General features: G+C 39.6%; 13 protein-coding genes and 1 long non-coding RNA gene across 22 annotated transcripts; 8 read left to right on the forward strand and 6 right to left on the reverse strand.

Annotated features, from left to right (window-relative positions):
* Window positions 1–1891: 1891 nt before the first annotated feature.
* Window positions 1892–7112, reverse strand: LOC119547701 (CD109 antigen). Its single transcript, XM_037854675.1, has 9 exons — window positions 6988–7112; window positions 5220–6410; window positions 4901–5162; window positions 4609–4834; window positions 4529–4549; window positions 4409–4468; window positions 4236–4344; window positions 3085–4183; window positions 1892–3019 (listed from the first exon to the last, which is right to left on the reverse strand). The coding sequence occupies exons 1-9, from the start codon at window positions 7047–7049 to the stop codon at window positions 1976–1978; spliced, it is 4074 nt and encodes a 1357-aa protein (XP_037710603.1). The 5' UTR covers window positions 7050–7112; the 3' UTR covers window positions 1892–1975.
* Window positions 7113–9319: 2207 nt separating this feature from the next.
* LOC119547303 (abnormal spindle-like microcephaly-associated protein homolog) lies at window positions 9320–12196 on the forward strand. 6 transcript variants are annotated; one of them, XR_005219220.1, is made up of 7 exons: window positions 9324–9533; window positions 9595–9651; window positions 9717–10115; window positions 10234–10544; window positions 10972–11240; window positions 11569–12061; window positions 12135–12182. XR_005219220.1 is itself a non-coding variant. In XM_037854096.1 (6 exons), exons 1-5 carry the CDS (start codon window positions 9460–9462, stop codon window positions 11226–11228), a joined length of 1098 nt encoding a protein of 365 aa, XP_037710024.1. In that variant the 5' UTR covers window positions 9323–9459; the 3' UTR covers window positions 11229–11240; window positions 11566–12196. The 6 variants fall into 6 exon arrangements, 5 of the variants coding, with proteins under 5 accessions (XP_037710027.1, XP_037710024.1, XP_037710025.1 ...); XM_037854096.1 differs by having other exon boundaries at window positions 9323–9533; window positions 11566–12196; XM_037854095.1 differs by having other exon boundaries at window positions 11569–12196.
* A 1004-nt stretch (window positions 12197–13200) lies between these two features.
* On the reverse strand, window positions 13201–14997 carry LOC119547472 (retinoid-inducible serine carboxypeptidase). The gene is made up of 3 exons (XM_037854358.1): window positions 14871–14997; window positions 13744–14655; window positions 13201–13518 (listed from the first exon to the last, which is right to left on the reverse strand). The coding sequence occupies exons 1-3, from the start codon at window positions 14944–14946 to the stop codon at window positions 13223–13225; spliced, it is 1284 nt and encodes a 427-aa protein (XP_037710286.1). The 5' UTR covers window positions 14947–14997; the 3' UTR covers window positions 13201–13222.
* A 587-nt stretch (window positions 14998–15584) lies between these two features.
* Window positions 15585–16946, reverse strand: LOC119547533 (retinoid-inducible serine carboxypeptidase-like). The gene is made up of 2 exons (XM_037854427.1): window positions 15964–16946; window positions 15585–15895 (listed from the first exon to the last, which is right to left on the reverse strand). The coding sequence occupies exons 1-2, from the start codon at window positions 16931–16933 to the stop codon at window positions 15585–15587; spliced, it is 1281 nt and encodes a 426-aa protein (XP_037710355.1). The 5' UTR covers window positions 16934–16946.
* A 1443-nt stretch (window positions 16947–18389) lies between these two features.
* Window positions 18390–20027, reverse strand: LOC119548045 (retinoid-inducible serine carboxypeptidase-like). Its single transcript, XM_037855123.1, has 3 exons — window positions 19969–20027; window positions 18879–19784; window positions 18390–18654 (listed from the first exon to the last, which is right to left on the reverse strand). Exons 1-3 carry the CDS (start codon window positions 20025–20027, stop codon window positions 18423–18425), a joined length of 1197 nt encoding a protein of 398 aa, XP_037711051.1. The 3' UTR covers window positions 18390–18422.
* Window positions 20028–21435: 1408 nt separating this feature from the next.
* On the reverse strand, window positions 21436–22853 carry LOC119546848 (retinoid-inducible serine carboxypeptidase-like). The gene is made up of 2 exons (XM_037853445.1): window positions 21871–22853; window positions 21436–21813 (listed from the first exon to the last, which is right to left on the reverse strand). The coding sequence occupies exons 1-2, from the start codon at window positions 22838–22840 to the stop codon at window positions 21503–21505; spliced, it is 1281 nt and encodes a 426-aa protein (XP_037709373.1). The 5' UTR covers window positions 22841–22853; the 3' UTR covers window positions 21436–21502.
* Window positions 22854–26256: 3403 nt separating this feature from the next.
* On the reverse strand, window positions 26257–94212 carry LOC119546200. 2 transcript variants are annotated; one of them, XM_037852329.1, is made up of 8 exons: window positions 93917–94212; window positions 93749–93852; window positions 67679–68399; window positions 29420–29631; window positions 28056–28191; window positions 27738–27994; window positions 27506–27677; window positions 26257–26895 (listed from the first exon to the last, which is right to left on the reverse strand). In XM_037852329.1, exons 3-8 carry the CDS (start codon window positions 67746–67748, stop codon window positions 26780–26782), a joined length of 963 nt encoding a protein of 320 aa, XP_037708257.1. In that variant the 5' UTR covers window positions 67749–68399; window positions 93749–93852; window positions 93917–94212; the 3' UTR covers window positions 26257–26779. The 2 variants fall into 2 exon arrangements, with proteins under 2 accessions (XP_037708257.1, XP_037708256.1); XM_037852328.1 differs by lacking the exon at window positions 93917–94212 and having other exon boundaries at window positions 93749–93881.
* LOC119546201 lies at window positions 39518–40809 on the forward strand. Its single transcript, XM_037852330.1, has 2 exons — window positions 39518–39656; window positions 40350–40809. The coding sequence occupies exons 1-2, from the start codon at window positions 39584–39586 to the stop codon at window positions 40658–40660; spliced, it is 384 nt and encodes a 127-aa protein (XP_037708258.1). The 5' UTR covers window positions 39518–39583; the 3' UTR covers window positions 40661–40809.
* LOC119546197 (phenoloxidase-activating factor 2) lies at window positions 48660–50915 on the forward strand. Of its 3 annotated transcripts, none has more exons than XM_037852325.1 (3): window positions 48660–48899; window positions 48958–49792; window positions 49857–50057. In XM_037852325.1, exons 1-3 carry the CDS (start codon window positions 48690–48692, stop codon window positions 49907–49909), a joined length of 1098 nt encoding a protein of 365 aa, XP_037708253.1. In that variant the 5' UTR covers window positions 48660–48689; the 3' UTR covers window positions 49910–50057. The 3 variants fall into 3 exon arrangements, with proteins under 3 accessions (XP_037708253.1, XP_037708252.1, XP_037708251.1); XM_037852324.1 differs by having other exon boundaries at window positions 48661–48899; window positions 49874–50915; XM_037852323.1 differs by having other exon boundaries at window positions 48661–48899; window positions 48958–50915.
* On the forward strand, window positions 70430–72034 carry LOC119546199. Its single transcript, XM_037852327.1, has 3 exons — window positions 70430–71075; window positions 71349–71644; window positions 71709–72034. The coding sequence occupies exons 1-3, from the start codon at window positions 70525–70527 to the stop codon at window positions 71918–71920; spliced, it is 1059 nt and encodes a 352-aa protein (XP_037708255.1). The 5' UTR covers window positions 70430–70524; the 3' UTR covers window positions 71921–72034.
* Window positions 87806–89519, forward strand: LOC119546321. The gene is made up of 5 exons (XM_037852520.1): window positions 87806–87900; window positions 89018–89095; window positions 89161–89238; window positions 89297–89364; window positions 89419–89519. The coding sequence occupies exons 1-5, from the start codon at window positions 87806–87808 to the stop codon at window positions 89496–89498; spliced, it is 399 nt and encodes a 132-aa protein (XP_037708448.1). The 3' UTR covers window positions 89499–89519.
* On the forward strand, window positions 89714–91226 carry LOC119546198. The gene is made up of 5 exons (XM_037852326.1): window positions 89714–89829; window positions 89896–90000; window positions 90061–90459; window positions 90537–90868; window positions 90932–91226. The coding sequence occupies exons 1-5, from the start codon at window positions 89789–89791 to the stop codon at window positions 91174–91176; spliced, it is 1122 nt and encodes a 373-aa protein (XP_037708254.1). The 5' UTR covers window positions 89714–89788; the 3' UTR covers window positions 91177–91226.
* On the forward strand, window positions 92279–92799 carry LOC119546204. The gene is made up of 3 exons (XR_005219169.1): window positions 92279–92481; window positions 92537–92613; window positions 92679–92799. It is a non-coding gene; the product is annotated as an uncharacterized LOC119546204 (long non-coding RNA).
* A 19346-nt stretch (window positions 94213–113558) lies between the features above and the next one.
* LOC119547796 (dynein light chain 1, axonemal) lies at window positions 113559–114252 on the forward strand. The gene has a single exon (XM_037854812.1). It carries the CDS (start codon window positions 113663–113665, stop codon window positions 114209–114211), a length of 549 nt encoding a protein of 182 aa, XP_037710740.1. The 5' UTR covers window positions 113559–113662; the 3' UTR covers window positions 114212–114252.
* Window positions 114253–134108: the final 19856 nt, after the last annotated feature.

The raw sequence follows: 134108 nt of genomic DNA on the forward strand, positions 1-134108 counted from the left end.
ATTGTGGAATAACCATCGATAAAGCATTTCTTAAAAATATAAATTCCAATCATTAGGCTCCCATGAATATGAAAAGCTGCTTCAGTAAAAATAATAAACAGTTGACCGCACAATAAAGAGAACATAAAATAGAAAAGTCGACAACGAAATACCCTTAAGTTAATTTAATAGGCTAATAAATTGGAATTAAAAAATAAACTTCAACTTTGAATGCGAGCATTATTTTTACATCTTATTTTTAAGAATTCTTAGCCCGTACTTCTTTTTAATACTTTAGTTAATCTCGTTGTAGCCTATACATTTACATATAAAAGGCTGCCAGCAGTTGTCTGTTATCAAAATGTATGAATAAAATGAAAGTACAATATACAGTACATTTTATTATGACGTAAAAAGCACAATCAATTAAAGCAATCGAGTTTGTGTACTCAAAACCCGCTTTCACTTTAGTTCCGCTAAAATAAAACATTTAATATTGAAAAATATTAAACATAGTTGATTAACGCTATGTTCATTTTAAACATTTTCCTTAATGCTCTGGGAGAAACCAAGGATAGTGGTGATCTTGACGAACTGGGCTGTCGTTTTTGTAGAAAGCCCCTTATAATTCCAAGAAGAACAACTCCAAACCGAAAATATTTTTCCTAGTTTGGACATAGTTATAAAAAGAACGAAATCCTCAAACACATTTAGCTAGTGCACACATTTGAGCCATTTTACCAGAAGCATTAACCTTATTGAAGCCAGTTAATTCACCATCAGACCATTTAAGAAATGGAAAAATCAGAAAATTCCTTCCCTTAAAAAAATGCATACAAACATATCTTGAAGTTATTGAAACTTTTTCCGTATAATTTTATTGGTTTGAAATATAAGCGATTGTGTTGTGTGGACTGTATGTAATTATACCCGTTACTCGTAGAGTAAAAGGGTATACTAGATTCGTCGGAAAGTATGTAACAGGCAGAAGGAAGCGTTTCCGACCCCATAAAGTATATATATTCTTGATCAGGATCACTAGCCGAGTCGATCTAGCCATGTCCGTCTGTCCGTCTGTCCGTATGAACGCTGAGATCTCGGAAACTATAAGAGCTACAATACTAGGATTAGGCATGCAGATTCCTGAAATTCCTGCGCAGCGCAAGTTTGTTTCAGAAGAGTGCCACGCCCACTCTAACGCCCACAAACCGCCTAAAACTGTGGCTCCTACAGTTTTGATGCTAGAACAAAAATTTCAACTGAAATGTATTCTTCTAATCAATACCTACCGATTGACCTAAAAAAAGTTTGCCACGCTTACTTTAACGCCCACAAACCGCCCACAAACTTCAAAAAATCGTAAATATGAACGCGGATATCTCGGAAAATATTAAAGATAGAGAAACGGGATTTCAGATTTAGATTCGGTAGGCTTGAGCGCAGCGCAAGTTTGTTACGCGAATATGCCACGCCCACTCTAACGCCCACAAACCGCCCAAGTCTGTGGCGCCCACAATTTTCATGCTAGATACAAAATTTAAACTGAACTGTATTGGTCTCGTCAATACCTATCGATTGACCCAAAAAAAGTTTGCCACGCCCACTCTAACGCCCACAACACTTAAATCTGTCTACCGCCGGTAGGTGGCGCATTTGCTGCTTGCATATCTCCATTTTCCTTTGGTCCCTTTAGCTGAGTAACGGGTATCTGATAGTCGAGGTACTCGACTATAGCGTTCTTCCTTGTTTTATTCTTGGCAGTTGCGAAGCCTATTTGATACTGATACGAATTTCACAAAAAGAAGCCGTCGTAGCAGCGTTGTCAGAAACGAAAAAGTATATGTATATATGTATATCGGTTTTTTGTTACATAGGATAGAGATGGCATTATCCGCCTAAATATAAGAGTTTATTAAAGACTGCAACTGTTCACAAACATTTATTTAACGATTTAGTCTTTAAGAACATGGTATGTACTTTTATTTCTTGAGACCCCTTAGCACCCGCTTCCGCACTCGATACCCTGGCAAAGGTCACACAGGGAGGTCTCCACATGGAAGTACTCGGTGGCGCTGCGTTCAGTGGCATAGTAGTCGTAGAGCTTAACCCAAGATGGCTTGAGCTTGGCCACCGCATGGGTGAAGATGGCCTTCAAGGAGAAGCACTTGCGGTCATTGGGAGTCAGCTTTTCGAAGTAGATGTGAACCTCGGTGTCGTCATTCTTGGTCTCCACGCTCTTAACATCTGAAACGGCCTTGATGTTCGCGAAGGATTCGGAATCGCTAACATAACCGGATGGCAGCTGCACCTGCATTAGCGCCATATTGGTGGGTTTTCCCTTGTCGAAGTCTTCGACGGGAGTATATTCTCCGCAAATGTCGAGAACCAGTCGATATTTTTCCGATTTCCTGGCATTAATTGTCACCTTGAAGCTGGGATTCGGCTCCCGGGTGTCCACGTTGTAGCGGTACGACAGCTGGACTTGAGCACGTCCTTGACCCGAAGCAGAGATTCTAACCTCCTTGGCGTCAATCGGAAGTTGGTGCGTCTGCATCGTCAACTCATTACCCGGAGTAACAGTAATGGTTTTCTTGTTATTTTGCAGGTAGGACAAGTTTAGGTCGATCAGCCCAGTCGATGTATGAGATGCCTCTTCGTAACTGGTTAGGGCCATGGTGGCCACAACCGTGTCCTGGGTCGAGGCGAATCCACCGTTGCTGTTGCGTTTGCTGATCAGCCAATCGACAATGGGCCTCGGGTCATCCGCCTCTTCTTGCTCCAGTTGGGCGAGCAGCACATACGAGGTGATCTCCACATCGTTGCTCACACTGTTATCTGACCTGGTCCACCACTTGTGACCACCATTCTGCTTGGCCAATCCCTCAAGTTTGTTAAGAGTGCTCTGGCCCTTGAAATGCTTGGCCGAAGACAAAGCTAAAGCGGCGATGGCGAGATCGTACGGCTCATTCGACTGGTCCACATTCTGTGCCACAAAGTTCACAGCCTTGGTGATCACATCTGCATACCTGGCCTGATGTTCCTGCGGAGGAAAAGAAGTGAAGAATATAAAATAAAAGACCTTAACCCCAGGTCAGAGAAGCTTACCATGTTCTGGTAGAAAGCTAGCAGGACAAACGAGGTCAGTGCCAGGGGACTTCCATGTCTATTGTGAATGACCCTGCCGAGTTCCGCGAACTGGCCATTAGGCTGCTGTCGGGACTTGAGGAAGTCGAGGCCAGCTAACAGGACATTGGGGTCAATGTCTATGTGACTGCCAGCCTGGTGGAAGGATCGGATGACATATGCGGTAAGCCAGGTACTGCCTGCTGGATCACTTTGGCCCCAGGCGCTGAAGGATCCGTCGTTACGCTTGTAGGAGAGTTCTCGCTGGTACCCAATCTCCGCATATTGCTTACCCTTCTTGAAAATTTCTGGCTCATTACGTTTACGTTTACTCGTTTCCAAATAGTTTAGGGCCAGAACACTGGGCACAAAGTGGAACATGTTCTGCTCACCGCAGCCGTAGGGCAAGCGAACCATTTTGTCTAGGTTATCGAGGTAAGGTGCTTGCATTGTTCCACCCACTTGGAATACCAGGTCCTCGGACCCTTCTATAGCACCTGGAACGTCTTCGACGGTAAGTGTTTTTTCCGGCGGTCCCAGACTTCGACGGTGCCTTCCCGAGTTGACTAGGACGGCTTTGTTGACGTACTTGGTCACGCCATCGGGCTCAACTCGAAGAATCTGATGGATGGCATCCCTGGCCATTGGCGAGATGGCGGTGATCTTCAGAGTGGTAAGTCCGACCTTCTTGGGTCGAATCATGAACGAAATGCTCCGTCCAGTTCCGGCTTGTATCCAAAATATTTTTTTCCGTTCTACCCTCATCATATCCTTCGTTACATTTGCACTGCTTGCCTCGATAAATTCGTATTGCCCATCAGAGTTATCCATTGATACAGTCGCCCGCACAGGCATATCCAAGTAGTTGAAAACCAAAACGGGTATGGCAATTACTTCGCCCCGCTTCACGGAGTACGGCAGATTGGTGGTTATGAAGAACGGCTGGAACACCCGAACTTCACTTCGATTCCGGGTCACGGCAAGGCCAGAATTGGGACTCAGGGAGAAGCCAGTGATCACCCAGGAGGTCATCGTGTCGGGTATTGCCTTCTTCAGGATGTATTCACCATTGGCGCCCACCCTGTTGAATTCAGTTAGATTTCGATAACTCTTGGAAATCGCATAGGACTTACTGGGTTATATTTGAAAACAGCCACGTTTCAGGGAATACTTTTCGAATCGCTGGCAGTTCACTTTGTTGGCTGGTTGGTCGCTTTATGGGTGTAGGTGCTGAGTTGTGTTCTACAATTAATAAATATTTTATTGATTCTATCGTAGAACTCATAGATGATAACGATGGGCTTACCAGATCCAACTTTAGTACTCGCAGATCGCACACTAACAGATCCTGTACAATTTGTTTGTGCTGGGAAATAAAGATATCTAGTTCAGTGAAAATTCTTTAATATCTATTATAATGACTTACCAGGGTTAGTATAGCACCCGTCTGTTGGGTAAATGAAGTTTAGCAAAAGCAATAAAAGTTTACATTGACATTTTACCCACCCAATTCCTGATCGATGTTGATGTTGGCATTGGTTAGGGTGACCAGTTCGGTGGAGTACTTGGCTAGATTGCTCAATATTTGGTCTCTGTTAAAATCGTTTCCAGATCTAAGAAGCAGCACACTTTGGTCTACTCCAAGAAGGCCGACGAAGGAATGGGGATCGGTCTTCACCCTAAGGCTCACCTCTTCGCTGGGCTTTGCATCCTTTGGTGCCGTGATTTCAATCTGTCAAGGAATGAATCGTATTTCTATGATAAGCTTAGGTTGGTTTTAGAATTTAAGGTCGCTTACCGTGTTCCCAAAGTCCCTCTCGATGTCGATAGTTTTCTCGTCGGACATCAAGACTCCGTTAACAATATAATGCACAAAAATCGTGACTTGGGGCACCATTTGGAAATCCGGTATGAAACCAATACGCTTTCTTGTTTGTCCATTTTTCAATTGAATATAACGATTTTCGATGATGCTACCACGAGCGACAACCGTTAACATAAAGTAAGGATGATGACTGGTAGATGCAATATTGATATAGAGCATCTCCCTTTGTTTTGGACTGTAAGGAGAAAGATATGGTTATAGATGTACAGAAGTCACCTGTAATATTACCTACTTTTTGGTGATAACCTCAATATGGAGTGCCTGGTTCAGCTTATATATATATTGTTCAATGTTGGCAGCGTTTTCAAATGAAGCTTTCACAAGACAGCTTTTGCACGCAGTATCCGGAGGCATTATTGATTGAGTGGCGATGCTGTCACTAAGGACAACTTGGAAAGTTCTGGGAAGGTTACAGCACAGCACGTTAAAGCTAACCTTCTTGGAAGGCTCATTTACAGGAGTACCGTCGAAGTTTTTGACCACAACACTGAAGTCGTAATGCACTCCTGGCCTATAATGCGTTGGCCAATAGAGATCCTCCAGTTTATAGCGATTCTGATGAACAGTCACGTAGGCAGTGCCATTGTGTTTGAGATCCGTCAGTTCCTCCGTAACGGTGGCGATAATTTTCAAAGGACTCTTATCGGAGGCCGAAAAGGGAAGCTCCACATTCACCTCTCCGTCGATGGGTAGGTTTTTCTCGGTCTTACTGCCCTCGATCGAAACGACGAGGTTGCCCTTGACGGGCTTTCTAAAGGTGTACCTGGCCACTATAGTGGCCATAATGCTCCCAGCACTGGCCGTCACATCCTTAGGGGTATTGATGAGCACCTCGAACTTCGGCATCACATACTTGTCCACCACCAGCATCTTGGTCTCCTTGCCCTCGTCCTGCACCGTGACCGCCAGAGTCCAGTTGCCCAGGACCGGTCGATCGGACAGCTGCAGCTCTCCGGAGTAAATGCCATTTGAGGGTTTAACCTCATTCCATCGCTTGATCATGTTCTTTTCCCCATCGTGAATCTCAATGCTAATGGGCTTGTCGATCGCGGCGGGTTGGGTGTGCTTATTTAGGAAGAGTACTCGGAACTGCACCAAATCGCCGGGCTTATAGGTGGCCTTGTCCGTCTGGATGTAGATCCAGTTCTTGTCGTCGGCAAAGGCCAGCTGGGTGGAGTTCTTGAATACAACGCCCCCAGTACCCTCAACTTGCAGCTGGTAATCGCCACTGCTCAGTTTCGGGATATCGAACTTAATAGTTTCCGAGGACATGGGCATAACGTTTACGCTCTTCGTTCCACTGAATGAGGGTCCCTTCAGGCTGACTGAGATTTGACTGGGTCCAGGTGCATCGTGCACAGTAACGGCCACGTTGTATGGGCTTTGGGATCGAATGGTCTTGGGTCCCACAACGGTATAGATGCTAAATAAAACGAAATAATATTTATTAGAGTCGCGTCAAAATTCTAGTTCTTATTATTAAGGTGCTGGTCATCACTTGGCAACAAACGAATTTTAAATTTAATATTCATTCCTGATAAGGAACCATACGTATAATTATACATATTATGTGAATAACATAAATACTTAATCTTTTTTAATTTATATACTTGATTAAAAGCCATTGACTTTTTTTTAACAGAAGAGGCTTCGGGTTATCATTCTAGAATTTGTATTATTATATTTCCTGGGAAAACCCAATACATTTAAACTGTTATTAACGAGATCTTCTTTAAAATATGTTCAAAACATATCAGCATTGTCAACTTTTAGCAGGCAATTAGTAAGATCCGTTCACAAATACATCAAAAAGTATTTGTTTAAACCTATCTCCTTTAAGTTATTTAAGAGGCCTAATCCAAGCATTTCATCACTGAATTTTGATGTTCGTCCTTAGTTTTAACACACTTAAGTTGTACATTAAACAGATATCACAGAATTTACTTATGTTTTTTGATTTTGTAAGCACTTATTTATTAACATTTTTTCTTTTTTCATACCCATTCGCATTTATAAATATTAGATGTTGCAAAATAAGTGAACTAAGAAGCAACCACAACATTTTGTGGTATTTTCTTATATTTATTTTTTCACTGATTATTTTTAGAGCGATCGACTTGATCGACAGAAATTACTGAGCTCTTCCAGAACGGGATGCCTTCTTTTATGCGTCTCTATACAAAATAATCTTGCTCTTTGCGTTGGAAATTGCTAGTGATAAGAATAAATGGTATCAGTTCGAATTTTTTAGAGGAGGTTTTTCCCTTCTAAGAATTTCAACAATTTAACACTGCACAGAGAAAAAATTGGAAAGATTTTACTTTTGATGAAATAATGTATCATTTATATGTTACTTTATATTATATTATGTAACTTTTATTATATTATATAACTTTTCCTGTTCGTAATTTAACTTTTTGCTATCTTTCTATTTCGGAGAATTTTGAATATTGCTGTCTAACTCTTACCCAGAGTAATGTTGGCGATATTTGGATCTTTGTCCACTTTATCAATATAAGAGAATTTTCAAGGAGAGGAAATCCAAGAATGACATTTCCTAAGGCTAAATTTACATTATTTAATGGGTAAAAATTATACCTTATAAATATACCATGCGAAAATCAAATCGTGTTTGTTTTCTGTGTGCTACTACTTTCACGGGATAATCCCAAAAATTTTTAACCTTGTGATAATAAACTTGAAGGAAATTCCATAAATATTTGTTCTTTCTTTGCTTTTTGTTCTTTGTTATTTTTTAAGAGAAGAAGAAAAAATGAAATCAAGTAAAGTAAGCAAAACATTTTTATCGCTGTTATTTCGTTGAAGTAGTCACACATTTTTAAAGCTTTTACCAAAACCGCATGTGGTGGAATTAACGCCAACGAAGGGCATTATGGGGCCACATCCTGGACGCTCCGGACTCCCGCCCCCTGCAGATAGGCCCCCCAAAGGCATTTCAAATTTTTTATTCCTTCACTCGCGTCTACATCCACCCACAGTGGGATCGGGTCCACAAATGTTTGTACATTAGCAACATTTGTGCAAATGCTTGGGCGTCGTCGCAGGTGCTGATTATATTGAAAATTATTAGTGAAACATTGCAGCATTCTGGCTCCCGTGGAGTTGGGGGCGTCAGTGGGCTAAAAAGATGGGTTTCCTCAGCCTGGCGCTGCATGTGGGCTATAAAAATTGATTGCATACTTTGCGGCGCACCAAGTGTGCGAGGATTGTGTGCGTGAGAGCTAGTTAAATAAATTTGAGCAGATATTTAAAAGTAGAGTTAACAAATACAGAAATATAGCTGCTTTAATATGTATCCTGTTTTATCACTATCTTAGGGTTCAACATAGCCCTATTTCTTTGGATAAAAATCAATTTAAGTTTACCAAAATGTTGTTCAAAGATAATTCCAAAACTGACAGCCGTCTTTGTATGGAGGACCATATAATAGATGAATATATGAACTCTTCTCAGACATATCTTTTTGTTAATTCTTTAAATCTATTTAATATTTACCAATAACAAGGTCAACACTACTTATTAAATATTTTATGAACTCAATAAATGTGCATTTCCTAAATCAATGAAATATATTTATCAAAGAAATATATTTTTAAAAAACTAAAATCAAAGCATAGGAATTAATGCTTCCCCTTTTCATATTTTTCTTCCCCAGCTTGTTTATCAATTGCCCGCTGTACTTGACAATAATTTGAAAATTGATGATGTGCACACAATAAAGTGTCAAATATCGACACACATCAGCGCACCGGGAGGCCGACATCATGACTGCCGATGCGAGAGCTATGGAGACAGGACAGCTTTGGCAGCTTCGGAAAATAATATAAAAGTCCACACGTGAGCCGTGCCAAGGAGCAAAGTGGGGAAAAAATGAGGAAAAATCTACAAAAATTGATTGAGCGCATGAAGCGGGACGCAGGTGAGTTGATCTAAAAAGGAAGATGGCACCGAGCAAGGATGCCACAGTACCTCGTCTCCCACTTTTTTACACAATTTTTCACCTTTAAAATAATTCCGCTCGACTTTTTTTATAGTCTTCCTCTCGAAACAAGCTTCATTGCCGTTGACGTGGAGTTAAATTTATTTTTTTCCATTTGAAGCTCCTCACACATTATCATGTTCCTGGGCCTGAGCTTCGGCTAAAATTATGCAAAAATGCTGCCAAATTGTATCAAGAAATTGCATTACGACCTGGAACGAGTATATCAAATTAGACCCGTCAGGAAGAGTACGTATTTTGCATTTAAAATATCAGTATTTTCAAAATATGTTAATATTATATATTCTTTCCTGTTTATACCTATCGAAGTTGCTTTTGAAATATTCTCAAAATCCATAAACACCAGGAATGCGTTGAACTTACACTTGCGTTTCACACATGGTTTTGTTTTAATAGTTGCTGCAACACAACACACGGTTTTTATTTACATAAGACAAACACGTAACACAAAATGAAGACAATGCATTTAATTGCACCTCCCGGAACCGTCAACAGATTGGAAAATGATTCCGAGCCCGAGTTCCTGTAAGTCAATATACAAAGCTATACCAAATTTGTGATCATAAAATAACTCTTTGATCCGTAGTTTCAATGGTGAAGAGGAGGAATGTGCCAACTGGCCCTTGGCGGTAAAATTGTCCAGGTGGGATATTATAAGTACTTAATATATTAGGATAGGTAGAACCTGAGAGGTTGTTTTCCCACAAGAACCACAGTGCAGCTAATCGACTACAAGATGTTTATTGCGGCACGTTGCATTCAGTCTCATTGGCGTGGCCACCGCGTTCGAAAGCTGATCCATCAGCGCTGGAAGGCGGCAGTTACCATCCAGCGCTGGTGGCGCGGCTTTCGGGTTCGGCGGACACTGTGGGAACAGCTGGAGCAGCGGCTGCAGGACACGATCCTCGAGCACTACCACCGGGCGGCCATCCGCATCCAGGCTATGTTCCGTGGATGGCGGGACAGGCAGACCATCCACGATGTGCAAAACCTGCGCCGCATGCAAGCCACTGCCGCCGAGGACCTGCTCAACTGCGTGATCCTCCAGCTGCATCACATTAAGCAAACCGAATCCTTACCAGGAGACATCTCGCTGCGAAACTCAGTGTGAGTCACCTATTCGGGGTCGTCTAATATCTTTTGGTTTATTCAGTTATTCAGGATATTTCACATAAGATTGAGATTAATCAAAAACCTCCTGGTTTAACTCATATTTTTTCTGCAGCATCCTTTCAAGGGTCGAGAAGCTGGTGACCACTATGTTGTTTCGATTCCACAACGGTCGGGTGTTATCCATAGTAGCCAACAGAATGTCCCAAAAGGAGGAACACCGAAAGATCTTTGAATCTGGCAAATTCTTCTATCCGTTTCCCTTTGCCGGACCCAATTTCAACGAGCTATGTCATATTACGGACGAGGGCAAAGTGGTTGTCAAGGATTTGATCACTGATTTGCGCTTCGCCGGAATTGTCGCCAAGTACGAGGAGTCTCAGCGGGAAGAGCATTTCAGAGAAGCCCATAGGCGTTTTGATACGCGTAAGTACTTATAAAACAAAAATACAAGCCAAAACAAAACAAAACAACTATTACAAAAACAAAAATTATAATGCATTATATTATTTGAATATAGTTTAAAGTAAACAGTTTTTTAATGGATATTTCCCAGAACATGACAGTACTTTAAACATTGAAATTAGTTTTATTTTTTATTACTTAAAGTTAAATTGTTGAATGTACTAAGATTTTATTAATACAAATTAAAAAAATATTTGATTTGTAAACAGTCATTTACATTTCTTTATTTTTAAGTAATACTTTATGGTATCCCCACTTTTACTTATGGTCACTAACGATGTGCAAAAGTCTTGACGGTGTCTACTATAGATGTTGTTTAAAATCTTTAATAAAGTATAGTAAAGCTTAAAATTTATTTTCACTAATTGCATATTAACCTTTTTCTTAGGCAAAGTTCAAGAGCAGTTGGACCACATTAACGCTCAAGAACTAAATTCTAAGCGTAAATTCTGTGCTGACGTTATAGAGAGCATGCGTAAATGGACGATCTGGAGTGGCACCAATAATAATGTTAAGAAAAATATTTTTCAAAGTCCTGAAAATGTGGAAGGATTTTTTATGAAAGTGAAGTATATAATAGGTGACGGCAATGTGAGACCCGCTGAAGACCTTGAATTTCAGGAAGATGTGATGAAGATTTCTTGAGATAAATTCTAGGTTAGACATATCTTTGTACACATTACCAAACAAAACCAGACTGCTTTATACAAAATACATTTAATTTTTATCAGTTTCACAATTGTTTGAGCTTAAAAAAAAGCAATTGATGAAAACAAATTGATGTTTCGACGGGTGCTCTTTGTGATTTACTTCCCACCCCAGAACCTAAAGAATTGGCAACATCTGCCTTTGACTGTTTACTAATTAGCACCTATTTATTCACCTTTGCTTTCTTTAATATTGCTCTACACTCGCTTTCTGCTCACCTCATACACATCCAGCAGCCACATTTTTCATGCGAAGAATTTTCCTTTGTTTTTAGCAGGCATTTCATTTATTTTACTCTTGGCCGGGCTAAGAAAGAGCCGGCAGACGGGAGCAATTTGTGAGCTGCGTGGTAAATCTTGGCATGCTTACCTATAAATATTTGACATGGCTACAATAGCCTGCCCCTGGATCGGGGGAAACGTGGCAGCCACACATGACCCGGGATGCCCAGGATACAGGCTGCTCAAAGCCTGTGGCATACGTGCAGGAGCATTATCCGCATACTTGAAGCGGGACGGGTCCTTATACGTGACTACCGTCTGCCGAGGTCCTGCAAGGGGGGCAATGCGCAGTGGGTGGGAGGGCAAATTAGATTTGCCTATAATTAATATGCACGATATGTGGCGTTAACTTGTGTGAAAATTACTCGGCTCCCTGACGTGACGGAGCGCGGTTCGTGTGGAACGCGAGAACAAAAACCATATACTCCAATTACAATCTATCTGTTCGGCACTGGAGGCCTTTGCGCTATTCGATTGTGATTCTCGCCCGTAAGTATTTCCTAATTAGTTGTTGATGACAAAGGCACGTGAGTGATTTCTGAGGGATGGTTCCCTGCCACAGCGCTGCAGGAAAAAATTAAATATGTAAGGAGCTGCGCCACTAAAATCAATTGTCAAATTGGATTGCCATCAAAATAAATTAAATCAAATTAGTCAAGGTGATTTCTAGGGGTGTAATAATAAGAAATGCTAGTTTTGTTCTTCTATAACAAATTATATTGCTTTTGATAATTAATAAAAATATATGAAAATATATTTGCTTATTTAATGTTTTTATTGTGACTACCATCAGGCCATAAAACGTTCTCAGGACTGCAGCTCCTTTTGGAACCTTTCTGCCATTTATAAATACCCAATGCGAAGTTGTAAACAGAATATCTTCTTACTATTTGCCGGAAAAGCCACAAATTTGGACAAATCCATTGCCAGACTGTATGGATTTTGTCAAAAGCTTCTGGATCGACCCATATCCGGGCTTTTCTTGTCTTTTATCGGTTGCCTTCATACCATCCAATTGAGGCTGTGCCGTAGACAAACTTTTAAGTTTTTAATTAATTTGTTTTGCTGTGGTCCCGACAGCCGCAGCGCAGATTTTTTTTGCAACTCAACCATCCGCCTGCTCATTTTTCCATCGGCGGCAGGAGGAAAAAAAGGTTAAGTGGTTTCATTTGGCAAACATTTACCCAGACCCGAAACGGGAAGTTCCCCAGCCACTCATCAATGCCCAAGTGTGTAAGACTTTTAATAGGCTTTTGTGTGGAAAATAAATTGATGCGGTGCACCTGTAAAACGCTCCAACAATGAGGGGCTCTGCCTGAACCAGACGAATGTCTGTCCATGTGATGCGGCCGACCGCATCCCAGCCAGAAAGTTTTTGGGAGGGAGGCGTCCCGGGATTCAGTTAATTTTGAGTAAATTGTTAGAGAATTGTTTGCTGCTGCTGATGCTTCTGCTGTCTCTGGGCGAGGACCCCATGTGGGTGACTTGTGGCCTTGACTCGAGAATTATGGCATTTAATTACCAAGTGTTTTGGGGCACTACATCCAGCTGGGGAAGAGTGATGAGGAGCTGATTAAAATTATAGACATCTTTCAGTTGTAAAGTTGCTACAAGGAAAGGACTGTAACTTTATTTCCGAGCGATTGTATATCATCCATAGTTAGTGAAGTATTTCAGAATGTATCCCATGGCCGCTGGATTTTCTTGCTGTACCAGATGTCCCGCCCGAAAGACCCAGAACATGCTAAGTCTTCCTCCGTGCTTTTCGTAGCCCTCGAGCATCCCCTCGATCCGGAAGGCGGTACGGGGAGCCTTTGCATACTCCGACCTACGAGCCCACTTTAGACGTCGGATCCAACTAACGGTGCCGGGCGTGGCGCAAAGTAGGTCCAGAATACCCGAATAAATGCCCACCTGGATGGGTGTTTCCTCCAGTAATCTGGCAACTAAAAGGAGGAATGGTTATGGAGTTAGTTCAGTGTGCTATATCTTCCTTTTTTATAACTTAAAAATTGTAATAGTATAATCTTTTGATGTTTTTAACAAAAAAATCTAAATAGAAAAATCAAAAAGAAAATTATTCGTTACTGGACTTTGGAGCTTCTTAGTTCAGTATTATTGGTATTTGTTTATAGATCTTAAAGCCCGAGAAATTTTGTTGTTCAATTTACCTATATGATTGGCCGGCTTAAAAATATCCAGGCTGAGGCGCTCAAAGACCGTGGAATTTTGTTCCATCCACACGGGCATTTTGGCGAGTCCCAGTGCCCGAGTGACGTTTAAGCGCATAAAGTTGCTCATCTCCGGATCCTCGCCGTACCGGTAGACCTCGTCCACATGGACACGCCGCTGGGTGTTGTAGAGGAAGACGCCGCCGGCGCTGGAGGAGATCTCCTCCTGAACTTCGGAGGCCTTCATCAGTGCTCGCAGCCACATTTCTGCGTAAACGAGACCGGCTAGCTCGCCGGCCAATCGAGATATTCTGCGGTATCCATCGTCATCCACAATGCCAGCCTGGAGCAGGAATGGTGCATACGACAGGACGCTGTCCAGCGGAGAGGTCCAGGGATTGCCCACCGCTACGGATTTCAGTTGGCAGTCCAATCTGCCCCTCTTCTTGGCCAAATGCAGTTCCAAAGCGAATTCTGGGGCCATTTTGCCGCCATAGCTCTCGGAGAAGATGTGCAGAGGAACGGTTCGAAAAGCCGGATATTTTTTGAGGAACTGCTCCATCAGCTGGACAAGATCGAGGGCAATCTGCCGATTGTTTCTGGCATACCGGCCGTGTTCCTCCACGTAAGCGAATCCAGTGCCCACGGGACTGTCCACGAAAAGCACGTTCACATGTTTCACCCAACTGCTTTCCCTCGCCTTGCCCTCGATGTCGACGGGACCCAGCTGCTCGAAGATCCCACTGCCCGTGGAGGCCACTCCGGGTCCACCCTGTAGCCAGATCACCAGCGGCCTTTCCGTAAATCGAGTCACATTTGCCGTGGTGTACAGGAGCCAGTAGAAGAGGTGGGCGCCCTCGCGGACCTCCACGTAGTCCCACTCCTCAACTCCGGGTCCCAGACCAACGCGTCCTGGAACAATATAACTAAGTCTCAGGCATTTCACAAAATAATCACATTAATCTACGAGAGTTTTTTTTCCTTATAACCGTATATTAGTTCTAAAGAGAACTGTACACATTTTCCATTGATAACAACCTTGTAACTACAGGTTTTATAGAACTACAAATTTGGGAACTTGTTTTTTCTTACACATTTATCACCACTCTTTTTAAAGGTGTACCCACCTTGCACGCAAGTCAGTGATATGAAAAGACACAGGGCACACACCCAAATAATATTTTTAATCAGAGTGAGCTGCATTCTGCGATCACAATTCAACGGGAAAGAAAGTGGAACTAAACAGTCCGGTTCGGCAGGAAATGCGCAATGATCTGACTCTGATTTTTGCCGCTAGCTAATTATACAAGCTTGGAAAAACACAATTTTTCGATGAACACTAACATTGAAAATTTATGTGGTGATCGAAAAAGGAACTACCCTTTTTTGATTTTTCAACAATACTTATCATGTATTTTTATCACTCGTTAAATAGAATATGTAATGAGCTACATAAATTAGCTGCTTTTTAAGACACATAATATATAACATACCTAGTGTTTAGTTAACTTGAAAAAATACTCTCTTCAAATACCCTATATAAAGTTTATAATAAAATTCTTGAGATAACTGAGAGGTGTGGTCAAAGAGCCATTGTGTCTGCGGTCTGCGGTCTGTACTCTGGACCTCTAAAAGAAATCGAATTTATTTATTCGCTGCTATAAAGTAAACATTGACCCCCTTTGCTTAGCTTTGCACTCGGCCAAGACGTCAGCGGAAAATACTGAAAGTGGGCATCTGGTGTAGGGTGTCTATCCCAAGACTTCAATTCAAATATAGAGTATGCTTAAATGTGTTCGTTTATTTGGGGTACCTTAAACTTAAATACAATTTAAAATAAGTTACTCGTTGGCTTGGCTGTCGTACTGGGTCACAGATTTAAGAACGTACTGCATGGCAGTTGGGTTATCGGCGGGGACCAAGTGACCCGACCTATTAATCCAGTACATTCCGAACTTGCCTCCGACCTTTTCAAAACCCTGAAGTTTGCCATCGACAACGATGGGGGTGCGTTTGGCCTCCAGATATTCCGACTTATCAATCCAGGCCCAGTCCTTGATCAAGGCCAGAGTGGCTGTGGTGGGCACCAGGCTGTCCAACTGACCGGAATATATATTTACCTTTACGGAGGTTTCATTTAGCAGTCGGGGAACTGGAAAACATATAATTTGTTTATAATGTAGAACATTTTGGCTTAACAACACTGGTTGTATTACTTACTCGCATTAATATCCGATTTGAACCGATCTTCGTGCAGACTGGTTAGCACATCCATAACCTGCGACGCATAGACACTGCCGTTGACTTGCAGGGCCTCACTCACGTTTACCATCATAAATCTTATAATTTCATATCCGTAGCCGTACGTGCGGTCCTCGGAAAGATCTACGTGGGTCTGTGTGTTGTACAGGTAGGTATTTCCAGTCAGCCTCTCTTGTAGACGACACCAGTGCGCGTACTCATTCATGGCGTTACTGAACTCGTGTCTTTTCAGTGCGCTGAGAATGCGCTCTTCCTGGGCATCGAGTCGCACCACGCCATCCTCATCGACCAGGCCGTTGACGAACAAGTACTTGGAATGCTCCCGGCTGATGTAGGGAGCTGATATCCAGGGATTGCCGATGGTCACGGACTTAAGGGTTCCCGGTTGAGCCAACTCACCACTCTTCATGGCCTCGTCGAGTCGAATGGCCAGGGCAGGGGCCATTTTACCACCATAGCTTTCCGAGAAAATGTGCAGCGGTACGTCCTTAAACTCCTTGTGCAACTTGTAGAAGTGCAACATGAAGGTCATGAGATCGTCGATGAGCTGCTCATTGTTGGTCACCAGCAGACTGGTGTTATCCGCATAGCTGAAGCCCGCCCCCACGGGATTGTCGATGAACAGCACATTGACGTGCTGCACAAAGTTACCCTCGCGTGGATCACCATTTGTATCTACAGGTCCCAGTTCTTGGAAATTTCCTAGACCCGTGGAGGATCCTCCTGGACCGCCCTGGAGCCACAAGACCAGCGGTCTCTCCGTGTAGCTGCTCACATTGGCCGTGGTGTAGAAGAGCCAGTAGAACATATGCGCCCCTTCGCGAACGTCCACGTAACCCCAGTCCTGCTCTCCAGGTCCAAATCCCTTGCGAGCCTCCGAAAGCCCCAATACAAGGAGACACACCACCGTCAAGGAACCGCACCACATTCTCAAAGGTAAGTTGAAAATTCACTGAGGTCTTAACGTTCGAGATCACGGCTATTTATTCCATTCCAAGTGGAACTTGAATTTTAAAGGCGTTCTTTAGCTGTTTGTATATGTTTAGAAATGTCTAATTACCGTTCTACTTTCACATTGGCCAACACCCTCTGGGAATAAAAATATTTATGTATTTTTATACCCTTGCAAAGGGTATTATTATTTTAGTCAGAAGTACGCAACCATAAAGTATATATATTCTTGATCAGCATCACTAGACGAGTCGATCTAGCCATGTCCGTCTGTCCGTCTGTCCGTCCGTTTCTACGCAAACTCGTCTCTCAGTCTATAAGCTATCGGGCTGAAACTTTCCCAAAAGTCTTATTTCTTTTGCAAGTAGTATATAAGACGGAACCAGCCGGATCAGACTTCAATATCTTGTAGCTCCCATAGGAATAGTCAAAAAAAAAAATTTTTTAAGTTTATATCCTTGGTGTTTTTTAACACTTAACCTCTACGCTCGGAAATAATTAGTTCTGAATTTCTCATTTAATTTTATCAAAATCGGACGACTATATCTATATAGCCATAGGAACGATCGGAAAATTAGTGGGAAAATAATATGAAACAAATTATAGCTTCGGTGTTCTTTGACATATTATCTTATACTATTGGGAGTATAATTTTTAGTAATTTTAAGAATTTCGAATTAAATTTAATAATTATAGCTGCAAGGGTACATTTCTTGTTTTTAACTCTCATTACAAAATTCCTCAGAAAGATTAAAGAAATTATCCTTAAAGCAAAACTAATTAACATGTAATACTTAGGTTGATAAAATTAAGCTTTTAAATACAATGATTTAGAAAAACAAAGCAAGGCAAGAACAATGATCTTTAAATTTAATTTCAACCAAAATAAAAACTCGGGGTCACAGAAAAAGTTTAAAAATTATTAAAAAACGATTATATATTCCGTGAAAAACTATCGTCGAATGTCATTTGCTTGTTTGCAAAACTTGATTTTTTTTATTTTGAATTTCAAAAGGTATCTTACAGTCGATACATAATGTCTTTTATTTAATATATTTAATTCAGCACCTTCTTTCCATTTGTTTATAAAGAGCCAGCAGGAGCATCATATCTTAAAGTACGTGTATAAACATTTATCTTTAGCATAGCTTGTTTAAGCAATAATTTATTCCTTCAAATATTATATAATGATGTGGATTCATGTTTTTCAGAATACGGAAACTATTGATTTCTAGATTCCAATTATATTCTTTTTTTCTCGTATTGTTTTAGTTATAAACTTTTCTATGGAAATTGGGAAACAGTATAACATACTTTAGGGATCTTACGTTTTAGTCGATGCATCGAGTGGAACACTTTTGGGATGCCTTTGTGACTCAAAATTTTTAGAGAAGCCTGCAGATAATATCCCTAGTTTTTGATGATCATCCTTTAATTCAGCACACTTTCACTTTGAGTTAAGCGAATTACAAGTTCTTCCCAAGATTCGCTTGCATCATCATGCTGAGTCGTCCTCCGTGCTTTTCGTAGCCCTCGAGCATCCCCTCGATCCGGAAGGCGGTACGGGGAGCCTTCGCATACTCCGACCTACGGGTCCACTTTAGACGTCGGATCCAACTAACGGTGCCGGGCGTGGCGCAAAATAGGTCCAGAATTCCCGAACATAGGCCCACCTGGATGGGTGTTTCCTCCAGCAACCTGGCAACTAAAAACAGAAATGGTTATGGAGTTAGTGTGGTGTGATATATCTTCTTTTTCTAAAACTTACAGAATATAATAGTCAAATTTCAGATGTTCTTAACAAAGACTTTTTTAACGAGAAATTTTGTTGATTATTTATTGAATAAAAAAAACAGCATTTGTTGTATTTTAAGCATCAAGATTATTGTATAATCCTTTTATCCCATTTCTAAAATAGTTACAAATTCCTATTTACCTTATGATTTGACGGCTTAAAAATATCTTGGCCGAGGCGCTCGAAGACCGTGGAATTTTGTTCCATCCACACGGGCATTTTGGCGAGCCCTAGTGCACGAGTGACGTTAGAGCGCATGAAGTGGCTCATCTTCGGATCCTCGCCGTACCGGTAGACCTCGTCCACATGGACGCGCCGCTGGGTGTTGTAGATAAAGACGCCGCCGGCGCTGGAGGAGATCTCCTCCTGAACTTCGGAGGCCTTCATCAGTGCTCGCAGCCACATTTCTGCGTAAACGAGGCCGGCTAGCTCGCCGGCCAATCGAGATATTCTGCGGTATCCATCGTCATCCACAATGCCAGCCTGGAGCAGGAATGGTGCATACGACAGGACGCTGTCCAGCGGAGAGGTCCAGGGATTGCCCACCGCGACGGATTTTAGTTGGCAGTCCAATCTGCCCCTCTTCTTGGCCAAATGCAGTTCCAAAGCGAATTCGGGGGCCATTTTGCCTCCATAGCTCTCTGAGAAGATGTGCAGAGGGACGGTTCGAAAAGCCGGATATTTTTTGAGAAACTGCTCCATCAGCTGGACGAGATCGAGGGCAATCTGGCGATTGTTTCTGGCATACCGGCCGTGTTCCTCCACGAATAGCACATTCACATGTTGGACCCAACTGCTCTGCCTCGCCCTGCCCTCGATGTTGGTGGGGCCCAGCTGCTCGAAGATCCCACTACCCGTGGAGGCCACTCCGGGTTCACCCTGCAGCCAGACCACCAGCGGCCTCTCCGTGAAACTAGTCACATTGGCCGTGGTGTACAGGAGCCAGTAGAAGAGGTGGGCGCCCTCGCGGACCTCTACGTAGTCCCACTCCTCAACTCCGGATCCCAGACCAACGCGTCCTGGAACGATATAACTAGTCTCAGGCACTTCAAAAAATAACTTCTCGGATCTACGAAAGTTTTTGTGATATGCTTCCCAATAACCGTATATTAGTTCTGAAGAGAAATGTACTCATTTTCAATAAATCACAAAAATGTAACTTAAGATTTTTTACAAATACAATTTTAAGAACTGTTTTCTCTGAGTTATTTATCCGCGATATCATAACACACAGGGCACACACCCAAATAATATTTTTAGTCAGATTGAGCTGCATACTGCGATCACAATTCAACGGAAAAGAAAGTGGAACTAAAGAGTCCGGTCCGGCGGGAAATGCGCAATGATCTGACGCTGCTTTTGGGTGCTAGCTAATTATACACACTTTGAAAAACATACAATTTTTCTATGAACACTAACATTGAAAATGTATGTGGTGATCGAAAGAGGAACTACCCTTTTTTGTTTATCCATCAATATGTATTATTTACCACAACTAATAAAATTTGGGATACCAAAAAAAAAACTACATTTAAGACAAATTTTGAATAATATATTAAAGTCATTTCCTTACCTATTGTTTAATTATTTAGAAAACAAGGAAGAACGCTATAGTCGAGTACCTCGACTATCATATACCCGTTACTCAGCTTAAGGGACCAAAGGGAAGTGGAGATATGCAAGCAGCAAAGCGAGATTTAAATGCACCACCTACCGGCGGAAGACAGATTTAAGCGTTATGGGCGTTAGAGTGGGCGTGGCAAACTTTTTTTGGGTCAATCGATAGGTATTGACGAGACCAAGACAGTTCAGTTTAAATTTTGTATCTAGCATGAAAATTGTGGGCGCCACAGGCTTGGGCGGTTTGTGGGCGTTAGAGTGGGCGTGGCATATTTTCGTAACAAACTTGCGCTGCGCACGAGGCTACGGAATCTAAATCTGAGATCCCAGTTCTCTATCATTGATAGTTTCCGAGATATCCACGTTCATATTTACGATTTTTTGAAGTTTGTGGGCGTAAAAGTGGGCGTGGCAAACTTTTTTTTTATCAATCGATAGGTATTGATGAGAACAATAGATATAAGTTAAAATTTTTATTCTAGCAGCAAAACTGTAGGAACCACAGTTTTGGGCGGTTTGTAGGGATTAGAGTGGGCGTGGCACTCTACTGAAACAAACTTGCGCTGCGTAAGAAGCTCAGGAATCTGCACGCCAAATCTCAATAGCCTAGCTCTCATAGTTTCCGAGATCTCAGCGTTCATCCGGACAGACAGACGGACAGACGAACAGACGGACATTGCTAGATCGACTCGGCTAGTGATCCTGATCAAGAATATATATACTTTATGGGGTCGGAAACGCTTCCTTCTGCCTGTTACATACTTTCCAACGAATCTAGTATACCCTTTTACTCTACGAGTAAAGGGTATAAAAATAATCTCTTTGAATACCCTGTTTCTAAAGTTTACAATAAAATTCTTAAGACAACTGAGAGATGTGGTGGAAGAGCCATTATGTCTGCGGTCTGATATCTGTACTCTGGACGAAATCGAATTTATTTATTCGCTGCTATAAAGTAAACATTGACCCCCTTTGCTTAGCTTTGCACTCGGTCAAGACGTCAGCGGAAAATACTGAAAGTGGGCATCTGGTGTAGGTTGTCTATTCCAAGAGTTCAATTTAAATAACGGGTATAATAATATGTGTTCGTTTATTTTGGGTACCTTAAACTTAAATATAATTTTAAATAAACTACTCTGAGGTTTGGCTATCGTACTGGGTCACAGATTTAAGAACGTACTGCATGGCAGTTGGGTTATCGGCGGGGACCAAGTGACCCGACCGATTGATCCAGTACATCCCGAACTTGCCTCCGACCTTTTCAAAACCCTGAAGTTTGCCATCGACAACGATGGGGGTGCGCTTGGCCTCCAGATATTCCGACTTATCAATCCAGGCCCAGTCCTTGATCAAGGCCAGAGTGGCTGTGGTGGGCACCAGGCTATCCAACTGTCCGGAATATATATTCACTTTTACGGAGGTTTCATTTAGCAGTCGGGGAACTGGAATACGTACATTATAGAACGTTTAGGCTCAACATTTCTGGTTGTATTACTTACTCGCATTAATATCCGATCTGAGCCGATCTCCGTGCAGACTGGTTAGCACATCCATAACCTGCGACGCATAGACACTGCCGTTGACCTGCAGGGCCTCACTCACGTTCACACCCATAAAGCTTATTAAATCATCTCCGTAGCCGTACGTGCGGTCCTCGGAAAGATCTACGTGGGTCTGTGTGTTGTACAGGTAGGTCTGGCCAGTCAGCTCCTGCATGAGCTGAAACCACTTTATGTACTCATCCGTGGCGTTACTGAACTCGTGTCTTTTTAGTGCGCTGAGGATGCGCTCTTCCTGGGCATCGAGTAGCACCACGCCATCCTCATCGACCAGGCCGTTGACGAACAAGTACTTGGAATGCTCCCGGCTGATGTAGCGAGTTGATATCCAGGGATTGCCGATGGTCACAGACTTTAGGGTTCCCGGCTGTGCCACCTCACCAGTCTTCATGGCCTCGTCGAGTCGAATGGCCAGGGCAGGTACCATTTTACCACCATAGCTTTCCGAGAAAATGTGCAGCGGTACGTCCTTAAACTCCTTGTGCAACTTGTAGAAGTGCAACATGAAGGTCATGAGATCGTCGATGAGCTGCTCATTGTTGGTCACCAGCAGACTGGTGTTATCCGCATAGCTGAAGCCCGCCCCCACGGGATTGTCGATGAACAGCACATTGACGTGCTGCACAAAGTTACCCTCGCGTGGATCACCATTTGTATCTACAGGTCCCAGTTCTTGGAAATTTCCTAGAGCCGTGGAGGATCCTCCTGGACCGCCCTGGAGCCACAAGACCAGCGGTCTCTCCGTGTAGCTGCTCACATTGGCCGTGGTGTAGAAGAGCCAGTAGAACATATGCGCCCCTTCGCGAACGTCCACGTAACCCCAGTCCTGCTCTCCAGGTCCAAATCCCTTGCGAGCCTCCGAAAGCCCCAATACAAGGAGACACACCACCGTCAAGGAACCGCACCACATTCTCAAAGGTAAGTTGAAAATTCACTGAGCTCTTAACGTTTGAAATCACGGCTATTTATTCCATTCCGAGTGGAACTTGAATTTTAAAGGCTTTCTTTATCTGCTTGTATATGTTTAGAAAAGTATAATTACAGTTCTACTTGCACATTGGGCAACACCCTGTAGGAATAAAAATATTTATGTATTTTTATACCCTTGCAAAGGGTATTATTATTTTAGTCAGAAGTACGCAACCATAAAGTATATATATTCTTGATCAGCATCACTAGACGAGTCGATCTAGCCATGTCCGTCTGTACGTCTGTCAGTCTGTTCAACGCAAACTAGTCTCTTAGTTTTAAAGCTGTCGGGCTGAATCTTTTCCAAAAGTCTTCTTATTTTTGCAGGTAGTATATAAGTCGGAACCAACCGGATCGGTCAACTATATCTTATAGCTCCCATAGGAATAATCGGAAAAAAATTAAAAAAAATATATCCTTTGTGTTTTTTAACATATAACCTCCTACGCTCGGAAATAGCATTTTTAGTTCTGAATTTCGAATTTAATTTTATCAAAATCGGACGACTATATCATATAGCTGCCAACGAATGATCCGAAAATTGGTGGAAAAATAATTTGAAACAAATTATAGCTTCGGTGTTTTTTGACATATTATCTTATACTATTGGGAATATCATATTTTGTTTTTTTAAGAATTTTGAATTAAATTTAATAATTATAACTGCAAGGGTATACAAAGAAAAATTATCTCTTGTAACAAAATTTCTCACAAAGATTAAAGAAAAAATTCTCAAAGCAAAACTAATTAACATGTAATACTTAGACTGATAAAGTTGAGCTTTTAAATACAATGACTTAGAAAAACAAAGCAGGGCAAAAACCATACTTTTTAATTCAATTTCAAACAAAACAAAAAATCGATTTAAGAAGACTATAGGTTCTGTGAAAAATGATCGTAAAATGTCTTTTGCTTGTTTGCAAAACTTGATTTTTTTTATGTTAAATTACCAAAGGTATCCTTCAGTCGATACATCTTTTCTATTTATTTAATATACTTAATTCAGCACCTTCTTTCCATTTGTTTATTAGGAGCCAGCCGGAGCATCATATCTTAAAGTACGTGTATAAACATTTATCTTTAGCAAATCTTGTTTAAGCACTATTAAAGAGTAATATATTCCATCAAATATTCTATTATGATATTGATTGATATTTTGAGAATAAGGAAACTATTGATTTCTAGATTCCTGCTTATTAATTTTGAGTTCCCTTAAAGAACAAGTACATGCTCTTAGTGCCATTTCTTTTATTTTGTTGTATATATATGCAAGAATAATTTTATTCTTTTTTTCTCACATTGTTTTACATATAAACTTTTCTAAGAAAATTGAAAAATTGTATAACATACTTTAGGGATCTTACGTTTTAGTCGATGAATCGGGTGAAATACTTTTGGGATGCTTTAATGAATCAAAATTTTCAGATAAGCCTGCAGATAATATCCCTAGTTTTCGATGGTCATCCATTAATCCAGCATACTTCCACATTGATTATAACGGCTTACAAGTTCTTTCCAAAAATCGCTTGCATCATCCACTTTACCATTTCAATTTATTTCCATAGCAACTTGTCTGCTTTTCATGTCCAACGCCGATGTTTTTATGTCGTAATTGTCAAAGTTAAAATTGCTTAATTTCAATTTCAACGCGTCTAGAACAATGGACAATCCTGTGAGTGCCCAAAAAAAAAAATGGGAAAAAAACCCCAACTGTCCGGAAGTCCGGGAAAAGGGACGGGAAAATGAATCCGATTTCTGTTTTCTGTGGCTGCACCCGGAAAAGTAATTAACAAATGTTTGTTTGTTCCAAGCAAGTCAAAAGCAGGACGGCAAAAAAGCTTACGATGCGAGCTGCTCCTTGGTCCACGGCTCGTTTCGACTGCTTTTGACAATGGCAAGTGGTTGGAGTCCCACAGAAGCACCCACCAGAAGCACCAGCCAACAAAAACCGGCCATGACCACCCGAACCCACCCGACCCACTGCCAATTTCGAACGGTTCGCAGTGCAGTTTTAATGAGTGCGCCACCTGGCGGCGGCGGCTGTCATCGGAGGCCAGTTGACGCTGGGATGCGACCGCAAACGGAAATCAATTTGCCACGGGAGCAAAACCAAAATTGCCAGTTCAATGCGTTTTCGATTGTCCATTAAGCAGCTCCTGCAGCTCGCTTTTTGCCCGCCGCCAAAAGTCATTTTCAAGCAATTGGCCCGGCTGGCAGTGCACTACTGCAGATACAGATACAAACGACAGTGACGCAGGGAAACCGGCAGAAAGGAGTTGGGTGTTCTGAGATACAGTTTATCCAACGACGATTTAGGCACTAAGTTGCGTAAGCTCTATACGAAACCTCAGATTGGGGAGATATTCCTCCTATTAGTTGCTCTCCCTTTTCTTATTGCAAGTATATATCAGATATTCCTTTGTATTTATATATTTAATTGGATGGAAAGTGAACTCTAATCTCTAAATAAAAAGCCAGCAATATTTATTTTAAACTTTAAAAATATAGTAAAACAAAATTTTTTTCTCTAAGTACTTGGAATTTGGATAATCTTAAAACCTAATAAAAGATTTGTATCTGTTCTTGTACAATATATATTTAGACAAACCTGAAAATTTAATTTTTTTGAATACTTTTTTTAAATTTTAGAGCTTACAAAGTACAGGAATACATTTCTGGAACACAAGTGCCGTGCATGGTACAGTGGGCGCCAGCAGAGCACTCACATGCCAAATAAATTGTTGCTACAGTGCCTCGACCAGTTTCGCCCCCGCATGCAGATGCTTAGCAAGAAGCCGGGATGCAGATGCACTCGAGTGCGAAATTGCAGGCAGGAGCAGAAAGGCAGGGAAACGAGCAACCCACACCCACCACCCATGCGGCCCACAGTGCACAGTGGGTGTTGCCAAATGCAACACCACCCATTTGACGCTGTTTTTCACGTCACTCCGCCAATTGTGACTCCGGATTTTCGTCTCGGTCGCTGGCAGTGCGTTGTTTTTGTCACGTAAATTACAAGTTTTTCATTTGCGTTGCGGCTGGCGAACTTGGCCCTTTATTTTCCGTCGTTTCAACTGTTTTCTTTTACGAGAAATAGTCAACCGAAAAATATATACTGGTAATGGATAATAGCCGAATGGCTAAACAATGAAAAACTTGGGGTAGTTAAGCTGCCGCAATAAGTTATTGTAATTAGGGTGAGTGAATTTTAATGGTCAGATTCCGAGTGTCAAATAAAGATTTGTCGGTTCAGTTTAAACTTAATTTATCTGGTTTTCTTAACATAATTACCTACCGTTTCTGCATTAAACCTTAAAAACACACTGCAACTAAGTGATCAAATAAAACCATCTTTATTTGGCTTCCATCAATATTTCTTACGCACACTTTTAACTTAGGGTCACACACTAAAGTTAACGCTATAGCTAAACATTTTAGTTGTACAGTTTTTCAAACAGACACAGACGAACAGAACAATGAATCTGCCTAGAAACCACAATCTTAACAATAAATCCTCGACAAAACCCAACGAAAGCAAACATTTAGAATCCTGCTTAGAGAGTAGATATATGTATATATGTTAGTTTAGGTTTATATTCCTGGTGAGTATGCGAGGATGTGCTCGATGCCTATTTACACTTGACTTAGGGATAGAGGAGTACGGGTATCTTGGAAATGCATTTGTCTTTACAGTTACGTTCTTAACATAGGTATAGGTATATGTGAGAGTAGGTATATTCGGTATGCTGAGGACCTTTCACTGTTGATTTGCTAATCGATTCGCTATAATATGGGTTCCATAATTGCCGAGCCCGAGCAGGGGTTCTCGTTCGTCTCAAGTTCCGCCTGAAGTCCATCTCTCCTGCCAGTGGCCATCTTATCACCGCTCCCCTCTGCCAAAATATTGAACTCCCAACAGGTTCCCCAAAGCCCAGACACTTGGCCACAGGAGCAGGAACAGGATGGGAGTCCAGGCGAATGGTCCGGCGGCGGCATCTGAAATAAAACAGACCAAAAAAAGATTGGTTTAGTCGGGGCTAGAGATTGAAATACGTTTTTGGGAAGGGCACCCGCCGGTCAAATTAATCTTTGAATTAATTGCTTCCAGCTTAGCGCAGAGCATTAATAAATCGCTGCCGGTCAGAGGGCGAAACATACAAAGGCACAGGGATAATAAGGTGCTCGGTCCTTTTTCGCTAACTTTGATTTAATGCCCCACAGTTTATCACTGTAATGGCGTGCCTGCAAATGTATCCCCTGTGCATACATGTTCGGCTTGTAAAAACAATCAGGGCCAGATCTTTAGGCCTCCCTGGGTCACTTGGCCCGAAATCTGCCTATCTGTGGGCTAATTTTTAAGCAGCAACAGCAGACAAAGCTCACCTACTAATGACCGGAAGTAAATCAATTGGGATATTGATTGCCCTGGGAGGAAAAATAAATTGAAGTGGGTCTACCAGGAAAATCAATAAAAGTACCCTAAATTGTACAAATATTTCTAATAGATATTATTGAGTGAATGTTTTTTTTTTATAAATATATTTTTCTTTTACTAAGTGAAAACAAACATGTAATGATTTTATTTTCAATGTTAAGTAAATCTCACCTGAGTGAATCAAGAATAGTTCGTTATGCTCATCCACATCACCGGGCTGATCGAAGGGATACATATTCATGTCAGGCGATCTGCCCGAAGCCAGAATCCTGGGACGATCCTCTTCGATCACTTTCTCGCTCTCCTGCGCGTAGATTTCGTGTATTCGAGCCGAACATTTTAACTGAAAATATTAATTTAAAATAATGAAAAATTCCATAAACTGAACATAATGAAAACTCACCTTCAAGCGACTCTTGATGAAGTGATGCACCGTCACCACGAAATTGATCTCCAAAACTGCCGACTCCAGGTGCTCGGCCAAATGCCGCTGAATGTCGTAGACGCGGAGGTAATTGGGTGGCACCTGAATGTCGTTGATCCACCAGGTGAGATTTGCAGCCGGCTTCGAGTAATCCGATGAGCAGTTGCCATTCACCACGTCCCCCAGACGGTATCGTGAATGGATGCCGGTAATTATGGGTCGTTGGGTGGGCAGTTCTGTAGCGAAAGGTTGAAAGTTGTTAGTGGCAGGTGGGCGTATGAGCCCCTGATTACTTACCAACCACCTCCATGTCGGCAGCCACAATGGAAGTATCGAAGGTGGGTGCATCCGCGGACACTTCGCAGGCAAACTTGCCCGATATTGAGGTGGGCACATTTCGCAACAAAACATGGCTGGCATTCGATTGGGTGGTCTGGAAAATGTAAACATTTTGGGAATGCTCAGTTGTGACTCTATAAAAAGACGTTCAAAAATGTTACGATTCAACATGTAATTTAGTTTTTAAACTATGCTTTGGACTAGATTTGATTACATACATACATAATTTTACGAAGTAGTCTTTATGTATCTTCCTTTATTAAACCTAAATTTGGTTTATCTGGTTTTATTTACAAGAAGAATCCTTTTCACGAATTACGATACATAATCAAATACTTTTTTACAGATCTGTTTGCAATTGCTGTAAGGTAATACCTTACATTAAGTGCCGATAGCAATGAAATTTGCATTTCCCTTTGTCCCTTATACTTTCGATAAATAATGGCGTGCAGGTAAACAAAACCAATAGAGCGGGCAGTTATTTGCTTTCAGCATTTATGTAAGTGCTTACATAAGATGGGCGTAACCTTCATTGCTGCCCCTCGACACTATTTTAATAAATATGTGCTTTAAATTTCATGCGGTATTGTCCTTTTGCAATGTCGTTTTTAATATCGAAAAGTCAGCAAAAGTCAACAATAAGAGCGCAGCAAATGGAAAGTCAAAATTGTTAATTAAAACTTTTTAACATGCATAAAACAAACATGGATGCACACATGAAAATCGAAAACAGGTCGATTGTTTAAACAGCCCCTGCTGCAACTGCTGCTGTCGTTAATACCATCAGCCACCAGCAACATCGCAGCAGCAACAGCAACAGCAACATCGCAGCAGCAACAAAGAAACTCATCATCACCACTTTGCCTTCAGTTATTTAAAGCAATTTACACTGGCAACTCTTTTGCTTTCATTTCTTTACCCCTGCCAGTGTCTTTCAGTTTCAATAAACCCCATCATCATCATTATCAACAGCCTATGGGACACATGGCAAGTGTTGCCACATTGGCTTTTTGATATTCAAGTAGACTTTTTTTTATGGTCTATGATGTTTTAAAAAATATCACAACACAATCGTAGGATAGTTAAACAAATATTAAGATAAGAATTCTAAATTTCTTAACTTTGTCTTTAATTAAATCTTTGTATTTCCTAAGAATCTATTTTTCAAATATGAGAACTGACTATTCATTTCATTAATTCAGGCTATAATAATAACTTTATTATATACTATTTACCAGAAGAACATTACTATTTTGGATACTTCCAAAAATACCTAGCTATTTAAAAGTTGGCTTTAGCAGTCAGTTCAGCTCTGCACTTACCTCGACATCGATTTCGTTCGTTTTGGTGAATATCTTCCAGGCCGGATTCTCCTTGGGCGTGTAGCGATAGAACTCCCGCCTGCCGCGATACCACTTCACCGTGTAGAGCGTGTCGTTCTCGATGTCATAATTGCAGATTAAGAGCGCATTATCGCCGCGCTTAACGGCGGACGGGATGCGAACGTTGACATTGCGCAGCCCCACAGTGAGACCTGGAAAAAGAGGACGGATGTTTAATGAGTTGTTGCCATGGGATCGCAGTGTTCGCAGCAGGAGCGGCAGCAGCCGGGACCGGCTTAAATATGACAAGTTATTGTGGCTTAATTATGATCCCCAGGAGGATTACAACGGATTTCATGCGCACGGCAGCAACTTAAACTGCGCCCCAACAAGGGGGTAAATCATGGGAAATAAGTCCAAAAATAAACATACTTTAAACAGGCAAATGAAACACTCACAATAGTATACCTCCACTATAAGCTGTTCATGTGGTACAGAAAACAAACACCACCTTATTAAATTCCATGAAATTAAACATTATGAATTTCGACATACACAAATTATTGTATATGCTTAGAGTTATCACAGAAATAATATTTTCATTTTTAAAAATATTCAAGCAATATATTTTTACATTTAATTTAATTTTTAATTTCTAAAAATGTAAATGTATTTTTTTTTGTTACACCTATGTTGCGTTTAAACTTCAGTTAGCATTTATTTTTTCCCTCAGTGTGCTGCCATGAATAAAAAGTAGGTCACCGACCATGAAAACACCAAAAAACCACCGAAAAACAGAAAGACACTCCATATTAATAGCCCGCGGGTGTGAAAGAGACAACCGGAAGAGCCGCCCTCAAAAAGTTTATTATAAAATACAATTGTGTGATCACAAATTGGAACGGCTGCCCCAAGCTGTGCGCCTGTTCGAAATTATAAAAAGCTTCCTAGAAAAATTAAAATCGAAAGTGACTGCCTCAACTGGGGCTCACTCTCCTCGAGAGAGACCGTAAATCATAAAGGGGCTCGACTTTTTTATACCGGATGATGAACCAGACTGCCATGTAGGAAATCGAGTTGGGGCAGGCGACCAGGGGCACAGAAACTTTAGGTACACCCTACAGTCAAAGGTTGCTGGGCAGCTCCCCGAGTTCATTAACCCCGAAACAGAAGAATAGATTTTGTGGCCCTGAGCATATTATAACAGATGATCACACCGAATGGGTGATAATTTATGTATGTATGAGACTCTCAGCTCTTGAGAAAGTTCTTCTTTTATTGAGGCACCCTACTGAATTTATGATATATCTGATGGATAGTTTATGGAGCTAAACTAAATATTCAGTGTATTGTGAGGAATACTGTTATTGTACATTTATTTCGATTGGCTTTTTACGCTAAGAATATTTAAGACGATTTTTTTTTTATCCCAACTCTTTTTGAAATGTATAACGTTGAAACCAAGAGTCCCCAATGTAATAGTTACTCTTGGAAGCCCCTTCTTGGGGACCACTACTAGTCTGTTCCTAAGTGGCATATCCTAAAAGAGCTATTTATAAATTGTTAACAAATAAGTAAAACACAAACGAGTAAACCGGTTTCTAGGGGCCCAACGCTGGGGTCTGTTTAAACAATTGCTTTTCCCCAGTTGGTAACTGAGCTCGTCGCCGTCTGTTCGCGGGTTCGTTTCTGGTTAACCTTGAATACTAATTGTTGTTTCACGTTGATTTTAATGGCACTCGCGCGTAGTCGTTTTGTTTTTCTTGCTGTTTTCATATCAGCATAAAAATTTCATGCTGCCCGTCTGCTTGCCAGCTGCTCCCCATCGCTGAACGCCGGATCGAAATAGTACGAAAAAACTAATCTCATCCGCATTGCCGGCTTTTCTAGCCGGCCGCCGATTGCTGGCCAGCACAAATTTGCGTAAACAGAGCACTATTTGTTTTGCCGAATGGCGAGAAGGGTACTTTTTGGGGCGGGGAATCGAGAGCGTGAATATGTCGAAAGACTATTTAGAAACCGTTGCTGTTCTATTTTGGCCAGGCCAACAGAAGAGGGCCATCAACGCTGCTGCCAACTTGACGGCACACGTATTCAACTCAAGGAAACCTTGGGCTTGTCGTCTCGATCGAACTGGAAAACCTTGGAAAACCAGAAGCGCCCACTTCGGCATGAAAATAAAAACAACTGCTAAGGCCCCAATAACAATGGATCGGCAAGGAGTTCATAAACACTCGAAGGGCACCTAGAATGGTCACGAAAGAGTCGGTATACCCATAATTAAGAATTTTATTGAACTACACGTGCGCCTAGATAACTAGAAAGAACAACAAAAGGCACAAAATGGCCATGTGATGATTCCACTTGTATACATAAGAATAGGTTCTAGTTCTTACACATAGATGGAAATCATAACATTTTTAGTCCAATTGTAAGTAGAATAGAATTGACCCATGGCGTTCGCCAGTTCCTGGGATAAGGATTTGTAAGATTTATTAGGTATTGTAATGGATCGGTTTGCTGTAGAATAATGTGGGAATTGTGGTGTGCAGTAACTCAAAATATTATATTTTGGCTAACTCAAAAACAGTGGATGTTTGTAGCAAAAGCTTAAGTCTGCAATATACGAAAGCCAATAAATCGCATAATGCACAATCTCTGAGTTATTTACTGTAAAAGTCTCAATATTTTAAAGAGCAAAGTGCTCGAGAAGTGTATTCACTGCAAATAATTTTTTGCTCATTTAACCAATAATCCCTGTCCCAAAGGCAATGTAATGTGCAACTGAATCTGAAGGACTCTCGACCGATGAGATATCCGCTTCGCTCCAGACTCCCTTGCCTTTTAAATACAGCATTAAAACCCGCATTACGACCGACCTGCTCTGGACGTATCTCCCCCGTCCAGTCCACACTATTGTTTAAGTTTCGACACAAAAATAAAAACAACAAAACATAACGAAACCAAAAAGGCGCAGCGACTGCAAAACGAGGTCACCGTAAACGAACGGCCAACTGAAGTGCGAGCCACTTGGCATTATGTTGGCCTGTTACTCGCTGCCGCTATATTATCGATCATGTTTTAAAAGCGAAAGTGAAGGCGGCGGTCGGACAAGCCCAACAAGCTAATCCGCCGACGCACAGTGCTATATTGTTGCAAGATATGTGGATAAATTTCCATTGAGAACAGTTTATGTTAATCAGGTATAATCAAAATAGTAAATATATAATGGTGTGATAAGATGTGTATACTTCTCTAAAAGTAATAATAACACGATAGTCATAAACAGATCGGTATAATTTCGCTTGTGAAGTAATTTTAAATATTACGAAAATAGCATTGTGGAGCATAGGCTTATCAAAATATATGTATAATAAAACAAATATATTATATATATATAAAGAAATCAAGGATAAAATACACATTAAAAATATAAATAATTTATTTTTACTATATCTAAAGGTACATTATTGTGCTAATCAGTTTGCACAGAACATACACATATTTTATAGTAAATAGTAAATAGTTAAATTGTGGAGCATAGGCTTATCAAAATATATTAATATAAGAATTAAGTTTAATAAATTCAAGGACAAAGTACATATTCAAAATAAAAATAATTTATTTTTTTACAATATCTATAGTTACATTATATTGCTAATCAGTTTGCACAGAACATACACATATTTGATATTAAATAGTTTAATTGTGGAGCACAAGCTTATCAAAATATATTAATATAAAACTTAACTTTAATGAAATCAAAGATAAAATACACATTAAAAATATAAATAATTTCTTTTTACAATATCTAAAGGTACATTATAGTGCTAATCAGTTTGCACAGAACATACACATATTTTATAGTAAATAGTAAATTGTTTATTTGTGGAGCATAGGCTTATTAAAATATATTAATATAAAAATTAACTTTAATGAAATCAAGGATAAAGTAAATGTTAAAAATATAAATAATTAATTTTAACAATATCTATAGTTACATTATAATGCTAATCAGTTTGCACAGAACATACACACTTCTAAAACTCAACGAATCAAGTGAATCTCGATTCACCATTATATTTGGCAATCTTGACCACTGTGCGTGGCAGATACAGATACAGATACGAACGCAGTGCGGACTCATATAGTCAGATACTCAGATACGGTTCGTTGGCTGGTGCTGTCTGGTCGCCTGGTCGTCGAGCAAAGCCGGCTATCGATTTCTACATAAAAAACGAAAGTGAATTTCATCCGAGTGAATACGCGTCGGATGCTCTTCGCTTGACCCAGATGTTGGGCGCGTTTTGTTCGGTGACCCCGGTGCGGGTTCGCCCAAGGTTCAACGCTCCAAGGTGAGTGGCCGCCAACGGTGTCACGTTCAGGGCCCCTGCCCTGACCCACCCAAACCACTAAACCAACGATCGTCGATTGAAAGAAAAATCAGACGCCTGTTGCGCCAACCAGGCGATCAGAAAACTCAGCGGGCGACCCTGTACAAGTGGTGCTTTCTTTTTTTGGTAGGTCATTGAACTTGGGCTCCAAATTTCGGAGATCGTTGACCGCAACGGTGGTGGGTGTGCGAAAGGGACGGCAGCTGGTGGTGCGTGAGTGAGACGGGTGCTACCTGATAAGAGCGAGAGGCGAACTGTTTGAGTGTTCAGCGGCAGAGAAACCGCTGACACACTTTTGATGACATCAGCAGCAATCAAAACGACAGTGCTCCCTCGATAAAAGTTATTAGATGAATAAATATTGTAAACTTATTTAAATAAATTTATAAATAAATAAATTTATATAGAATGTGTTTTGTTTGTTGATTCTTTAAGATTAGTTGCAAATATTTAAGCCCAGAGCCTTTGATTTTTGACTTTTAAATTTATAAGTAATCAGAAAATAATATTTATATTTTTAAACTATGAAAACGGCTTAGTTTAAAAAATATTAAAAGATCTGGAAAATGACAAGACTGTAAATTCGATTTCTGTTAAGTTCTGTTCATCATATTGAACCCATACTGTAGTATTTGCACCGTGACAAAAGTGAACTTTGCATTGAATTTTACTGAGCAACCAATTGTTACACTGGTCTGTGGAATACATGACTATATCTAAGCAACCGAACCCTACGAATTTGTTGCTACTTATCGCCTCCCCTTAGAAACCCACCCAAGCAAAGGAACTGGAAATGTTTATAAACTTTAGCGAGCGCCTCCCCCTCACGGCATAAAACATTAATTTTTTTGTTAAATACGAAATTATAAACTTTTCATACCAAGCGCACAGAAACCATTTGAAAGCCGTTTGTCGAGTGCATCTCGCACGCTCCACTCGAGTGGATAAGTGCCAAGGTTGACTTTGACTCGATGGGGGAAACGCTTGTGTAATTGGTCTGCGGGGCGGGGAGCGGAGGGGCGGAGACCCAGTTGATAAGCTATGACACACACACTCACACAGCTGGAGCGGGATCCATGTGGGCACTGGCACTACGAAGTTCCCAAGTTCTACGATCGCTGCTCTCGATTTGTATCTGGGGAACCTCGGAAAACACATTCCATTTATATGGCCGCTCTTCCATGCTGACCATTTATCCAAAATCCCAGGCGTTCAGTGATCTAGTGGCAGTATTTACGTTTTGGATAAAAGTGATTTCTACTGTCCACTTAAAGAAAAAATCTAGATAAACTAAGTTCTTATGATTTAAAGCTGATTAACGAGGGATTTTTGTAAAATATATTATTTCTATATTATCTGACTAGGGGTACTTTGAATTTTTAGGTATCAAAGTATTTCACACAATCTCTTTTAGGAAAGATAAAATTTGTTTATATAATGGATTTTATAAGACTTGGTTCCAAATATTTATAATATTTTTTTTAAAGAAATTTGTTCTATACAAAAAATTTTTATATTATATTTTTAAAATACCGCATACCCTTAAAACTAAACTAAACTATGTTGAGTTTTGTTTCGGTAAATTAAAATAACATTTTACAACTATGACTGACCTTAATAATTTTAGGTCCGGACCAATTAAGAGGATTATTTCAATATTTTTTCCCAGTGCATCTAATGTTTAAACAAATTAGTTTGAAGCTTTGTGAGAGTGCCAATAAGCAAATTAACCCAATGCCAGACCCCCGAGGTATACACGGCAAACAAATGTACAATATATATATATATATATGTTTTTATATACACATCTGCGCACAGCACACATGCACTGTGTGTGCGGATGGAGATGGTGTGCGTCAGTGGGTTCAGTCATATTCACTCACTTATCAGCGATACGACATCGGTCTGCCTTTGAACGCTGCTCGCCTATTCGAATTAGTACAAAGTAATACCGTATTTCCTAGAAGCTTACGGATTCACCGTTACGCCGTAGTCTTTAAATAAGAGCGAGAGGGACGCCACAAGGTTCGGAGAGCAACAACAAAAGGGCATTTAGTACACTTTTCGTTCAGTACAAAAATTCCTGGGGAAAAGATCAAGAAGCGTAAGAAGTACGTACATATAACGCATACGCTCCGTTGCCTCAATCGTAATCAAGTTCATTTCGCCCCCGAGTATAAATGTTTTTATTTTGATTCTATTTTGTTTAAAAATTTAACAACAATCCTGGGGAAAAAGTTTAAAACATTTTAAATAGTTTGCTAATGGAACAGGCGACCAGCGAATCTGAATAGCTGTCGGTTGCACCGAAAAAGCAAAAAAGCCACTCGGTCAACGAAATGAATTTCACATTCTTGTCGCTGTTTCTGTTTTTTTTTTCGGTAAAAGTTACGCGTCACCAGCGGCGAGAACTCAGCAAAAGCTAGAATTGATAAGCAAGCGGTTCTGAGGCATTCGTCGAAACACGCTTTTTATACCCGATCCCCAAGCACTTTGTAACCGATTCGCCTTTTCTGATTAATGTAGGGTTTTGGCTGTGCAATGTGCTATAATGGTTTTGTTATTTTTAAGGTTAAGAACACAATTTAATATTTAAAATTCATTGCAGACATTTGAAAACATAAGTTCCTTTTAATAATCCCCTTTTTTAGCTTAACAAATTTATAAATTTTTTAATTGCTAAAATTGATTTTAAGGAGTTCGACAACTTAGATGTTATTCTCCAGAATTTATTTATTATCAGATTCCTAACCACACCGTGTTAAATAAAATATGTGAAGGCTCGCTTAAAATAATTTATAACATTTTTTTATTGAACTAAATGTTATAAATTATTTTAAGCGAACCTTCACATTCACATTTTTTTATTGAACTTAATTTCAAAATAAAAATCTTTAACGATTTTTGTTTGTATTATTGTAATATTTGTCAATAAAAATTTATTTACACGAGTTCTATATAAATGCACTGTACATACATATACAATTTTTTTAAATATGTTTTTATATTTTTTGTTTGTAGGTATACAAAAATACTTAATTTTTTGGAAGTTTAAGTACAGTGAAGTATATTGCTGGTTAAAATATAACACATTGACCGGAATAAATTGGCGAACAGGTGCCGCTGGCATCTCGACTTTCCACGTTATTTCCGGAAAATCACGTGTAAGCCGAACGGCCTGCAGATGGCCGTCGACAAAGGTGAGACACCTCCGTCAGGTGTCCACGCCCACATCCCCGTCCCCATCCCCATCCCCGTCCCTAGCCTCCTCATCCGCATTGCTCGAGGGCTACTTTACACGGTGTCAGGTGGGCTCGTCCTGCTGCCTGTTGCACTTTTTGCACATAATCACGTCACATAAACGGGCGACAGGCCAGGATATGAACAACAAGCTGCCGCTGCTCCCTTTCATCCTGGCGACATGTGACGCTTGGCTTTAGATGGCCGCAAAAGAAAAATAATACAAATAAAAATAAAAGCGGAAAGCGGAAAGCAAGGAAAAAGCAGGGCAAGAGTCCTGGGACCTTCCAACTTATTTCCCGACAGCCTGCTCCTTTCTCGCCGGGCTTTTCACTTTATGTTTATGTTGTGTGTTGTGGGCTGTGACGTTGGCCACTGACACTTTGCTCCTGCCGCCGCTCTTCCTTCAGCTTTTCCGGCTCCTGTCGCCTGTCTCGTACTTTTCACAAGCGGATGCGACCGGGACGCCAGGACACCAGGACACCGGGACACCTGGACACGCCGGGTGTTAAAATAACAGGCACCGAACATATTGACTTTTAAAATAAGCATTATGGTGGTAAATTTTTATGAAGCCCCCTCGCTCCCCCGCCCCATTGGCTCCCTGGAATCCTTGCAATCCTGGGCGCCTGTGTGCGCCGGACAGCTGAGTGATTTATATATATTGTTTAATATTATTATGGCTGGCAGGTGGCCATTCAGTCCCGCTTTCGCCTTGGCCCGTTCCGGCCGACGGATGTGCAAAATGCGAAAAATTGAGCACATTACAAGCTCGGACTCGGACTCGAACTCCGTATCCGCATCCGCATCCGTATCAGTGTCCATGTCCTTGTCCTTGTCCAGATCCTTGTCCATGTCCACGTGTGGTCGGCAATAATTGTTAAAGTGTGCGGTTGGTCGGGGAGGGATGTGGGATGTGGATGCGGGGCGAATGATGAAGTGATGGCCCATCGAATGGAGGCCAGGAAGCGTGGAAGTTTTCTTGCCGCTGTCAAGCTCGAGAGGATTGCGCCCGTAAGCCTCGAGAGCAGTTAATGGTAATTGCAATTATCCAGCGAGCTTTATTGGTTAATGAACGAGCACCGGCTTTATGTCCTCGGGGCTGGATGGATGATAATGTGCCCGGCAGATTTCCCATTTGCAGCTGAAGGCAATGACCTTAGACTAATATCGAACATAAAGTCTCTTAAAGTGGAAACCCCTCAATAAATACAGAAAAAGAGCAAAAATATTATGTTAATGGTAATGGAATAACCAATATAATTGAATAGCAATATCAATTTAGTCCGGCCGAAAGTCTTAGCAACTATGGCCGATTCCTCCCTGTACCTTAAGTTTTAAACTTTTGGCAACAGAGTACAATAAATAATAAATAATTGAATAGCAATATTTTTATTTTAAAGAAGTCAGAATAGCTCTATAAAAAAACAAAAAATTTGGAATTAAAATTTTTTTTAAGTATAAAAATATCTTATAGATTTTCCTGAACCATTTTTACAATTATAAGTTGTGTAATGTAAGGATACAGTTTAATAATTTACATTCGATTAAATGACACCAACAGTTTGTAGTGAAATCCACCACTAAAAAGTTTATTAATGCATGGGGGAAATCAATTAATAAATAAGTAAATGTGCCCACAATTAATTTCCATTTTGCGACACGCACACGTCGTTTTCCCGCCCGATTGATTGCATTTTAACTGTGTTTGCTCAGCAGCAAGGGGAAATTTTGCAGTCGGCCAAAGAGTATGCCGCATTTAATGCACCATTTTTTGCTCCCTGCCTTGCCGGGAAATAAAAGTTTTTCAAATGCGTGTTCCGGCAGATCATTTGGGTAATTATCGTCAGAAAAAAACGCTTCAGGGGGCTTAGCCATCAGTTGGAATGGCGGTATAATGTTGTAAGAGGATTAATAAAGCGTTTCAGCAATTAAAACTGGTAAATAAATCGACAAAAAATCATAAAGCATCAAAAAACAAGGGATTTAAAATGTTAAATTAGTTGCGTTTTATCACTTCTAAAAGGAATGGAACGGTGTTACAGGTTTTACATACAGAAGCTCATTTTTTAAAGACATAGAGGTGCTTATAAGCAAAGGAAAACCTATCAAATTGAAGTCCTTGGTTCTTTATTACTAATCTATTAATTAATATTAATTAGTAAAGAAGGAAAAATTTACTTGTGGCTTTTGGCATTGATTATACAAAAGCTTTTCGAGTGAGTAAAATGCACTGAACAACCTATTGGACCCTATCCAAGAAAAAACTTAATTTAACTTAACTTTAATTTAGTTTGTTTAATTGCTCTAGAAATTACGAAACAAGGCATTACACAGGCGATTTGAAACCAGGGCGGAAGCCGCACCGCCAAGCAAACCACAAAGTGTAATTGAGGCCCCACGGCGGCTGCTTGGTGGTTTTGCTCGGCGGCGTTGCCAATTAGAATCCCGAAGTGGTGAGGTGAGCTATTTCAAAGGAGTAGGCCCCGCTTTTCCGCTCCGCTCTCTGCTTTGAAACCCGATTCGAAAAATGAAATTCAAGTATCAAAAGAAACACAAGCCGCTCGACCCAATAAAACAAGCACTTCGAAAATTCGCACGTGGTGAGTATCGAACGTAAATACTCATAGAGATTGTTCTATTTTAATATAAGGGATATAAATAGTAGTGCAAAATAACGATTAAAGGAATCGCAACTCGTGAAAATCTCACAATTTTTTAAAAACTTAATTAGATATTATAAAAGTTGAAAAATATCAAAAAGACTAAGATTATTATCTGTTGGTTTCCCGTACTCTTTTGTCTACATAAGTGGTTACCTCTTTATAATCACGCATCGGAATAAATTAATCTTTTTTTCTATGTTAATATTTTTATATAAAAAAAGTCAATAGAGGTGAGACTAATACTGAATAGATTTTATTATTTCATTCTTTGTGTTCTTTCGTCTTATGAAGTGATTAACTTTTCACAACCACAAATATTGATAATCTATTTTGAATTTCCATGTAGATAGTTTTAAAATTGAAAAAATCAATAGAGTTCAGAACATTATTTACTAGATTTTATTGTTCTTCCGTCTATGTATCTCTGTTTATGTATGTATTTACCACTGACATATCTTTGCTGCTGCTCTGCCGAAGCACAAACATTATACAACAGCGTTCAACATTAAGTAGAATCCTTTTTAAACCGGAATTCATTATGCCAAGTCATAAGCTTTCTAGACGCTTTAAGGAGGTAGTTAGGACTATATCACACTTCCTGACTAATATAACCCAATTATTCCCCCACAGTTCTTGGCAAGGCCTTCTTCTACCTGGGCACTCCTCCTCTGTGTCCTCTCCACCAGGCGAGTGCCTTGACCCTGATCCATTGCCACTATCTCGGGGTCTGCCCCATCTGCAGCCTGTGCTCCTTTTCCGGAAGCCCATTGTCATGCTGGAGTCCGTATTCTTCGTGCTGCGGCAGTTCTTCAGCTTCGTCTGCCCCATGCAAATCTTCTACGACATCGAGGAGACCGAACACATGGGGCACGGGCATCAAGAAGAGTGGGATATCTGGACGGAGATTTGAGATTCGACGGCATGACAACCAAACCAATTGATTAATGGCGGGCGGGGCGGAAGACGTTGGCAATAAAGAGATCTCTTGCTATTCCCCTTGAGTCACCCTGGTTACTCGACTCCGATTCGTACATAATTTCCTCATAAATTGTCAAATAATTTAAAGCCCTGCCATTGAGCAAGAGTCAAGGTAACCTAAGCCGTCAGATTAAATTTATTGCTCCTCGCTTTTGGGTTGCCGGATGTGCAGGAGGCGGGGACAATGGTGTCTGTTATCGGGCATCATTGAGTGTCGTTGAAACGCCAGTAATTGCGTATTAAAATTATACACCCGGGACCATTTGTTTAATGAAATGGAGCCGTGTCTGTGAGCTAATTAGCTTGTCGTTTGCCTGCTATTTATGCAAAGTAATTGAAGAACTACAGAGAGATAGAGAGTGGCACCTCGGGGCGGGAAATAGTTCATCTAATCCCATGAAACTCTTAGATGGATTTTAATTTTCCACTTGAACGGAGATCTTTAATCATCACATAGCTGTGGATGCACTGGGGAAGGTGTCAGTTGGCATTTGAACATCCAGCTGGCTGCTTTGCAATTCAAATGCGCTTCCTTTGACCCTGCTTTGACCCACCTTTGACCCCCGTTGCCATCCCAAGCACCCGGCCAAAGCATTTCAATAAGCCGGTCCAGCCGTCAATCTGCCGACTCGCAGGCAATTTGTTTAGCCTGTCGAACCACCCACATGTCGGCCAACTTGTTTCGAGCAGCCTTGACATGTTCCCGCCCTTTTTGCCAGTCATTTCTCGCCGCCCCAACAGTTGACACAATTTGACTTTTGGCATCCAAACGTTCGAACAACGCCCTGAACTTTTGAACTAATCTATTTGTATTTGTTTAGCTTGGCAGCAATAAAGCCGATACTGTGTGTGTTTTTATTTCGCCCTCTGGCAGGTGCAAATTGGGTGTGGGAGTGCGAGTGCCAGGTGATTGGGGTCGTCGGAGTTCCGACTCTTCTTTTCTTGATGGCTTCCTTAGTGGGACAATCTTGTCGGGGATTATGATAAACAAAATAATGATGATACTGCTGTGTCTATTTTTGCCATACGAAGATAAATCTAAAATAAATTATTTCCACGTTGCTTATTATTAGACATACAGATTTAATGTGAAATCGATTTGGTTACCGATAATGGTTTATTTTACAAAACTGGAAACAAGTGTATTTAAATCACTATTAAATGTAATATTAATTGTATAAAAGTATGCAGTGAATTAAGGTTAGTCCCCTTTCCAAATGTATTCATTGTACTACTTTAATATATATTTTTGCATACTTTTACACACCTAAAATGAGATACAAAAATGATTTTAAAACCATAGTCAAAGCAGCGTATATATTATTTTGACATTTTTTAATGAATTAAATTAGTTCAAGAAAACGATTTCTTAAAATCTCACGTCCATTGTTTGTATTGTATAGTTAGTTTTAAATCATAGTCTTAAATCGTCTTCTTTTCGAAAATCATTTAAATTATTAAAATTGCAAGTAAATATTAAATTACTTAAAATATTTGGTACAGGTAGTTCAAAATTAAATTATAGTTCGATAAGTTCCCATAATAAGAGCACAAGACATCTTAAAGCAACTCACAGCTGAGTGAAAACGATATTTGGAGCAGTAGTTCCCAGCGAAGATTGCCTGTCTACGATTATCGCAATTGCATTAACGATAGAGATATGGCATTGCTTTGCCAATTATGGGGCTATTCGAGTTTGAGGGCCGCACCCCCGCTCCCGCCCTCCGTTTGCTGTCATTAATACCGCAAATTAGCCCGGAAAGTGGAAGTAACCGGAGGGGGAGCTCAACTAATAACTTCTAGTTGCGTGAACAGCCCGTAAACCAATTTCTCCCGGCTGTGCTTTCATTAGCGCTGCCTCAATGGCCAAGACCCCCTGATTTCCAGGATTCGGCCTTGGCGTTCTGTCCAAACGATTATTGGCCACTCCCCCGTGTGCCAAAGTTAAGGCCCCTGCCCCACCGATTGCCAGATTTGTTAATTATGCACGTTATAATTAATGCTCGCTATCCTGGGCAGGTTAGACCCACCCCCTCACCTAACGCACTATCATCCACCCCGCACTCACCGGCTAATTGTCAATAAATTTGCCAGCTCAAAATATCATTTACCAGCCGAGAACATAGAGCCGGGAATCGAGAACTGGGAACCCGAGAAGCTCCCTGCTGTCATGCTTGCTGTCAGTTGTGCTTAATGCTTAAATGAAATCTAATCACGTTCTAATTTCAGTTAAGTGTGACAGCGAATTGTGCGACCCGCCCTGGTAAAACCCCCTTTCCCAGAACTCCGATCCCTCATCTTTGATCCCCCGTTTCCGTTTCTCGCCTCCTTGTATTTCATTTCCGCCATTTAAGTGGCCCAACTCCCACTTAGTCTGCTGTGTTATTCTTTTTGGCCGGGTGCCAGACGGGAAAATTTGCATTCAATGAAGGCAAGTGACCTGCAGTGGGAAGGGTGGATATCTTAAGGGTCTTAAAGAGTGCTAAAACTTTGATGAACTCAATTTATAGCGGACCATAAGTAGGGCAAGCAGATAAATTATAGCCTGCATATTTACTGATTGGGTAATAATATAATGGGTATATTATTATATATATTTAACGCTGTATAGCTTGTTCTTAAAGTATTTCATTTATTTTAGAACCCAATATGAGGAGGGATTCTTTAAAGTCATAAATTATGGCTCATTATCCATTAACCTGATAGTACATGTATTTTTGTTTCTTTCCCCTTGCTAATGAGCCGAGTTAGACGATTTTCCTCGCGTCTGGCTGAAAAAGTTGCATTAATTCGCGCAACTGGCGTTGAATCTCCCATGACCGCATCCACCATCACTGCATGTTTCATAACTTTTCATTTGAAAATGACGCCGGAGGGGCTGGGAAACTATTTCGTTTTCAAATTAGCAAACGGTTTTCCCTTCGAAAATCTAGTTAATTAGCGCTCAACAACAAACAACTCGGGGAGGAACAGCCGAGATAGAGCAACAGCAACATCACTATCATCATCATCATCATCGTTTTGGGGCAGGCGGCAGTCGGACAACTTTTTTTTGGCGCGAAATAGTTGAAAAACTGAGTTGGGGGTGGGACTCCAAAAAGTATGCAGTGCGAAAGTGCTCGTGAATTAAGCAATTAGCCAAGTCGAATAAGAAGGAGAAATAAAAGCTGGGAATTGCGAATTAGCCGGCATCCTCCCAAGTTGCCTATATTGTTGCACAAGTCTGACGCTGACCCGCTGCTAATTGACCAATATTCCCGTCTGGGCATCATCGCCATCAGGCCGGGTTCTTCAGCTTAGCTTTGGTTTGGGTATCGGTATTCGGTATTCGGTCCTGGCACTGGCATGGTAATTGCAATCGCTGGCATTCCACTTCCCCATCGGGAAACAGACGTTGCGGGGACACAGCATAAATACGGCCAATAAATTGAATTTATTCCAGCCAGCTACCAATTCCAATTTTGAGCATTAGCTTCCCTTTCTTTTGGTTCTCTGAAGAAGGGAATGGTGACTTCTTTGTGGGCGAAAAGAAAGTTCGCTAGGTCATGCAAAAAAACAATAGGACTTGGACTTTTATTATAAGAAAGCATGGAAAGCAGGATTTCTTGATTGTAGGATTTTAAAAGTTTCTAGAATATTAAATTCTTTTCCTTAAAAATATAATAATGAAATAAGCTGCAACTCCGTAGAAGTTTCTTCTTATAAATATGAATTTAAGAATGTAAATTAAATGGAAATATTTCATTTGCATGCCATTTTCGGTTTTTAAATCCCATAGCTATTGGGTTGGCAAGAAAGTCATGTCGTTTTTTTTCAATATTTTCAAAGATGATTTATTTATATCAGGACTTATAATTAATCAATTATGTATTGGCCGTTTTGTTCGACCACTAATGACCATCTCTCGGGCAGCTGCATAATTCCGCGCTCGAAGAACTTTTGGTCTTTTCCAGCAAAGAATCGAGACAAGTGGTTTTCGACAGCCTCATCTGAATCAAAGTTTTTACCATTCAAAGAGTTTTGAAGAGAGCGAAACAAATGGTAATTTGAAGGTGCTAAGTCCGGACTATAAGGTGGATGTGGTAGCACTTCCCAATTCAGCTCCGTTAATTTTTGCCGAGTGACCAAAGATGTGTGGGGCCTAGCGTTGTCATGGTGAAAGACTATACCCTTGCGATTAGCTAGTGCCGGCTCCTTTTCTTTAATTTTTTCCGCCAAATTGGATAGCTGGCGACAGTACACATCTGAATTGATGGTTTCATTCCGTCCCAGCAGCTCAAAGTGCACTACACCCTTCCAATTCCACCAAACAGACAGCATAACTTTCCTCTGATGGATATCGGCCTTTGATGTGGCTTGGGCTGGCTCATCTTTCTTGCTCCATGATCTTTTTCGTTGGACATTATTGTAAACAACCCACTTTTCGTCGCCAGTAATGATCCGCTTCAAAAAAGGATCGTTTTTAATCCGTTGCAGCAGAGAATAGCAGATGTTGATACGCTTAGTTAGGTGAATTTCCTTTAAGTTATGCGGAACCCAAACATCGAGCTTGCTTACGTAGCCAAGTTTCTTCAAATGGTTTTCAACCGTTGTATGCGACACACTGAGCTTCTCTGACATCTCCCGCGTTGAATAGCGCCGGTTTTCATCCAGCAAAGCCTGAATTTGTTCGTCAAAAACGGCCGATGGTCGACCAGAACGTGGGGCGTCTTTAACTCCAAAATCTCCAAGCCTGAATTTGGCAAACCAGCGCTGACATTGGCGATCACTCATGGCATCTTTACCATACACTTCGCACAATTTTTCGCGAGCTTCGACCGCTTTTTTTCCTTTTCGGAAGTAAAAAAGCAAAATATGCCGAAAATGCTCACTTTGGTCCTCCATGTTTAATTTGCTATAGCTTCCACAAATGTTATCGAATAATTACCAAATTTTCGTCGATAGTACCTAAGACAATAAGCTTTAAAACGATACTAAAAAGTGTGACCCTGGTGCTCGATTAGTCGTAAATAAATTAGATTAAAAACGATTACTAAAAAAAACGACATGACTTTCTTGCCCACCCAATACATCCATAGAGTATCTACCATTCGCCTTGAGGCGCATTTGCACTTGGTTTCCCTTTTGTCGACTGCTTTTTGGCACATTGCTTATTGATTATTTTTACTAATTTATGTGCTAATAAAATTGTCAATTTGTATGCGTGCAGCGGCAGTTCGCATTGAATGGATTCCCTTCCTGCGCGTTTCTGCGATATCCTGGCGAAGGATATGAGGAAGGGAATGCAGTGGGGGGACCATTAGACTAAAGTGTCTCCTGCCGGCCAGCGGCTGTCTCCTTCTCCGAGGGCAGAGTGCCAAAGGCGCTTACAAATGACACTCCAGGACATTTCTGGTAATGATTTTCCGTCGAAAGCCAGCCAGCTTTGGCTTTAGTTTCACAATTTTCGCCGGCAGAAATCTCACCCATTCACTGGCCAATCCAATCCTGTCTCTCAACTGCGGTCCGGGTTTTCAACTGGCTTATTATGCCGCATTTGAGTTTAAATACGGCCGCAAGGATTTCGCAGATTGCCTTGGGGCTATTGATAATCTTTCGCCCAGTATTTATGCAAATGTCCTGGAGAATTATGGCAAGTTTGGGAATTGAATATCAAATGAAGTGAGTTAAGGTGAGATTCGGAGGTCACATCTTGGGAATTTCAATTTTATTAAATCTATTTTGGGAGTTTTGGAATTAAGGCCGTAAAAAGTATCCAATTAAGCCTGCCTATCTTTATCAGTGTAAGTAATTAATAACAAAATGTAAAGATTGGGAAACATGTTGTAAACCATGATCTCCTTAGTTTTATTAAATCCAATTCAGGCTTACAGATATTTTGTATATAGAAATATTTAATGAATAACTGAATTTTTCTTTGCTTAAATTAAAGAAAAGATATTGATTTTCTAGCCAATGATAAGAGCTTGACCACCCAATAACACCCACCTTCTCTGCTACTAAGTCTAACCTGTTATTTCTAGGTTGGCCATTCCATCAGGGAAACCCACCGAAAACGCCCTAAACAATATTTTCGCACATTTCCCCAAAGCACCCACATCCACTTAGCAACCTTTCTGGCCTTCAGCTGAGGAGCTCCGGTTTTACACCATCTGTGCCATTCGAAGTGGGTGGGATGAGGAGGATCCTTGAGCAAACCACTTGATGATGAAGACATTTTGCCAGCTAAAAAATCGTATTTACAACATAATTTACGCTAAAAGTGAGTGAAGGGGAATGGGGAGACGAGGACCCAGGGTGATGGAATGTGGGCCAAAAGGGGTGGACCCGTAGCAGTAAGCCCCATTCAAAGTGCCGCCACTCAAGTGCCACTTTGCCGTAGTTTCGCCCGACCAGACCGCGCTCCTTCTGTGAAAAATAGGACAATTTCATGCCCTTTAATGGCAAACTTTTAGTGGTCAATGCAATGGCTGCCGCAACAACATCATCAAGATCCGGGCATTACCAAGGCCTCCATAAAGAAATGGCAAACTTACCCAGTGGATTGAAGCTCCGTTCTTCCCGTTAAATTATGTAAAAATATAATTCTCCTTAAGAAAGGAAAAGAAAAGCATTTGGTAGCACGATGGGGAAATGAAGGAAAGGAAGGTGAAAATTGTATTACACGAAGTCAAGTCGAGTTCTGCACTCGCTGCTGTTTTCCGCTTTCCCGCCCTTTGATGTCGTTGCGCGAAAATTGAATAAAAATAAAATTGTAATGCGTTTGCACTGCGGCAGATGGTTGGTGAGTTTGCGGTTGAGAGCTGAATGAAAAGGAAATTACGGGAAATTTTGTAAATTAATGAGATGTTAAGAGGGGACGACAGACGCACCAACTTGACGTAATTAAAAGCGCTTCTATGGTTCACCCATTACTCAATCCGCCAAAACCATCATATATGGGCAACTTTCTTTCAAAAGGTCAGAACTTGACATTGTGTTATTGATAATATATAAGTGCTTATGTGAATAAGTATTCACGTAAGCTATTATTGTTATAAAGAAATAAGGGGCGATAACAGAGTCATCGGGAAATTTCTGGTTTTTCAAAAATAATTTCGGCTATCTGCTTATGTTTCTAGGAATTAATATTAACATTTACTATGTGATTGTTTCGGAGTCATCGATTGGTGAACAAAGAACTTTGAAACAAAAAAAACTTTTAATGCCCCATCATTTATTTCCGCTGAATTTTTATTCGATAATGTAGTTTCTAGAATAATCAGTACTTTCTCTGACAGGAAACGAATTAAAAGCTTAATCTCATAATTTAATAACATGACATTTGACATTTGCCACATGGTCTTTATATTGATAAACAAGTATGCTAAGTTTTTTAAATAACGGTGGGACTATCCCAATTGTCGTCTGACGATTAGAGCACCTTATCTATTCCAAGAAAAATGATCTCATTGTTACTCGCTATTCGGAGAGTAACAGGGTATATCAGATTCGTCGGAAAATATGTAACAGGTAGAAGAAAGCATTTCCCACCCCAAAAAGTATATATAGTCTGGATCAGGATCACAAGTTGAATAGATTTAGCTTGTCTGTCCGTATGATCGATGTGATCTCAAAAACTTTAAAAGCTCCACACTGACCTGCGGTGCTTTCACAAGCAATCAAAAATAGACGGAAGATCGTTTACCCAGTGTTGCAAAGCGCTGAAATGCAGTAAAAGGACCAAAAATCCGTGCACGTAAAATTGGCGGGTAAGAATTTTACAGCGCTGTAAATCTTTCTCATTACTCATTTTTCTACGTCTAGTCTAGTGTGCCTAATGCGATTTTTTGCGAATTTTTCTAGTGTCTTCGAGTGACTTTATCAATTTTCAATCTTAGTACTCAGTATCTGATAGTCAATGTTCTCGGCTATTAGATTCTCTCTTGTTTTACTTATGTATGGCTGCAGCTTAAGAGGCAGACATCAGTTTATTAAATAAAGGCGAGCAGAATGGTTCGCCCTTCCATATTGTGCTTGCTTCTGGGTCTGTACACAGTGGAGGCACTTTTTTGTGGCACCTCCAACTTAAAGGAGTGTGTACCCCATTACTTATGCAGGAATGGCAACGGAAACGGAAAACCCGTCAAAACGTTTCGAAGTCTAGCAGAAGGCAACAATGGATGTCCTGCCGCCCAAACCTGCTGTCCCAGGACGGAAATAGTAATTACAGCCTACCACCAGTCAAATGGATATTATTAACAATCACTTTTCTTTGCAGTTACAATATGCGGCCCCGGTACCGGTGCCCGGTCCAAGTGGTCTCCCCGCATGTGGCCACGCAAACCGTGACGGCCTGACCTTCACCATCGCCAATTCTGGGGACACCGCCCAGGAAGCGGAACTGCCTTGGATGGTGATTCTGCTAACTGCCCGATCCCTCGAAACGGTCGGAGGTGGCTCCCTGATCAAACCGGATGTGGTACTCTCAAACACCGAAAAGACCATAGACTACATAGAAAGCCAGCTCATTGTGCGGGCTGGCGAATGGGATCTCAGTTCTAACGCCGAGCATGGGAAACATGAGGATGTGGCCATCAGGAAGATCGTGCGCCACCCGGACTTTCATAATGAAACAGGAGCCTACAACGTGGCCCTTTTGTTTCTCGAAAGACCACTTCAACTAACCAGCCATATAAATCTCATCTGCCTCCCGCCGCCGAATCGGGCGTTTATCTTTAATCGCTGCATTGTCAGTGGCTGGGGTAAGAGGAATATCCACGATATGAGTTACATGAATCTCCTGAAGAAGATCGAGGTGCCGTTGGTGCAAAGCTACACGTGCGAGCAGCAACTGCGAATGTATGACCCAACCTTCAATCTCCATGACAGCCTTATATGCGCCGGCGGAGAAATCGGCAAGGATTCGTGTGAGGGCGACGGGGGAGCCCCATTGGCCTGCCCGGTCCAAGGTTATCCCAATCGGTACGAGCAGGTCGGCATCGTCAACTTCGGATACGGATGCGGAGGTGCAATCCCTGCGGCCTACACTGATGTTTCCAAAATGCGGCCCTGGATTGACCATCAGATCCAAGAGAATTCAGTCGGTTCAGGAGGTAGAGTTGATGACAGTATAAACTATCCAAGTCAAGGTACATTTACTAACAATGAAATCCAAAGTCCTGTTCGAATTCCAGGGCACGGTTCAGGGGGTAAACTTGTTACCACTATAAAATATCCAAGTCAAGGTAACAATGTAATCCAAAGTCCTGTTCGATTTCAAGGACACGACCAAGGTGCATTAGTCAACAATGCAAATGATCCAAATGGATACCAAGGACCGGTTCAAGGACAAGGACGCGACAAAATCAATTTTATAAGCAATAAATATGGTCCAAATGGATACCAAGGACCTGGGCAAGGACAAGGATACGGACAAGGAATACAAGAACCTTTTCAAGGACAAGGACAAGGACAAAATGCATTTGTTAACAACGGATTCCATCATAATGGATACCAACGACAGGGACAAGGTCACACAACTATTGGACCCTTATACGATATGCAGCCTGTTCAAGGAGGTAGAGGAGAAGGAGAGATAAGTGGTAACAATATATATGGTTTAAATCAATACCAAAGACAAGGTACAAGTACAAGCTATGGATACCAAGGAACTCTCCAAGGAGCACCAGGAACAAATGGAAATATGAATCAAAACATATACCAAACGTCAAATGTAGGTGGCAGCAGATATGATGGAGCACAAGGGATCATTCCAGCAGGAGGCGGAGCTGGTTTTTCAGGCGCGGGACATAATTATAATATAGGTGGCGGTGATCCGGAGCGATTCGGTGGCGGTCATAAATTGAATAACGATGAAATAATTGAAAACCCCAAAAAGGATAATACTATCACATTTGAGAATATACCGACAACAACCACTCCGATTGCAGCCGTGGATATGCAAATAGTAGATGCATAATATATTTAATTTCCTCTGTCAACCATGCATTAAGTCTTAATTAAAAAGAAATTATTCAACTGGCCAGAACAAGATTTTAAAAATATGAGTTTGTAACAATTTTTTTTTGTTTTTAGGGTCACGACCAGGACTTTTCATTTTTCTATAACAGTATATTTCGTATAGTAATCATAGACTTACTATACGAAATATACCGTCAACTATGCAGTCAAAATTTGTAAAAAATAAATGTTTACTAAGAACGGATTTTTTATTTACATTTTGAATATTATTTAATTGCTTATTCATCTCTTGTAAGCGGGTCATAAACAATAATAAGTTAAATTAAAATCATACATTTAAATCAAATCTTAATTTACAGTAAACGTTTTAGTTTAAAATGTGTGTATGCATTTGTATTTTTACAAATCTTTAGATGTTTGCGTGAAGATGCAAAGTCTGCGAGCAATACTCTCATTCCATTTTAATTACGTACAGAATATATATTTTTGCGAGACAGATAACCCTCTTCTCTGAACTTTTCTTCGTAATATATTCTTGAAATTCCAGGAAAAGAGATAGGTTTTAAACAATGCTAGCATTGATTCACTCATCACGCGATATTTCGACTAAGAAATTCTTCTGAGAGACACGCTTGGCTTTCCACTTATTTAGTAACTATGTTTTTACGGATTTTCGACCGAAAAATTTAAAACAACTTTTTAACGCTTTAATGGTAAAATTAAGTAATTTTAAAAAGCATATGTAAAACTAAATTTGTATGAATTGGTTTACTTTTCCAGCACAGTTCATGCGCATAAATTGACATTTTAAAAATATCAATTTTTATATGTATTAAATCTTATTTGATTTCTTTATATTGCTTCACATATGGATGTATATATATATAATTTTATATATATAAAATCTGATTTGATTTCTTTATTTTGCTTTACTTGACGTCCCGTAATCAACTTGTTGTTGAACTTCATTCTGCTCAGGTCAGCCCATTATTTATAGCTAATTTTGCTGTTGGTAAACACATTCATGGGCCTTATGACTCATGTGGCGCGAAATGAATATTTTTTTCTCTTTGTATTATGCATTACAAATGTGCTAATATATTTGCTGGATTAACTAATACATCGGTATGACCCATCAGCAGCTGGACTCAGATTCGCCCTATTGATTCTGTGGTCCACCCGAAATCCGGCTAATTGTGCCCGAGCTTGGCCGGAGTTTATTACGGGCCAAGCTGGCCCCAAATCGCAGCCCACAACCAATTTCGCAACGCACAAAAACTGGCCAAAAATGGGGGAACTACATATGTACTCTATATGTGGCACTCAGAGCCCGTCGAATGTGGAACACATTGTGGCCCTATTGCTTTTAGCCGGAGTTCGCTTCTTGTTTATTTGTTTGTTTGACTGATTTGCTGTTGTTTATTTTGATTTCCGGCTCAAATGCCGAGTGGGCGGAGGCGGATCCTTGTCGATTTCTACATTGATTGTGTTGTCGCAGCAGGAGTTCGATTTCCTCTCCGGGAGTGTGTGCTTGTGCTGCAGCAGATTAGTGTTGACAAACAGTCAAATGGCAAAGGTGATGCCGGCTCTTGCGACATCATCATCAGGGCCTGGGTAATCCCATAAACACCTACCGACTGGAACCATTTCCGGGGATGGAGAACCTTTTGTTTGCCACTCCGCGCACAAACATCAAAGGGAATCCGAATCCGGATCCGCAATGGCATTTCGATTGGCCCCGATAAAGAGTTTACTGCGCCTTTTGTCCCCAACTTGGTCCGTTGGATAGTTCAACCGGCCATAGTATTTGCATAAAAAATGCATTAATATGAAATTTATGTATTTGTTTTGCCGCCGTTTTTTCCCCCAACTTGGGCTCGTTAATGTGTCACAAAGTCATAACTCGCATTTTACTGTTAAACATCAACTGAGCTGAGCTCAGGACATGGAATAACTTTTAGTGGTTCGGTAAAAACTGTTTAATATTTCATTTTTATGCCAACATTTTTTCACGGCTCCTCCGTGTACGCCATAATTCTGCGGAATTTATGTTGATAATTTGAATGCAAGTGATTATTTTTTTTAAAGGAGATTAAATTTTCCCAAATCAATAAAAATCCTTTGAATAATTTGGCTAATGAACTGGATTTAAGGTGGCTTACGCTTATTAAAAGGTTCACAAGTAATTTGAAAAAAATCGGTACTTTAAAGCAAAAGTAATTATAAGAGGTAGATTCTTAAAAGAAATTAAAAACAATTAGTTCCAAATAAATTATTTATAATTTCTTTAATGATATGTATACACATATACTACTTTTAAGAAATAAATAAGCTTAAAGAATTTTATTGAACTTTTCGTTCTCCTATTAAAACATGAATCATGTTTACCAAAAAGGCTAAATCATGTTAGCTTCAACCACTACTTGCTTTTAATAAAATTACTTTAACTTAAAGTAAAGTAAAAGTCAAAACCTTAGTTGTTAATGGGCTTTCAATTCTTCTTCCTTAAGATACATTTAGGCTTTTCCTGCAACTAATAAAAAACAAATAATATTAAATTAAATTCGTGTGGCTGGGACTCTGTACTCTTTTGTATTTCTGGGAATGAAAGGAAGATAAAGCAGTCTCGTTGCACATGAAATGTTAATTCAGCAGAAACCATATTGCAGGCTGTTGCATTTTTAAGATGAATTCTGGGCCTTGGATTCGTATTTAAGTATGTGTGTGCAAATATGAATTACCAGCAGTAATATTGTGCAGAAACGAAGTGCCGAAAATTTCATTAGGGCTGCAAATGAAAAAGTAATTACAAGCAATTATAAAAACGTCCATTTCGTACATACAGCCACGAACAAGGGAAAAAAGAAAAAAATAGAAATGAACCGAAAATTATCACAAACTTTTGCGCTGCAAACTTTTGCAAGCAATTAAATATATTTGTCACTTCAAAATGGCTGACAAGCCAGGGACCTTGCCAAAACCGCAACAGAATCGAGTGGTTCGGGTGGCGGTGGGGCTGTCAAACATTAAACTGAGCCACATCTCCGGAACAACTTGTAGCCACCTCCCGGCAAATGCAAAGAAACCTTCAACCTCCACATAAAGTTGCCCAGTAACTGGCACTCGTGACAAGTTCTGGCGAAGTTTTCTTTTCTCCCGCCTGTTGTGCTGCAGACTGCAGTTAACTGCAGTGGTGAGAATGTATAAAGTTTTAATCATGTGGAGCATTAGCAACTCATACTGAACTGTGTGTGCACACATCAATCAAGATGTACTAAGAGTGGAATGTATAATTTTTAAGAGTATATCCAGGAAACTGGAAATAATTTTCCCCTTCATTCTGTTTTCAAGGATATGTTAAGTAAAATCGTACATTATCAAGATGAATAAAAAAATCCTTCAAGAATGTACATATGTATGTATAAATTCAATACATTTTAGTTTAATTATTATTATATTATCACACTTGTACTATATTAGTAAATCTGTCTAAAACTCTTGACAAATTACTTGATTTTTAAAAATTCCTGAATAATAAGATTTAAATCGAATAATATATACATAAGTTTCATAAGTATTTAGGGAGTAGAGCTTGGGAAAACTTCAATCATAAATCAAAATGGAGTTCTTGGCCAAAGTTAAGATAAGTCGAAACTAACCATAGCCCAGCCGGAACCCAAGGCAACCCTGTTTTTTTTCTTCTCATCGCTCCCAAGCGATCCCCATTGGTGGGGGCTAGCAGCCGGGACACTCTAGATGCAGCCAAGTGGAATCAATTAATCTTTGCTCGCAAACATTTGCCAGAGGCCCCAGCCGAAAAAACAACACCAGCATGCTGACATCTAAGGAGTCCGAGTCCGAAAGTATTATATGTAACCGGGTGGTTGCGATTCCGTCCCCAACTCCAATGCTGAGTGAAACGTTTCAAGAAAAGTGCAGCTTGCAGCCATGAAAAATGATAAATTTCACTCTGCAGCTCCCGGCCCTGCGGAACAGCCCCTTTGCCCAAAAGGATCCTAGTCCTGGTCCTGGCCCTGCCTTCCCGATGCTATTTTATTATTTATCAAGCTTATTACGAAAGCAGCAGCATACACCAGGGAAAGCTTCGGGATCCTTCAGCTGCAACTGTGCAACACCCTGGAAACCCTGCCAACGGGACGGGGATTGCCATTGCCGCTCCGTTTGATATTGAAAAATTATTGCTTTTTATGAAATAGTGTCATAAATTATTCGTAATACATTAACAATTATTTAGTAGTTGTTTGCCTCTCCCGCTCCGCGGCATCTACTCAAACGTGTGATATATGGCCTTTACTTACTCAAGCGCGCCTCGAGACACAGGGGCACAGAAATTAATATTGTTTTGCAATCAATTACCTAAAATGAGAAAAGAGCAAGAAGCGGGGTATTCGTTAGTAAAGGCCAAAAATGTTTGGGAATAGTCATGAGTTCGATTTTAGTTTATATTAGTTTTAAGTTTTCTATATACCTAATATATCAAGCAAAGAAATCAACAATTTATTTTTAAGGCATCTTACGTATAAGTGCCACAAATAAGTTAACACCATTGGCGGATAGAGAATTTGGTTGTGGGGGGAGATATTAAAATAAAATTGTTAAGTAGAAATAATAAATTTTGAATAAAATACATGTTACACACATATACTTTTTAACTCGAGTGGTGGGATCTATTCCCCCTACCACCACCCGTGGATCAAAAACATTTTATCGAACAGGAAATATCTATAACAATGTTAATTCCGTCTCCCAATTGAAACTTAATCCTTGCACAAACGCACATTTACAACATTGACTAACTTATTTAGAAGTTGAGATACCACCTCAACTACTTCAGCCTCCACACTTTGCAATAGGACGGAGATTAATCTTGAGCCAGACTTTATGTCACATTATGCTTCCCCTTTTTGGCATATTTACATCGACAAGGGAAGCCGTCAGGCGAGTAAACACCTCCCTGGGTCTCCTGCCGGGGACACTTTTATTGATTTATCACGTCTGGCGTGAGTTATAATTGGATGCCGCGCGGGACCGGGGGTGTGGATCTGGGGGATCTGTCTCCCATCAAGTGCAAAGTCGAGATGGGGTAAGTGACGTATCCTGGGCAGATTTATGGCATCTTTTACGAGTGCCGCCGCTTGCGTCTTGGCGATGGCTTCTTAAAGCACTTTCGGGTGGTGGTGCAAATTGTGTGATTAGCTGATGAAAGTGTAATTAAATTTCTGAGGCGGCACTTTGAGTCGAGTGATTTATTTGCAAAGCGCCGCATAAGATTGCTTAAATTTATTAATTATGTGTAATTAATTACCGGGCTGGGGATGGTGTGTGGTGCTTTTGTGTGGACTTGTACGAGCGTAGGCCAAACATTCTGCTGGCTAATGTTGTTTAGTTGGCTAAAACCGAATTATCAAATAGAATAGAAATATTTCAATTTCTTTTGCCATGGTTTAAAAAATATGACAGTAGCATGTGAACATTTTTATATTTTAAAACCATAGTTTTGGCCAATTTAATGCCAAACATTAACATCCACAGAAGCAGTCATTTAAACATTGGCACAAAGTAAACGCCTCTTTTACAGAAATACATTTCCGACACGCACATTTGTTTATAAAGCCATGCAAAACATTTGCAAAATGCCAGAGACCGCTGTGAAAATATCCCATAGTCACACAGCATGATGGAATATTTTAGGCAAACGATTTTTAATCATGCCGTTGGCACCTGAAGAAAAACAAACAGCCATGAAACGCATTGCAATTCCTGAATTTTTGGCCAGCCAACGATTGTTTACCATGTGTCTGCGGCAAAATAGTTATCAAAATACAAGCAAATTCTGGTAAATGCAATTAAAGAGATAGGGATGTGAAGCCGTGTCATTAAACCATCTATGGGTATAAGGGTTCACGTGGAGGGCCCCACTTGTCAGCCGGCCCTCAATGGGATCAGGAATGAAGATAGTATCCATAAGAGAGGAAACTGAACACATTACCCGTAATATTACACACATTTGCCTAGCTCTGGAAGCACTTCAGGAGCCGGAGGTGCTCTCCGCATCCCGCCCAGAACTTCCCGGACCCGGCACATATGCTTATAATGGCATTTCGCAACTGCCACTCAACCACCCATCAACCCATCCACTGGCAAACAAGCCACTGCCAACCATCCTCCGACGAGGAACTACGTCCGCAGGGCCAACATCACGAGTCCTCGCTGCTGTCGGGTAGTCATTGTTGTCGCTGATGTTTTCTATTGCGGCTAGGCGAGTTAATCGACAAGGACATGGACTTGGACTTGGCCAGGAAAGCTTTAGCAGGCCATATTTATTGATTTACTGGTTGAGTTATATTATCTTTATATCATAAAGTATAATTATTTTAAGAATTATAAGCCAGAAGGCAATTATTTTGCTTAAATAAATCATATAAGACGCGAATTCTTGAGATCTCTTTATTTTATTACGTCAGCAGCAGGTAGAACAAATGATTTACTGCATAAGTCCGATTATTTAAAATATTATTTTTATTTCCATATACCAGAATTAATTCACCTACTCTTTTAAATCTCTTAAATATTGGCTTAACAAATCACAGCATTTTTAAAAATTTGTTTAGGATACAAGGTAGGTTAAAGTAACAAATAGAAATTAATTTAACATCTTGTTTCTTAATTCATATTTTTATTATCAATAATAATCTTTTATAGACTGTTTAATAACAAATATGTACTTTTAATTACTAATATGATTTTTTGTTACCCTTAAAGATATTTAAGGGTATTTTAAATTCACCATACTAGTATCCTACAAATTGTTGCCTTTCATCCGAACGCTTTCTTTTTCTCTTTCCCTTTCTCTGTTGTGCCCTTGTTATTGTCATTTATGTAGCTGCACTTCGTTGTTGTCGTGTCCGTGGGTCGTGTTCTTTAATTGCGCCTTTTGCAGCAAATGTTGTTAACACACACAGGCACACAAGCACACAGACATATACACACAGACCGGAAGTCAATGACTTTTTGCCGGCGAACGTTGAGCGGTTAAAATCCAAATAGAGACGTTACCACTAGCTTAAGTAAGGCTCTACATGGCGCAATTGCTGTTATTGCTTTTGCGGATAACACGACCTTTGGCACTGTGGGGTTAAGGCACGCAAGTGGGCAAAAAGGATGTGTGGCCGGGACATTAAGTCATTTAGTTTTATTAGTTACATCGCGCCCTGGCAACCTGGGGTTAAGCATATGGGTTAATTGCATAAATTAAAGCCGAATGAAGCGGCTATTTAAATTATTGCACAGCACGTGTGTCCCAGAGAGGGAGTTGCGAAAAGCCTGGGATAAAAGGACGAAAACAGGACGAAGATGGTGGGTATAAATCATTGTTGGCATTTTTAAATTGGCTTTCTGGGCCAACACATTCCGCTTTTGCCGCTGTTGCGGCTGGTGTGGCTGCTGGCCAGGATTAAGGCCAGCCCAAAGGAGTTGCCACTGGAGGCCCGGAGATGCCGTGGAAGTCAAGGCGAAGCGAAAGGAAATTTAACAAAAAATTGGCTCAATTTGAATAAGCTGCAAAAAAGGGAAAGATGCAGCCAACAAAAATATGCAAAAAGAGAATTGAAAGTACATGGCAGCTATAAGGAAAAATGCAAGCAATGTCAAAACCAGACTATTCAAAAAATTCTCAAGATCCTCAGATAGCCGATATTCGAAAGCAAACATTTTATGAGACAATATGGAAAATTAAAAAATTATTGACGAATAACCCCAACATTTACTCCGTTTATTGGTGCATCTCGTATCCTTATTAAATTCAATCAGTTGTCAGATGATCAAAACTTTCTGTCATTTCTGTGCCCTGCAAGGACACCCCGCCATTCGTGTAGCGCGTCAAAGTTTCTCATGTTAAATCGAAATAAGTTTTCGGCAACATTTCGCCAAGTTTGGCAAACACTTGAAGGCGTCAGCACGCACAAACAGACAGCCACGCAATTGCTGTCAATTGTAGCGCGGAAAGTATGCAACGCAAAATTATGCGGGGGCTGGGAAAAGTTTTCCCGGAGGCGAAGCGGAAAACCCTCGGACAGCCAACGTCTATTGGACGGGAGTTCGATTTAGTAGAAACCGCCTTTCTCAAAAGGGACGATGTTGTTCAAGCCGTCCAATGCCTTGATTGATGAGCATGTCATGAACTTATGACATTGATAGTTATAAATTATTATTATTTCGACATTGTGCTCGAAGCGAAATGCAGGAAACTTTTTCAGCGTCTGCATCTTTCTCAGACTTATCCGGATCGGGGCACCCAAACGTTTGACAACTAATTGACATTTAAAGTGCGCCCAGGAAAAAGGGAGCCGAATACTAATGATTGCCGTCCAAGAGGTCACTAAAGTGATGAATCATCTGGCATTTAAATGAAAGATAACATTTTCTTGGTCTGCTATAAAAACCTTCTATGGTATGGTTCTAATAATATTGTGATGAAAACAACGGGGTTATATTGGCTTGATTTATTTATTTATTTATTTAAGATGATAGTAAAGTTTACAAAACTAATACTAACATAGGGAATGTAGTGCTAGCTACGAGGCCTTCGACTACGAATTTATTTACTTAATTTAACAATTTATTTATTTACTTAATTTAACAATTTTTATATATATATTTTTTTTTTTTTTTTAACATTTAGGTTTACCTATATTTTTAATTTGAGGGATGTGAGAAGCTTTTATATGCTATGATATAATTTTATTTCTTTTAAATATGTTATTATTTTTTTGATGTTTTCTATTGATGGGTTCCTAAGGTACTGTATGGCGTTAATGTTATTGAGGATATTTAGTTTTGTATGGGCTATGGCGGGGCATGAATTAAGGATGTGATCCATATCAATTGGGGAGTGTGTAAGGCAAATTGGGCAGCTTTGTGGAGTGGAGCGATCTAAATAATATTTATGTGTCAGGTTTGTATGTCCTAGACGCAGTCTGGTAAATTTAACTTGATCAAGGCGAGTTATTTGTTGTTGTGTTACGTTTGAGTAGAAATCTGTGTGTGTGTTGTTTGAGTTGATGTTTTGGTACCAATTATTGCATTTAAAAAGTATATTCTTTTTGGTTTCGTTGAGTTGTTGTTTTAAGAATTTGTTAATGTCTTTTGTGCTTAAGTTTTGTGTGTATATTAGTGGCATATTTAGTGCTAACTTTGCTGCTTTGTCGGCCATCTCGTTTCCTTTAATGTTGCAGTGTACTGGGGTCCATAAGATTGTGGGTAGTGCTTTGTTATGATTGAACGGATTAGGGCTGGGTACATGTTATTGTTTGTGTGTTTTTTATGGCTTCGATGGCTCCTAGAGAGTCGGAGCATATAACAATTTTACAGTGCATTTTTTTAACTTTTTTTAGGGCTTCAAGGATGCCTAAGATTTTAGTTAGCCTGTTATATTTATACCCGTTACTCGTAGAGTAAAAGGGTATACTAGATTCGTCGGAAAGTATGTAACAGGCAGAAGGAAGCGTTTCCGACCCCACAAAGTATATATATTCTTGATCAGGATCACTAGCCGAGTCGATCTAGCCATGTCCGTCTGTCTGTCTGTCCGGATGAACGCTGAGATCTTGGAAACTATAAGAGCTAGGCTACTGAGATTTGGCGTGCAGATTCCTGAGCTTCCTACGCAGCGCAAGTTTGTTTCAGTAAAGTGCCACGCCCACTTTAACGCCCACAAACCTATCACAAACTTCAAAAAATCGTTAGTATGTACATGGATATCTCGGAAACTATCAAAGATAGAGTATTGGGATTTCAGATTTAGATTCCGTAGCTTTGTACGCAGCGCAAGTTTTTTATGCGAATATGCCCACTCTAACGCCCACAAACCGCCCAAGCCTGTGGCGCCTACAATTTTTATGCTAGATAAAAAATTTTAACTGAAATGTATTTGTCTCGTCAACACCTATCGATTGATCCAAAAAAAATGTTGCCACGCCCATTCTTACGCTCATAACGCTTAAATCTGTCTACCGCCGGTAGGTGGCGCATTTCAATCTCGCTTTGCTCCTTGCATATCTCCATTTTCCTTTGGTCCCTTTAGCTGAGTAACGGGTACCTGATAGTCGAGGTACTCGACTGAAGCGTTCTTCCTTGTTTTAATCTTGAACTGTATTTCACAAGTTTCTCTCCTCGCTAAAGGCTTGCATTAGCTTCAACGCCTACCTGAAGCCTAGTACTCAGGTCGGCTAAGAGTTTCACTAGTCGAAAAATCTTACTCTTTGTAGTGTGACAGAAGTTTTCAGAGTTCATCCGCAATGCATATAGCATGGTCTTACTCCCAATCAGTGGATTTGTTGACAAACAAAAATCAAACAAATTGAAAATTGGCTTGATTTATTTACATATCTTTAAACTCTTTTTATCCCTTGAAAAAAATATTCATCTTTTTTTAACTTTTCCTTTAAGCGGTTTTACTATCTATACTATCCAGTCTTTTACAGATATAAGATGTAAGAATGAGCAGAAAATGTATAGTATGGTTCTGATATTGTGAAACTTAGTACTATTTATATTGATTTGAATTATAAATTAAAGTGAACACTTCTTATTTCTTAAAAAAATATTCATATTTGTTTAAGCTTTTCCTTTAAGCATCTATACTGTCTATACTTTCAACTTTCCTTTAAAGTCCTAATGACCAAACACATTTTCTATTTTCTGTTTGTTTGCGATTCTGCCATGTCGCATTGCCATTGTTTTTGTTGCTGTTTATCATTTTGGCATCTTCATCGCTGTCATTAGGCGCACATTATGCTGCCCACCTGCCAGTTTCAGGACCTCCCGGTTTCAGGATGCCGCGCCTGTTGCCCGTTGGCCGCCTGCCCACCTGCCCACCTGCCGCTTTATAAATGTTTCAAAAATACACCCAGCCAGCAAAACGAGCGCACTACGCAGTCATAGTCTAAAGGAAAAAAAATCATTTATAAAGAGGGAAATTTGATAAATGCTTCTTGCGGGTTTATTTAATGTGCGCCAAGTGCGTTCATTGTGTGAAATCATAAAAAAATAATAAAACCATGGAAAATAGAAGGAAACGATTGCGGCATGTTGGCTCATTTTTTATTAAAGTCCATTGGACCCTTTTTGTGAAAGCAAACAAAGTTATGTATCGTTGATTTCTTCGTTACGTTTAAGATGTTGAAAATATTAAACACTTTTAAATATTTTCAGGTCTTAAGCTTTACAAATATTTCGAGGTAATAATTTTCATGTTACCTAGTCATTCTTAATTTAATAGATGTAAATATCGATCTATGAATATTTTAGTGCAACGCACTTTATATCCTATCTTCCTAATTGTCTTGATCTTTTCCATCCTAACGCTTTAAACGCAAAATTATAATTGACTCGGTTGATAACTGAATTTTGCGATGCCTTAAAGCTGCTAAAAACACTTGCACACCGCTCGAAATGAAATTAGCATTATTCAAAATATTTCCACAGCTATGAATATGCAATGCGAAATTCACGGAACACGTTCTATGGCTTTGTTTGACAGTCTGGTCCAAAACTCGGGCACCAGTCCTCGAAAGCGAAAATGTGTGGGTATATATATTAATTTTCATGCGTCACGTTGGCCACATATGACGTCACGATTATGAGGATGAAAATATGATGAACGTCATCATCTGCTTCTGTCCATTCCACCGTGAGCCTTTACTTTCCTCTGCAAATATTTTATTCCCGCATATTTCTCGCATACTCATCATAAATCAACATACATAACATAACATAAAAAACTATATAATCACTTAAAAGTGTATTCGTCTCATATTTATATGTAATTTTACTGCTTAATTTGGTTTTACTTCCGAGAATCACCCCAACTGTGTGCAACTATTTCAGCTGATCTGAGCGAAAACTTTTTTATAATCCAAATTATGGCTTTGAGTGGATTTTTATGGCTTTTCCTGTGAGATTGAGATTGGCATTGATCTGAAATGTTTTTCGTGCACTGAATCATTAAACTTTTGAAGCATAAATAAATTCTGTTAAAGGTTTCCAAGTTATAAGTTGAATATAAAAAAACCAGTTGAAATTTCTTTCTGAGGTGGAACATTGGTTAACAATTCATATGATTTCTTTAAAATCTATCATTTGAGAATATGAACTGCTTTTTATAAAATTTTACTTATTCTTAAAATATTATAACATATTTAGGTAATCAAAACAGAAATATTAAATAAAATAAAAAAATTGTTATCAGGAATTGCAATTCCCATTTTTCTGTTCTTAGTGAATTGGATTTGGGTACTTATCTTTGACATAAGTAAGAAATGAGTTTTTGACAAGGCTTCGCAAATTCAAATCGAAGGTCTCCTGCAACAGGAACCACATAATACATGGAAAACCGTTTTGGCTATTTAATCATGTAATACCTAATTTTCCTTATGTCGAACCCAATAATTATTTTATGTTGAAAGCACAAGCATTTCCGCTTTCATAATTGGCAGTTCAACAATAACCACGATGTCGGCAATGGTATTGTGCCCTCTATAATTTGCGCACTTTCATTAAATTTACCTCATACTATTATATATAGGTAGGTACTATATATATACTTCGTTTTTTGTTTGTATTGGCTTTTGTTTTTCGCAGCCATGCCACGCCCCTATTGTCTGGCCGCATTAGCACTTGGTCCAGTGAACCAACAACACCAGCCAGCAGCAACAATAAAGCATTTTCCTTCCTGTACGGGAACTTAATGAAAATAAATCTGAAAAAATATAAACAAAGGAGAGGCGTCGAGGAAGTTTGGGGGCGGGGCAGGGCTGCCTTTTCACAGGTGTATGGCTTAAAGTTTGAACTCAGTTGGGGGATTTCTTGATGACGCATTCAACAGCTTGGAAGTAATAGACCCTAACAAACAAACCAAACAAAAAAGCTTCTCCACCCAAAGAAGGGGCGCTGCCCTTAGAAAATGTAGTGCTAAATGGGAGCAGGGGAAGTACTACAGAAAGGACGTCTAGAAATTTAAGGAGGACATTTAACTCAGCCAGCGAGTTTCTTTATGTCTCAAGCACAATTACGAACTACTTGGAGCATATGATATGCAACTTTACATGAGGCAGAAATAGGAAGTAATTGTTTCGTACTTGGGTTTTTTCACTTAATTGTACTAATCAGGAACTTTGTTTGTAAATAAATGTTTTCTTTTTTGCTGCAATGTTTATGCAAACTAAGCTCCGCTTCTAAAATCAAATTTGATTATCTTAAAAGTGGTTGCCAAGCTCTGAAATAAGTCTAAGCATTCTATTCCTCCTTTATTTTAAGAGCCATCTTTGGTAATAAGCATTTCTGGCACTTGACCTACTTAAGATGCCCAAGGGAAGCCACACATTTTAAATCAATTACGAAAATGCTACGCTCAATCTTTCAATCAATCAAAGTGAATTGGTTGGCGTGGCTTGTTTTTTTTTCCCCGTTCACTTAATATTGAATGCCATCAATAACAATAATTTTCATAAATATGATAAGACATAAATCACAAAGTAGCAGGCGCCACAAAGTGCCTGGCAAAGGATCTGGATTTCGGGCCTTCCTTTGGCCGGGACCCTCTCTCTGGGGTCAACACCCACCATCCACAAGTACCCACCGTCTGCAATGTCACTTGGTCATGCGAGGCACGCGCTCCTCTCAGAACGACAACAACACAAAAAAAGAGCAACAAAATAAGAAAGCCTGAAAAATGGGGAAAGTCGAAGTTTACATTCCCTTGCAATTATAAAAGAAATAATATTTTTACTACAAAAACCACAGGAACATTGGAACAGTTTTATAAATACTTCTAATATATATCCTAAATGTATTGAAAGTTATGAAATGTTTTGTTACCAAAGGTGTATTATCTTTATAAGATCTAATTCCTATAAGATCTCCCAGATCCTATTCTAACTTATTATATTCTATTGAAGAATGTCCTATCTTAAATATTATAAAGCTTTCTATAAGATCTCCATTATCCTTTTCTAACTTGTTATATTCTTTTGAAGAATGTCCTATATTAAATATTATAAAGCTTCCTATAAGATCTCCCAGATCCTATTTCAACTTATTATATTCTATTGAAAAATGTCCCATCTTAAATATTATAAAGCCTCCTATAATATTTCCCAGATTCTATTCTATCTTATGGTTTTCTATTGAAGAATGTCCTATCTTAAGTATTATAAAGCCTTCTATAAGATCTTCCAAATCCTATTCCAACTTATTATAATCTATTAAAGAATGACCTATCTTAAAAATTATAAAGCTTTTTATAAGATCTCCCAAATCCTATTCTAACTTGATATATTCTATTGAAGAGCGCCCCATCCTAAATATTATAAAGCTTCTATTCTAACTCGTTATATTCTATTGAAGAATGCCCTATCTTAAATATTATAAAGCTTTAAGTTTGGGAGACTAGTTTGCGTGTAAAAAAATAGAACTAGAATACATGTTAGGTGAGAATTAAAGTACCCTTTGCTAGGGCACAAAAAGAGTAGCAAGGCAGGGACCCCGCCCACTTAGGGGCGTTGGGGGGTGGTTTGGGTGGGTGGCTGCAGGACGCGGAAGGACGCGACAACGTCATGCGGCGTTGTCATGGCGCAATAAAAATAAAAATCTAATTAGTATGCCGTTGACAGTTTAATCGTGATTACGCTGGCAAAAATGTCAGCTAAGCGGGGCAGAGGCGGTGGGTGGTGTGTGTAAGAGGGCGTCCGTGGGTGGTGGGTGGCTGGGGGGTGGCGAGGCGTCAACATCAACATGCCAACAGTTGATTCCCGGCTTTGTTGTTCTTGCTCTTGGACGTTGAGCTTGGCATTTCCGGCAGACGCCACATGCATCGCGTGCGTGTCACAACAACAAGTGAGTGTGTGTGTCGGACGTGTGTGTGGTATGTGTGGGTGTCAAAAGTTTAGCACTGGAAGTCCCCCGATGGGGGTGGCAGCAAAACGCTAAACAAAAATATCAGAAATAATAAGCCATTTCTGGTGAAGCGGGACACAAAGCGAACGAGCCTGCGAGGGGCGACTCTGAAGTTGCTATATATATATATGAAACAAACATCAGGAAAAAATTTGAGAAAACTAAACAAAATATTTTGTAGACCTCTCTCTGAGAAATGGTTTTACAAAAATGGTGAATAAAAGCTTTAAGTATTGTTAAAATATTTAATTTAATATTTATACTTTAGCGCAAGACCTAAAATAGTTTGCAATTCTACTTTGTAAATTGTTTTAAAAACCCATTTATGGTTAGAAAAGTTTACATTATTAGCAGTTAATTATTCTAAGTAAATAGTATTTTGTTAATTAGGAATTTTTAATATTTTAATGCTTTTGTGACAAACAAAAGAGGTCATCATACCCACCTCGTGGTGATATTTTTGGGCCTTGCATTTGGTTCAAATTGTGCTCCATACACTGACACTAGCCTCAATGTTGGCCATTGAAATGCGTGTCCAGTGAAGGATCCGCGCGACGTGATTGGAAGTTTTTAGCAGGTCCTGTCGCCGTTTCCCCTATGTTTCTGCTGGCTGGAACGAGTGATTTTTGGCCCAGACGGGTGGGCGGTGGCACACGTTCCTTGGCCAAATGCCAGTCCGCAGGAGCAGAAGCAGAAGCAGGAGTCACGAGACTAGCCCAAATTAAAAGCAAAACCGGAGTGTGGATCTGGCCCAGACCGGAACCGGAAGTTGCTGTGATGAATTGCCCTGCCGCTTCCGTGCCTTCAAAGGCGGCCCCAGCTCCCCAAAAAAAAATGGCCGGAATGACTTTCAAGTTCAGCTTACCGAGAGCCCCTCGAATCTTTCAGTTTTTAATATAAAATGCCAGGGATTTATGAGCGCCTCTTTTTACAACTTTATTACGCCCGAATCTCACAATGAAAAGCGAGGGGGATGTCGACAAGCCAAAGGAATATGAAACGAAATTAAAGCTGCCGGAAATGCAGACAAAGCGACAACTCATCACAGCAGCTATTTTGCCTGGAGTGTCAGACGGAGAGGACTGGGACAAAAATGAGGAGGAAAGCCGGAAAATTGAAATGAAATCTGAATCATATTGCATTTGGGGCGGGAAACATAAAGAGTGACAACAAACAGTTGTATGTAATGTCAAGCCTGGATGCAGGCACAGATATTAATTTAAAATCTTGCAAAAATACTAATAAAAACCCATTTTTCGACGAATAATGGTTTGAACATTTTGAAGGGTGGAAAAAACTGAAGGATTTCATAGTATTGACAGCAAAGCAGATGAACAATGGAAATCAATTGCCAAAGAAAATTAACTGGGTATAGTTGGTTAATACAATGGGTCAGTGTAATTTTAGCTGCAATGCGATATTATTCTGAACAAAAATGAAGGCAAACAAAAAACTTGTATTCAAGCTACGTTTATACGATTTCTATGGCTTATTTTAAACCAATTAAGCCGATTGTTTTCATTGGAAGCCGTGGAAATATTTCCCTAAAAGTCCTGCTGATGTTATACTAAAGTTTGGGATCTAAAATACACCAATTGCATAACAAAACAATACTGTTATTAAAAAAAAACGTTAGTCAGTGTCGAAGTCAAGAATTTAATACCTGTTTCCAGCTACCAATTCAGTTATGTTTTGGTTGCTACTTTTTGGAGCTTAATTTGATTTGCCATGGCGTTGCTCGAAAAAAAGTAAAGGGAGTACACTTCCGGAATTGAAACGTTTTCACAAATGGTAACCGCAAACATAATTGAACCGCAAATGATGTGGGCAGAGCAGTCACCGTGTGGGTGGCAAATTGCTTGCCCGGTTTGAAAACAACATTCCCCATGGCCATAATTTTCGATTAATAATTCAGGACAAGTGTGTGCATGTGTTCGTTGTGTCGTTTAAATTAAAGCTCGAATGTGGTCAAGTTGTAAAAGGTGGAGCCCTAAATAGGTGATGAGGGCGTGATAATATTTGATTTTCGCTTTAAACAAACTCACCTGGCAAACTGGCTATGTAAACAGCGGTAATGATGAAGAGTCTTCGTAGTTTGAGCGCTGGCTTTTGCATTTTGTTTGTACCTTTGCCCGCAAATATATGATTGTTTATTTATAAATGTCGGTTAATGTTTTATGTCGCTGCGATTTACGGTCGTATATAAGCAATATCCGCTATATCCAGACCGCAGAAATCAATTTTTACATTCGCTAACTGGTTTTGTCATCCTTTTGTTTTGCTCTGCGCTCAGTATGTGCAATTTCCTCTTGCTTTCTTTTTTGTTTTTTGTCGCTTGATTGGTTTTGCTTTTTGCCCTATTTTGCGGTTGCATTTAATGCATTTTTCATTCGGCGCTCCTGCTTTCTTCGGTTTACCAGTCAGCCACAATTAGCCATCTGCACAGTGAGTCGCATTTGTATTCGGACCAGGACCTGAGCGCCCCGAACTACCTATGCACTAGCATGTGAATGTGAAATTGTGTAAATACGCTCGGTTTTGGGTTAGCTGCATTTCTCATTGAACTCGATTTGGCTATTTGCATTTTTCATATCCCTTCCCTGTCCTTTTTTGCATATTCATTTCCTGTTTTCCACAATTTTTCCACTTTGCTGCAATGTATTTTATATGACTTCGGATTCCTCCTCCCTTGCTTTCCTTTTCCTGCATGGGAATTCCACAATGTTGCTGGCTGATGATTGAACTGGAGTCGGCTTCCGAATCAACCTGAAAAATGGATGAGCCGAGGGGGAAAAAGGATTAGAAACAGTCGTAAGCTGAGGAATTTTTGAATATATTATTGAGAGAATGTGGCAGTATTTTGAGGTCCTTACTTCACTTTCCTCTCTGAAAGGGATTCCTGTAATGAGGGAAACAACCTTCACGTTTGAGTTCTGAATAAAAACTGATTTTATTTTTCTAAGTCTTCGCTTACGTAATTAACATGAAATTCTTATGATATAACTTATAGCCTTATCAACGGTCTCCCGCAAGCCGACCCTTTGTACAGTGTGATAACAATATTAATGGTCAGGCTCAAGTGGCTTGTACTTAAGATTACAATTGTTCGGCACTGCACCCTTGAAGGTTTTAAGATACAGATCATTATTTACGGCTCTAGATAGATTTACATATTGACATGAACAGAGCTCGTAAAATCTTAAAATTATGACAATTAGTGTTCTTCTTAAACACTCTCTCTTATAAATTCTAAAATACCGATTTTATGTATATACTTATTCTAAAAAATGTTGGTACATCTGTAAATTAGTTATATTTTTGCTATGATCAGCAAATGATTATTTATATATATATATTACAATGACTATGTGCTTTTTTTATATTCCAAAAAAAATACAAATATACAATATGCAAAAGGTAAGATATGGTTGGTGTTTCTTTTTATTTTCCTAGCACTTACTTCCTATAAATTTTACTGTTTTCAGATTTCTAATTTATTTATTCAATTGTTATTGCTTTTCCTCGCTTGCTTATCAGTTTTCGCGGCACTTTCCTTTCTTGACAACTCAACTCCAATCATCATCAAATTCAATATCCCCGCCAGGATTTACTGTCTTCGACTCGGAGAATCCAGCGAAGTCTAAATCATTGATGGACGCTTTAAGCTGCAATGGATTTCAGAGTCTGTGGAAAACAAAACACACGCACAGTGCATTTTCCAACTGATTTGAAAAGCCAAAGTTGCCCATTAGCAAACCAAATACGCGCTGTTGCCACCGTAAAGCAAAAGGGGGCGTGGCCGGGAGGGAGACTTTGGCGCCACACGAAAAGCCGACTGACTTTACATGGGAAATTGGCAAAAGCCAAGCCATGAAATTGTACAACACGATTTTCACATTTCGTACATGACACCATTTCGTTTTCGACTGCCGGGTACAGTGGGGCACATGTGTGTAAGGCGACCGGGTTTGCCGGCTTGCTGGTTTTGCTGGGTTGCCTACTTGACATGCCTGTGTGCATTGGGGAAAATTCACTTATGGAAATCGAAGATTTTCACTGCGCCCTCCATCCTTTTTTCGATTTTTCGAGGGAGAGCGAACTAAACTGATATGAAGTATCAGCATTCAGTATTCAATGTAAATCCTTTAAGCTGCAAATGCGCCCGAAAGGAGACTCTCTCTGTCACGAACTCCTGGCTGACTGACAGCTTGACTGCGGCCCTGAGTGGAGTTCCTGTCCCATATTCGGTGGCTTCTGCGGCGGAAAAGCGAAATGCGACCTGGATCTGGTGAAATCAGGGGGGGGGGGGGGGGGGGGCACCCCTACCTTATCCAACCAGTCAAGATATGTGTGCCAAGTGAACTTAATACTCATCATCGGGAATAGAAGCGATATTGTGCACAAGTACCGCAGTCAAGTAAGCCAAACATTTCTGACTGAATCAGTGTTACTCGCGATAAGTTGGCAAACGATTTATGCTTGTCTTTTGGGTACTCAAAAAAAATCTATAAAAGTTAATATTAAGAAAAAATACAATAAAATGCATTCAAGAACCAACTGCTTGTTATTTTTCTCCTGGCTTAAGTAGAAACGTCGTGTTCTTTGATCTATTCCTGAAGAATTCATCTTGCTCTAAGAATTCGGGGATTTCGGTTTTAGCAAGCTTGAAAATAAATTAGATTGTCTTGTGATAATAATTTGCGGTTGTTGATTGTATATACTACAATCGATTTGGTTTCCCTAATTTATTTATAAATATCAAACAAAGCTTTCATTACATTTGTTGTCAACGAATCTGTTAGTACCCTTATATATGATAGGAACTCCACATAGAGCACAACACCACATCACATAAATACACTAAGTAAAACATAAATAAAATAGCTTAGCTATGTTCGTACAATGTCCTTCCGCTTTTGGAGGATCCAACATCTATTCAATGGACGGCGAATGGAGTAAGCGAAGCCAGAGTACGGAGTATTCAAGCAATGTGTGGGATGAGTCGATGGTCAGCACCGAGTCCTGTTATGGGCCATCCTGTCGCCTGAAGTTCGCCCTCCTGGAATACAAACAGTTCAAGGCCGCCAGGATGATCCAGTGCCATGTGAGGGGATATCTGACCAGAAAATGCCTCGACCGGCAGGCCAAGGCGGCCACCACGATCAGCAGATGGTGGCGCGGCTTCTGGGTCCGCCGCTTCAAGTTCGCTAGCATCCAGCAGCATCTGCAGCAGCAGATCATGCAGTACCACCATGACATGGCCACCAAGATCCAGGCCCTCTTCCGCGGCTGGATGACGCGCCAGTACTTCCAGGACTTCCAGGGCATGAAGTCGCTGCGAATGCAGTACGCCGAGGATATGCTCAGCGCGCTCTACAGGAACTTATACAAGATGCGGAAGGATCATATGCTGCCGGGCATCTACGCGCTGCGAGAAACTGAGTAAGCTATACTATACTATATAAGGACTTCTTGTAAATTTTCCACCATGGAAATGGTACGGGATACTTACACAGCTCTCTTAAAACTCACAGCTCTTAAAACTTTTAAAGGAATTAATATTTTAAAGGTTTTCATGCTAGCATATGATCTATAGATCTATGCAAAGCGGAAGTAATATATTTAAATATTATAATTTTTTTTTAAATTTATTTTGGCAATCCAAAGATAAGTCATATCCTAGGATTATATTACTGATACACATATACTCCCCAGCTTGCTAACAAAGATCGAGGACCTGTCTTGTACTTTTGGCTACCGCTTCCATAACGGACGTGTCCGAGCGGCCATTGCCATGAAGCGAGCCTTCATCAACGACAGGCGAGAAGAGTTCGTGAGGTCCCGTACCTATTCCAAAGCACCTTATCCGGGACCCTATTCAGAGAACCTCCCCACCACTGAATTCACCTTGCCCAAAAAGATTGGCCCGCGATTGCAGCGAACGATCTTGGTGTACGACAAGTCCATGAGGGATAAGCACGTGGAAAAGGTTTACATGAACTATTCGACCAGTAAGTTCCTCACTTAACCCTTGATCCAAAAATGGAAATTAAAATCCTAACTTTAATCCTGCAGAACGTCGTATCAGCATGAATGTCCTGCGTGAGAGTAAGCGCAATCGTTTCTGCAAGGACTTCATAAGGCGTATCATGGCCAATAAGAATATGGCTCGCAAGCAACTTGAGCGCAAAATGATTCAGATCTTTCTAGACGATCTTCTAACGGCCGCCGATGAATACAATTGCTTCTGCAAGCCCAGGTTCACAGTGGATAGTTTGTGCCAATAGGTTGTTTTAGCACTGGATAGTTTGTTATAAAACCGGGGAAGTGCTGGTACAACCTATTGGAACAATTAATCTCTTATTCATTCCATGTCTGACAAACTGTGAATTTGTCGCAAATAATTGATTAATAAATAGTTAGAAAAAAGCAAAGCAATATTTGATTTTTATTTAAGTACGGAGACTTCCCATTTTTAAAATGCTGTAACCCAAAGAACCTTCGGTCATAATTTTCGGCTGATTTACATACTTATTTTACAGGGCAAAGATAAAAGACTCCCGGCATCTATTCAAATACATCCCTAACATTTGTCCCACCTTCCTCTTGACCAATCCAAGTGCCCCAGGGAAACTGACAGAAGATTTCCCTACTCCTTACTGTCATCAGTCACAAAATTTCACAAATTCCTCGACATAAAACAGATTTTGTCCCTTGACCGAAGACGAATAAGTCAGGGCGCTTAAACTTTTTTAATGCCAAGGCAACAAAAATTGAAGAGAAACGAATTCCGGGCTCCTTTGTGTGGCTGACTGTGCGTTTTTTAGCAGCTCGCAATTTATTTGCAAACATTTATTATAGTTACTTTTGTTTTATTCGCTTTGAGTACTTTTGCGTGTTGCGCGAGATGGAGATGGTGATGAAGCTGGGGAGTTGGAAATGTAGGGGTCACTTTTTATGCAGCATTGTTTTATGGTCGCGTCGTGGTTGGTAATGAAAGGCCCCAGCCATAAAGCTGCTGAATAAGGCAGCGGCATCCCAAGGTTGATAAGTCCTGTCGGATGGAGGACTCGAACCTGGGTAACAAATTAGCTTAAAGATAAGTGGGTTACACAATTTCGAGTAGCATACTTTGTGGCATTAAGTGGCTGTCTTGATTAGTCCGTGCAGATGGATGATGCCAGTTGGCCGGGACGAGAGGGCAAATACAATCAGGCATCCTCTGCAGACTGCACGTGAAAATGTTTAACAGCTGTCGATGGCACAAGGAGAGACTCAAGGGCAAATACCCGTTTGAAAGCGGCAAACATTGGGGAAATCGAGGGACGGGAAGGGGGGCAGGCGGCAGGACTCCGCTTGAAGGACCTTGAGGCATGCCCGTAATGCGCCTTTGGCCAAGTGCACTGTAAATACCAAAGCAATTTTCACTGCAAAATTAACAAGCGCCAAACCGCAACACAAGCCCGAGGTGCCGAAGTGGATTGGCTTGGCTTGGCTCGAACGTAGTTGGCCAAGATCCCGATGCCATACGTACATTTGCCACTAAGTCGTGGCGCCAGTACATAATGAATTTTCCCAGCTCTTCCTCCTTCATGCAATCTGTTTATTCGCCATTTTACCTAGTTTTCCTGGCCCTTCTGACCCTCCTTAGATACAGCAATGCAATTAAGCTGCCCAGCTGGGGTGAAAACATCGAAGCTTTATGGGATTCTAAGGGATCATCAATTCTCAGGAAGAAAAAGCCATCCCAGACTTATAACTGGTATAGAGATGCAAAGATACCATTTCCTAGATGCGACTTTGAAAGTGGTTCGAAAAGGCATTCCATACTTTATAGAACTAAAGTTATTTCATTCTGCTTGGAAACTATTTCGCTTATATTAATTACAGTGTATACTATACATTACTATAGTAATAAGCTTACTATAATAAGCTTATTATGCTTATTATACTATATAAGGCATGGCTAACCAATTTGTTGTAATAACCCTATTAGCTTCTAGCTAATAAACTATAAACTAACTCTTAAAGGACTTTCAATTTTCATTTACTTGAGTTCAAGCTGCCCAACTGACCATTATGCCAAAGCACAAAAGGATTCCAATTAAAGGTCGGGGCATTTCCTTAAGCCCAATCTTAATTATGCAAATAACGAGGCCATGTGCGAAAATCACCCAAAATGACCAAGATGGAGATGAACCCACAGTCGACCCGATTGGACAATAAACTAACACCAAACTGCTGAGCGCCTCCAAATGCTTGGGTCATCAAAATGTGCCCGGCCGGTCCATGCAAATTTCAAACTTAATCATGGCAAATTATATGGCGAGGGAGCAACCCTTTGACCCTGGCAAAATGTCCGTTTATCAAATGACCCAACCCACAACAGCTGTTGGCCCTAGAATAGTTTTCTTCACTCGGGTTCCTTCGCTCATGGCTGTCAAATGAGATTAAAATAAGCTCTTCCGTCAATCGACATCATCGACTTGGGATACCCGCTCCATTTCCCGCATGACAATGGCCGAGGTCCCAGAGTCCCTAGTTCCCCTATCCCATACCCAGAATCCCCAATCCCAATCCCAACCCCCCCAACGAACAATATAATGGGCCAAGCGAATTTATAGCAATTGTGCACTAAAAGGGTTTTATCCACGCACAACAGCTTGACCAATAAAGCAACTAAGCGCATTTGTGCACCACTTCACAGGACCCGGAATCGTGCCTCATATATAGAATACTATATAGTATCGGGTTTTGGGGGCGGGGCAATCGGCCCTGAGCTCTCTGAGTGCCAGTTTATTGCCAAATTGAGTCCTCGGCGACAAAGCGTCGAGTGTAGGGAGCGTTGTCAACAACAGCTGCACAATTGAGATAAACTTCAATTTTCGTAAATTGTTTAGTTTATTGAAAAATCTGCGACATGTGAAGACTGCCAGCGTGTGTGTGTGTGTGTGTTTGTGGCACATTAAGCGCTCTGAATTTTAATTCAATTTAACTTTAGTTTCAGTTTTGCAGCTTGTGGATAGTGGAGACAGCAATTTATTGGAGCATTTTATTTTACGAATTTATTGGATTTGATGGGGCCAAACTGAAATGAACTGGACTGAACTCGATTCGGTGGCAACTGGCAGCTGTTGGAAATGAAACGGCGACTGTCCATGAAAATGGAGGATTTTGGTTGAAATCCAACTAAGATAACTTTGAGTTACACAAGTCTTGTGATAACAGGGAACCGAGTGTGATGGCAAATCAAATTGTCAAAGTTGTTATATTATAACACAATTTAAACAATAAATAAGAGACATTTTTAGAAAGAATCTTTTGATTCTTACCAAAATCGTTGATAATTCTTTGTAGTTTCTAACAAATAACAAATCCGTTTAAAAATGTTCTTAAAAACACATTAGATTTTTCTATTTTCCCTAACAACCTCTGTTATATTCGCCCACAGAACAACAAAGAAAGCGCAGATCGAACTTTTCCCCACCCAAATCCAGTAAATATACGTTCCTCTTATCGAAGGACCCAGAGGTCTACCTAAGGCTCTCAGACACAATATCCAAATGCCCAAACCAATACCTTCGCCATATTCTCGCATTCACGTACTCGCATTTCCCTCGTGAAAAGCGATGCCTGTGTGTGCTGAAATTATGCGCATGTCGTTGGCATTTTCCTTCTCTGCTCAGCACGATTTTCAATTCAAATGTTTTTCTTTTCGGGGATTCGATTTCGTTGGCAGAAGGTAAAAGATGCGGTTACACAGGGCCGTGGATGGGCGAAAACTTTTCGCATAAAATAAGGCAAGATAAATTGTTAATGCGTCTGTGGGGAAGCGATTAGCGGCAAATGTGCCGAGTTTATGTTGAAGTTCGTTGCGAGAGAGAGCAGTGCAATTTAAATATTATTTTTCAGCTCCTTAAAGTGAGGCCAAAGGAAATATTTTCCAAATCAACTGATGTCTGGCTGGCACAAAATAAGAAACATATATATTTGTTGGGGAAAATCAAGCAACAAAAGGTGAAGCCAGGCTTTCATTGCCATTGGCAATTTATTTCCAGCAGCCAAGCAACTCCAGTTCAGGGATTTTGTCCTCGGCCAGGGCAATTCCTTACATCCAGGATGCGGAGGCACTTCAGAACGCATTCAGGTGGGCAATTGGCAAGTGCAACAGCCACTGCAGCTCATGATAAATCGTTATTTATAAATTGTATTGTAAATGAAGAAATTTGTATTTCCTTCTGTTGGCCAGCCGGTCTAAAGTGGCTTAGGGTCTGAAATAAATGCGGCGAATTATATTTTTGGACATATGGGGCAGGTTGAGTGAATTACCTTGGCTTGATAGGCATTAGCTTATACATAAGTGAGCTGATTTAATTGTTTTCAATATTTTTCGCAATTTAAACCCTATATTATAAATCAGGGCAATAGAAAACCTCATCAGCATTATAATAACTATAAAACAATTAATTAAAAATACCCAATATACAACTTCTATTTTTAAAACACCAAAACAACTTGTTTCCCTTCTGCAACTAATAAAACTATTTTCCACAGGAGAAAAATGTACAAAGGGTAAATAGGATGTAAAAAACTGTAGGGCAATGTAATGCATTTTGAGAGGTAGATCATAATACGTAATTATATATTTCATCCACTGCACCTCGGCCACTGCGGTATTAATGTGGCTTCGAAAGTTCTCAGTTGTTCGGATAAACTATTCCATATTAGCATTTTCATTTGCCAGCTGGGCTAATGGAAAAATTCCAACGCAACGAATGTTTGGCTTATAGTTTGTGCCAGCGGAGTTCATCTCTGACCCGCAGACCGGAGTTCGCAGTCCTGGCCATAAAGAAGATAAATAAATGCATCTGTCAGGGGCAGCAGAGTTTGCACGCCAACTGTCAGCGCCGGAATGCCAGTGACAAGTTTTTGTGGAGCCGCCAGTGGCAGGACTTTTTGCCAGGACTCGACTCCTCTCGACTCGAGAAGGTCTCGGCAACTGTTGCCCACTTTTGTGCGCTTCACTGCTTTCCAGAGTGATCCAGCCCCCACTGATTCACCTGCCTGCGAAATTACCTGGCCAAAGTTGCGTAACGAATCAGGCGTATAGACAGACGTTGCCAGACAAAGAGAAGTAGTCGCCGCCACTCAACTGACAGATATTATTATTCATGTTCCCACTCTGGCTAAAATCTGCAGCCGACTGGCCAACAAATATTTATTAATCTTTTAAAGTTATCCAAACGGAACAGTAAGCAAAGTGCGCCCAAAGTTTTGAATTATGTTTCCGTATTTTATAAATATTATTAAATGTTATTATTAATTCGGGGAAATTATAAATGTTCAAGCTAAAAGTTTTGAAATAGTTTGAATACAACTTTCTAGCCAGTAATTCTTTATCTTCCATCTCTTGCTCATTTACCTAAGAATAGTCATACAAAGTTACTTTTGCCAAATTTATTTAAGCTCAGTTTCCTCATATAATATTCACAAAATCCCTCCAGCTCAATTCACACTTTATATTTATTGATTGAAACTTTTGAAACTATTTTGGCCCAGAGTTTTTGGGGTAACTGGGGTGGGCTTTGTGAAATAGTGGGCTGACCCAGAGCCATTTGGCAACTATTGCCAAGGCGAAAATCAAATAAATCACAAGTCCTGCGTCTAATTAAACTTAAGCTGCGCGACCCTTAACACTTGAGCTCGGCCCGTTGTCTTAGCCACATTCTCGCTCATTTGCATAAGGACGCGTTAGCGGCTGCCTACCAACCAAAAGATCAACCGGGGAGCCATTTCCAGCCGCCTCCTGGCGCCACGCCCCCAACTCGACAACTGGTGTTCCGACACTCGAAATGTGTCTATGCATATCAGAGAAACTTTGTCCTCGCCATCCAGTTCCTTGGGCCCCATGGCCCCTTAACCCCTGATGCCCCATCCGCCTCAAATAGTGTGTCACGCCCGCGATTCGTGTCATGTGTGCCAATTAAAGTCGCTGCCACGCCCACTAGTCGAAAAAGGGGGTCTGAGATTGTGGAAGAAAAACAAGGAGAATGTAGGGGGTAGTTGAATCAGATGTACACTAACCAACAATTTTAGAAGTTCATATAGACTATCTAAATAACATGAATCATTCTTAAACTATGTTTGTACACTTTTTTCTAATTGTAGAAAATGTAAAGCATACCATAATGGTTTCTTTTAATAAAAAAAACCATTGTAATTGAATTAACATTAAAATTGCATATTTTTGCAAGGAAGGTACTTGTTATTTCTCAAATTTTTGATAAATATAGAAATAATTCCAAGTAGAGGCATTGATTTTCCATCCACCTGGCATAGCCTCAGTTTGCAGACAAAGAACTATCCAAGTGAAGGCAGCTCAATGCTCTTACTTCCACAACAGAGGGCAGTGTATGGTGGCTCGAGTGGCCTGCTCGACTGACTTTCCTCCAGCTGCCATCGCCTGCTCCTTGGCTCCTTGGTTCGGGATCCTGGATCCTGGCTCCTGACTCCTGGCTGCTCGTTGTGCGCATTATTAGCTGTCGTTTATTTTACCCAAGCAGCCGCCAGAAGGAGACGGGCTGCGGGGAGGTCGGGACCCCCAGTTGCTCTGTTTGGGGGGCAAAACAAATTTCAGTTGTCGTCGTCATCGTCGCTCACTGGCTCGTTGAGCTCCTTGTGCCCCACTGTATATGCCTGGCAAGAAAGTGGCTCCTGGCTCCTGCATCCTGCTGCTGCTTATCTTTGTGCTCTTTAAAGTCATTAGCCAACCTGGCTTTAAGGAGATCCTTTCGAGGAAAATCAATGCCAGCCCCTCGACCAAAAAAAAAAAAATAAACAAGACTAAGGGGAAAAGGTGAAGAGGTGCAGAGGCCAGGGAGAAACTGCAACGCTGTCAAGTTAAGAGCCTGCCAGACGTCGCAAAGGAAATTATAAAATGAAAACAAAGTGCAAATATTTTTCTAATGTCTGACAGCAGCTGTTAAATGCTACGGAAAATCCCCGACACAGAAAACCAGCGCAAGAGGAAAAGTGCTGGCCAAAAGGAGGAAAAGTAGGGGCTTTGAGGAGGGGCCAGCACACTAATGAACTATGAAAATAGCAGAAGACAAACAAAAACAAAGCGGAAGTGACAAAAAGTCCTGTCCAAGAGAAGGCAACTTAAAGGACACCGTGGGTCGAACAAGCGAATCTCACCAAAAAGGTAAAATATCAATTCTGCATTTTATTCACATAAATTTTATAGTCTTACAGAATCACTACAGCATTTCTCAAAAACATTTAAAGATTCCTATTAAATGTCTTCAACCAATGAATGTTTTTTTTGGGCAAAGACATAAATAAATATTTTTTTAAATTTCTTTTGACGTTTAAAATGTGTAACTGTAGCCGATTATGCTTTGTAATTGCTGAACGCACTTTAAAGACTTCACTAAGAAATCTTTACTTGACATAAAATATTAATTTTCTACTGTTTTTCATTGAATAAATTTGTTAGGATTCAATCACAAGCAATGCATAAATAAATCACATTGCATTAAATATTTAATTTATCATTTACTTCGGCTAAGTTAATAGGACAGCATCTTTCGAAATCCCAACTATAAGATTTTCTTTTCCATCTTTTCCAACAAGTCCACAGTGCTGCATAATTAATTAGAAAACAAAAGCAGCTCGGTGGGAAAAACAAAGAGAGCAACAAGCAATCACTTTCGGAATGGAAAAAATAGAGCAATATCCAAGTGCGGACTTGTGGAATCCACTGAGCAGTGCAGTCGCCACCGGAGGAAGCGGAAGTGGGCGGAAGCGGAAGTGGAAGTGGCAGTGGAAGTGGGCTGGGGCCACCTCTATTGCCCGCCACAAGATGGCGCTGCGCACTTACTTTTCTGCAGCTTGACAGCGCTCGAAATGAGACAAGTGGCAACAGCACGCGCAGCAAAAATAAAAAAGAAGGAAAAGCTCAGACAATGGGCCAATCGTGGGTGGTCCAGCGTCAAAATGCTAATGCCAATGGGAATGGAGGGCGGAGGGGTGTTTTTTTGGGGGCAGAAGGTCGAGCAGAAGGTCGGCGGTGGGGCGAAAAAGAGTGAAATGCAATCGGTTTGTTGCCATGGGAAACCGAATGCGTTCAACTCGGTTTTGCTCTATTTGGTAATTTATGTGGCGACATTTTCGCCACCCAGAAAACCCAGCAGGACTCACAGTAGTTCGGTTGTTTGGTTGTTTGGTTGCTTAGTTGTTGGGCTGCCTGGTTGTTGTCATTGCAAAGGCAACCACAAGGAGCAAAACGAAAGCTGACGGGCAGCATTTTTGTGACAAGCGCACAAGTTTCACGCTCCAATGTGCAACCAAATGGCAAATGTGTGGGGGCGCAGGGATATCAGGATATCGCCAAAGGATGACTGACCTGTTGGCTGGTGGCAAGTGAGTTAGAAAATTAAAAGCGCAATATGTTGGGGGCTTGCTGATATTTTTAGTTCCTTTTTTTCACGCCCCCACTGACAGATTGACAAGCATTTGGAGAACTTAAAGAAATGGACGCATTTAAGATTTCTGACCCTACATTTGAAGGGGCACACTTTGCATCTATGTATTTTAAAATTAATCTAATCTTACAGTTCGAAAAAAATTCAATTATATAGATAAACTTCTAAAAAGCACTTAAGAGTTATATATATTTTAAGAAGAATGCATACCAAATAGAATGGATTTAAAAAATAGTAATGCATAATAGTTACACATTTAAATGTTTATGCGCACTCTTGCCATTATAGCAACAATAAGCTTTATCTCGTAAAACTTTAATGATAAATAATAAATAGTACAATCAAAGTTTATTTTAAAATAATTTTTTTAAGTAAATATTACTCATGTTTTTTCATTAATCGTATTACATATTTCTGGATCCCCCTACCTGATATGGCACTCATCGCTGGTACGAGTTTAGCATACAAATCCCATTCACTTTGATTTATCTAGGGAGGGGACATTCCATAGCCCAGAGTAATTTAAAGCGTTTAAAGATGTAACAGCGTTGTATTTATTTTTGTCAGATTTTTTTTTCCTTCTACCTGATGTGAAAAACTTTTTCTGCTGGCGACATTTTCTTCAAGTTTTCGTGGCTCGCCGCCCGCTGGCGGCTGCTGTTGTTATTATTATTCAGTTACTCTGTTTATACAGGCAAGATATTCATACATTCATGAATATATATAAAGCACGTATCTCCCTTTTGGCGCTGCCCCAGCACACAGGGCGAGAATTTGCATAAGCACCAGCGTACAACAATAACAAGATGTGTCTGTGGGCTGGCCAAGGAAAAGCGGGTGGGGAAAGGCGGGAAAGCATCCGCAGATAGCGCGATGAGATGCGGCTTGGTTTACTTTTAAATTTGTACTATGTGCAATATACCCTGTGCATGTGGTAGCACTGAAAAAAAATACGGCAGAGTGCTTTTAAAATAATAAAAATATATGTACTACAAAAAAGAAATACTTCTGATTTGGTTCCTTCATAGAAAGAAGACTGCGCTTTACTATAAATATTCCATCGAATTACATATCCAACTGTATAGCTTGAAGAATATTTTTTCAGTGCATCTGAGTATGTGTCACTTTCGTACAATTTCTTCGACTTTGGTTGCACGTCTATATGTACGGGGATTTATCTTGCCACAGTCCTCCCAGCAGTATGCATGTTTATAAAATTGTCTAAATTCCCACAAGTTGATTTAAACTTTCTTCGCCCGCCACGTACATTCGTGTGTTTGTGTGTTTGCTGGTATTTTCCAAAAAAGAAATGCGCCTTTGTTAGTTAGATGCCCGTTGGTGCTGCTCAGGACTCTAATGCAAGTATCTCTTCTGGTCTCTCCGCTGGTTTTCCTGTTTTTCCGACCCACCTCGCGTATACGTTATATTTGTGCACAAACCAGTTTGCTGCTGCTGCACACGAGCACGGAAAAGCGGAAGTATCGTACAATGTATTGTTGTTATTTCACCGGTGTCCCTTTCATTGTAGAAAATGCCAAAATATGCACTCAGCTATTGAAATCTGAACCGCTGTAACGCCTGCATTCGTGCATTTGTCCTTATTTTTTGAAGGTTCTGTTCGGAAATTCTGTACCTGCTGGGTTGGATATTAGATAAGCCCACAAGTAAAGGCTGCCCCCAAAACCCTGAAAATGAAAGGGACCGTCGTTGTTATGATAAGACAAGGAAACAACGTGTGGTAATAAAATTGCAAGAATATGAGTACCCAAAAATATCATTGCTTAAACAATTTAAAGAAGGCCTTTGGGATTTTTGCACTATACTACCTTTAATAAACTACATTTAATGCATTTTAAATACATCCGTGCTAACTAAGTGACGTTCAAGACAGCTCGACTGTAAATAATTTATCAATTGTGACAGAATCAGTTATCCGAATTTTCTGACCTCAAAATGATAGTCAATTCGTTCTGTGCCTTTTAATAGAATGTAATTAAATTTGATTAAACATAAACAATTCGTGCCTCGGTCAAATTTTAAATGGACACCCAACTAACAATAAACGTCATTATGTGATGTGCACTAAGTTATGTGGGCATGTTTTCAATTTAAGCGCTTTAATCAAATGGGTTTTCGATTTGAATTTAATGATGGTTTGATTGTTGATTAAAGGCAATTCATTTGATAATTCCTTTCTCGTTAGTAAATAAAACTTTTAAATTTAGGATCTATATTTAGTATTGTAAAATAATTTATTAAATATTAAGCAACCTTTAGTTGTAGAATATTTTAGTTTATGGATAGAATTGTAAATGTGAATTATATTCAATATGAAATGGAAAGAACTAAGGTTCCTAAGACGTGTTCAAATTGTTTATATGATCTTTTATAATAATATTGCGATAAACGTGGCTCGCCATATCGTTTTATCCTGCTCTTAATTTCCACCTAGCATGTCTTATGTGCTCATCGCGAGCCACTTGGCCCACTTAACCACTCGCTTCGACGTGTTCCACCTAATCTGCTTTCCAACATCTGTTTATAATTTCAGCCGAGAACGCAGAACCCCTGGGCCTATTTGGAATTGCACTTGACTGAACTTTCGCCCGGCGGCGAACGAGCGAATGAGCACATTCGCACTGTCACCCACTCAAAGGACGAAAGCTTTAACCAGCTAACCACTTGACTCAAGTGTTTGCTCACTTTGCGGGCTGTCTCCACCCCCCGCCAACCTTTCTCCTACTTTCTCCGTGCCGCTACCGCTTCGGTTTTGCGGTTACTGCTCTTTTTTCGCATATGTTTTGACACGCCTTTTTTTGTGTGCCCAGATGTTTTTGTTCTCCAACGATTTTCCTCGCTTTTCTCTGTTTTTATTTTTTGTTTCGACCATCCCTGGTATTTCCATTGTCTGTCGGCTTTCACTCAGTTTATTTGTACTCATGCATCATAAGGGTTTAATGGATTTGCTGTTGGTCTAGGCAGGGGCTTTCTTGCCCGCTGCCTGTCTCTTTTGCATCACTTACCCACTTTTCACACGCCCCTAAAAGCGAGGGGCATGTGGGCCTACGCAATGATTATCATATTACGGCCATTGTGTCTGGAACTTGGGTGGAAAACCACACTTCTCTTCACCACCCCGCACTTACCACTTGGCTTTATGACTTTATTTTCACCTACCCTCCTCCAAGGCAGTTAATACATTTTTATGGACTTGCCAAACTACTTAACCATCCCACTTTCGGCTTATTTTCCTTCTTTGGGACTGTCTCTCTATTAGCTTTTCGCGTGCTTTGTCATTGCCGTTAATAGACTTACTTTTCTTCTTGTCCCAGTTTTCGTGGCAAAGTGGCGACAGACCATTAAAGCCAACTGCCCACCTGACCAACTGAGGCCAACTTGGCCATAAAAAGATTGGTCAACGCCGCGTATGCGTAATGCGCGAATACTGCGTAATATATGTGAGAATAGTTGAAGGTCTATATAATATTTGATGGCCTTGCCTAGGCGTTTTTTTGGCTTTAAGGTGTTTAAGGAAAGTATAGCCTCTGGACTGATTTTCAACTTATTAAGGCGATTGTGTATGTTTTAAGTATTAACGAACTTTAAGAAAAATAATACCATGCTGGAGCAATAAAAAATATTTTCTGGTTGCACTTATTTTGTAGATCTCACATTACAATAAAGTAAGCTTTCGTATTTTACATTCCTTTCCCTAAAAATTCGTACACCTTTACAAGCCAAGCCGTGGTGTTCTTCCTCTGTGCATTACCCAAAATGAGGAGAGAGTGGCTATGAACTGAAATGCAAAAATATTAATCTAAGGCAAGTACAAATTAATTTATGAAGCCACCATCTAGTGCACTTAGCTCGAGTTTTGGCTTCCGGCACTCTGTTTGCTCAGAAATTCCGTTTACATTTGCCAAAATTTTTGCAGACCTCAGCAGCATCTGCAGCAGTCAGATCGAGGAGAACAACAATGGACACCAAACTGGCTTCGGTTGGCCATGTACTTGGCTTGTCGTAGTCTGAATCTGTCTTTAGCACACATCAAAGGCATTATTAACACCGCATACACAAGCAGGGATTCTGAATGATGCCTTCAAGCAGGCTCAGAGGCCAAAAACCCAAAACATGTGTCGTTGTCCTTGTTGCTTTCCATGTGTGTGTGTGTGTGTGAGTGTAAGTGGCTCTATGTGCGAGTGTATTTATGAGCCACTGTACCACGCTATTCCATACTATACCATATATACATATGCGTATATAGCCAGCAGGCACTGTAATACATACGCATGTAAACTGCTTTTGGCGTGCATTAAGTGGTCTTAACTTTCCACACAAGGACATGCTTTTTGTGGTCTTTTAAATTATATTTTTACCATCCTCCAGAGCCAGCGAGACGAAGGGAGGGCAGAATACTGCTGCAAGTACGTCTGTGCAGCCAATAAAATTTATATTGGGAGCCCATATAATTCCAAAAGCATCTTATTTAAACAGTCGGCTTGAATTTATCTCTTGGAAAAAGTAATTACCTACTACTTAGCAAGATGGTATACTATGTCTGGTAAGTTAATATTTAACATCTTTAATATGTCAACACTCTGAGCACCTACAAAAATAACACAAAATAAATAATATAAAAAAATATTTTTACTAGCTAATTCACTCTTGAACAATATTCCAAAATGTAAAGGAATTTTCTTAAGAACCATTTTACTTACAGAAACGTTTTCACTACACTACTTAGTTTCCAAGTTACAAATAAATCTAGATGGCCGTGGATAGTTCAAAATAGATTTGTCAGTTCTTAACTGAGGTTTGTTTTACTATTATTCATTGCAAAAGAGAACTTCAGATTAACAACACACTCGGTCAACCCCAAAAACGAAACTTATATATTTTTTAATCTATATTTTGTGGCTTTTTTATACAAAGAATAATTTTAAAAACCGGATGTTCAGTCATTCAAAAAAAAATTAGGTTTAAGTTAAAAGTGATTTTTGTTTTACCAACATAATTGTATAATGCGATAGTGGTATAAGTGGTTCTACATAAAAAAAATAACAAGCAAGTATTTTTTTATTATTGAAATAATCCAATATATTTAACCCTTTTCTCTCACAGTCTGGTCCGATGTTGGCTCCCCCGTACACGACACTGTCATACACTAAAAAACTTGCGATCTTTTTATCGGAATATAGGGCAAGTACATATCTTTTCTAGATTACTAAACTTTTTCCAATATATCTTACCATTTTCTCTCACAGTCTGTTCCGATGTTGGCTCCCCCGTACACGACACTGTTATGAATTACACAGCGATCGATCCTTTTACCGGAATAAAAGGCAAGTACATCTCTTTCTTAACCAATTTGAAATTTACTAAACTTTTTTCATCCACAGTAACGAAACTATGGTAACGAAACGCTGCATCTTTAGCCTCAAAAGATTTGATATTTTTGTCTTCGTATACGGTACGAATTTTTCTTTATCAACCAACTTAAGTACTTACCAATTTCTGCCCACAGAAGCTACTTTGACTTTCCATCTGTATTTCACTGAACTTAAAATTTTTAGTAACATTTTGGAAGATAAGTTACGAAATTAATAAAGTGTATTTTTGGCCTAATTCGTTGTCTTAATTTTTGGGTATTATCTAGGGAATTCCTAAGATGGGGATGATATAGTGTCGGATTTAAAAATGGTGTTTTGATATTGGAGTGTGAAGGGTGTTTTTTAGTAATTTTCTCAAATGGCCCAGAAATTTCATTAGGTTGGCCTTGGCTTTAATTCTCATTAATTGGCATTAATTCTCAGTAACATTTTAAGCAGTCGAACCTTACGCAGCTTATTATATTTTTACCATCCTCCAGAGCCAGCGAGGCGAAGGGAGGGCTGAATACTGCTGCAAGTACGTCTGTGCAGCCAATAAAATTTATACTGGGAGCCCATATAATTCCAAAAGCATCTTATTTTAACAGTCGGCTTGAATTTAGCTCTTGGTAAAAGTAATTACCTACTACTTAGCAAGATGGTATACTATGTATACTATATGTATACTATGTATTTAATATCTTTAATATGTCAACACTCTCAACACTTACAAACATAACGCAAAATAAATAATATAATAAAATATTTTAACAAATAATTTACTCTTGAATAATATTCCAAAATGTAAAGCAATTTTCTTAAAAACCATTTTACTTATAGAAACGTTTTCACTAATAATAATACCAAATTTAACATGGCTTTTATTTTCTTGTGCATATCTTACCTTAAATTGTATTCAATACGTTCACCTCCCCTTTTAGTTCTCAAACTTTATGCTCGCCCCTTTTCGAAACACGTAATCCTACCTATTTGGCTTGTCTGGGGAAACTTCAAATTTACAGCTGCCAATTTGGGAGTCAGAACCCGTCTGACCCTTTTTTCTTTTGGCTCATCAATGAACCAATAAAGTATGCTATGCTACCGAAAAAAGGGCCGGCAATTGATGTTTTATTTCCTCGTTATGTGTGTGAGCCATACAAATGCAGTTGGGAAAATGTTTACCTCCACATTTGCCAACCTTGTTTGTTCTGCGAAATCGGGTTAACGAAGAGGGATCTCTTCTGGCCAATTGAAATGCGTGCGGAATTTGGTTCGATGAAGAGCAGGTTGCAGTTTTCGACAGCCACAATTAGCATCTCCTAGACTAGAATTCGAAAGGTAGTCAGAGAATTTTTAGTCGGAATGCCAGGGTCGCTGGATGACGAAAAGGCAACTTGAGCAGCCTGATAAATTGAAATTTGAGCTGAGGCGTTCGTTAGTTTACCATGACACTTTAGCCCAGATCCTGCTTTTCCCCAACCGTCGACTGGCAGACTTCAAAGTTCGGCGAGTAATGAAAGTTGCGTGCCTCCTTGTCTGATGTGCTGCCAGTGCTGCCAGGACGAAGGACGAGGACGTGACAGCGTCAAGTCGCAAGGCGGTTGCATTCAAATTAAATAGCATTTTGATGAATATTGATTGATTGCCTTTGCCTTGGGGCAAATTAGAAGCGCAAACCGCATCGACAAAGTTTTTATTTGTGCGCCGCAGGCGAATGGTTGGCCAAAAGTTCAGCCTTTAGTTTTGTAGCGGGCGGATTTGGATTGCTTGTATTTGCAATTTCAATTTAATTTAAGGCGGACAATTTAATTGGGCCTTCGGTTGGGTTAATAAATTGAAAACAGACCAGGACAAATTGAAATTTTAAGTAAGCAGATTATATGTTGTTCATAAAGCTTAGGACTTGGAATTGTGAAGCATTAGTTTAGCAAGATTATGTATTATGTGTGAACTAAAACAATTGTTTTAATTAATAAATAAATATCTTTAAAAATGCTTTAAAGAAGATATTTTTCATTTCTAGTTAAGACTAAAGCTGATTTGGGGTACTATATTTAGCAATCTAAGAATTTGCAATCGATTTTGATTTTGTAACCTTAACTTTAAACATGCAGCTGCATAACTTTCATTTCGCTGGTTTGGCTGTGTGCCCTGTTAAATATGAAAGGACTTCCTGGGTGCGGAGCCAACGTTAAACCATTTTCGTAATGGAGGCTACAAAGTATTGCAGTCTTCGCAGGCGACAGAGGACAGAGGACCCACAAGGCGGGGAAGGCAATGTCCTCCGGACGAAACACAATGCAAGCGGCAACCGGAAATGAGTAAACAAGCGTCAAATAGTGAAAACAGCGGACCCAAGTACAATGCAATACCCAGTAGTCCTGGCTCCATCCACTCCTCGAGTCCTTTTTCGTGCCTCGGCACGAGAAAACAAATAAATGAAACATTAAACGAGACAAGGAGCAGCACCAAAGGGGAACGTGTAGTGCTCGAGAGGGGCGGTGGAGAGGAGGCGCCGCATAAGGACGAAAAATGAGCACCGAAGACAACAACCGGATATCCTGGAACTTTATAAGGAGCTCCCCGAAAAAGGACAGGCACGACGACAACGGCAAGGACAACGAAGTTTATTTTAACTTTTGATTTCCGCCTTTTTCGGTGGAACCCTCGAGTGCATTGGCAAATGATTGCATTGAGTGGCAAAGTTGCGCTTTCAAGAGAATATCGAGTGAGTCGGCTCGGCATTAAAAATGAATTAAACTCACAATATTCTACTTCGGCAAAGACCAAGGACAAAAAATAGTGCGAAGTATAACGACTTTATTTGTACCTGGCAATCCTATGGACTGCAAAAATAAATATCCTGCAGACGGTCATATTTAATAGCATGTAAATCGAATTACTCTCTTTTCATTCAACTTTCTCTTAACCAAATTCCCTTTAAGCAAGTATCTACTTAGTTTCCAAGTTACAAATAAATCTAGATGGCCGTGGATAGTTCAAAATAGATTTGTCAGTTCTTAACTGAGGTTTGTCTTATTATTATTCATTACAAAGGAGAACTTCAGACTAACAACACACTCGGTCAACCCCTTAAACGAAACTTATATATTTTTTAATCTATATTTTGTGCCTTTTTTATACAAAAAATAATTTTAAAAACCGGATTTTCAGTCTTTCAAAAAAAAATTAAGTTTAAGTTAAAAGTGATTTTTGTTAAATGCAATATTTATTAGCCTAGAATTAGTAAAAGTGTACGATTTTTATAATTTTGGCTTTATATAATAATGCGATAGTGGTAAAAGTGGTTTTACATAAAAAGATAACATGCAAGTATTTTTTAATTATTGATATAATCCAATATGTCTAACCCCTTTCTCTCACAGTCTGGTCCGATGTTAACTCCCCCGTACACGACACTGTCATACACTAAAAAACTTGCGATCTTTTTATCGGAATATAGGGCAAGTACATATATTTTCAAGATTACTAAACTTTTTTAAATATACCTTATCATTTTCTCTCACAGACTCTTGCGATGTTGGCTCCCCCGTACACGACACTGTCATGCACTAAAAAACTTGCGATCCTATTATCGGAATATAGGGCAAGTACATATCTTTTCTAGATTACTAAACTTTTTCCAATATATCTTACCATTTTCTCTCACAGTCTGTTCCGATGTTGGCTCCCCCGTACACGACACTGTTATGAATTACACAGCGATCGATCCTTTTACCGGAATAAAAGGCAAGTATATCTCCTTCTTAACCAATTTAAAAATTACTAAACTTTTTTTCGTCCACAGTACCAAAACAATGGAACAACGCTGCATCTTTAGCCTCAAAAGATTTGATATTTTTGTCTTCGTATACGGTACGAACTTTTCTTTATCCACCAACTTAAGTACTTACTAATTACCGCCCACAGAAGCTACTTTGACTTTCCATCTGTATTTCACTGAACTTAAAATTTTTAGTAACATTTTGGAAGATGAGTTACGAAATTAATAAAGTGTATTTTTGGCCTTATTCGTTGTCTTAATTTTTGGGTATTATTGGGAATTCCAAAGATGGGGATGTCGGTTTTAAAAATGGTGCTTTGATATTGGAGTGTGAAGGGTGTTTTTTTATTATTTTCTCAAATGGCCCAGAAATTTCATCAGGTTGGCCTTGGCTTTAATGTTTTAATACCCTTGGACCGTTGGCATTAATTCTCAGTAACATTTTAAGCAGTCGAACCTTACACAGCTTAGTATAACAATCGTCTTTGCAACATTTCTTTGAAAAGTAGTTTAAAAATGCCAAGGCCGACAAAAAACGTCTCGTTCTTGTTCCCTACGTAAGAATCGGTTGGCCGGGTACTGTACATACAGATAAATATTTGACTTTTATTTTTTTGGGTCAGGAAATCGAGTAACCTGTCGGTGATTGTCGACGATGAGGATTTCGTGGATCTGGAGGAAGGTGATGAGCATAAGAGTAACGTCAGCCTGAACACAAATTTAACGCGGTAAGTAATGGAGAAGTGTTTTTATAAATTGAACAACTTGTCAAGGAACTGTTCCAATAGAGCTCAAAGTCTTATTTTGGACTACAAGCAGTTCAAGGCCGCTCGCACAATTCAGCGCTATGCTCGCGGTTGGATGGTTCGCAATCGTCAGAGAAAACTAGAAGAGTCTGCGATCGTAGTTCAGAAATGGTGGCGCCGTTTCCAGACCCAGAGAAATTTCCTTTTTGTGGTCGAAAAGTTACTGCAGGAGGCTATGTGGGCCCATTACCAAAGATCTGCCACCCTGGTTCAGACCCTCTATCGCGGCTGGTGGTCGCGAAAGCACATTTTCGATCTCACCGTCTTGAAGAGCCTACAGAACACCCTGGCCAAGGATCTTATCCACACTTTGGTCAAGGATTTGCACTCGACCAAGAATTCCCAGCTGCTGCCTGGCGTTTACACGATACGAGATTCGCGGTAAGTGCTACTACTGATTTCTATCTTATGTGATAATATTTTTACGTTTCCTATTTCGTATCTATACTATCCCATAGAATTTGCTTGAAAACTTTGGAGCAGCTGATGGCAACTTTTGGATACCGCTATTATAATGCCCAGGCTTGTTACAAAATGAACAAAACATTGGCGACTGTGGCGCAGGCACGAAAGACCTTTAAGTCAGCAGATTTTTTAACGGATATACCATATGCCGGTTTTAATGACCGCGGCTTTTGTGTAAATAAGCAGCTTTCGAGTACGAGCCTTAACAAAAGAGATACTGATCATTTTGAGTTGATTCGCACATTTTTGGCCGGCTATCGAAAAATGGACTTGTCAATAACGGCTAAGATCGAACAAAAAGCTATCAATTTGGCTGAAGAACTTCGTAAGTAAACGTTTTAATTTTATTATATGTAAAGTACTTTCAAGAATTCTGAATTTTTTTTAGGTTTAATAAAAATACAAGAGAGGGAGAACAAAAAGAAGAGTTTTGTCAAGCGCATTTTCCTTGACATGAGAAACTGGCACCATCCGAATGGGGAGCCATTTCTTCCCAGCCACATTTTCAAGAAAAATGACATGGTTGTAGTTCTGGATAATGCAAAGAAGGCCCTGGAGTTTGAGTTTGGTCAACTGGAGCCCTGTGTTTGTCCCACAACCGAAGACTTGGACTACCTTGCAAACCCCCAATGAGTTATTCTCAACTTTGTATATTTTCTATTTCTGAAAGATTTAATTGTATCGCTGGAAAAGATTAAGATAATTCCAAAATAAACGAACAATTAAATGAAATTAATTTGGGTAGTTCCTTTTTTACCTTCGGCTTTGTCTTTTCTCAGGATGCGAACAAATTTATTTGTCAGTTTAATTTTTAATAGGCTACCATACCAATTCTCGCTATTCAGCTTTTTTACTCATTTTAATAACTGGGTTTTTAATTTTCAGTCTATTTCCAAAATATTTAAGAAGTAGTACTTTGTTTATTATTGATATCCAATCTAAAATTACTTATGTACCTTCTTAAGCTTTTTTGAGTTGTGAGCTTTCTAAGCCAGACGTTCCTCGACCCTTTCTTCATGTGATTATCTCCGCTTTCTTTTTATTTATTCCGCACACACAAGCATAAGTAAGTTCAATATTGGCAGCAAATTAAATTTAATGATGTTTGCTGCTTGCAGCCAAAAGCAAAAAGTAGCAGAGCCGTAGCAAAAAGCCAAGCAGAAATTGCCAACTCTTGTAAATATTTGCGAACTGACGCTAATGAACTTGAGCATACAAATGGGGATCGAGCCGAGGGCCAGGACTTTTGGGCTTTGCCAGAGTTGTGCAGAATAATTTTCCCAAAAGATTTGCTAGACAGTCGATTGTGTCGCTGGCTTTCATTAAAGAGTTTTTCCCGCCTCCATCTCTCAAGCTAAATAAGATGAAAGGCAGCAGCAGGGAAAAATTCGTTGGAAATAAAAGAAAATTGGCTGAGGAGCCAGGAACGTGTTTGCACAAAAAATTTCTATGCTATTGATTATATGTATTTACACATTCCTCTCTTTTTATCCCCATATGGCAAACGCGTGGGTTGGCCATTGTGAGGCCACAAAAGTCAACAGCTTTCGGATACATTCCATTTTCTCGATTCCAGGAAGGTCTGTTGGGAATCGAGTACGAGTAGAGTAGAGCACTCGGGCTCCACTTGTTTCAAAAAAAGTGAATCAAGGTGGCTGAGGCTTTTAGCTGTCAATCGAATTTCGACCTGACCGTGGACAGGGCCTATATTATTCAGTTTATTTCTGGAGCTCAAACGAGCAACACCTCTGGAATGAGCTCTAAATTCTCAGTGATTTTTAAAAATTAAAAATTTTTCGGCTAGTTTTAAGCATAAAGTGATTTTTTTGTATTTTATTTTTAAGTGAACACCACTATACATACATAAAACGCTTGGTTGGTCATAAATCTACGTAGAGACAATGAGAAGTACTAAAGATCACACATATTTGGCAAGAGGTAAGAGGTTCATAAAGCCCTGTGTCTTGAACAATTACCAGTTCTTAATTTTCAGACAGGAAGTTAGGATGATTAACACTCTGGAACGGTTTTCTTCCCCGATGCAGGATTCAACTATACAAGACACAAATGGTAAGTTTAATAATTTGGCCAGTTAAATGGGAACTAAACTTTTCTTCAAAAACGGTTGACTAAAGACAGCACTCTGGAAATCTCTGGAGAACTCTGGAAACCCCTGGGGAAAAATGCGATAGAACTTTGCGGTGGATATCGCAGAAAAGAGCGATTCAATCTACCACAAGGAAATATCTGGATTCACAAAAAAACACAATCTGTTTTATAATAGCAAATCTGTAAATAATAATAATAATGCACAATTTTACACTTGAAGGAAATCGTTTTATTGCGAAGAATCTGGACAAGTAAAGGGGAATGTTAATTAGGCCGAATGTGGGTCAGAAAAACAGTAGGGCAAACAAGAGCTAAAAATGCTAGTCATGGGCTGAAAAAAAAAAATAATACGGGAAAAAGGAATTAACCCAAATATGCAAATAAATTTGCCAACAAAAATGGAAACAAGTCTGAGCCAAGTTGCACATTAACTTCCGCAGCTCATTAAGTCACTGTCAGCCCCTCGAGACGGGAAGCTGGCGGGAAATATATATAAATTTATGTGACGCCAACTGGACGACAGGACGACCACTGTACAATCGACCAAGAACTTTGCTGCGAGCTGGAAAACAAAATAAAATATGGGAGGGAGGTGTTATACAGTACGCCCTACGTATTTAGATAAATCAGCAGGGGTCGCAAAAAATTGCTGAAAAGGTTGGAATGAAAATGTCGGCGCTGAAAATGAAAAAACCCAGAAAACAAAAATCTGATTTGGCCCGCCCTCTTGGCCTCCAGTTTAATTGGGTCGATTCCCTTATTTTGTTTTGCTTGTTTTTAACTTTTTGGTCTACATAAGAAATGAAAGAAAGAAAATAGATTTTTGTTTCTATTTTTTCTGCCATGCAAAGGTCATGGACTTTTTTGGGGGCCAATGGTCAAGTGGCAGGCCCAACTAATTAGTGGACATTTTGTGGGCGCCTCCCCATTTAATAAAATTTAAATACCTTTATTGAAATGCAGTTAAAAACGGGAAATAAATTTTGCGGCTAAACGAACATTAATCAAGTAAATATATTAAAAAGGAAGTGTTTCTTATATTCTGTAATATCGTTAAAAAGGTGTTTATTAAATGAAAATAGAATGCTTTACTCACTTATTTTATATTTAGAATAGCAGGCTAAGTGCCGGACTTAATTTCAATTTTGACAGCCAACCGAAAGTTTTGAATTGTTTGTTCTGTTTGTTTCTGTTTTCGCACTAATTTGATGGGAGAACCGAACTGTTACCAACATTTAGATTGCACCACACTTAATTAACTTACTAGTTTCTTGGTTAGCGCCATGCGGCTAGTTAATTAAACACTCGCGCTGCGAAAAACAACCGAAAATTCAACGGAACGAGAATGGTATATAGAAGAACCGGAATCAAAGGAGATAAAGGTACTCGAACCCTATCCCCACCAAAATATCACTCATACGTTGCGTAGGACGAAGAGCATCGTGGAACATATTCCAACTCGGTATTTATAGTTATTTTCTCTGCTTTTGCAGCCTTGTTCACGACTTTTTGTGCAGTGCAGCTGGCCGGTGTTTGTCTGAGATCCAATTCGTTGCGCGTTATCAATGAAACTGCTGATTTTTCTCGTCATCGTCGCCAGCATCGCCCCAGAAAGGACATTCCGTCGTGGCCACTCGGCTTTTTCGCTCTCTCTCTCTCTTTCTCACTTTCTCTCCAGCAGGACATTTCCTCTCAACTTAACGAAGGTGCCGAAGGTCCTCAGAGAGGAATAGCATAAGGATATTTAACGGTCAGATTTTTTTGAAATTTCGGTTGCAGGATAATAAGTATGTTTGAAAATTACAAAATGCTTAGTTCATTTAACACATTTTTTTTTAATTTTAACCTGATATAATATTTTATAATGTCTTACAATAAAAAACTATATCATATTAGTCTTACTCTTAGTACAATTTAGTAACAGTTGTAAGTCCCAACTCTGTTAATATATGGGGAAATATTTTATATATTTGAAATTAACGGGATTTTCTGAAGATGGTCTGTACAGTATTTTAAATTGCAAAAACAAAAGTTAATAGACTTTCTACTAAAATAAAAAAAATTTTAATTTTAAAATAAGTTCATAGAAAAATTTTAATCATGAATAAAGAATAACTTTTTAATTATATTTTTTTTCTTTTTTTCGGGTTTTAAACTAGTGAAAATCATATCAGAGAAATGGTACAGCTGATGTATAGAATTTATCAAGGTATGATTTTTAACTGACTGATTTAAATCAATACTGAAAGAGTAACAAAAATATGAAGGATAAATATTTATTTATGAGTTCGGCTTGATAATATTCATTTCCAGTCATTTCCCGGCAGCCAAATTTCGCATGCAAACTTAATCGGTGGGTGAGGTTCAATTAATTACCCTTAATTAGGAATAATGCATTTAACGCTTAGTGCCACGTCAAGGAATTAGTGTAAGCCCCCTATCAGTGCTACCTCCTTACACGAGAATTATCGTAATACTCCATCCTTTTCGCATGGTTTTAAGATGCTTCAATATGCTTCGCTTTATTTCACATAAACCCACCCTAACCCACCTGCTTAAAGCACAGAAATCTTTTATGACACGTTATTAGTTGGCCCTGAGCAAAGGGAAAGCCGCGAATTGTGCGCCGCGGAGGGAGAAGTCTACATACGTACGAAGTATAAATACATATATCTGTAGAAGGAGTACCGGCTCAGACGACGAGCTTTAATATGCTTAATGTAATTATGAGAATCGCATAGAAGGGCGCCGCATCCCTGCATACAAATGAAAGCGTAATTCGCAACAAGGAAGGTGGGTGTCAGGTTGTAAAAAATACTGGGGGTCTTCCGTCTCTGGGGCTGTCATAAAAACATATACAATTTATAAACGTACACCATTTTTTTTATTGTTGCGCGATAAAATAAAGAATGCAGTTTAAAGACCGTCAATTAAGTACAACTCTAAAGAATTCTTTTTAAATTATGTCACAATGGTCAGTACACCTATATTTAAGTCTTACTGGTAAAAAATAGAAATCGCTCGAGTGCCTGGAGTCGCGTTAAGTTAATTGTTTGGACAATATCTAATATCCATTTGTCAAGTGGGCTTTTGACTTCTTTTTTTTTGTATTTGCCATTCTCCCGAAAAGCACCTGATCCGTCATGAAAACACTAAAAAACCTACCCCAAATCAGTACTTTCTACTTATATTTTCATTATGCAAACATATTTATTTGTTCGCTACGCAATTCTTAGCGAAACTGACTTTGCGGCTAATGCAGATGGCAGGCGAAGCGAACCGTAAAATGCTTTGTAAATTATTATGGCAAGGCTGGAAATGGGCTGGGATGGGTGCTAGGACCCCTCATATATAAATATTTTTCCAGAGATAAACAATGTATTTGCGCAGTGGGTCGGCATATGTCGTGTCATAAATTTCAATTAACTTATGAATATGGAGGGGAATCTTTTTCCCATGGAAAGTTTTTAGCGCCTACCCGTGCCTAAAAGTTGATGTATATTGCTTAAATTTATTTGGCATTTTGCTAATTCTCGGTGGCCCTTAATGCCTTGCAAAATGGGTTTGGGTTTCAGAGCTTCATGAAAATTATGTTTTACTATAATATGTATAAATTGAAATATTAAATTTCAGAAGATGAAATATTTGTACTTAAATTCTTCAGCAATTCTTCATGGTTTTTTTTATGTGTTTGTCAAATCTCTTGCCGAAAACAATACGCAAACTTTTAACCCAGGCCTATGCATCATTTTTATGTGGACAATTTGAGAACTGCCTAAGCACTTAATGTGCCCTGAAGCTGAAAGTTTGCTGGGGAATCCTTGGCCAGGACCTTCACACGCTTCCGCACAGGCAGTAACACTCTGGCTCACAGGACCCCAAAGGATATTAACAATAATCTAACCAAATTAACCCAAAGCACTAAAGTGTAAGTGACATTAAGTTAATTTTCGTGTGCGCCAGCGAAAGAATAAACGAGATGAAAAACAAAAGAAGTGGTAAATATGGGGGGAAACTTACGTTTTATTTTACGTATTTTGTGCTTTTTTTCTACCACTTTTTTTTCGTACTTTTTTCTTTTGTCCCCGCTGCTGTTGGTTGCATCAACTGTGCAAAATTTCCCACGAGATCAATCAGCCACAGGCTGGAAAACAAGACTGGCAAGGTGGGGTCTGTTGGGTGGAAAAGGCAGCAGAAGGAGCAGATCCTGTCGCTCCTTGTTGTGGTTTTTGTTGCTATTACTGCCTCCTTTCAAGTTTTTCCTTTTGTGTAACTTTGACCTGCTCTGCTCCCAGAGCTCTTCTTTTTCCTCTACCGCTGGTTTATTGTCTGCAAGTAGTAGCAGCTTCTTCCCGAACATATACTTCTTTTTTTGTTTTCACCTCTTGGCATTGGCCTTTGGAGTGTGCAGCTAATGAAGCGAGAGTTGATGAGGCAACTAGGGTCAGAGGCGCACGGAGTTCGGTGTAATGGGGTGGGCTTACCAACTACTATTTGGGGCAAAGGTTGGCCAGAAAAATTCATCCACATCTAGGTCTTCAGCGAGTGCTTTAGGCTTCTAACATACAACGTTTCAAGCAGGTCTTAATTAATATTTGCTCAACACAAAATAAAGCAACATTGATATATCTAAGTATATTATTATTCCCTTAGACAAATTTGTAAACTTTGACGAAAACTAAAAGTTAATAAAATAATATTAAATATTAAAACTTACAGTTGTATTTTATTAGGTCAACTAAAATAAATATTTAGTTAAAATTATTACGTTTTATTAGATAACGAAAAAAAATCATGGATCTTATAACTTTTGTGACAGATCTTAAGGTATCAAAAACGTACATTTTGTAATAGAAATAGATTATTTATTTTATACTATATTGAGACTCTTATGTTTTCTAGTAGCAGATAGTTCAAAACCAAATGCAGACCCTTGGTGACGCCACCTCTGTTCCTCAATCTCATAAAAAACCACCAGGAAGTCCGGCCGACCAAAACCAAAAGTTGTTTCTCATTAACAAAAACACTTCAAAGAGGCGCATAAGTCCTGAAACTAGGCGCTAATTGTCCCAGCATGTGCGTGTGTATTTTTGGTCCTGCGAGCAAAGTCAGGAAAATATGCCGTCGAAAGAAAGCCACTTGATTGATTAATGGATGTCAAGCGCCTGTGTCGAGGTGACAAGTGACCAAGTCGGGCTGTACGGGGATTTGCTGCTGCTGCTAAATGATGTGCCAAATTAGACACGGACTGGAGGGAAATGAGGTCGGCATGGGGGGGATGACTCTCGGGGGGGTCAGAAGTGGGGGTTCCTTTGCCCCCCATTTCGACCCCAAAAGTGTATGCAATAAACCGTCAAAATGGCGTCCGGCAAATGACAATAAAACTGTTTGAAGTTTCATTTCGGTCTGTCGGTGGCTTGTATTTCGGCACCCTTTCCGGAAAGATTTAATTTGGTGCCCTGCCCCCACAGAGTTTCTTGCACAACCTGCACTTCCGTCTACTTTTGCATTTCCGCTGCATTTCGGTGGGCCACGACCTGGCCAGCGATCTCGATCCCGGAATCGCCCCAGAACTGAGTTCGGGGTCCATTGCGGATGTCCGCGTGGCAATTTTAATGCAATTTTTATGCGCCCGCTTTCGGCTTCCGATTTTTTATTTAACCCCCTTTCGGTCCCCTTTTCAGTACCATTTCTTTCCTTCCTCTGCCATTTACTTTTTATCGTGTGCCATAATAGCAGTTTGTCTCTCCCTTGACTGCAGTTTTGTGGCCAGGGGAAATGGGGACCAGGTCCTGCATCCTTTGGAGCGGAAGTCAGGTATGTAGTGAGCGGAAAAATTTTGGTTGTGTTTCGGTTTTAGTCTTGTGTTGCTTCGGGTATTAGGTTGTCTAATGGTGTCCTTCATTACAGACTGAAAAAGAGATTAGTGCCCTCCGTCGTCGTGGTAACAGGAATCAACCCGAAATATAATCTCTGTATTTTGTGGCTGCCGTATGCTACTAGTTATAAACAAAGTCCACCGAAATATATATTTTAAAATTTATTATCCAGCCATATAATGTTTTGGAATGAATTGGAATTTTATTATTTACACACTTGTCATAGACAGCTTAAACAAAATATGGTTCGGTTAACTTGCCTTATTTGAAGCTCCTTGATTGATCATAACCCATTACTGGGCCCATGTCGCTTTGGTGGAAATTTTCCACTCAAAACTTTTAAACAGTTCCCCAAAAAATAGAAGCAAAAAAGTGTCATGGAAAATTTTTGCATAAAACCATTTTGCTTGCAGCAACCGCAAGACAATGTTGTAAACTAAGACCAATACTCCCCGAACCCTTCTTTTTCGTTTTGCCAAGCTTTTCCCGGAAAGTTGTTGCTGCTCGAGAGCCCAAGAAAATTTCTATAAAAAGGCATAATAGACGTCAGCAAATGTCTGCGACAGCAGCAGCACAAAACTACAACAAAAGCATCAATAAACAGTGTAAAAGACAGTTACTGGGGTGGAGTGAAAGAAAGAGACAAAAGAACAAGGTGCACTGAAGAAAATTAAGATTTTATTCTACGAACCTTAACTTATCTTCCCATTTTTATTTGTAAATATCCCATGGTAACTATAAAAACTTAATTTTGCCTATAAGTAATTTATCTACCGTGATCATATATGTATTTTATACGAAACGAATACAGGATTTACTTAAGGTAATGGGGCTTTCGGGATCATATTAAAAAACCTTGATAGTATGTACTTACAGAGTAACATTAAGATATTCAGTTCATGACTTTAAAATATATGTATAATATTTAAGTTACAGAGAATTGGATATATATAAAAATATCGGAAAATTCTAGATCTAAGTTTTCCTTAAAGTATTCCAGTTATTATGATTATCGACCATATCTATAGCTATAATAAAATTTGCTGAGTCTCTGGGAAACCACGGATTACTAAATATATTTTTTTGTCCAGTGCGGTTAAAGGGACAACTCTGGACTTGAGGTTTCGGCTGAGCCCTAAAGCTTCCGCTCATATTTTAAAGGGGTCTGGGTGGGGATTCCGGTGGGCGGGAGCGGAGTAAACCATACGTCAAAGATGCTTTATTGGGCGGGACAAACAAAGCCCGAAGGAGAAAGGGGTTTGCCGGGCCCAACAAATTTAAAGTTGTGCGGTTGTCGAACCAAAGGCCTCCCCGATTTCCATTCGCCCCCAAGAATCGAGAGCTGGCCACCAAACAGCTGCCAATGATGCAAACAAACAAAATGCTCCGGGCGGGATTTTAAAAAGCACTTTACGAAGGCCAACAGAAGATCTTGTTGGATGATGGGCGTTGGGTCGCAGAAGGGGGCGTGCCAGTTTTGCCGGGGGCAACTATGAGCCGTGTGTGCGTGTGTGTGTGGTGACAGGGGCGGAACCGAGGGGGTTTTTGGGGCAGCAGGCGACGGGCTTGATGGCAACACAAATTTGCAAAATATTGACAAGCGAATCGTCGTAGCTGGGGTATAATTTAATAAATCAATATTTTATTAGCTGCAAAATATGCGTGTGCAGATGGCGGAGGAGGGAATTTGATTGGCATGTTTATAGGAGGCAAGGGGCTGCCGAAAAATGCCCTACAGCGCACTTGAAACTCTGTTATTAAAAATTAAAATTAAATGCTTTATTTTTCTGAAAGCCTATTAACAAGAAGCTTAAGAACTGAATGAATTGGGAAGTCTAACATTATGAAATAGAAAAACAAACTACTTTTTATAGAGGATTTATTTATGTAAGTATACATGGCGAAAAAAATATTTAATTTTACTTTTGAGTAAAATGCCAGTACTAAAGTTCTTTATAAATATTTACTGAGTCGAATGTAATGATGTTTAAAATTCCTGTTTTTATTCCTCTATTAAACGTAAGCTCTAAGCTGAGGTTTCTAGCTGTTCCTTGGACAAGTGGCCTTCGAGTCTTCAAAAATCCTTCTATATCTGGCCTGCAGTTGAATCGAGAAGTAGTAAAACTTTCTGTTTTTTGTTTCCTTGTTGTTTCTGGCGCTTTACGCACTGGGCAAAAATGCCCAACTGGATGCTCTTTTCATTACTTATTTCTTTATGACGCTAATGTCCTTAATTCGTCAGTGTTAACCTAATTTCGCAGAATGGCAAAAGCGAGGCTGGCGGGAACTTGAGCGGCAACACGACGACAGGACGAAAGGAAAATAGAAAGAATTATGCCAAGAAAGTTTTCTATTTTGTCGCAGCGGGCAAAAGTTTTGCGGCCAATGCGACGACTCGCCTGAAAGTATACTACGACTACGTATCCTGGCCAAGTCCTTTGTGCGACACTCGCAGTGTCGGACTGAATGTCCTCTGTCCTCTGTCCCCTGTCCCCGGTTCCTCTCTCGAAAGAGAGTGTCCTAGTGTGTTTTAGTGCGCATTCCCAAAGGCCATATAAATCATAATAATTTTGCAATGTAGCATTGGCCAAAGAGCATCCGAAGAAGCGCCGGCATATCCTTGTGGCATGTCTTTTATTTGCTACGTGTTGATGTCCTTTTGATGGCTCTCCTCCTGGTCCGCTCAGTCCTCAGTCCTCAGTCCTCAGACCCCATTTCCCAGTTCCCATATCGGCGAAAGCCCCCGGGGGCAAATGACTGCCACACAAAACCGCCGAGCGACGGACCGACTTTCCGCCGATGTCCTGCCTTCGTCCTGCCGTCGTCCTGCCTGAGATTCTGCTCCAGGATCTGGTTGCGGTCCTCTGCTCCTGTGCGTGCGTGCGTGCCGCCTTGTATTTGTAATTCCGGACGGCATGTCCAGCATAAAAATATACTTAAGTGATTTCTCTTGATTCACTTACATAGATTTGGGTTACATTTCTGCTGGCACTCCTATTTCTGGTTCTTCAAAGCAAATAAATAATTTTTATGATGGCCCTGGCATGGCCCAAGCCCAATTCATTCCTTGGCCATCCCATCCCGTCTGATCCTTCATTTAATTTCGCTCAAAAGCGTCAAAAGTTAAGCTGTAATCATTTAAATGATTTATGTTGCTTGATTTACCATATCCCCTTAGATCTTTTGCTTGGCTTGACATTTCCTTCTTTCTATTTTTTTGTGGGGCACTGTGTTGGCATTTCCCAGGAGATTTATACCGCCTTCGTTTCGGGTTGGAGGACACTCTCAATCATAATTTGTTGTGGCGTCGAAGTGATTATAATAGATTTATATGCATAGCGCTGGCAAAAAGGTAAAATTTAATGTTTATTTTGGGCTAGCTGTAAACCAACGAGGGTCATGCGATTGCTTAATTTATGATTGGGCAGCAGGTCAAATTAGAGATTTCCCTAAATAGAAACTCGTAAATAATGTGAAAGGTTTGTGTGAAATTATCTCAAGATGATTTAAATTAATTTATTGAATATAAGACGTAAAGACGTAAGAAGTAAAACTGTTGGTGAATTCGAAACTCCGACTAAATTTATTGGCTTTGTTAAGAAAATATCGAATAATCTGTAATCCCACTACACTTTAGTGCTTGTAAAATAATTAATCTTTTGGGAAAGTAAAATAATAAGAAATATAAACTGCTTGCTAATTGGATTCCATTTAACTTTGCGAATATTTATGTCCAGGAACCTGCCACAGACTTCCTTCATTAATCTCTGGGGGAGAAAGGAAAATCACTTTTCGATAAATATTCGAAAATATGCAGCAACTTCTGGCAACAAAAGCCAGCTCAGCGCTTATCCTTGACCTCAGGGAGCTCGGAGTCATTAGGAGATTTTTGCTTTGCACACAAAAATTGTTTTAATTGTTATTTACTTTTCCGCTTTCTGCCCCGCGGCAACAGTAGCAGCAACATCGGTGCTGGAAAACAGCGCTAATGACCAACTTTTGGCAAGCGGCAAACAAAAAATGCATGCCATGCAGTGCAGTGTTGATCCTGCTACCCTTCCTCGTCCTCGTCCTCGTCCTTTTTCCTCCCCTGGCCCCTCTGATGATGTTCTTCTTGTTGCTATTGGCGTAGTTGTAGTCGTCGAGAACACTCAAAACCCATTAGGCAACACTTTATGCTTAGTTTGAAGTTTGAGGGCACGAAAAAAACAGGCATACGAATATTTTTGGGTCTCCTTTCAGTTATAGTTTACCCTTGTATTTGTTAATATTATTTGTAAAAATAAGAAATTGTTTTAATTGTTCAATACATTTGTCTCTCCTTTTAAAAGTAAGTGTTAAGTCAATGTATTTTCCAATATGTTTTATTTTGGGCCAGATAAACATTTAAATATTTATTAAAGTATTTTTTTTAAATTTTTATAATAAGTCCTTAATTTCAAATAAATATAATATTGTGGTTTTCTGGAAGTTTTTCTAGCTAATATAATAAAACAATAATTTGATTTATTTAATTTCTGCATACTAAGTATCAACATTTTTTTTTGTTAATTTTGTATATTTATTTTTCACGATATGATATACCCCCCTTTTCACCAGTAATGGCCATAAATACGCACAAAACCAAACGAAATGAAAAGAAAAAGTGGCAAAACAAAAAGAAAGCAACGAGAAGAAAAGAAACAAACCCGAGGCGACTGCGGGCCAAGTGAGTTTTGCATATTAGCAGAGCGCAGGATAACATTGGGTGGGTTTTTGGGCCAGAAATATGTTTGCTGGCACTGTAAAAACGTTGCACAGTTTTACAAGCCCGACAACTTCGAGCAGAGCCTACTTGGGAGGCAGCCGGGCGCCAAGGGGCGTGGCAGCGTGCATTTAAAATGCGATTGCCATACGCGACTACTGCGTCGTCCTTTGGAACCACCCACACAATGCAAATGAAGGGGCCACGCCCTCGAGGCCTGCGCCCAAACTAAAGACTGTAGACTCCCACGCCCCTAAAAACAACGCAACTTTCAGGGAAGGAGAAACAGCTGCTCTAGGCGATGCGTTTACATTGAAAATTAGCCCACTTACAGTGTTGACAAACGAGCTGAAGACGAGGGCACACGGAAACCAGATGAAGTGGAAAAAGCTCTGGGTGCTTTTGGATTAAAGCAAGGCTGTTAAAAGGATCAGCGGATCAGGATCATGGTACTGAGATACTTAGTACCTAAATTATAAATTAATTTTTCATTTTCCATGTTAAAGTAACGTATACGCAGTGTTTTCTTATCTACATGATATCAATAATAATATTATAAATGTGTTCCTATAAAAGCGTGTTTAGCTTTGAAGACATGAAATCTGTAGGAGGGATAAAAGAGATGGGAAGGAAATAGCTTATGTCTACGTACACATATATTTAACCAACGTTAGTATTCACAAATATTTTATCAGTTTCTAGTATGTATCTCCAACAGAAGACACCCATATTATATTCTTATTAATATTATAACAAAATTTTTTTATACTTTTAATTTTAAATATCTAAAGTGTTCATATTTCCCAACTGAGACAGCCCATCTCTAAATATCATTCCCAATTCGGGTCTCATTTCGTTGGTTGAGTACTTTGGCCGCACCGCTTTAAGCCGGCCGACATTAACATAAATCGAATGTGCGGCGGAGGTCGGGGACTTGACTCCTTTGACACTCGCAAATCACTCAACGCCATGATAGATGCATCCTGCAAACACCACCTTTTCGTCCTTTCCCCGTTTATCCGCAACATCGTTTAACGCAATAGCGCCAACTATAAATTTTAAATTAATTTTGAAGTGCAGCCGGCGCTGTAGAGCCGTAGAGCTGTAGAGCTGTAGAGCTATAGGGCTGTCTCCGGAACAGTCGGCGCCCATTCGGCAAAGGGCAACCCATCAAAGTGGGCCGGAAAGGGGGCGTGGCTCTCGGCGGTGGGGCGGCGGAGTGACGACACTCACATGACACGCATTTTATTGCGCGTCAGTCGCCGCAACTGACAGAGAACGGAGCTTTGAGTCGGGTCCTTCGTTTCCGCGGCTGAATCCTTTTTTGCCCTTTCTGGGGGTTACTATGCTGTAATCCTCGCTTCTGAGTGGAAAAAGATACTTCTGAAAGTTGCTTACAAGGGCAGATAACTTTTATTAACATGCTTAACTTAACATAATATCATAAAAATGTTTTTTGATCTCAAGGACATGGTCGGTTGTATTTAATTTTAAACTAGTTTAAATTATACTTAATTTCAGGTTTAATCAAGAAATCATCATTGTATTTTTTTAATAATTAGTGATTCAAAAATGCTTAAGGATACGAAAAAAGTGTAAGTAACCTATGCGCCAGTATTATTTATAGAAATGTAAGAACTAAAAAATCATTTGTACATTAATTTTTTAATACAACAATTCATTGCCATTTTTTTAAGAAGTAACGCATTTGTAAAATAGTTAACTGTCATTAGTTTATTGCTTCAAACCTGCCAGAGGAAATAAAATCAACATCATTTTAAAGTATAGTAAGGTATATAAGCTCTCGGTGGCGGAAAGAAAAGTACTTATTTTCACGTTATTTTTTTGGGTCCTTCTCCGATGACGACTCCTGGCTTCTTGAACGCTTTGTTGTCTGTCATTACAAGTGCATAAATTATTGTAACCACATTTGGCGGCGACAGAGAAAAGCATTGGAGCGAGTTTGGGAATACGAAGATGATGGTGGAGGGGCTGTGGTGGTGCAACTGTTGGTGGTGCAGCTGCTGGTGGCAGGGGCAGTGGTAGTGGTGGCTCCATGGTGGCCATGGCCATTGCAACAGTTGCCAGTTTTCAGTTTCCAGTTGCTGATGCCGCTGATGACATGACAAAATATTTTCCCAACTGACTTTTGTTCAGCCCTCCATCCGCTGGCAGCGAATGTAGCTTTTGACTTTGATGCCATTGCCACGCCAAATGTGTCACCACCCCGCTCAGACCACCCACCCACCGCCTACAGCCATCGTGACCTTTGTGCAGTTGATGTCAGAAGGAGTTACGGATACATATATACATTCGAGCAGGGTGCGTGTGCATCCTCCGCCTGCTTTTTGTGCATTTCATCGTAGATTCTATCATTTTCTGCTCGCATGCTTCAGCAAATTTTGGAATTTTCAATTTGTTCAGAAATTTTTGTAACAAAACCCCCTTTGACCCGCACCCATGGCCAAAAACAAATAGAATTTATTGAGTCTGTGCGGAAAAGAAAGGGCTACATATAAGGGTATACCACAAGTGGGCGTGGCTTCTTTAGTTGCATTTTCATATTGATCCTTGAACATCACAATGTCAAAAACATTTATTTATTCACCAACTACTAATCACGTCGAAAAACTATTTTTTTAAGATTTAGTTCTAGTTTCTAGGGGTTGATGATTTTTATTTTGGCCAGCATTCCTATAATAAAATCTAAGAAATAACACATTTGCCTAATTAAATCCTATATCAAGTTGTAATACTAATATTTCATTTCACATTGATAATATTTAATTTGGTTACACATTGAACTGCTGTCGAACAAGTCAACTAATTGGACTTTTGACCTCTGCTCTCCACACAAATCGCTTAAGGAAAATCGAAATCAAAACTCAATTTGCCAAACGCCAAACATTATTTCTTACTTATTAACCCAAACCCAAGCTAAACCAAACTCAAGTCCAAATTTATTGCTGACCAAGATGAACATAAATATAATTTCGATATGTATTTATTTTAAGCGAAAACTTTGGCCCTTGCTGGAGAAAGATATTTATATACATAGATTGCCAAGCACTGTCAATAATAAAACGCTTGATAAATGCTTAGAAAATGTGCGCAAAAATGTTTTACATGCGAATTAACGCAATAAATTTGATGTCCGGCAAACAAAGGGCAGCCAAGAAGATTTGTTGGCCGGTCATTTGTGTGGGCACCGAAAAAGTTTGATTGGAAAAAACATTTGTGATTTATTTGCGCAAACATTTAATAAATTGCCATCGGAATATATTTATTTTATGCGACTTTGCCGGACCGACTCGGCTGCTCCGGTTAAATCTCCGGTTCTCCAGTGTTGGGCAAATAACTTGATTAAAAAACCGCAAAAACCTATTTGAGGGCCCCTGAACGACCGCAGTTCCTTGCTCCCTTCGCCTCCTTTCCCTTTTGGCCACAATGTTATGGCCGCCGCAATCCGATTCAATGTGTAATTTAACACGAAATGGAAAGCGATTGGCAGGAATGCCCGAGTGTGTGCGGCGATTCTGCATTGGTTGACCAGGTCGGCCCTGTTCGCCCACCTGAACCGCACACCTGCTCCACCCTCTTTCCCAATGGAGTTCCGGTCGAGGTGCCCGGCGTGTCCATCAGTGGCCTCCTCGGGTTACCCAAAATCTCAGGCTACCCGGAACACCCAGCCAGCCAGCCAGCAACATTTCCTGGTCACTTTATTGCTGTTGCCGGAGTTTACGGGCCAAAATCACATAATCCCAGGGGATTTGTCTTAGCGAATGGCGCGCATAGAATTTGGTTATGTGTTGCCAAAGGACTTGCGAATATTTCCATCGAATGGAATCTATTTTCGATCTGAATTTTATTTATATTTTGGGCAACATGTAATTTAATCCCAGGCAGAATATCGAGTTTCACAAACGTTAAGTAAATAATTCTGTAAGTATTACTTACTTACCGATTCAAGCTATTAGGAAAATGACTATATCATTACATGTTTTAATACCAGTATACATATATTTTAATGTTCATTTTTTATTAGGTTTTTTTTTGTATTCTAACTCTACATACTATATATTCCAGTTAAATTGACATCGAATATCGAGTTTCAAGACCGTTAAGTAAATAATTCTGTAAATATTACTATACGATTCAGCCTATTAAAATAATGTTAATATAATTATATGTTTGGACACCAGTAAAAATATAGTTCTATGTTAGATTTTCTAATTATGTTTTTTTTGTATTCGAAGTATACTTATATTCAAGTTATATTTTTTGCACATATGATTTGCTGTAATTTATTCCCATGTAGAATATTGAGGCTACAAACGTTAAGTAAATAGTTCTTTAAATACTATTTATTAAAATATTCAAACTATTAAGGCAATATCTATATTATGTATAATTTAAAATCTTGATAAATTTAATGTAATGCGCGTTTTTGGTATTTGCTTAAAATCACTTACTAAATAATATAAGATCATTTGGAAAAATACTCCTTTTTATTACTCCGTTTAGGTAATTACTTAATTTCTCTGAAGATTTTTCTAAACTGACTACTTTTTATGTATTTGCTGTTCTCACTTTTTGTCTGAACGGAACACCATCAAGTGAAATCTCATCCCAAAACCTTGGAATGGTGGTCACATTTCCTGCAGACATTTTCGATTAAAATGCGTTGCATACTTTTATGCGCATATTCGCACAATCACTCACTCACACACACACACCGAAAGATCTCCATCAAGGACTTCAGAGGCACAAATAATTAAGTTTTTCTCTAACTTTTTTAGGTATACCCTGGTAGTTGGTTCTACTTGTCTCTGTGATCCTGCTCCTCGACACGTAACTTTCAATGGGTAAAAACTTTTTGCATTTTATGTCCTGCACACATACACACACACAAACACACACACAGGCACAGGAACACACCCACAGACAAAGAACGGTGCATAAAATGTTTGTAAGTGACGTTGAAATTGAGACACTTGTCGCTTAATTGTTTTTCGAGTTCCCACACATAAAAAAGGGGTTGGCAGCCCCCCGTCCTTTGTCCTTTTTTGTCGGCTGCTGAGACGTGCCAGGGAAATTGAAAAGGGATTTGCCTTTTGCCTTTTTTAGGGGGAATCACTTACATACACTCCCCATTTCTGGGGTACATCGGTATCTGTTCTGTTTGCACGACTTCTTAGACCATCGCTTCTGTGTGGGCGTTGCATTCGCCTGTGGTTACTTGTCTGCAGATTATTTTAAGTAATTATCAAGCGATTTGCGTAAAGGTCTTAAGTGTTCTCAACTTCTGAAGAGGTCTCTGATGACGATGACGATGACGATGAGGATGGCGATGCCGATGAGCGGGGCTGGGCGTGAATTAAACATGTAAATTTAAACAGCCAAGTGGAAGACAGTTGCATGTAATTGCGGTGGCATAGTGCCAGGGCAAAAGAGGAACAACTTTTATATTCTGCAGCCATGAAAAGACGCAATTAAATTGCAGTTAGAAATTGTTTTTGTCCCCATCTTAAGTGTTAAGTGACCTGAGGTGCCTTGTGACCCCATTATCCAGTGTCGATTGCCTATTAGTACTTCGTGGTAGACTTGCTACTGTATAAAAGGGAAAATAATACACTAATCCATTACATAGAATATTTAATATTTATTTATCATTCTACATAGTTAGAATATTAACAAGATTACTTAAAATGATACCAGTAACATTAATGAGTTTTAAGTACTAACTAAAGAAAAGTTTTAGATTTTTACATTCTATTTAATAATGTTCAAGCTCAAAATAAGTTAAATGTTTGCTTGATTTTTCTCCGCCATTTTATATTATTTTTAACGAATGCACTAATAGGACCTTATCGCTGTTTTTGGTAGACACAATATATTTTTTAGGGTCACAACTGCGGAACCGGAACCAACAGTGAGGTGAGGACATTTCACAGCCATGAGTGCTGAAGGATAAACGATCTACGGTCGGTTAGCTTACCTAAACACAGAGCATTTAATACAATTTATTGTGGTGTGTGGAATCTGTTTCATCTCGGGAAAGGGAGACTGACTGCCAAGTTGCGGCATCTCCGGGATGAGTGTGTGCCTACTGCCTGATGTTATATAACTTATTACGACCATAATTAACACTAAATTCCCCAAACGGCAACGGACAACTGTCATCTGCAAAATCATTTGCGGTAAGGAGCCGGAGCAGAGTTCGCATGTCGACTGGCTGTCCCCGTTTTTGCCCCCTGTCATTTGGCAGGATTCGGCTAGTAAGTGTCCTCATGCCTCGCCTCATTCGAGTCCCAGGACTTGTGCTGACTTATGCGATGCGTCGTGCTGCAGCAAATTATAAAATGTTTGCCCTGCCGCATTTTCCACACATCACACAAGTCACATGTCCTGCAGGCCCTTTGGGTTCGCCATAAGACGATGGGTCCTGCTGCATTAATTTTCTGTTTCCTACTCGTAATCAAATTAGCAAAACCCAGACGAATTGAGGTCACATCTTGCAGCTGCAGTTGGCATATCATTCACCCAAAGAATCTTTTAAGAGAGATTGTGAACAATAATTGTAAATGCCCAAAAATTATTATCTTAACGGTATTATTTTGGTTAAGCAGAAAATCATACTTTTCCTACCTACATTCATTATATTGCCGTAACTTTATTGGTACTTTAAGGTACTTATCACTTAAGATCCTTAAGATAAAGGCACAACATATGTACTATAAACAATCGACCAAGACCAGCTAGCTTCCTAAGCCCTGACAGATAATATTCAATTTTACATTGCAACCATATTGATTATGAACATTAATCGGGGCTGCAACAAGCGATTGTCCGGCTGCCCACTCATTCCCAAAACCATACAGATTACCCAGGATAGCCAAACTTTGATGGAGCATTTCGGACCGCAGAAGCAAACAAACACTCTAATTGAAGGGAGGAATCTGCAGGAGTCGGCTCTTTCTTCGATGGAATCGGTGCAGAACTCCACAAATTCCCCAATCAATACAAAATGCCCGTGGGGAGGGGTGGAGAGGCCCAAATTTCATATATATCACCCAATGCCACACACATGCACACGTCGAGTTTTGAGTTACACAGCCGCAAATAGACAAGCATCCTATCCAGTTGAGTCATCAGGATTCCCAGGGACGAAGGACTACTCGACTACCGTTTTGGCCAAGACACTTGTATTCGAACCGAGGGCCTGTGGGCGGACCGTCTGACGTTTATGATTGCAGCAAACAAAGGCTTCGATGACTGCACTTGAAATTGATAATTACGACGGGCAATATTTGTCTATTGTCGCTGCAGAGGTCTTTGATTCGAATGCGAATCGAACCGCTTTATTGATTACTCACCAAACTGTCGCCCTTAATCAGAGAACTCATTTTAGCCCTTGATTCCTCAAAGTATGTTAGTTTTCGAGAGACAACTGGGATATCGTTTGAAAGTGTCGCCCAATGACAGTAATATAATTAAGGTGCCAGTGAAAGCTCTGCCGAATGCCATTAATTTTCAGGAATATTGTATTGCAGAATATGCTTTCCAATTTGCCGAACTTTTCACAGACTGCCTTGCAAAACAGAGCAAGACAGCCAGCAAAGGAAAACTCGACTACAAGCCATCTCTGTTATCAGACAATACTCCGCCATGTTGTTTGTCCAACGAGAAAGTTTTCAATATGCAAAAGCTTTTGTAGCATTTCTCCACCCCCTTTCCCACTCGATATCGGCCTGAGTAAGGCCAGATGTTTTATGCGGAAAAATATTATCATGTATAAAAGTTTTATGGCAAGAACAACACAAACTCGAGGTACAAGCAAGAACTAGGTGTCCTTGGCTGAGTTTTGTCACTTATGGCATAGTTACTTGGACAAAAACTTAACGGAATGGTGCTGGGATTATGCGAATTAAAGGCGACAGCTAAGAGATAAAGAGAATTTGGAATAGATTTTAGGAGTTGAGTAAGAGTAGTTAGAAAAAGTATTAGAGTGGAAGGATTACCAAATGAAAATTTCTTAAGTGTCCCTATTTAACATAGTAAAAGTAATTACATTTTTTTTTCAGTAAGACTTCCTTATAACCTTAAGCTGTCAAATCTTTAATATCTCAAAGACACAGTGAAAAAAGAATGACAGTTGGTTGGCCATTTGGCTAGTTTCACGCACTACTGCCGTTCCACTGCGACCCGCGTTGTTAACTGAAACTAAACAGTACAAACACGACTGTCAACAACTGCAACATTTACCGCATGTCCACGTCCAGCTCGGCGCTGGGTGACAGGACATGTTGTGGCTGCTGGGGCTACCGCACAGGCCACCCCGATCCCCCCCCCCCCTACTATAACCCCATTGGACTACATCTGAGTGTCCATACGGTCATCGGGGTCCACCCAACTACTGCCACTTTCCGCCGGGAAAGGGGAAATTGCTTAATTGGTCAACGGAATTTTAGAAACGCTCAGAGAGCTACTTTAACAAAGGTGAGGTTATGGTAACAGCGAACAACCAAATGGAATAAAAAGATATATTTTTACAAATTTTCTAATATGTTAAAAGTGATTCCTTGCTAAGCTAATGTTACAATAAACCTATTTTACAGATGCTAAAATATCATTATTTAAAATGTAATAAATAAATTTAAAAAATTCAATGTACCATTTCATCCAATCTAAAAAAAAAACTCAAAAAGAGATATATTCAGATTTAAAAAAAGTATCAAAATTATAAATATATTATAAAAATTTAATATACATTATTTTAATTTTTAAACACAAAGTAAAACCAAAATGTTTGATTATAGAACATATTTGTAGAAGCTTACTTTCTTCTTGGTGATGTTCCTTTTACCATAACGAATATTTTCGGTCCGGGACATAAAGTGGCATTTTCCTCACGATCAAAGCAGTCACGATTTCAAAAATCTTGGGAAATGACAGCTTGGCACTTTTTTAAGGCACGCCATATTTGGTTCACGTTCTTCAGTAACTTTATCGTAAATACTTCCTTGAAAACAGCCATCAGGCCCGTGGGCCAACTTGGCTGGCCATTCTTTTGGCTTTCCCCTGACAGCTGGCCACGCCCTCGCCACTGACATGTTCCACTTGCCAAATATAGATATATTATATATACGTACCTACTCATCCGAGCACCTCTCATCGCCGGTTTGCCTTGGGCCAATTCATAAATTAGACTTTGCATGCAATTTCGAGTGATTTCCCATCTCCCCCGACTCCTTACTGCCATAGATATCTATATGTTTTCCACGGTGTCCGTTCTGCCGCATTGAACATGCAATTTATGAGAGCACAAATTTTATTTGAATTACAAAAAATAAAACCGAAAATGCCGAAAAGAAATCAAATATGTTTTTACCAATTTCTGGACGATTATCAAGAAAAATAGCAAAAAACGCTTGGCCCAATTTAAACATTTTCCCTTTGCCGCTATTCGGACAAATAAATTCAATAATTTATTGCCCGAAAATAGCTTGCTGTACTCGCGATAACAGCTGCGGCAAATATTTAATCAAAACGCTGTGTACAATTTAAAGTGAACCAGAAAAAAAACAAGGGTTCGACAAAAAAGCAAAACAAAAAAGTGAGTCCCTGGGGGCGAAATGTGAACTGTATTATCACCTCAAATGTGTGTAACAAAGTGCCGAGGAGGCCTCTGACACAAAGCAGCTCGTTTTCCCCCCACAATTGGCAACATGACGCAAAAGGCAGCAAATAAGCGAAGGGTAGCATATGACAATGGGGAGCTCCTCGAACCCGGAACTCAGTCTCCTCCAATCCCGGCCAGAACAAAGGGCCGGGCCAATGAAGTTATCACTGTGCGCCAGACAGGCCAACAGACGGCGATTGGGGAGCGCCGAGCACATGGGCAAATAAATAAATTACCCCTGGGCTAAGAAGTCAGCTACTTGGTCCTCGCAGGTGGATCAAGGTACTGAGCTCTTTAATAGAAACAACTTTAGAGGTGTAGAGTTCGTTGAGGAGGGGCAACTATCACTACTCAAATGATTCACAAAATAATGACCCGTAGGATACTTTCGATTGGAGGATATATTACCAAGGACTCTATATGGAAAATATAAGACAAATCTTATGTTAAAAAGAATCCATAAACTAAAACTTGTAAGGAATTTATCAAAACTAAATAAAGCACACTACTTTGTAAATATTGCTTCATAAATGTTAGACACACTTTTCTTTTGAATTGATATAATATTTGCAGGTATCTCAAGTTATCAAAACGAAACAGAAGGCTTTGAAAAAGTAATACACATTTAACTGCCGTCCTACTTAAAATTGTAATTCAGGAATATCTAAGTATTCTTTTGGATAGAGAAACCATTTCATACTAGTCATGTCCAAGCCCACGAACCTAAAGGATGCCCTGGCCAAGTGGGAGGAGCGCAATAAGCAGCCGGCCAGCACTGCCACAGAAATTGGACTGCAGTTCCAGTATCCACCGATCGAGAAAATGGATCCGATCCTCAACACGCTGACCGAGTGTCAGAAACTCAGTTTGTCCTCCAATATGATTGAGAAGATTAGCGGTATATCGGGAATGAAGAACCTGAAGGTCCTGAGCCTGGCGCGTAACAATCTGAAGACCCTCAATGGCATCGAACCCTTGGCCGACACTCTAGAGGAGCTGTGGGTGAGCTACAACAACATCGAGAAGATCAAGCCCCTCGAAGTGATGAAGGCTTTGAGGGTGTTCTATATATCCAATAACGTGATCAAGGACTGGGCAGAGTTTATGCGCATCGCCATTCCACCCAATCTCACGGAAATCACGTTCGTGGGCAACCCATTAAACGAGAACATGGAACCGGCTGCCTTTACCGCCGAGGCAGTGCGTCGTCTGCCCAATCTGAAGAAACTCGACGGGGAGCCAGTCATTCGCTAGGGGAAACCTAACAAACCCTGTTCTGTTATGTTCTAAATAAAGGCGAGTCAGAAGTTGAACAACAGAACCTTTGACCTTCTGTTCCGTAGTTCGACTAAATCACTGCCAACAGTACAAGGCTAGAATCAAGAATTCCTCCGACAGCCAACTGTTCGCATGTGATAGGCATTTCAGCAGAAAACATTTTTCCATTGAATTTTCTTATTTTTCGCTTTGGCAGATTTTCCAATTTTCAATGCGTTCCCAAAGCTGCTGATGAGCTCCATTGTTTTGCCTGACTCATGTTGCACCCGCCTCCTAACCCAAACCAAGTCTAAACCCATTGGAGAATGTATATCTGTGGGGAACTAAACATAGATACTCTAAAACAAATCGGAGTTTTGAGGTTTTCCTGTTTTCGAAGTTATTATCTCAGGCCATACAGATATATATTAAAATGGTTTCTTTGAAATAATTTAAATTATATATTTCATTTGTTACAAAGAAAGCTAAAACTAATCTTTTTAAATTTTTAGTAGAGCATTAAAAACTTTATCTTTCTCACGGGTTTTTTCTCCATTGTGTTTTTTGTTGTCTAAGATGAACAAGTTCGAGCTCATGTTTTGCGTGTAAAGCATTGTTTGAATATTTTCGAGTTGTTAAGTAATGAGCTTTGCCTTTTCCTTTAGGAGGGGCGTGGATTTCAAGCGAATGTTGTGGATTTTTAAATTAAGGTATAAGGTTTAAGACGGCTGTCGAACATTTTGCAATAATTACCATTGCAACCTGCTGTCTAAACAGTGAATTTATTTCAATCAACAGCAAATAATCCATCAACAAACAATACATTTTTAATACTGAAACATAGGCCAGCAGAAAAATCAAGAAAAAGTGAAAACAATTGAAGCCTAAAGTTTCATATCCATAAGTTCGACTGGCTGTGCTTGCTGTCGGCAGATGGTATTTGTTTTCTGTGCATAAATAATCAACATTGTCAATGGTTGGGGAATGGCGGCCAGTCATAGATTTTTGGCAAACAGACAACTAAACAAAATATACGAGAATGTGAAGTTACTGTCTGCCAAACCGATAGACACCAGATAAAAACGTTGAATAAAATCATAAAAACGGCAGCCAAATCCCAGGCAAACCCTAAGTAAACCAATGCAAACCAAACCAATTGCCAGACACGAAAGTTTAATGATACTTTTATGTCTTTTCGATTTAACAACTTCTCTATTATGGCTGTTCTTGCTGCTGCTGCTGCTGCTGGTGCTGCTGTTGTTATTTGATAAACAATAATATTAATGTAAACATGAAGGCCGTCCATAGTTCGACATTTTGGCAGACAAACAGCAAACGAGACAATTGTACAATTGGATGCACACAAAAATATTTTCTGGCAGCCAGACTTGTCGCTTGGCTGATTAGGCGAAAAGAGTCGAAATAAAAACTTGTTTAGGTGGTGGTAAAAAACATGCTTTAATTTACAATTTAAACGTTCGTGTTTTCAGTAAATTAGATACAAATTGATGGCCCTCTAAATGCATTGATTTTATTCAATAAATATTTTACAAGTATTTTTTGCTTCTGGCAATTGACTTTTGTCATTTTGCAAATGGTGTTTTAGTTGTCAAGTAATTCAGGTGCCTCAAAGAGTGCAATGAAAAAATAACATCAAATACCCTCCTGACTTCCGGATTAACATATTCCTAATGTCAAGACTCGCATACATGCAAATACCTTGGAATAAAATTCCTGTTATACAAAATTAGATTCTCTTTTTAGTTTTCTGAACCAATTACATAAAAAGTTTTCAATCCTAATGATTTCTATATATTTTTTAAAGTATCACCTTTAAAATTTAAAAAGCGCTGCCTCCTCCTCCGATTGAAAAATACGATCTTAATGCCAAATGCCGAAACGAAACAGTTTGTGGGTGTGTGTTTGCGAGGGCTTATACAAAATTTACGTTACAAGTTTGTGTGGCCAGCTCTGGCCATGTTGTTTTCTGGTCGTTGGCAACTCTGGCAATGACAACACGGAACCGAACTACAACACTCTCTTCCCAGGACAATCCCGCCAGGATATGTTAGTGTGGGCTGGGGGCGATTGTGGGTGGGTGTGCAAAACTTGGAGTGGTTTTTGCGCTGTGGTTGCGCAATCGTCTGTGTTTGTGCTTCTGGGCCCGGTTTTATTTTTCACATTTTTGCACTTGCTGTGGTCAAGGGTTGTGTCGGTGTTGCCAAAGTGTTGCCATATATTCTAAATATGTTGGTTCGCCCTTGTTGGCCAGTTGCGGCGGCAAAACGTAAGAGTGGCCAAAACGACAGTTAAACGCAAAACGGTCGAAAGGCCACTTGGCAAACTAAACGCGTGATTTATGCCCCAACGATGATAAGAGACAGCAGGAGAGACAAAGCGCCGAGAGTTAGCAGATGGCCAAGCAGGTGAAAAATAAAAATAAAGCTATATTTTTCACAAAAATACCCGGGCTGTTTCGACACAAAGCTGCATCTTTCATTGGATATTTAAAAAAATTTTATACAATGATTAAATAAGCATTAAAGTCTGTACACAGACAGGGATAAGTCAAAATATTACATCAATTTTAGCCAATTAAAATACCATACTATTGGATTTTTATTTTTGACCAATATAATAACCAAATCTTTCAAGTTTAAATTTAAAAAATTAATTCATGAATATGTAAAATCAAAACAAAAATTATATTAGATTTATTATGTTACAATATTAGAATAAGAATTATCCACATGAATTCAAACTTGTTTTAAAGTTCTTTGCTAGTTTTTTCTTAAGCTCTTCATTTTCCACTCTGTGAAGACTATACATTTTCCGAGATGGTTTTTCGACAGGCGGCGGTGTATCTTTAAGACACTTTAAGCTCGCCCATTCTCTCATGTGAGACGGTGGCTCTCCCAAAGATTCGCATTCACATCTTGTGCCTGTCAAAGGAGCATAAATCTATTCAAAGTCTTTACGAAAAATCCAGACAAATGCCAGAGATTACAAAAAGATTTCGGCCCACATGATGCATGGGGCCTCGGGCAATGAGAGCGATGTGTAACTGGAGAAAGAGCTGAAGGTCCTTGTGGCGAGGATCCATGTGTATGTGTGTGTGTGCCGGTCTATCTGGCACCACAAATGTAACCGAGCGACGCACACAAAAACAATTAAAGCCTGATTAATAGTTGCAGCCCACATCCGCCAGCCGTTCCACCTTTCGCCAAGTTCTCTTGGCCCGAAATCCCATCCACATCCTGCTCAGCCTGCCACTGAGGCTGAGTTATGACTTTTGCTGGCTGTTTAGCATACTTTTAGGCTTCAGACATTGTTCCCCAACGCACTTGGGTGTGTGTGTGTGTGGTCCTCGCTCGCGCATAAGTCAAATTGTTGTTAATTTCACAATGTTAAACCTTAAACCAAAATAGCAGCAGAGACATAACATAAATTCATTTGCATCCGACCCAGGGCCCCACGCCTCCCCCACCATTTACCATTCCCTTCGCCACATTGTATAAATCATTAAATTTTAATGCTTCCCAGGAGATCAATGAACATGACCGCAAATTATACTGAAGCGTGCTTTCAGGCGCATAAAAAGATTTCCCTGCATAAAATGCATTTAATGCAAACAAAAAAAGCAATCGTGAAAACTTTCTGGTTTGAAGTTGCAGTTTGTGCGGGTGTCTGTCTGACTGCCTGTCTCACTCTCTCCAGCAGGCAAAAAACGGCAAACATGGTAATGATATTGCATTGGATGACTGACTGTCTAGACTTTAAATGTGTTGAGACAGGCAGCAATTTAATGGGAAAAACAGAGTATTATTCGATCGGGTTTTTTGTTGAATGTTTGAATATTGCACTTTTTATAAAAAAGAAATCGCAGTGCTATTGAAACCACAAGGGGCATGAAATCACTTATAAAGGTGTCGAAAAATATGCAATAATATTTTTTGAGGCCCAATGGATTCACTGATTTCTATTGCATACTTTTAGACACCTTTTTATGGACTGTGAAACTCTCATCAAATTGAAAATAAGCAACCTTTGCACTTCAATTGCATATTTTTAATATAGTTGTTATGGCAACTTCCTCCTGCAAATGGCAGCGTAAACTGCACTTCCGGCGCCTTAAAGCATGCAGTAAAAGATGGAACATCGCAGGAACAAACCAAGAGCCTTGCATATGCAAACGCACACTGAGATAGTAAATCAAAAAGTTCTCTAGTGCGAAATAGGGGCGAGCAAACCCTCTCGTTCAGCCAGCACTTGTAGATACTCGTACTTATTTCAACGGCATCTGCAGACACGCCCTCTTCTAGGCACTTTTACCAGCGTATTTGACATGAGAAATCATAAACAAGTTGTGCAAACTTCTGCTCGCATACACAAAACTCCATTTTGCAACAGGAAGCCGAACGCACACACACACAGCCATATCCCCCTCACTCATACAAACAGAGCTGGAAATGTATAAATTAAAATTTTCACATCGCGCAGTGGCCACCAAAAAGATGCGGACCGGCTAAAAAAGATGGGCCATCGCACTGTACACTGGGAAAACCACACATCGACATAGTTGTCCAAGCACTTAATTACCAACTTAAGTCTGATATAACAATGTATGTTTTATGGATTATTTTAGGGCATCACAATATAAAGTACTCAGACTTAAAAATATATATTTCGTTGCATACTTTTAGACACCAATGTTCATTATAAAGTACTTTAGAAATTCTTAAAAATATAATTAATTAGTTTTTTCCCTTTTATTTTATATAGAATTTTTCACAGTGTTCATGTGGTTCGGCCTTAATACTTTAAAGACTAAGTAAAATAAAATTTAATTCATTCATAAAAGACAGAAATTTTATTTTATCTATAATTTTTCACAGTGTAAAATGTGGTAGGCGAAGAAGGGAAACCATTCTGCATCAGCTTAGAAATAAAGCTAGAAAAGCGTATTAACTTTAAGATTATATTGAAAATATTAAAAATAATGTAAACATAAGAACTCTAAAATGGTTTTATTAAGCCAAATGATCATAGAATTCAGTTTTTAAAAGTAACCTTTTGTTAACTTTTTAAGTTAATGATTTTTAAGGTTATAAAATTCTATTGTTAGGTGTTTTTTAAATATTCCATATAAGCGACTTTTTTTTTTAATTTAATAACTATTTTTTCCAGGTCATCAACTAGCCTTTAGATATGATGCCTTCAATTTCATAATTTCCATTTGGTGTTTGTTTTTGCTTGAGTTTGCCCCGGTCTTTCGTGTGTCTGCGTATTTTGTTTATGCGTCTTACATAAATAGTTTTCCGTATTTAAATATTAAAGTTTTTGTTATGCTGTGCATCATCTTGGGCAGGACTTTACTGCCCCCTTGCCGACAAACGCCCAAGGTCCTTGCCCCGACCGCCTCTTTTCGCATTATGTTTTCTGCATAACAATTAACTTCCGCTTCTAGCCGGAGTCTCACAATCCTTCTGCTGCCGCATGGCGTATGTTTAATTTCCGGCATTGCGTATACGCCTAGTATCCATAAACGGCATTTAATTTCACACAATTCTGTATTAATTTCCAGAGATTTTCCCAGCTTTCGCAGTCAACCGTTGTTCTTGCTTTCTTCATCTCTAGCTGGAAATGTTATTAATGCTGTGATTAATTGTCGTGTCTGACGAACAATCAGAAAGGACAATTTGTTTTCACTGACAACAAACTGTCACCGGGCTGATAACAGTATGAAATTCTTCTTGGTCTGCAGCAATTTGATATTCCGGACAATAGCAAGGGAAATATTTGGATTCGGCTCTCAAGGCATCAAAGCAAGCACAGATTAAGTACAGAATCCCAGGACCAAGGCGATTTGCCTTGGCTGACAATTTGCGAATTCGAAATTTTGCAAAATCCAGGCGAACGCCACTGCTCATTCCGCAAATCTCCAGCAATAACAATCTTTGGGGTTATAAAATTCAATTATGCATATTCCCAGGCACACGTGATAGTCGTACGAATGCAAACAGCCTTAGCCACTTGTCCGTATTGCAATGCAAATTCGGGAATATCTGGATCAGCATTTCTTGCTAATTTTGTTTGCCTTTTCCTGGCCTTGCGGCTTTCCTTTGCTACAAGTGGACAAACAGATGGATTTGCCTTCAGCAATTTTGAATTATCCTGAACTTGATTTGCTTAGACATTTATCTAAATAGTTTTCGTAGCAATTTTAGTCGCAGTCTTTGGTTTACTTAAGAGATTATTTATGAAATTTTGATAGTTTGCGAAGTATGATGACCTTTTATTAAAGTCTATTTTGAGAAGTTATCAAGTAAAGATCTTAATAGTATTTTTCCAAAGAAATCACCTAGAGCTAATAAATTCTCTTTTAATGTTAAAATAAGTTTTAAGTTGCTGTTTATTTTTCATTTTAAATCAGAGTTTCTAATCAAAATCCTTTTTTTAAACGTGCTAAGCTTTTTTTATAGCGAAGCCTCCCACTAAATCAGTTGATTTCACAGCAGCGCAAAGCCATATTTTCTGGCCTCAAGATACTTAACAAATTGTTTTTCTTTCGGACTTTCCCATTTCTGCGTTCCGATTGTTTTTTATTGCCCGCTTTGTCATCTGGTCGCGGGTTGTCGACCGCCTACTTCCTTGTCGCCGGGCTGTTGTGCAACTTCCTGTTTCCGCCCAGATCCCCAAAAACCCCTCTCCAACTTCCTCTTACGCGCTTCGCTGATGTGTAAATTAATGTCATTTTGGGTGCGATATTTTTCGGGTGCCTTTCCTTTGCTTTCTTCACTTTTTTGGGGCTCAAAATCATCCTGCCATTCGCTTGGTGGCCTGATTGAATTTTTATGATGACGCGCTTTGGTTTGCCGCTTTGCATATTGTTTGGCATTCCCTTTTTGTTTTGACAAAAAAAACATAATTAAGGTGATTTTATGCGGACTCCTTCGTATGCCACTCATTATTATCTGTGTTTTCTACTCTTCTGCCGCTTTAATTGTTTTTAATTAATTTTTTATAACCAATGCTGTTGGGTTCGGGGCTCTCTGGCCCGAGGCATTGGCACGTGGTAATTGCGGTGGCGAATATTTTTTCGCCTCTTTTGAGCCTCTTAGGCTGTTCCGGTGATTATTTTTTTCGGTTCATGTTAATTGCAAAACTTTTCTCTCCCCTCAACAGAACAAAAAAGAAGAAAAATGGAGGATAACTATCCAAAAAGGCCCTTAACACTTATTCTGATTGTTGTTGCGCACTCGAAAAACAATGAAATGAAATTTGTACACTAAAGTTTTACTGCAGGCGCAAAACAGACACAGAGCACAGAATATGGGAAAGCGTTGGAAAACTCATTTAGTTAGCATAACAAAAGGCCAACTTGGAGTCGGAGTTTCCTGGGAGGGCCTTAATAACCCACTAGCAAACACACTAATTTGCACTTGAGCCCAATAATGAGTGTGCCGACGAGTGGCTGAGTAGATGGCTAGATGAGTGGCTGGCTGGATGAGAGATACACCAGGATTGGATTCCAAGTGCCATGGTCTGTCTAGAAGTGATGTTCGAGTGTGTGTGTGTGTGCTTGGACTAATTTCTAATTTGAATGGTGATTTATGCAGTTTGAACGGGGGGCTTTAGCCTGGCCAAGTCGGGTTTATAACAGCTAACCTGTTGAGCCAGCTAACCCACTTCCCCGCCCCCACCACCTGCAACTAATTAAATTTCCACTAAAGCCCGCAACGAAAACAAATCCCTGGCCCATCCCGACCACCTTAAACCCTTCTTCGGTCCCAAACGGATTTTGGGCTTAGCGCACAAAAATTGAAGGTTAATCACCGTAGCGGTCGCTTTCTATTAAATGCCTGTTGGGGCGCAAAAATAAAAATGAGAATTATTACTGGAGCCCGTGGAGGAGCCCAAGAAGGAAAAGAGGTCCCATAATAACCGTAAGCCGTCAGGAATTAGTTGCATTTTCATCATTTTCATTTCGGTTCGCCTTTCACAATTTCGAAAATGTAATGAAAGCGAAATGTGCTTTGTGGTTGGCTGAAAATGAAAAGGATACGGCTCAGGTCCTCCTGGTTCTTTTTTTTTCTCTTCTTCCCGCTTCTGCTGCTACTGGCAGCCAAGATTTTCATGGCTAAATGAGATGGTTTTTGTGGTCGGATGAACTAAGAAATATGCTGATAGGAGGAGCGGAGAACTGGCATGAATCTGACAGCTGTTGGCCTGGAAAAGTGGAATGTCAAAGGGCCCAGGTCCGAGCGAAGTAATGAAAAGGGAAATTTTTGAAAAGCTCCCATAGTTCGGGAATGTAGTTCAGGGTTTCAATTGAATGCGACCGGAAAATATTTTCAGGCGGTTGTCCTTCACTGCGGAGGCTTAAATATTGGTTTGAAGGAAAGTGCACAAAAATATGTTATTTTCTGTTGGTCAAGAGGTTTTTGAATGAATTTATAACAAAAATTCCTTTATGATCATGAAATTTTCTATTTTATTTTTTTTGTATTCCAATTTATATATATTATTTGTTTAACTATTGTAAACCATTATTAAAAAATCTTGAACTCTTTCGACCTCCCAACTTGTCACATTTGAAAACTTAGTTCAACTCCTAAAGTTTCGTTAGCATTTTGAAACCAAGAATTGTGAAATTTAAAGCTTCTTCGCTATCTTCACCTTCATTAGGATCGGAAATTTCCGCCTGTCAAAGAAAATTCTCTCTGCCATCCAAGCCCGCCAGGGCAACTATTTATCCGGAAAATTTTCTGGCAAGCGCCAAAGAGTATGCTGCACTTTCTTGGGCAACTAAACAAGCTTAACAACTATTTTAATGATAAGTTTCCTATGCAATACCCAAACAAAGTGCAATTAAAAGTTTTGGGCAAGTCCAAGAATTTTCCCCGAAACTATAAGGCCCAAGTTTGCTCGTCGCCAGCCTCTCTGTCTATTTGGTTAATTAACGCAATTTTAAATATTTATAAACATTTATTTGGGTATCGAAGCGCCATGGAACGAGTGTGGCCGATTGTTGGTGCGTGCAACCGCCGAGCTCAACCGCTGGAACCAGGGAACCACAGCGGTGCAACAGGACATTCGCATAAATGACAGGACATGCGGACGATCCTTTCCGCTCCCTAACTCATTCGCCCCTCCTCTGCGTGAATGCTTTTGTACTTTGCACTGCAATTTAGCAAATCGATTGGTTTTTCGCTGCCCACCAATGCCGACGCCGACGCCATTCGATTTTTATGGCTTTCAAAAGGCCAGCGGACCCCAACAAATGACCCCCAACCATTTCCCAACTTCCCATCCTGCGGCCAGGACTTGCAGCGCAATAAAAAGCGCATGCCACTGCCTACAGAGCCAAAGTCCCGCCCATAAAAAATCGCTAAACGGCAATAATAAAGCCGGCTATGGCAATAAAAACGCAGATAAAGTGAATATCTCTGTTGTCGCATCGAAGGTGGAAGTGTCAGTACTCTTCCCTTCGTTCTGAAGGGGTTTCTTTACTTTTAAAGAGGAACAGCTACAGTGCGTTAGGCGAAAATAATATAAGGTAAATTTAAAATTCTTAATCTTTTGCTTGGAGCAATAAAAGTGGTTTATGAATTTTCTGGGCATTGTTCTTTATCATATTAAATATAACCAGTAATATCTTCAAGTTATAAGAGTAGACAAACTGAGCTTTCTTTTTTAAGTAAATAAATAAGTGAAGACATATTGGAGTTTCACAATTTCAGTTTGGTTTTCATGGACATACGGAGATCAAAATTCCCAAATATAGTTATCCATAATCAAATTATAACAGCAAGACTGAAACAAACAAGAGCTTAAAATTGAAAGTTCTAAGTACAATAACGAAAATATTAAAGCTCTGCCAGAATTTCGACTTTATTAGAAGATCAAAAGGCATTAATGTGTTAGGGAGTTTGAGGCCCCAAAAACGAGAAGGGAGTGGTGGTCTGTGGAGACTGCTTTGCACATTAGTGGTTACCATTTGAAACTAATTTCGCATGAGAAACAGGTACGATGGCACACACGATGGGATTTTCGTTTTTGGTTAGCAAACGACACGCGCAATTATTGCTCGACCATTTTATTTGATTGTGTGTCTGTGGGGCTGGAGCAGATACGTGGCACGAATTTGGCCCGTTTGATCTAAGCCACCTCGCAATCAAACAAATTGAATTGAGATCGATTTTTCAGGAGTGTAAAGTAAGTTTAGTTTAAATTAAGAAGCAAGCTGCAGTTAGTTTTATGAGAAAATATAGATAAATGTCAGAATATTAAAGAAAAAGTTAAGCAATTTTAGAATTTTTTCGGATAATCTGGAATTTTTACGTTTTTATTTAGAAATATACCAATGTTTTCTTCGACTTACTCCCAGGACAAACAAAAAAAAGTTTTATTTAAAAAGTGGTAATTTTAAATAAAGCCTTGTGATCAATTCAGCATGCGTCCTAAAAAATAAAATAGTAGGCACATGTTAGATGTTTATCACACATAAATAAATCCCTTTAGGCATTCCAGAACCTAATTTAAAACGCAGAAAAGCAAAGGCAAATGAAGTCTGTGCCGTGCTCCACTTTCCCGATGATATGTGCCACATTGACTAACCTCATTCCTTGGACATTAGACCTAATATTTGCAATTTTCTTGTCCCACATTCGTGGAATGCCGCTTGTGGGTGAATCATTGTTATTGCTTGGCCCAAATGCACGTAGCGCATTAATCAGCGAAGGAATCTCCTTGTGGCTGGAACAAATTAGTTAAAAGCGAAATGCAAATGTCAAAGCGAGACAGCCGACTTGCCTAATTAGAAGCCAAGTGAAATAAAAATATTACACATACGCCATGTATGCAATTTTTCACTTTTTAATTTGCACCCCCCCACCCATGCAAATGCGGTTGTGTGTGAGTTGCATTAGTGTGTAGAGGGTAGTTGGGTGGCTGGGTGGTTGGGTTGAAAAGCTCGACTCTTGGCTGCATTTCAATTGACATGCCGAACGGCACGAGAGGCTAAAAAATACTGTTGCAGATGTTCTTGTTGCCGTTGTAATGCGCATTCGAAATGAGCACACGCATAAGAATTGAGGCCATACATTAATACACAGCAGTGGCGTATGTTTAACACCAAAGCCCCTCCATCATTTGAAAAAATATAATCATAGGATATATGATTTATTTAGAAAATGGATACTCTGAAATTCAAAATAAATATATTTTAAAAAGAATTTATAGTTAAAGAATACATACATATTTACCTAGTCTTAAAAATAAATATATATTTTTTTAATTAAATTATTTAAGACTAACTGGCTCATTTACAAGTTATCTATTAAGTACAATATTTAATTTTAACATTAAAATATACATTAGTTTTGTTAACCCCCTTGATTTAATTCCAGGGACGCCGCTGCCACACCCACACACACGCCGAGGGCGGGCGAGCGCGAATGTTAATTTAGATGCCTCATCCAAAAACAGCAGCCAAATGCAGATTCAAATGGGCATGCAGAAGCCGCGAGTCCCAGAAGCAGGCGACCATGTCGAGCCACGCCCTCCGGGAGAATCGGGGGCCGAAACTAAAACTGCAAGCCAAGCCAACCACAGAAACCTGCCATGCAGGATGCAGAATGCAGGTCCCTACAAAAGGCTCGACGCCGCCCCAGCTAACGCAGCTAACCCAGCGTGCCCATCGTCCTCATCAGGATCCTCATCAGCGCCAGGATTGCGGCCTGTGCGGCTGTAACTCTTTTCAAATAATAATTAACAATTTATTCCCCAAACAGAACGCACACAGCACCGTCGAGTGTGCGAATGGGTCTGTCAGCGTTAGTCATATCATTAGAGGCAACGTGTTGCTGACTTTTTGAGGCCTGCCAGGCTTGAGGGAAATCATCCAATGCTGCACTGCAAGAACTAAGGAAAATTAGGGATTTCAAAAATTTAAGAAGCCTTATTACTTTCTTTTATTTAGAAACTATTTTATAAATATATTTTTTAACTATTGCAGTCAGTTGTTAAATAGCATGAAGTGGAAAAAAGGTTAAAAAATGTTATCTGTTATACTTTTATACTGTTTTCGTACATCGTTAGATATTTAAAAATTACATTTTGGACTTATATTATTTAGAAGAGGTTCCCCATGACTTCACAGATTGCCTTATGCCTTATAAATTGTATGTATGCCAGAAAGAAAAAAACATAACAGTTTGTTTGTCATATTAAGATGAGATGTATTTAAATAATAAAAATCAAAATATGCTCATAATCATAACCGTTCAATCAAGTATTTTATAGGTAAAACAGTTTTTGAAAAAGATAGAGCATTATGTTATTGGGGTCCTGGCATTAGTTTCTTTTCAAGCCATCGCTGTTGACATTTTGTTCGTGGGCGCTCAGAAGTATGCAACTATATTTGTGTTTTTGCGGTTTCGCTTTTGTATTTGTGCACTGCGCACACACCAGCACACGACAACGCACACATTGACAGGCCGCCATTGAGCAGAGTCAAATGCATGTGCAGAACATTCCACGTCATGTCAAGCGGAAGTGAGTGTCTTTCATTTGGTTTGCCCCTCAGTCAGGGATCTCAGCCCTCAAAAAAGCCAGCCCCCAGAATCTCTACGACCCCTGACTCAATCCCCCCCACCCCCATGCCAACCACCCATTTTATCCTGGCGCTTACTGTTAATTAAAAATGGGAGGAAAAAAGGAGGAAAGGGGCGGGGCTGGCAGTAACAGAAGCGCAAGTTGAACGCGTCGTATGAGTATTAGTTTGCATAATTATGTTCGCTGCCTGGTCCTTGTGCTACCCACACACACTCACCTATAGGTCCTTGGCGGCCACAACACAAAGTTACGAATTCCTTTTCTTTCCTTCACCGCCGCCCCGAAAAACCTTTTCATCTACCGCATTTTATGAAGGTTTAACAACTTTTTGATACAAATTTGTATGTTGATGTCTGAGTCCAAGGGCATTGCATTGTACCATTCAGCTTTTGGGAACACCTGGAGAAAATATCACCACCTAAGCTCAAAGTCAAAATAATAATTAATTAACCTTTGTTCTTGTATATAAAACACCTATTAGTATAATAGAAAAATAGTAAATGATTTCTATGAAGTAAATCTATGCAGATATTTATTGTCCGATCTACAATAATTCAGTACTTACAGATATATTCTTAAAAATTATAATAAATAGTATTTTTTAAGCTACCTAATTTATAAGTATTTATTAACAACATATTTTAATACCTTATTTAAGTTTTATCTTTGTGTAGCTGCGTTTTATTCGAAACTTTATTGATGTTTGTCATATATAGTAACTCCTCCCCGCAGTTTACTTTGCCAGCAATGAAGAACTTTTATGGATTCGGTCTGGTCGGTTACTTCCTTACTTTTCAGCAGAGAATTTGCATGATGCCCTCCATAAAATGAAAGGGATTCGCCTGCTATTTTTGTAAGGCTTTATTTTTGTGCATGGTGGCATAATATTTACTTGCATCGGAGTGCTTTATGCTGATATATTTTAATTAAAGAAATTTAAAGGAATCATTATCCGAAAGGTCTATAAAGACTGTTTATTGAGTGGTTATGATTCCACCTGTTAATAAAACCACAAATGAACTCCCCCGACTCCTTACTTAAAAATTAGTTATTAATGTACTCTGTTATCTTTCTCCTATCTTTTGCTCTATTAAGACTTCATAAAATGTAAATTACACCCCCTGCTTTCTGATTTCTGTTCGAAGATAAACAAATTAAGCTCACAGCCCTGTCTCTTTAATCATATTTATCAAACTGCATAAAATTATAAACATTTGTTTAATCGTCCGAGTGGCGTATTAAATATTTTCAATGACCCGCACACTTTGTGTTGGCAACAAATATATAGGTTTATTCATAAAAGCATATGCCCCCGGTTTACACATGACTTGTCAAAGTAGCCGGCAACAAAAACAATTAAAATATTAAACAATTGACAGCAAACACATAAAATTATTATAAACAGCAACAAACAAAATGAAAAAATATTTTATGAAATACCAAACGAATGACTGCAAAAACGCTTTGCTTTACCAGTTTAGCAGTTAACATTCGCAAACAGATATAATGAGCATAATAAATGCAAGGGAAAAGGGGGACAAATAATTCGCCTGATAGGATCGAAAGGGAAAAACCGATTTGTGGACTGGGTTTTTTTTTTCTCTGCATGTGTGTGTGCCACATAATTAATAGGGCGTAACAAATGACAATAAAATGCCTTTGACAAATTATTCAAATGCGGCTAAAATATTCGGAAAAAACTTTTCGTAAATCCGAAATGGTAAAGACAATTATGAAATGAGTGGAAAAATAATATTTGCTCAAATTGTACACACATGCGTAGGAAAGATATGACAGTCAATGCAAGTCAATCGATAAATAACGAAATAATGCAGAACTAATTTTCATGCCAGACAGCTTTTTCCCTTTGTAGACAGCTGCATGAATATGTGAGTGTACATGATTGATTAAAAAATCATTCAAACAATGTCACGTGTTAGTTTTTCACGCTGAACCTACATTTTTCATGTAATTAGTTTTTATTAAAATTTTAATTGATTGTTTAACAAGTTTTGTGGTTGCTAATGCTTCCTTTTGTGTGTTTAGATGGCTTTTTTATTTAATTAAACACAACAGCAAAGAATTTAGATGTACTTCATGGGGGAACCCAACTTTATTTGTTTCATCAATTTATTTTTCAGATATCAAAAATTCATTCGACTACATTTGCAGGTCCTTCCATTCAATAGTCAAGTTGATTGAAAACTGACAAATTGTCGAAAGCACAAATACCTTGACAACGTAAGAAAATTCATTTTCACATAGTCATATAGTCAAAAATGAACAGCTCACAAGATAAATGAAATATCGACAGTCGAAAATATATGGGAGATAAATAGAAAAAAATCGAGTGAGGGGCAATTGTTTTCCCTTATTTTTCGCCGCTGTCAATATTAAATTGTATTGTCATTGCAGACCGATGAAGGTGGAGGATATGCCAGGATATACGTACAAACTAGTCAGCCTCTTTGATCTTGATGACGTCGATTCCGATGATGATGATGCGGCGCAATTTCTCAATAACAATTTCAACACCATCAATTTATTGTTGTTTGTCCTTTTGTACAGTGTGGTTTTTGTTGTTCCCAGCTTGAGTTGCCATTTGTCAGATCCTTAAGGAACACAATAGAAAATTGATACATGTGCTGTAGCCTCAAATATTTGTCAGTGCTCGCGGAAAATATGTTGATTGGCGGAGAACGAGAAAATTGAACGAATATAGGAAAAACTAGCCAGCAAAATGAAAACATATTGATAAGAAAAATACTCAAAGTTACTGATTAAAAAAGCTTACCATTTTGTAGACCAATAAAACATGCACCTTACGTGATCTTCACTCAATAATTTCCTGAGTAATAAAGAGTGCCTGCCTTCCAGGCGCCAGATGCTTAAGTTTATACATATATTTAGTTGTTCATCACAAAATCCTGATTCCATCACCTTGGCACATCACGCATAAAAGGTTGCAACTTGCTTGCAGTTTGTTGCAAAGGACTGGGCGATGATGATGAAGAGGTCGACGTGCTGCGATGAACAAGAGTGTAGTTCATGAAGGAGGACAAGGGGATGGAGGAGGTCCTCCGGAGGGATGCAGGAAAAGTTGCCAGTTTCGAGTTTCACTTTCGTGCCCAAGTGATTTGCGTGAAAGTGGGCGTGTGTGTGCTACCTTGCGGTGGACATAACAGTTAAGTAATGTCTTAAAACTTCAGCCATGAACAAGGTAAAAGTACACCCCGCACCCCACCTACAGCCCACCCCATTCAGCCCACAACTTACACACAACAAATGTGCAAATTATGCAGCCTCCGGTAAAGTGCTTCAATGAGTGGGCGTGGCCTAAGCTACTTTCACCGCAAACTTTATTAGTTGGCCTCACCTTTCTGGCTTTCCATTATACGTTTTATGCATCCCGAAAAAAGTTTACCATAGCCTTCTCGGTAAAAGTTAATCAATTTTCTAGTTGGCCATCGCACAGCTTAAATATTTAATACTTGTCGCATAGTCGGGGAAAACTATCAAAAGCACATTTTTTTTGCACTTTAACTAGGTGTAATTAGCCATCTAAGTACTTCATTTTCAGTTACTTACCTTTAAAGATTTGCTTTTCAGAAAAAATATTTAAATACATACATACTGAACTTTTGACTAGGTAAAAGTTTAGGAAAAATTTAAACAAAGTTCAAAGAAATTCTGAAAATAATATTTAACTTTGTGACTCTTTTGTGAGATTGTATAATATAATATAAGCAAAAGTTAGGTAAGGACGGTAAATAAAATATTTGTACAGGTTTGGCCAAATTTTAAAATAATGTAATTATAATTAGTAGGATTAATTTAAATACTGTTTCCCTTCATAAAAAAATGTTTAGTTAAGGATAAATATGGTTAAGAAGTAACTTAATTGTTTTCTTTGCCAACGAACATTCCTCAAGATCAAGAGATTCCTCCAGTTGGCCACTTTTTGATGCTCGGGCGTGCGAAAAAAGCGCAAGAAAGTCGCCAGATAGAAAAAAGGAAGCAACTTTTGCTATAAAGCGTGTCCTGTGGCAAATTCCTTTGCGCCCTACATACACATACAACCGAAAGCCGGGCATAATTGCAGTATTCTCCTTTCTTCAGCTGCCGATTTTTTGCTCCTTTTACGCGTTCCGCTTTCAACGAATTAAATGGCATGAAATTAAAAGTTACTTCGAGAAATTTTTGTGCTGCATTTGCAGGAAAACGTGAGAAATTATAAGTACAAAAGCGTGGAAATAAAAAGAAGGAAGCGCGAAAACATGCGAACCGAAAAAAAAATATAAAAGAACTGAAGGTATAGAGTATAAAGTCCGGGAAAGAGCAAAGAAAAGTATGATAAAATATGAAAGTAAGTCTGGCCATGGAAATGGAAAATGGGAGATGGGAAATGGGAAATGGGAAACAGTTGAAAGACAACAGGCAAATCTACTTAAATATCCCAGCGAATAGTAAGCCTTTCTTTGCTGTTTCATTCTTTGTGAATTATTCGTTTGCCCCTTTTTGTGGGGCTGCGGCTCCCCCCACCGTTGGGATCCCCTTTGCGCCGCGGCTAAGTCCGTTTTGTGCTTTGTTCGTCCTGAGACCCGAGTCCTTCGTCCTTTCCCCGAACGCAACATTATGCAAGTTATTTTCGCAACCTTGTGGAAAATATGAAATCAGCGAAATATATTTATGACTTATTTTGTCCACAGGACAAAGGACCCGCCCACGAGAAAAACACAAAAACCACGAAAAGGCCAGAACAAAAGTAAATGAATGCTGGTGAAGTATGGCTAAATAAAATAAGAAGTGAAATAAATAACAGAATATACACTGGGTTTATAAGACCAAGAAGTAAAATTAGCTTTATGTTAAAAAAATATAAAAGGGGTTTATTTTTAAAATAAATATTTGAAGCCAAAAATAAATGCTATCTCATAAATACATTTTGTTGTTAGCAAATCGTAGATTATCTTGCATTTTCAAAGAAACCCTAGATTATCTTTAACGTCCACTTAAAAATTGTGTCAGCTGAAAATGGCTTCCTCTTATAAACATTTTGGTAAACTAAACGATATCTATCCATGTTTACATACGACCTTTTTACAATGGGTTTTGATACCCTTTATAATGGGGTTGGTTTAATATTTACTAACAAATATAAAGCAAATATTACAGAAAATAAAACGAATAGTATTTATCTATTTTGTTAAGTGGCATATTTATTATTACAAAATTTTAGTTGCAAGAACGCTGTTTTAAGCGGTTTGATATCCGCGTTTTCAGCAAAGGGAATCCAGATATTTCATTCCATTTTTCGTCTGTTTATTCAGTCGCTTCATGAGTGGGGTGTGTGTATATAAATTTTTTCAATCATTTACTGATAGACACCCGTAGCTGTGGTGGTGGTTTTTTTCTCTGCTTCAGAAGCTGCCATATAGTTTAAAGTGTTGTAAATATTTGTGTTACAACACTGTTTGCAATTGGTTTGAAATTCGCTACCATTTTTTATGAAGCTTTGCGCCACTTTTTTTCCACCCTTCCTAGATGGAATGATTTAGGTTTTTTCCGTAGGTTTATTTATTATTTTATAGCTGGATTGTGACGTGGATTTAGTGGGCGATATTTTGTTTAGCCCGTTAAACAAATATTTGGCGAGATGCGCGACTAAATCGTACAAAAGTAATTGCTCACGATGGCACATGGAATATTTACGAATCGAAATGTCAAGCTTAAAGTTAGTGCACTCGTAGTTTAATTTCATTGGATGCTACGCAGCAGAAGGAGCCTCCTTGGCCCGGCCTAATTGAATTTTCACTAATCCAATAGATTAAGAAGCAGCAGCAAGAGTGGCTCCGCAGTTGCTTGTAATGCAATGCAGGAACAATAACAAAATTATGCTGGCCAACAGAAGGAGCCGCTGACAGGGCTTAGAACATCCTTAGAGATTCGCGGGATGACCTCAAAAGTGCAAGGCAAGTTGGGAAAACAGCCGACACTTCGTCCCCAAAGAAGTGGCTTAGTTTTCCCTCCTTGTTTGCTGTATTTTTTCATTACACGAATTTAATTAGCCGCGAAAGAGACTCGCTTTGCCATTGCGAATTGGAATCATGCATAAATTAGCAAATTTTCCACTCTTCCGTTCACATCCGCATTTGCTTAGCCGCACTTCAGGCGCCATAACTAATTATATGTTGACATGACATTTATTTGACTTGCATAAATTAGTCAATTAGTTGATGAACGTTAATTAAGTTCTTGGAAAAGCGCTAGGCAAGGTGTTAAGCGGCGGGGTTTATTGAAGCCAGGAAGAACAATTCCTAGAACTCATTAATCAGAATCAAAAGGCACAAGGGGTTACAAATTATAAATAGTGTTCTTGTACCTTTAGCAAGGTACTTTTTCTCTGACAAAGAAATTATAATAATAAATATTGATTAAAAAGGAATATCTTTAAAATGGTTATTAAAGCTATTAAACTATATTACTTTAACTGATCGCTCTGATTATTTCAACAGGACACGAACTCACCTTTCCCACTTTATTCACAGACGAGTCAAGTTGCCACCTTGACCATTTGGCAGTGGCTGCTCCTTAACCCAAAAAGCTGTCAGCAGCTGGAGGAATCCTTGAAGCGCAAAAAAAGTGAGTAGGAGGTCCTGGGGAGAACTTGATGGTAGTAGATAGTGTGCTCACCGTACATTTTATCGCCTGCACTCAACGAAAAGGTGAATGACGATGAACGCACCAAATTTTCGACACATTGTGGCTACCATCTTTGTATGCAAGGCAGTGTGAGTGTGTCTGTGTCGAGGGCAAGTTGCACATGGCGTATACGCAATAAAAGAGCGACACTCAAACTCGTGGTCGAATGAGGGGCTTCCCCGACCCGATGCTTGTCATCATTAGATTAGAGTGCAGCAAGCCCAGCGGAAGAGAGAATGAGAGATGTCCGAGAGACAGAGAGGGAGTGTGCACTTAGAAAAATTTGGATTAAGTTAATGAAGTTTTAATAAACAGGAAAATATACTTTCAAAACGATTTGTACCTTCTTTAACTTGTAAGAAAAATTTAGTAAAAGTAAAAAAATGAATTGTATTAAAAACTATTAGTGTAATATATTTTTATTTAAAATATTATTTTTATTATTAACTTAGAAATGTACATTTTTTAAAATTTTATTTTAAGTGACAATGAATAGAGTACAACATTACCTTAAACATCTATGAATATTCATTTTACCATTTTTCTTGTATATAATATAACACATATATTTGCG

This window comes from Drosophila subpulchrella, chromosome 2L, assembly GCF_014743375.2.
Source record: "Drosophila subpulchrella strain 33 F10 #4 breed RU33 chromosome 2L, RU_Dsub_v1.1 Primary Assembly, whole genome shotgun sequence".
Lineage (NCBI taxonomy): Eukaryota > Metazoa > Arthropoda > Insecta > Diptera > Drosophilidae > Drosophila > Drosophila subpulchrella.

Coding starts and splice junctions, on each gene's coding strand:
- LOC119547701 (XM_037854675.1), bottom strand. CDS start 7,049: ATGTTGTGGTTGCTTCTTAGTTCACTTATTTTGCAACATCTAATATTT. Junction 4,469..4,528: donor CGGGTGCTATACTAACCCTG/GTAAGTCATTAT, acceptor TTTATTTCCCAG/CACAAACAAATTGTACAGGA. Junction 3,020..3,084: donor TAGCTTTCTACCAGAACATG/GTAAGCTTCTCT, acceptor TTTCCTCCGCAG/GAACATCAGGCCAGGTATGC.
- LOC119547303 (XM_037854096.1), top strand. CDS start 9,460: ATGAAGACAATGCATTTAATTGCACCTCCCGGAACCGTCAACAGATTG. Junction 9,534..9,594: donor GATTCCGAGCCCGAGTTCCT/GTAAGTCAATAT, acceptor TTTGATCCGTAG/TTTCAATGGTGAAGAGGAGG. Junction 10,545..10,971: donor CCATAGGCGTTTTGATACGC/GTAAGTACTTAT, acceptor CCTTTTTCTTAG/GCAAAGTTCAAGAGCAGTTG.
- LOC119547472 (XM_037854358.1), bottom strand. CDS start 14,946: ATGCAGCTCACTCTGATTAAAAATATTATTTGGGTGTGTGCCCTGTGT. Junction 14,656..14,870: donor ATCACTGACTTGCGTGCAAG/GTGGGTACACCT, acceptor ATATTGTTCCAG/GACGCGTTGGTCTGGGACCC. Junction 13,519..13,743: donor TAAGCCGGCCAATCATATAG/GTAAATTGAACA, acceptor TCCTCCTTTTAG/TTGCCAGATTACTGGAGGAA.
- LOC119547533 (XM_037854427.1), bottom strand. CDS start 16,933: ATGTGGTGCGGTTCCTTGACGGTGGTGTGTCTCCTTGTATTGGGGCTT. Junction 15,896..15,963: donor CAAATCGGATATTAATGCGA/GTAAGTAATACA, acceptor TATGTTTTCCAG/TTCCCCGACTGCTAAATGAA.
- LOC119548045 (XM_037855123.1), bottom strand. CDS start 20,027: ATGCAGCTCAATCTGACTAAAAATATTATTTGGGTGTGTGCCCTGTGT. Junction 19,785..19,968: donor GCCCTGTGTGTTATGATATC/GCGGATAAATAA, acceptor GCCTGAGACTAG/TTATATCGTTCCAGGACGCG. Junction 18,655..18,878: donor CATAAGGTAAATAGGAATTT/GTAACTATTTTA, acceptor TTTAGTTGCCAG/GTTGCTGGAGGAAACACCCA.
- LOC119546848 (XM_037853445.1), bottom strand. CDS start 22,840: ATGTGGTGCGGTTCCTTGACGGTGGTGTGTCTCCTTGTATTGGGGCTT. Junction 21,814..21,870: donor CAGATCGGATATTAATGCGA/GTAAGTAATACA, acceptor TACGTATTCCAG/TTCCCCGACTGCTAAATGAA.
- LOC119546201 (XM_037852330.1), top strand. CDS start 39,584: ATGAAATTCAAGTATCAAAAGAAACACAAGCCGCTCGACCCAATAAAA. Junction 39,657..40,349: donor ACTTCGAAAATTCGCACGTG/GTGAGTATCGAA, acceptor ATTCCCCCACAG/TTCTTGGCAAGGCCTTCTTC.
- LOC119546197 (XM_037852323.1), top strand. CDS start 48,690: ATGGTTCGCCCTTCCATATTGTGCTTGCTTCTGGGTCTGTACACAGTG. Junction 48,900..48,957: donor GCTGTCCCAGGACGGAAATA/GTAATTACAGCC, acceptor TTTTCTTTGCAG/TTACAATATGCGGCCCCGGT.
- LOC119546200 (XM_037852329.1), bottom strand. CDS start 67,748: ATGCAAAAGCCAGCGCTCAAACTACGAAGACTCTTCATCATTACCGCT. Junction 29,632..67,678: donor TTACATAGCCAGTTTGCCAG/GTGAGTTTGTTT, acceptor CTCTTTTTCCAG/GTCTCACTGTGGGGCTGCGC. Junction 26,896..27,505: donor ACTATTCTTGATTCACTCAG/GTGAGATTTACT, acceptor GTTTTATTTCAG/ATGCCGCCGCCGGACCATTC.
- LOC119546199 (XM_037852327.1), top strand. CDS start 70,525: ATGTTCGTACAATGTCCTTCCGCTTTTGGAGGATCCAACATCTATTCA. Junction 71,076..71,348: donor TACGCGCTGCGAGAAACTGA/GTAAGCTATACT, acceptor TATACTCCCCAG/CTTGCTAACAAAGATCGAGG. Junction 71,645..71,708: donor TTACATGAACTATTCGACCA/GTAAGTTCCTCA, acceptor TTAATCCTGCAG/AACGTCGTATCAGCATGAAT.
- LOC119546321 (XM_037852520.1), top strand. CDS start 87,806: ATGAGTAAACAAGCGTCAAATAGTGAAAACAGCGGACCCAAGTACAAT. Junction 89,096..89,160: donor TCCTATTATCGGAATATAGG/GCAAGTACATAT, acceptor TTTCTCTCACAG/TCTGTTCCGATGTTGGCTCC. Junction 89,365..89,418: donor TATTTTTGTCTTCGTATACG/GTACGAACTTTT, acceptor TACCGCCCACAG/AAGCTACTTTGACTTTCCAT.
- LOC119546198 (XM_037852326.1), top strand. CDS start 89,789: ATGCCAAGGCCGACAAAAAACGTCTCGTTCTTGTTCCCTAC. Junction 90,460..90,536: donor TACACGATACGAGATTCGCG/GTAAGTGCTACT, acceptor ACTATCCCATAG/AATTTGCTTGAAAACTTTGG. Junction 90,869..90,931: donor CAATTTGGCTGAAGAACTTC/GTAAGTAAACGT, acceptor AATTTTTTTTAG/GTTTAATAAAAATACAAGAG.
- LOC119547796 (XM_037854812.1), top strand. CDS start 113,663: ATGTCCAAGCCCACGAACCTAAAGGATGCCCTGGCCAAGTGGGAGGAG.